Raw genomic sequence first — 139,319 nt, forward strand, 5'->3', positions numbered from 1 at the left:
GGAGGCTCTCATCCTCCTGAGTAATACCTAGGAGGACCCTGCTGCTCGTAACCTCAGAAGTGATGCTTCCAAAGCCTTCCTGTGCTTTTGAGCTGGGCGATTCCTCACCAGGCTGCTTGGCATGTGGTCGGCATGCAGCAGCAGGAGTACTGCCAGTACCGGCAATCGGTGCCGAAGCTTGCTGGCCTGTTTGTTCAGTTCACTTTGCAGTGAACTTTCCTGCGTACATTTTTTTTTTTCCTGGCTGACCTCTTGATTTACAGCAAATAATTTGATTGTTTTCCAAAGGATAAGCAAACAAGGAGTTATTTTAGTGGAGGCTTTTAGGGAACACCCTAGAAGAGTGGGCTGTGCTCTAAGCATAGAGAACCGCTAGAAAACAATTATTAGGAAGGGGGGAGGGGACAAGGGAATCAGTGAGTTGCAAGCCCATGATTGTGCGTAAATTACAAGTAGTAAATTAGGCATCCAGGAACACATCTCCTCATCTTCACATGGGCAGGGCATGTGTGACGGTGACTCCATGGGTACGAAGACTGGGTTACTCTCCTGTTTCCAAGAACACTGCGCAGGGCCAAGTACCCTGTGCAGGGCCAAGTACCCTTCCACAGGGCAGCATCGTTCATGATCTCCTCCCCACTCATTCAATCCTCTCTTGTTTCCGTGGCAATCAAGATCCCGTATTGGAGAACAGTATGGAGGTTCCTTAAGAAACTAAAAATGGAGCTACCATATGATCCAGCAATCCCACTCCTGGGCATATATCCAGAGAAAAACATGGTTTGAAAGGATACATGCACCCCAATGTTCATTGCAGTGCTGTTTATAGTAGCCAAGATATAGAAGCAACCTAAATGTCCATTGACAGATGAATGGGAAAAGAAGATGAGGTACATATATACAATGGAATATTACTCAGCCATTAAAAAGACTGAAATAATGCCATTTGCAGCAACATGGATGGGCCTAGAGATTATCATACTAAGTGAAGTAAGTCAGACAGAGAAAGACAAATATCATATGAAATCGTTTATATGCGGAATCTAAAAAAAATGATACAAACGAACTTATTTGCAAAACAGAAACAGACTCACAGATTTAGAGAATGAATTTATGGTTATCAGGGGGGAAAGGGGGGTGGAGAGAGAGATTGGGAGTTTGGGACTGACAGGTACATAGTGCTATATTTAAAGTAGATAACAAACAAGGACCTACTGTATAGCACAGGGAACTCTGCTTAGTACTCTGATTACACCTAAATGGGAAAAGAATTTGAAAAAGAATAGATACATGTATATGTATAACTAAATCACTTTGCTGTACACCTGAAACTAACACAACGTTGTCAATCAACTATACTTCAATATAACATTTTTAAAAATCCGATAACAAGCATGGGAATCTTTATCAATAAAAGGAGGAGAGCTTGCAGTGGAGACTATCAGTGAGATGATACTCGACCTTAGAAAGTGCCCATCCAGTAGTCTGTTCTTTGTCTTATAGTGCTATGTCCACGTAGCCCCAGCCAGCCAGCTATCAAAATTCTGAATGATAAGGTGTCCCAATATTTTGATGCCAGAACTACTGACTGGAGCCATAAGAAATCTCCCCTAAGTACCGCCATAATAGGTAGGATAAACACTAAGATTCCATAACTCCTACAAAGTAAATAGAGTTTAGCAATTCCAGGATCATAAAACAATTTAAAATAAAAGAAGGCATCACTGGGTAGTTTCCAGTAGGGTATAGGATACTGAGGTACAGCATCTTATCCATTAGAGTTAAGATGCATTTGGCTGCAAGTTAGAGAATACCTGGCCAATAGTGAGTCAGCCATAGAGATGATTGGAGGTGGTAATCCCAGCCCAACAAGCTCATCAAGGGCCCAGGCCCTTTCCATCCTTCTTCTCTGCCACCTTTAGCTTGTTACCTTTCTTCTTCAAGTATGTGGTCTTATGGCCCCCAAACGGCTGCTATAGCTCCAAGTGTCATATCCTCATGTAAAATCTTCCAAACCAGGAAGGGAGAGGGAAGCTCCTCACACATCTATCATCTCTTCTAGTAAGAAGGAAAACCTTTCCCAGAGACCCTCAGCAGACTTCTTACCATTTTTTGGCTAAAATTGGGTCATGTGTCCTTCCTGAGACCAGTCACCTCTAAAGGGGAACAAGATTGTCATGACTAGTTCCAATTACGATTCAACCCCTGGAGCTGGGGGATCTGCAACAGGGGATGATTGATTTAGTTGTCTCACTGTACCCTTCTTGTCTGAATTCAGTAAAATCACTCTCTTCCAAAAATATTTCTCTACCCCATTTCCTCTTCTGTAACATTTTCTCTCCCCTAGTTCCACGCCTCCGTGGGGATCAACTCCATGCACCCTCCCACTTCCAACAGTGTTTATCAGATTTCATTCATTCTAGCCCATTCTTCTTGTGGTATGTGACCCCAGCATCCTTTTCCCAGAACATGGGCCACCATCTTGATGCCTTGATCTCCCTCCATATGGTTTTTCAGAACTGGCCTTAAAGGGAAGTCAGCAAGCTTCTCACTTCTCTTTGCAGAGTTTTAGGGGCCACAACTACCTGTATTGCTTTGGCCTTTTTTTTTTTTTCAACCAGAGGGGTCACGTCAGAGAGGGGAAGGTAAAATGTTGAACACTTTCTCACACTAGTTTACTCTATTTGTTCCCCCACCCTAGCCTCTGTCTTTCACCTCTGATTCTCCTCTCCCAGAATCTAGGGCCTGACTTCTCCACCACATCTCTTTCTACTTCTTATTGCTGCTCTGCTTCTTCCTTTTGGATGACTCTTGCAACTAATTTTGCAGACTCCCAGTCTTCTTGTTCCTACCTACCCCCATCTGTTCTTCACCTCCCACTCCCTCTCCCCCAACCCTAACCTGGCCTGGTTTGCCCCTTCCCAGGGTCCAAGTGAAGCAGATTTACTTCTCCTGCTTTGCATCACAGCTTCCCTTGCCCCACCAGGCACATACACAGACTTGCTAAACTATCCTAAGATTCTGGTCACAGGTGATGTATTCAGCGCAGGAAAAGTTATCAAGTCAGCCACCTCCCTGTGCCTCCCTGCTTCCTGCCTGCCCCTCCGCCCTACTCTGACTGACACCGGTTCATGGGTAGTCTGAGCTGCAGTGGTTTCAACACTCACTGCCTTCAGTCAGGCTGCAGTGGACCATCTTTGCCAATTTCTTAACGACTTCTTGAGTGGCTTCCCTAGCTTTCTGGTCACGCTTGGTGATTTAAAACTCCTAGCCTCCTCACCATTCTCCTGTGAGCTGAGACTTGACCTGTGGCCCAGGGAACCTATGGCAGAGATGAATCTAGTCTACACTTCCTCCCATCCTTCTGGGTTACACTGCCCTAGGTTTTGGGGGTGGACCCTTCCTTCTAAGAGGGAAAGGCTCCTACTCCAATGGCCATCAATGACTCCCTTTTATAAACCTTTAAAAACTTGTTTTGTTAATTGACTGCTAAGAAACCTAGTTCTCTAAAAATCACAGACTGGGAACTCCCTGGTGGTCCAGTGGTTAGGACTGTGCACTTTCACTGCCGGGACCCGGCTTCAGTCCCTGGTCGGGGAACTAAGATCCCACAAGCTGTGTGGCATGGCCAAATTTAAAATAAATAAATAAAATAAAATCACAGACTGTCCGCAACGTGGCTGTTTGAAATCCCATCAGTGAGAATGGAACATTCCTCTGCCGCTTGCAGGCTCTGGGCAGGAGCCTGTGACACAGAGAAGCAGCCTTGCTTTTCAGCCCCCAGAGCTTCAGATAAGGAGTTTTCAGGCACGAAATTCTACCTTTATCTTTATTTTGTATTTTCCAAAGAATCGGACCCTGGGTCTGCTTCTCAGCCCAGGCCTGAAATTGACCTCTTTCCACCCAGGCCTGCTGTGCTTTGAGCCTATCAAATACTACTTCATCAAAGCATCACCTAAACGTCACCCTTACCCCAAACCTCTAATAACCCCATCTCTTCTTTCGTGAGATGCCCCACGCTTCCTCTGGAATGTGGTCTCCTTTGCTCCAGCAAGATAATGAACCTGACTTTGCTGGGCTACAGTTGTGTGAGACAGACTTCATCACTCTGTGAGTGAGGAGACCTGTTATCTAGCTCATGCGTTCTCAACACAGGCACTATTGCTCCCAAAGATGTGAAAATTAGTTCTGGGGGAGCCAAAAAGTCTTACAGTGGTTTGTGGCCTTCCAAAACGCACACACATAAACAGATACATAGTATGTCTGTTGTATTAAAATTTCATGGGCAGGCAGGGGAAGGTACTGAGTAGGAGGAAAAGATCCAAAAAGGCTCCTTGAGGGAACAATGATACAAAAGTTTGAGAAACAGTGCTTTAGCTAACACTGAATAGCTTCTGGTGTCTGCCGTGGGGCAGGTGCCCGGGTGCTGGCTCTCTTTGGCAGCTAGAATTGAGTTCTTCTGACCTCGGTCTTGGGAGACCCAACCTGGTTTGACCTCTCCCAGCACCCCAGAACTCCCCCACTCAGCCCTGTGCCTGCGATGCCCTCATCCATGGGAGCCTCATACCTGCTTGCTCTGCCAGATGGGGAGAGTGCCTGGTGCCCCGTCATTCACACGTACGCGCCCACACCACCTCCCTGCCCGTCTCCCTCCTCTGCTTAGATGGGCACAGGACAGCAGCCCCAGAACACGCGCTCTACTCCTTGAGCACCCCTTTCCCTTGACTTCCGAGAGATATGGAGAACACTACAGCTCTGCCCTCACCACCACCCAGCCTCTGATGACTTTTCATCCTCCCCACCCGTCAGCCTTCAGTTTACACAGACTGGGGTAGGGGTGGGGTCCTGGGTGATGGCTGGGGGCAGCACAGCCAGCTAAGCTGCCTCTTCTTCCTCGGTGTAAACTCTGGGGGAGGAGTCAGACTCCTGTTCTTCGTGGCTCTCTCTGGAAAGCGGGGTTTCCAACTCCTCTTTGTCCTCGATCGTGGGTCCTGGCTACCACTCCTGGAGCTGCAAGACTCCACGTCACCGCTGTGCCCTTTCTGAACCACGCAGACCCATGTTCACATCAAGGTCTGAGTGCCTTGGGACAGACAGATGAGCCATGGGACAGAGGGACAGCTCATGCCTTCATCTCTGTACAGAGACGATGTCTCTCTCCCTCCACCTGAGACCCAGTCCCCATCCACAGCCAGTCCTCATTCCCCAGCGACCTTAACCTCAGGAAGAAAACAGATGCTAAAGATGTTAGTATTGAAATCTCGGAATTTCTGAGCGCAGCCATCTGCACACAGTAAGTGCACCATAAATGTTTTCGAACTAAAGCTGACCGGGACTTCCTTGGCGGCCCAGTGGTTAAAACTCCGAGCTTCCACTGCAGGGGGCGCGGGTTCGATCCCTGGTCAGGGAACTAAGATCCCACATGCTGTGCGTTGTGGCCAAAATAAAAAAATAAAGTAAGAGACTTCTTGGTTTGTCATTAAAAACAACAACAACAACAACAAATTAAAAAAAGAAATAATAAAGCTGACAGTGCAAACAGGTGCCAGCACTTCTCTGGTTGCTTTCCCAGGGGAGGAGGCCCTGACCAACTCTTTCTCATGCACCAACCCTCAGTGGAAAACGAAAAATTACTAAGTGATCGCAGTTTGATAAAAATAGCTCTTAAGAACACACATTTGTCTTTATAGTAACCCGAAGTCAACTGAGGTTACTAATTCTCTTCATTTATTTTTTTTCCAAGAGGGCTTCTTTACTGGGAAGAGGATGTATCCACACAAATAGTCTATCTGCTTTGCACCTAGTTCTGTTTCTCATTGTGGCCTGTTTACATTTGTCCTGGTCAGACTGCCTCAGCCGACTCTGGATGTTTGACTGGGCCCAGTCACGGCAGATGACACACAGCTGGTGGCAGAGTGGCTTAGGGACCTGAGTTTCGGAGTCAGCTGATTTCAGCTTCCAGCCCTGCTTCAGTCACTTATTGGCTATGGGATCTCAGGTGAGAGACTTCACCTCGCCGGGCCCATTCCCTCACCCGTAAAATGGGAATAGTAATAGTACCTGCCTCACGGCTACTGAGAAGATTGAAGACAATGTCAGGCTAAGCCCTTAAGATAGGTTAGCTCTTACTTTTATTCTTCCAATCCAAATCCTCTCCCAGCAACTAGGCATCTTATAGTTTAACACTTTCCCTTCAGAGTCTTCGTGTTTTATCCTTCCATCCATCAACACCACCTAAGATACACTCACATACACCACCCACACACACCATAAAAAAAAAAAAAGATTAAGAAAAAACCATTCTCTTTTGCTTGCTACCAAATTTATTTAGGTAATTTTTCTTCTGTCATTTTTCATAAGTGTCCCTGAAAGTCTGAATTTATTGAAGAGTGGAAACTTTCTGGAAGAGCGCATGTGACAGCAGTATGCTCCCTCATTCCTGGAGTCCTGTGTCCCCATTCCTGCCCAGCTGAGTCAGTAGTTCTGAAGGACAGATTCCTCCTCTCTTCTGTCCCAAGTCACTGGGCAGCTCCCTCAGACCCTGGACACTGCTCTCAGCTCCTCCTTCACCTTCAGCAAAGCACAGGAGCTCGCATGCTGCCCTGGGGAGCGCCTTCTTCTCCAGAGTTCTCTCTCACCTTGACCGCTCCCTGAGCATGTTGGGGCACGAGAAGGGAGGGCAGTATGGCGAGACCAAGAGCTGGGCTCTTGTGGGCACATCCTGAGGAAGGCTGGGTACCTGCTCTGACCCAAACAGTGCCAATCCCCAGCCTGCCTCTCCAAGGTGCTGCCTGACTTGAGCTTGGACCTGCCCCAGCGATGATCCGCTTTGCAGGCCAGGCCTCCTGGCCACCCGCTGCAGAGCCCCCCTAGAGTCCACTACCTGGCCTCTATGTTAGACAGCTCCTGCGGTGGCCCCTCTCCTTCACTCTTCGGTGTCACGCTGCCTTCCTGCCACCAAGGGCCACAGGCTCCAGTCAGCCTCCCCAGCAGCCCCTGGAAGTCAGCTTGGAACCCAGATGATGAGAGATAGCAGGCAAGGGGGTCGACACAGGAATTCAGGGTGTTGAGGGGCAGCACGTAACATCTCCACTTGGGGCTTTCACCCTGGATGTAGCCCACAACATGGGACACGTTGTAGGGCCCAAAGCAGACGAGGAAGTTGAGCAGCATGGCCGCCGCGAGCCCGCCAGCCTCTTCCGCCGGCGCTGGCTGGCTCCCTTACCGAGTACGCACACCAGGCGGCTACAGCAGTAGCTGGTGATGAGCAGGGGCACCCCAAAAAGGACCGCAAATTCCACGACTGCCTGCGTGCCTTTCTCCCCAGCAGCCTCAGATGGGATAAGCAGACTGCGTCTTCTTCTCTCTGATCCTCTACTTGAATTTCATCTGCTCCTCTAGAATGGCACTCATCCAGTTTGCCTCGTTGTAAGGGCAGGAAGTGGGATACAGTGATGTAGAGCTTGGGCTCTGGAGCCGGTGCTTGGGTTCAATGCTGGTCCTATCACTTACTAACTCTGTGATTTGGGGCAAGTGACTTAAGCCCTCTGTATCTCTGCTTTCTCATCTATAAAACAGGGATAATCATAACCAATCTCATAGGCTTGTGTACATTAAAGCGTTAATATGTGTCAAAGGCTAAGTTAAGCGGTAAGTGTGGTGAGCCCTTGACAGATGCCGGCTGCCAGTCACTCGTGTGGGCTTGTCTCTGGGCTGATAGTAATAATATTAACGTTGGTGGCAATGATGATGACAGCTACCTTTTAGTGGGCACATAATCCATAGCAGACCCACTGCGTCTCAGGGTATCACCTTATGTCTTGAAATCCTCACAGTGGGGAAGTGATTCACTCCAGGTAATACAGTTTGTTAAGTATCGCCACCAGGGTTCAAACTTCTGTCCAGCTTCAGAGAGTATTTACTTATTCATTCAAATATTTATGGAGTGCAATGAGATACCATTTCATACACTAGAATGGCTATAAGCAAAAAAAAAAAAAAAAAAATCAGATAATACCAAGTGTTGGTGAGGATGTGGAGAAATGGGAATCCTCATACATGGCTGGTGAGAATGTAAAATGAAGGAGTCACTTTGGAGGGCAGTTTGGCAGTTTCTTAAAAAGGTAAACATAAATCTACCACGTAACCTGATTCTGCTATAGGTATTTACTTAAGAGAAGTGAAAACATACGTCCACACAGAGACTTGCTCATAAATGTTCATAATAACATTAGTCATAATAACCAAAAAGTGGAAACATCCCCTGGTGGTCTCTCAGCCAATGAATGGATAAACCATGTGGCATAGCCATACAATGGAATACTATTTGGCAATGAAAAGGAATGAAATACCCATGTATACCATAACACAGATAAACCTAAAAACATTGTGCTAGGTGAAACAAGCCAGACATAGAAGACCATGTATGTTTCCATTTTTATGAAATGTCCGGAACAGGCAAATGTGTAGAGACAGAAGGTAGATTACTGGTGGTCTGGGGATTGAAAGTGGAAATGGGATTACCTGTAAGCGAACATGAAGGATCTTCCTGGGGTGATAAAAATGTCCTAAATTGGATTATAGTGATATAATATAATCCACACCTCGGTAAATTTACTAAAGATCATGGAGTTGTACATTTAAAGTGGGTGAATTTTATGATATGTAAATTTTATCTCAAATAAGTTGTTAGAAGTACAGCAGTCTCGGGGGGGTCTGAGTGGTGGGAGTATAATAAAGACATCAATAACACAGAGGCTGAGAGCTCCTGGAGCAAACAGCGCAAGCAGAGGGAATGGGGGGCAGTGCACAGGCTTGACCTGCTAGGGGCACTGGTAGAAAGTTCAGGGCCCAAGGAGCGAGGGTCACCAGAGGATGCTGGGGGTGGGTCGTGCGGGGCCCCAGGGGCCCCAGGGAGGAACTGAAATCTGGGCCCCCAGGGAGGAACTGAAATCTCCCCTAAGTGGAGGAGGCACAAGTCACTGGAAGAAGTGGCCCGGCACCAGCAGGTGCTCGGGTGCGGTGGAAGGGAGAGAGTGGTTCTCGGGTTACAGGAGGGGTTGTCTGGGCCTTCGGCTGAAATCCTCTGATGTCACCACTGCGCAGAGAACAAACTTGTTTCTGGCTTCGGCAGAGCCTCGGGCAAGTGACTGAACTTCTCTGGCCCATTTCCATATTTTTAAACAGGGATAATAAGACTTCTTTTGGAGGGCTGTTATGAGCATTCACTCATTCAGCAAATATTTACTGCAAGCCTACCGTGTGCTCGGCTCTCTGCTAGTTGCTGGGGATATATCAGCAAATGAAACAAAAATCCTTGCCCTTGTAGACATTTTTTTTTCTTTTTGGCCGTACCATGCGGCACACGGGATCTTAGTTCCCCGACCAGGGATTGAACCCGTGCCCCCTATAGTGGAAGGGCAGGGTCTTAACCGCTGGCCCTCCAGGGGAGTCCCCCCTTGTAGACATTTAGGCACGAAAAGAGATAACTTGCGTAAACCAGTTTGTGCTTGTCAGGCACGTAGCTACCACTTTTTTGCTTCTGTGTGTTCATGTCTTTATCGTCATTAGAGGAACAAGTCTGTTTCCTGCTCCTCACCTCAGAGCAGACGCCCAGACGTTTGTCTCTCGTGGCCACTGTCCTCTGCCCACTCTCTCTCGGGTTCAGGGTGCTACCATTCACCTTCGCCAAAGGGACCACAAGGACAGGCATTAAGCCTGATACCCCAAGTTTTCCAAATGTCCCTTGATCCTCCTGGAAGGATCACATCCTATGTCCACCCCTTCTTTGCTGTAGGGCCTCGGGTAAATTTCTAAACCCCGCAAAATGAAGGTGATAATCATACCTGGTTCCAGGACCACAACCAACGCATGCAGCGCCTAAGTGCAAATTAGGAAAATGTACGCCCTGCAGGTGAGCACAGCCCAGCACCAGGGTGCACTGCTTGAGGAGTGCCTTTGTTCAAATTAGAATAAGTTGCTGCTTCCCCTGGTTGGAAGCAGCCCCATGCCAGGCCCACGGCTTGGCGAGCAAAGCACAGGGTAGAATTTCGTCGGTGTTTGCGCCTCTGCCTGACACCCTCTTGCAGTGAGCAGTCCTGCTCATCTGTACAGCAGCCGCATGGCTGAATCGAAGGAATGTGGGAGGATGAAATGAGACAACGCTTGTAAAGCACTTGGCGTGGTGACTGTCACGTGTATTTCTGGAGTTGCTAGTGTTTTCCCTTCCCCTGGCATCTTCTCCTACCAGCGTCCTGTTCACATTTCTAATGCTGCTCCCTTGTGGTGTCAAGCGGTATAACAGTGTCATTACCTTGCCTCCTCCGGCCTCTTATTCAGAAATTCAAAATGGTCTTTCCTAGGAAATGATTATGGAGTAACATCTCCCAAAGTAGACCATCAGAGTGGCGGCAGTTCCTCTGGCTTAGAAGCAAACCTCCCTCCTCCTTCCCCTCAGGGCACACGGGCAGTCAGGCCAGTCAGGACTCGGGAGAAGAGAAACGGACAGAGGTGGGAAATCGCGCAGATGTGTGCCGAGGCAGCTTACCTTCCTCCTGTGACCCAGCTCCAGGCCTCCACTCTTCTCTCCACCTGGGATGCCATCTTCTGCCAGGCTCAGTTCTTCCCATGAGTGGCTCCGGGGATGCCCCCCAGGCAAAACCACCCTGCAGTTCCTTCAGAGCAGCCCTCGCCAAGCGCCTGGAGAAACAGTCTGGCTCTCCTGCTCCCTGCCCCTTCCCCTCTGCAGTGATGACTACTTCTGGGACGGCCCCCCTTTTGTTTTTGCCCCACGCGCTGTCCCCCGGCCAGCGCCCCCTCCCAAGTAGCCGGTCACCAGTGGGTTGAGCACCACGCTCCACGCACCTGTAATGAGCCCCAGCTTCCGCCAGCAGCCTCCGATGCTGGGGTGCAGGAAGCCAGCCACGTTGGAGGCATTGTAGGGTCCCAAGCAGAGCAGCAGCGTGAGCAGAGCCCCGCCGGCCACCCAGGCCGCCTTTAGCTTCCGTCTGTGGCTCAGGCCTGAGCGGGCCAGCGCCCGGAGGCAGCCCGCGTAGCAGAAGGCCGTGATGATCAGGGGCAGGAAAAAGAGCAGCAGCGAGAGGCTGAAGCGCGCGGGGCCCGCCGAGGCCGGGTCCCAGGCCTCCAGGCAGACTGGAGAGCCGTTGACTGGCTTGCTGATGCCCAGGGAGCTGGTGGTGTTGTCCAGCCAGCCTCCCGGAGCCTCCAACCCGAAGACCAGCCCCAGGTGACAGAGGACAAGGGCCCATATGGCCACACACACGCCCCAGGAATAGCGCGGCCTCCGGGCAGCTTGGTAGCCCAAGGGGAAGGCGGCTCCCAGGTAGCGGCCGACGCTCAGGGCGGCCAGGAAGCCGGCGCCCGCGTAGAGAGGAGCGAAGTGGACCAGGGCGAAGGCAGGACAGAGTGAGGTTGGCAGGGGCCAGGCTCCCCCGGCCAGGGCCTCCGCCGCCTTCAGGGGCAGAGACGTCGCCAGCAGGAGGTCAGAGCAGCCCAGGTGGAGGGCATAGACCAGGCTGGGGGTGAGGCGCAGCCGGGCGTGGGACACGGCACCTGCGATGGCCAGGGCGTTGAGCGGGAAGCCCAGGGCGAAGGCGGCCATGTAGAGGGCGAAGGAGAGCTGCGGGGGCAGGTCCATGGGGCCCCACATGCGCGCCACTGGCTCCCTGCCCTCAGGTCTCAGGGCCCGGGAAAGGGGGCTCCCAGAGTCACAGACTGGTTTCAGCACTTGCTCAGGGTGCGAGAAGCCATCCAGTGGGATAGCTGGGGAGACAGACGCCGGCAGGGGGAGGCGGCCTGGATTAGAAGTGAGGACCACTAGCCGTCAGTCCTCTGTTTCCTCTCCACCACGTGCCCCCTTAAAATGAAGCGAGCGATCGCGGTGTAACGGGAGGAGATGGAACACAGGCGTGCAGGTCCCGGAAGAGGGAAGGCCTCTTGATTTCTGAGACTCTGGGGAGACAAGCAGTGGAGAGAATTCAGAACAGAATTGAGGGACTTCCCCGGCGGCCCAGTGGTTAAGACTTCTCCTTCCAATGCAGGGGCTGCGGGTTCGATCCCTGGTTGGGCAGCTAAGATCCCACATGCCTCGTGGCCAAAAAACCAAAACATAAAACTGAAGCAATATTGTAACAAATTCAATAAAGACTTTAAAAATGGTCCACATCATAAAAATCTTTAAAAAAAAAGAAGAAGAAAAAAATGAACAGAGTTGAACCCGACAGTATGTGTTTTTCTCAGGAAAAGAAGCTAGATTCCTGTGTTCGCACCCCTTCCCCAGTTCCCTGGAAAGAGAAGGAGTTGTTTCCCTACAGCAGGCAGTGCGGGGCTGGTGGCAACGCCTTGCCGAGGGGAAGTCGGGGTGTAGGTTGTAGCAAAGGGCAGGAGAAGGAGGTCGCCCGGGGAGAGTCCAGGGGTAAGCCAGGTCCCATTGGTGTCACAGGGAATGACTTTAGCCAGCTTCAGCGGTTCACCCTAAGCGGAGGCATCTGGGGATCCGGGGAAAAATTGTTGCGGGGAGAGAAGCCACAGAAAGAGGGACTCACCTCTTGGTTCTGCCAGATGTCTCTGAGGCTCAGGAGTCCCCTGAGGGAGGGTGGCCGGGATGGGCAGTGAGCCGGGATGGGCAGTGAGCCGGAAGGGAGAGAAGGGCGGGGAGGCAGGGCCATTAGCCTGAGGCACTCACAGCCTGGATGAGCAGCTAATGGGGCATCTCAGAAGGAGGTGAGGGTCCAAGATGATGCAAACACAGGAAGGGGAGAGGTTAGAAATGTGGACTTTTCCTGGGGGGAGTGAAGAGTGCGTAGCCAGCACCTTTTTTTTTTTTTTAATTTTTATTGAATATAGTTGCTTTACAATGTTGTGTTAGTTTCTGCTGTACGGCAAAGTGAATCAGCTATACGTATACATATATCCCCTCCTTTTTTGGATTTCCTTCCCATTTAGGTCACCACAGAGCACTGAGTAGCGTTCCCTGTGCCATACAGTAGGTTCTCATTAGTTATCTATTTTATACATAGCAGTGTATATATGTCAATCCCAATCTCCCAGTTCATCCCACCACCCCCTTCTCCCCTTGGTGTCCACACATGTGTTCTCTACGTCTGTGTCTCTATTTCTGCTTTGCAAATAGGTTCATCTTTACCATTTTTCTAGATTCCACATATATGCGTTAATATACGATATTTGTTTTTCTCTGTCTGCCTTACTTCACTGTGTATGACAGTCTCTAGGTCCATCCACGTCTCTGCAAATGGAACAATTTCGTTGCTTCTTATGGCTGAGTAATATTCCATGGTATACATGTACCCACATCTTCTTTATTCATTCCTCTGTTGATGGACACTTAGGTTGCTTCCATGTCCTGGCTATTGTAAATAGAGCTGCAATGAACATTGGGGAGCATGTATCTTTTGGAATTATCAGCACCTCTAAAGAGCAGGGTTGGTGGTACAACCAGAACGCACCTTTATTCCATCCCCACCCCTGCCAGCCCGTTCAAACTGACTCTGGCGGCTTAGTCTTCTCTACTCCTGGACGAGCTCGTGGGCAGGCCCAGGCTCACTCCCAGATAATAAAAAGGCCCTCTAGTCACCCATACCATCTCCACTTGGCATTTACTATGTGGGATAATGAGATCATCATTCCCAGTTAGAGCTTCTGCTCTCCCCCCACCTGCACAGGCCTTGGGTTCCTCCATCCTCCCTCTCCTTTCCCCTCTGACCTGATGACAGTGGTTTATGACCTTCCCTGTGTTGACAGGAGGGAGAGGAGGAGAGACCTGGAGCAAGCAAAGTGGAGTTCGGCGGCACTGAAGTGCCCGGGCTGTGGTCTCCACCCTGCCTCTCTCTGGGCTGCACAGACGTCAAAAGGGACTCCTCCCTGGGGCACTTGTAGGGACATCAGGTGGCGCGTGCCTCCAGCTGGTCGCTTAACTTTCCTCTCAGGCCCTGAGAACTTGGTCATTCACCACTCTGTTGGGGTCATCCTGCCCTTCTAGGGAGACCTCCTGAGATTTAAAGCGGCCCTAAGCTGTCTCTGTGATTCTCTCTCTCTGTCTCTGACCATGCGCGTGTCTATCTGTCTGTCTCACTCCTGCCTCAGGCTGACAGTACAGTCTCTCTGGACTTCAGCTTTCTTGGGTGTGTGTGTCAGTCACCAGGCTCCTATGTCCTCCCCAAAATCCAAGTCACCCAGAATAAGCTTCTCTGAGTGGTTCCCTGGAAGTGCTTCCCGCCAGGCTTCCAGAGCAGGCAGCCTGAGATTCTCAGCATATCCACTGCTCCCTCCAAAGAAATGATCTCATTTCCTTTTCATACCTCAGGAACCAAACTGATTCTTGGTCACCCCCCTTCTAAGTCCTACATGTGTCGTCCAGCACCTCCCTGGGAATGTAGAAGAACTTGTGACCTGTTGTTTAGTATTTTGTCTTTGGGAAACACTGAGAAACTGACAGAACTGAGGAAAAGTCAACAGGAGTGCCATTTCACCTCTTGTGACAAGCATTTGGTAGATGAGCAAAGTTGGGTGCAAAGGGAGACAGCGGGGGGCTTCCCTGGTGGCGCAGAGGTTAAGACTCCGCTTGCCAGTGCAGGGGACACGGGTTCGAGCCCTGGTCTGGGAAGATCCCACATGCCGCAGAGCAACTAAGCCCGTGCGCCACAACTACTGAGCCTGTTCTCTGGAGCCCGCGAGCCACAACTACTGAAGCCTGCACGCCTAAAGCCCGTGCTCCACAACAAGAGAAGCCACCGCAATGAGAAGCCCATGCACCGCAACGAAGAGTAGCCCCTGCTCGCCTCAACTAGAGAAAGCCTGCGCGCAGCAACAAAGACCCAACGCAGCCAAAAATAAATAAATAAATTTATAAAGGGAGACAGCGGGTCTTCAAGCTCTTCTCTGTTTGGCCCTCCCACCTGGCAGTTCAGGTGTCTGCCCCGTGTCCCCTGCTCCGAGGGCCTCCCTTGATCCCTGCATCCAAACGGGCCCCTCCCCTGCTCCAGCCCCTCTGCTTTCATCTTGCGTTGTGGTTTCTTCCAAGCACCCAAGACTCTGCAACATCAGATTTGCCGGCTCCTCCACTAGAATGTTGGTCAGTGAAGGCAACGCTTTCTGTGTGCTTTGTCCACTGCTTGTTGCATACATAGCAGGGGCTCAGTGAGTCAGAGGGATGGCCAATTGTCTAGGCTCCAAGAGGACGGTGCGGTCCGGGGCTGGGTCGGGGGCTGCCTGTGTTCTAGCCCCAGCGCTGCCCAGCCACCTGCTGTGCACACCTCAGCAGGGCCTGATGACAGCCGTATCTCTCGGGCAACTGGTCATGAAGTAGGCTGAAATCAGCAGTCAGGCTCAGGTCCAGGATGGGAAGTCACCCGCTGGTTGCCAAGGAGCCCGTGCCAGGCCTCATCAGGCTGGCGGCTGCCTTGAGGTCCTTCAGCTCCTAAAACCCTCTGGACGCCTAGACTAGAGACCCCCAAGATTAGGACCATGTTGTATCTTTTTTGTACCCCAACAACTGGCTCTGTGGTGGATGCAGTGGGAGGTGTTCAGTAGGTGTTTGCTGAATAAATGGTTGAATGATACTGGTCCCCAGACCCTTGCCCTCTCATTTCAACAGCTCTCGAAGCCTTCCCTTTCTCCAGAGAAGTGGATGGTGCTCACAACAAGTCAAACCAGGGAATTCCCTGGCGGTCCAGTGGTTAGGACTCGGCACTTTCACTGTCGGGGCCCGGGTGGAATCCCTGGTCAGGGAACTAAGATCCTGCAAGCCACGTGGCGTGGCCAGAAAAAAAAAAAAAAAAAGATGTCAAACCAGGGACAAAGTAGGTTGATGGGGCTATCAGTGCCCCACTCCTTGGGCATCCCAAGGACAACCTCTCAGAGAGCATCTGGATCGAGCAGATGGGAAAGTAGGGCAGCCAAGGAAGGCGGTGCCTTCAGAGCGCCCACCACAGGCCGGGAATTTGACTGTCATCTTGATGAATGATTAACCACAGGTTTCTGCCCTGAAGGAGAATGGGCCTTGGCCCCTTGGCAGAAGCAGGAGAACAGGTGGAGAGAGAACAGACGGAGAAGCGGAGGAGAAGCCGGAAGTGCCTCTCTGGCAAGTCGGCCAGGGAACATACTAGAGAGCTAGTGGGGGTCACGGGGGGAGGTAGAAAAGCTGAGAGGTTCCTCAAGGTAGCTGGCCTTCGAGAAGGCAGGCAGCTGTGGGCTGTGAAACGACGCAGCAGGGTCACTTTTGAGAAGTGCTGTGAGTAATGCGTTGGCTTCCCCTTTTTATGGTCTTCAAGAGATGCAAATCAGATGGGAATGTGGTTTTTAGGGACTTTTGGCTATTGCGTTAATCTTCTTATAACATGACATAAGGTTATACCTCACTTCCTTTCTCGAACCACCTGCATCTCCCTGTTACAGATGAAGAGACTGAGGCTCAGAGAAGCCGGTGAACTTTGCCCAAGATCATTCGGCTGGTTGAGCAGAAGAATCAAGACTCAGACTCTGTCTGTGACGCCAGCGGACTCTTGGCAACAAGACGATGGACCCTCCGATATGGTGATTTGCTCGTGAAGTCACCTTTCCCCTCTCCCCAAGCCCCAGCATGCCTGCCCCATCTCCCTGTCCCCACTCAGACTCTGCAGACTGGAAATCATGCACTGACTCTTTGCCGTGGCATCTGAGCCATGTTTATTGTGTAGCTCTGGGTCTGTTACACGTTTGCCCACATCAGTGTACGTCTCAGACCACGAGACCCCTGAGGAAAGGAGTCGCAGCAGCATAATCCTCCCGTGGAATGCCTCTTAGAGAAGAAACCAGCCCAGGGCAGTGCCTCTACCTCATTTTGTTTCCTCTTTCCCTGGGCTTTGCCCTGGGGTCAAAAATTAGGCATAAGATTAGTGAGTGCAGTTATCAGAGCAGGGGTGAGGTGTCAAAGGGATGGGGAGAGAGAGCAATACAAATAATGACCAGCTGATCCCCGCAGGGACACAGCCAGCTGGGGGGTGGGGTTTGGGAGTGGGTAGGTGGTGGCAGAGGGCTGGGAAGGGGCAGGGGGATTTGTACAGCTCAGGGTAGGTATTTAGATGAATTTCTGGGTGAGAAGGGGAGTGGGAAAGGACCAGGGACAGACCCTTTGGAGGGTCGGGGTTACCAGTGCTAAGAAGGAAGACTGTCTCTGGACCATGTACAAAGTTCTCTGCACCAACTGGGGTTGCAGTAACTGTGACCGTGCGTGTGTGCTCGTGTGTGTGTGTGTGTGTGTGTGTGTGCGTGCATGCGTGCGTGCGTGTGTGTGTGTGCGTGTGTGTGTGTGACTTCGCAGCTGAACAGCAGAGGCTGAGAAAGTTCCAGGACCACCCTGGCCCCTGCGGCCCCTGTGGCACCTCCACCTCAGCTGGTTTGGCTCATCAGTGCTTGAGGGTCACGTATTCCACTCCTTCCTGGGCCAGCGGCGGCTCCCCAGACCCAAAACGGACCAGCTCCGAGTAATGTATCCCCTCGTCTTCTAGGACCTCTGGAGTCACGTTCTCATAGTCGCCCTGAGAAAGCCACATGGTGGTGAGCGTGGCCTCGCGCTCACCAGCCTCCCACAGCCCGCTTCCCCTGTCCCTTCTCTCCTCGGCTCCACCTGGGGGTCCAAGAGCCCAAGCAGGAGTCCTCTTGTCTGGAAACTGGCTGCAGCCGGCCTCAGACTGGGAGGTGCCTGCCCTGGGTCTGACCTCACCAGGGTCTGGGCAGCCCTCCCCGCTGCCCAGCCTCTGCCAGCACTGAGCCCACCCAGGCTCTGGGACTCACAGCCGAGGCCAGGTCCCGTCACGTCCCCACCTTCCATAGCCCTGCCCTCTTACCACTTGACGCTTCTGCACCACAGAGTAAGTGACTGTGTCGTCCCTGTTTGGGGAAAGTCCCCGCGTCTCTGAGGTCCCTGCATCTCTGAGAGGGAAGGCAGAGAGCTGACCACAAATGAAGCCTTTTGCATGAAATCTGCTCCTTCTTCCAACTCCCCTAGACCCTAAGAACACCCCCAGCCTCTCAGCCCCTTTGTATCATGCCTAGTGCACACAGCAGGGGCTGATGTGTCAAATGAGTGTATGTATGTATGTATCGCAAAGTCCCAACCTTGGTGATAGAGACCAACTCTGGCTGTGCATGCTCCTGGTTTGCAGGAACAGATCCAATTCCCGAGACCGTTACCAGGGGGGTTGTTATGGAGCAGGAATGAGGAGATGAAGTACGGGCCTGGCACAGAGAGGGCAGGCGAGACACGAGCTCTTCCCCCCACATCCCTCCCAGGGTGCAGGTGTCACCCCCCTGGCGCCCTCAGTACCCAGGTCTCGGTGCATCAGTCTCGCCACGAGGAAAGCGCAAGGCAGCGTAGCTGACGGCATCTTCCATCACTGGATTGTAGCACCCCAGGGAGTGGGGGCCTTCAGCCTGGGGGATCCTTCGAGCCTGAGAGGAAGACAAGGTTTCGGCCCTTACCACTCCTCTCCCGGCCCTAGCTCCCCCGCCCCTCGTACTCTTTATCACCCTTCTCTACTTTGTTTCTTTTTTTTTTTTTATTTGACACATAGTTGATTTTCTACTTTGTTTCTTTCTTGACTTGAAGCTCTGCCCTGCATTTCATCTTTCTCCCATCCTACCTTTACATTCCTCACAAAGAAGCTCTGTCCGCTGGAACCTTCCTGAAGCCCCTGCTGTCTCTGAGTCCTCTTCCAGCTGAGAAATAAAGCCCCGCTCAGGGAGGATGAAGGGCCTGGGAAGAGGACCCTGTGGACACGGCATGCTGGGGGCTGCAGGATTGAGTAACCGGGGTCGTTCCCTGGGATGGGCGGAGGGGGAGCAAAGGTGGTGGGCATGGGAGGAACTCACTTCCGCTGAAGCTTGACTCCCCAGGTTGCCAGGAGGAAGATGGCCAGGCAGAGCCCCACTCCCAAGGCCACTCGCCTGCTGATGGTGGCTGAGCTATCTGATAGAGAAAGGAGGTACGTCAGTGGATGTCACTGCCTCAGTCGGGTAGCAGGCCAGCTCTGCCCTGTGATCTTTGCCTGGGAGGCATCCTTGGCTTCTCTCTGCATAGCCTCGGTCCTCCTTGCCCGCGGGACGTCTCCTCCTTGCCCAGGGGGTGTGGTGCATAGTAAGAGGGAGACGCCAGCCCTGCCCTCTGGACGTCTCATTAGGAGGGAAGGGCAGCTCTTTCTCAAGAGGAGCTCCTGCTGTGTGACAGACTCGGGCACACACAGAACACGTAACCCTCATAAGCGGTACCGCCTCTTCTGTGGGCAGCTTGGCCATGCTTAAAATCACTTGTCCTTTGAGCCAGTCAGTCCGTGCAGGAACCTAGCCTACAATTCTCTTCGCAGGTGTGCCCAGAGCAGGAGACTGCACCCAGCCTTGAGGAGGGCAGTGGGCACATAGTTACTCGACATCCGTACACGGGACCGCAGTGCACCCTCAGCAAAAGAGTCAGGTCTCCAGGGTGCCTGCAGAGGGGAGACCCAGGGAACGTGTTTTTATACAATGTGTAACTGTTCCAAATGACCCCCTCGGGCTGGCTCCCTTTAACACCAGCTTTGCCAGTGACAATCCTCTAAATTTAAAGCCATGGCTCCAATCATTAACCTGAAAAAAGCACGATAAATAAATATTTTCCCCTGTGTTTCCAGACTCTTCAGACACCCTGTATATGCACAGATAGAGAACAATCTCCAAGTGCTGTTATTACATGGAAGAAAGGGAAGTTCAGGGCAACGGGTGAGCTCTCCCACAAAAGAAGGATATATGGACATAAATAACAAAGTTATTATGTAAGTAACAAAGAAGTAACATAAGTAACAAAGAAGGGTGTATGGACATAAATCCCTACAGGCCTATGGGTGCACGTACAGAAAAGTCTCTGTGAGGGGCCATATCCAGCTGCCAACAGCGAAAGCCTCAAGGAAGGGAGGGGGTAGAGTTCTCAGGGAGCAAGAAAGGAGAGGTATCCGTCCTTCCACTACTTACCCTTTCATGCTGTTTTAGTTTTTTACCATGTACTTGTATTGTCTTTAAAAAAAAAAAAAAACCACTAAAATCTCAAAAGGTAGAAACAAGCAGCCTATCAAGGGTGAGACAGAGAGAGAGGCAGAGAGAGGGCGCTAGGAGGAGCTCAGGATGGCTGGAAGGTAGGGGCAGCCTGAATCCTCCTGGGGCGGCGAGAGACTGAGCGGGGAGGAGGGAAGACGGGGGAGCTGTGTGTGGAGCAGGGGCGCCTCTGAGCTCACAGGCTGCCCACTCCCCACGCTCCGTGCACTCGCTTGACAGGAGGGTGGGGCAGGGAAGGAGCACGAGCGGGCAGGAGGTCTGGAATGCACGCTGCAGGAGTGGCCAGGGCCAGAGAAGAAGAGGGAAGGGCCCTTACAGTAGACAGTGAGGGTGGTGGGCGGCGACCGGCCCCGGCCCAGCCTGTTGGTCCCCTGGCACCAATAGGCGCCTGAGTGCTGCAGCGTCACAGGGTCCAATCTCAGCATCTGATCATAATGGCGGAGGTCTCGGTTATTCCAGTCAAACCATGTGTAGTGGGAGGTGGGAGGGTTGGCGTCGCTCTCGCACGTCAGGACTGCCTTCTTCCCCTCCACCAGTCTGTCTTTCGGGCTGATGGACACACGCAGGCTCCTGGGTGCATCTGTAAGTAGAAGCGAAGTCAGGATCCAGGTAGCCAGTCACCCGTCCGTCTCCGCTCTCAGCCTCTGGCTCCAGCCACTCACACAGCACTTGGAGAACCCAGGCCTTAGACGAGTTCTGTCCTATGGAATTGTTGACCAAGCAGTGGTAAGTTCCAGCATCTTCTGGAGAGATGGCGTCAAAGCTCAGTTTCTTTCCTTCCTCCAGAAGGATTCCATTTTTCTTCCAGAAGAAGCGGACATCCGTGGGGCGGCTACTTAAGAAGTCACATTGGAGGAGAACCGGGTTCCCAGAGCGAATCTCATTGTGGGGAGTGACCTGGACGCTGACATCTTTGGGGGCATCTGGAGAGCAAGGACCTCAGGCTGACCTCTTGGGTCTCTTCCCCTCTTCCTGTTCCCAAGAATTCCTCTCCCCTTGGCCCTGAGGCCTGACTCTCATCCCTCAATTCTCTGTGAGGACTGTGGTTCAGGCTTCGGTCTCCTCACCCTTAGAGCCCCGCACCCCAACTGGGCCACCCCCCAGCTCCCCCGGCCCAGGGCACTCACACTGGACATCCAGGTTGACAGGGGGAGACCACAAACACCACTGGTTACAGGCTGCGCATTTGACTGGCCCTGTGTCCCAGGCAACTTTTCGAATCGTCAGCCCAGCAGGTAATAGCCGGTCCTGGAAGCCTAGGTGATTCCATTCATATCGGGTAACTCGGGGATTACTGGAATTGTAGGTACAGGACAGGATCACGCTGTCTCCTTCTCGAATCGGTGTGCGGTTTTGAATCACTGTGATTACCTCCTTGGGGGGATCTGGAAGGAAACCAGAGAGATGTGTGAAGAAAAGTCAGCCGCCCATAAGACCTGTTCCTTCCTGCTTCCTCTTCGCCCTTCCTGTGCCATGCATTCACGAAGTTCCTCTATTAGCCGAGGGAAGGCTTGTGCTTCCCTCTTGCCTCTGAGGACAGAAACCCTGCCCTGGCCATTTGGCCTGGTTGTGGTTTGAGACGGGATGGTGCAGTGGTTAAGAGCACAGCTCTGGGCGGAGTACGTGTGGTGCCGTGCGAGGCAGGAGCCACTGTTTGTGGGTCTCTGCACAGGTCTGGGGCGCGGAGCCGGGTCACTACAGTAAGGGCGTTAATTTAAAAAAGAAAAAGAAGAACGTAGCTCTGGATCCAGACTGCCGGATCCTGCCCCTTGGAGTTGTGTGACCATGGGCTGCAGGCCTCAGTTGACTCATCTGTCAAATGGGGTCCCGTGAGTAGCTAACCTTGTGGAATCATTGGAGGATGCGGTGAGAGGATGCTGTTAGAGCCCTGTGGCGTGTGGTAAACACACAATACACGTTGCTGCTGCTGTTACCACACACCCGGTGTCTAGGTTTCAGGATGTGGGCATCCGCATCAGAGTATCTGGCCCCGACTATGACATCCCAGGGTCCAAGGATCAAACCTAGGGATTCTCTTTGTCCTGGGCTCCCCTCAGTGCCAAGACTCACTGTGTTAAACAGGCTCTGACAACCAAGAGGTAATGAAGCATTTGGCCCCAGTTCTCCTCGAAAACGTCAGGACCCCTGCAGGGACTCAGCCACTGCCGAGTGACGCCAAGTCTCCGCGTCCCTCATGGGACCCTGGCATCTTGCCATTCATTCAAGTCAACAAGCATCTACTGCGCACCTCCCACGAGCCAGGCCCTGTCTGGTACTAAGGACACAGCTGTGAACACAACACCCGCCCCAAGAAGCTTATCTGCCAGGAGCCCCTGGTTTGTGCTTGCTGGCCCTTCGCGGACTCGTCTGCCTTCCTCCCGCCCCCAGAGCCATCTCCTCCCTCCAGCAGCTCTGCGACCACTCACACTGGACTTCCAAGTCAGCCCCCTGGCCAGCTTCTCCAGGACCAAGACTATTTTCCGCCAAGCAGGAGTACTCCCCAGCGTGCCTGAGGAGGACCTCTGAGATCTGGAAGGTCCTGTCCGTCTTTCCAGGCATTTTTAGCCCATTGTAGTACCAGGTGTAATTTGTTGGAGGAGGATTGGCCAGCGATATACAAGTCAGCTCTACTTTATTTCCTTCCTTAGCTGGCGAGGAGAAGATCTGAACGCTGGAAGGTTCCGGAGCATCTGGAAGAAGAGGCCGAGGCCGGGGGGGTTGGGGGTGGTGGTGAGCAGAGGCTTCCGGGGCTCCCCTCCCGTGGGCCTGGAAGGCGCCCCTGCTGACCCCCGGCCTGGCCCCTCCCCAGCTCCCAGCAGGCTCACAGTGTACTTGGAGGTCCACTGCTTCCGACTTTTCTGAGCCCACATCGTTGTGGGCCTTGCACTGGTACTGCCCACTCATCTTCCTGGTCACCTGGGGCAGAGTGAGCGTGGGCGTCTCCTCCCCCAGCAGCGGGGCCCCGTCCCTGAGCCAGGACACACCCTGGTGCCGTGGGTTGCTGCTGACAATCTGGCACGTCATGGTCACAGACTCTCCCTCCGTTACAGTGGCTTCTGTGGGACTGACCTGGATCTTCAACTTTGGCGCGTCTGGAGGAGCAGAGGGGCAGTGAGGGAGGGGATAGGGAATTCTCAGAGGGTGCGAAGTGCTGACAAGTTGCGGGGCTTTTACTCTGATAAAGCAGCGGCCTATACAGAGCGGGCGAGGGTGCGTAGCCACTCACTGTCACCCTTGTCAACAAGGGTGGGCTGGTCCAAGCGCCAGGTGACTGACCGTCACAGCCTCCCAACTCGGTTCTCTGCTCGCCACACCCCAGACCCTGAAGGTCTGGTCTCCACCAGCAGCCAGGAGCATTCCCAGGACTGTCCATCAGACCTTGTCACTCTCCTGCTTGAAACCGTTCAGTGGATTCCACACTTAGAGAAAAATCCAAAACCCTCACTGCCGCCCATGAGATCTAGTGTCCCGGTCCCTCTCGGCCTTCCTTTCCTACCACTGGGCCCCTTGGACGCAGTGCCAAGCTTGCTGGCGCCTTGCTCTGAGGCAGACACACCAAGTTCCTGCCTCAAGGCCTTGGACTTGCCCTTCCCTCTCCCTGGAATTGTCTTCTCACAGAGACATGCCTGCCTCAGGCCCTCCCTTCACCCAAGTCTCAGCTCAAGTTCAGCCTCCATCCCTCACTCCCTCTGTCCTAGCCCTGCTTTATTTTTTCGTAATACACTTAGCACCACCTACACACGCGTCCTCTATTTCCCTTTTCACCTATCTACTCTTCGTCTCCCTGACTGCAACGCTAGTTCCACGTGGGCAAGAACTTTGCTCACTGCTCTATCCCCGGCAGCCGTAGTAAGGCCTAGTAGGTCCACAACAAATATTTATTGAATGAATGAGGCACAAAAAAATGGTGTGAAAAAATTCTTCACCCTGCCCCCCCCCAGGGGAACAAAAAAACCTTAACCAGGTGATCAGGTCATGGTTTGAGGATAGATTATTTTATTCTGAATCAGGTGTCCCCTGAAACACTGGAGCTGACGATGGGAACGGTGGAGGAGGGGCCGCGGCTCTGCCTGGACCATTCCCAACAGCGCGTGCCCACAGACCCATCACGCTCCCTTCTGTGTGGGCCCCTGTTACCCTCTGCGGGGGTGAAGGGATGACCGGCCCCCCGGCCCCCCCACAGAAGCACTGGGGAGACTCACGCTTCACATCCAGCCACACCGTTTCCTCAGAGAGTAACTGCTGCTCCGTGGGGTCCCAGAGCTGGCAGGTCAGGTTCTTGCCATGGTGAGTCCACTGCGGCTGGAACGTGAGAGTGCTCTGGGTGGAGACAGTCTTGGTGGACAGGCAGGTGGAGGTGACCGCAGGCTCCTCCAGGGACCACTGCAAATGAACCTGGTACTCAAAGCAGGCGAAATTCAGCAAGCAGGTGACAGTGACATCACGGAGCTCCCGGATTTCTGGAGGGAGCTCAATGCGGGGTGGAGGAGCCGTCTCTGCAAAAGAGCAGGGGCCACGCTGGAGGCCTGGGAGCCTGGACCAGCTTTAGATGCCCTGCCCCAAGTAACCCATCAGGAATCCCTGGCCTGGCCCGTCCACGTCTCTGCGGGCCTGCCTTTCTCTGCTCGGCCGAAACACCCTCTGAAAGGTCTTGTGAAAGCTGATCCTCCTTAGAAACTGTGTTTTATGTTTTATAGTTACTTCATTCACACCCCCCTGGTGTTTGCTTTCTAAATGTTTTCCAGGCCACTCCCCCCGCACTCCTCAGTGGATTTTACGCGTTTAGTTCAACAGGCTTAGCTTGGAGGACAAACCTGCATCTGTCCAAAGGCCTCAGTGTCGGAGACCTCCCACCCAGCACTCCTGGAGGGGACTCCTTTCGCGGAGAGGCCTGTGCGCAGCCAGCCCCTGCTCCCCCCGAGGCTGGGCCGCCCTCAGATTGCAGCGTCTGGAGCTTCGTCTCTCACCCCAAACACAGGGCTGCTTAGAACCAGCCACCGAACACACAGGCCGTGGAATGGAGCGAGCACACTCCCTGGGGTGGAGGCCCCAGACCTGTGTTTGGTTCACACCCTATCCGTGTGTCGTGTAGCCACGAAGGCCTAATTAGAATTAACCCCCCACATTAATACATTGGGAGATTTCACTTGAAAATTCAGCTCTCCATCTCCGGAAAAACCAGGCAACCTGGAAGCCAGATTCTAGAATGGGCAGAGGCTGAGTGGCAGGGGAGATGCTCAAGGAGGGAGGCGTGCCCATGCTCCAGTTTGCCACGGGCGCCACTGTTTTGTGGCACCCCCGTCGCTCACTGGCATCCCCGTCTGGCCTCTGCAGGCAACCTGGTTTGTGAGCTGTCCCAGGAGTCAGGTGTTCCCCACCTTCCTCATTGCCGAGACAAAGGAACCCATCCTCAGGGCCTTACCAGAGATGTTGAGGCCTATGGGTTCCATCCATTTGTCCTCCTTAGACGTCATCCTCAGCCCCAGCTGACCGCTGTCATTGACTTTCACGGGATTGATGAGGAGGGTGCAGTTGTATCTGTTGTTTCCCAGGAATCGTACCCTTCCCTGACGAGGAGGAAAATCCCTGATTTTTAGGTTCTTATAGAGGATGGTCCCACTGTAGCTCTTGGTGGAGTTGTCGTACTTATAATTGTGGTACACAGTCAGGTTATCTATGGAGTGCCTGTTTACGATACTGTAGCGGCAGGGAATCCAGACGCAGGCTCCATCCCAGGCATAGAGGGTCTTGGGATGTTCAAACGTCCAGGAGGTTGAGTCAGAGAAAGCCAAGTATTCTGGAACCCACCAGAGTGAACAGAAAGCATTACTGAAGGACACTGAGAGCATTCTAAAGAATTTCCTCTGAAGAGACGGGGGGGAGAGGCAGATACACAAAGAGAGAAATACACACACACACACACACACACACACACACACACACATATACATTGAGTGTCCCCACCCTGCCCCACATTTACTCTTCTCTGCCCCCATCTTTCCTCCTCCTCCTCCAGCTCCCACAGTCATCCCAGACCCAAGTATCCGCCTAGGCCACCATCCTTACCGAGAAGCAGAAGCAAGGGACCGAGGAGATGCATGGTGCTGTGTCTAGGCGGGAGCCTGGGCCAGGAAGAGTTTGTCTTTAAGCCATCTGGTCACTTACATCTTCCAGACAGCTTTTCTTGCTCACCCACTGAGCTCCAATCCCTTCTCCCTGATTCCGAGAAGACCGTGTCTGGTTGCATGGCAGGATATGGAATTCTGGAAGCTCACAGGGTCTTTTTCTGGATATGCTGTGCCTCTCCCATCAGCCCGAGAACCATGTAAGGCTAGCCTCTCTCTTCCCAGCACTCCTTCCTTTCTTCCATCCATCCATCCAAAATTTTATAAACTTGCTGCCCAGCTCTCAGGCTTTGAGCGGCACCAAACTACTGAGCACCTCGAATGCCAGGCCCTAGGTGACCTGGAGCTTACCTGGGGTCAACTAGCGAAGGGTTTCACATAGGGGAGAGACATGGCCAAAACTTGATTTTAAAGACCGGGAAAAAAATAACTCTGAAACCAATCATTAAGTATGATGCCAGGAGAGCATTTAGAAGGGTCTGAAAGGACTTAGGAGAATGTGGTCCAAGGGTCCCACTCAGATGCCCCCATGGGCTGGTTAGGAAACAAATCAACCAGGTGGGGACACGTCTTGAGTAAAGGCCATGACTATCTCAGTTCCAGTCAAGTGGGAACGTGGGCTCAGCACTGCCTGATCTTCTACTGTTTTAAAAGAAGTAAGAAGCCAGAGTTTCATGTGAAATGACCTGCTTTGAAAAAAACAAACAAACACGGTGCTGGTCAAACAAAACCTGTCTGTGGGCTAGAGGTAGTCCAAGGGCTGCCGGTGTGCAACCACTGCCCATCTCTATGTGTGGGCGCACGTGCGGTGAGCTGGACCGCCACCTCACTGGACTTTTACATAGAGTTACATTTACATAGAGTTAAATTTAAGTCCCAATTTACATGGTCGTGCCCTGAATGCCTGTCTCTGGGGAGCCAGCAGGACGTGCCAACAGAGTGTGTCTCCTGTCTCAGCACAGACCTGCGTCTCTCCCACCCGCCCAGCCAACAGTTCCCACACATCGGCGTCCCCTCCCCAAGCCCCTCCGGCTGGCTGTTTATCTCCTCCGGCTGCGCGGCTTACGCTAAAGGACCGTTGGGTGTCCAGGACCGGTGTGGGGAAAGCTAGGCCGCTGGCCGAAAGTAGGAAGGGGGTCTGTCCCCAGGCATGGCGGCCGTGCTGGTCTGGCCTGGGCATGGATTAGGGCAGACTCTCCACGCAGAGCTCATATAGCCCTGCGGGTGCTAATAGCGTTACGCAGAAAAAAGTCCTCAAGGTCACATCCGTTTGAGAGAAGCTGGATTTAAAGAAGTGAAATAGGAGTCTTCAGTGCAGGCCTTTTCAAACCCTTTAACCAGCTGTGTGTGCATCATGCATCTCCCAGCATGGGGGCTAGAGTAGAGTACACGACCCATACTTCTTCAGCCATGGGAACTATTTTACGTTTTCCATGAGAAACTTGGCAGGGTTGCAGGGTCAGTGTTCTGAGGGATGCACTTTGGGCTCTGTTTGGGTTTCCACAAGGGCTATGGCCAGGGCCAGGTTCCATTCCCCGTGGCAAAGACTAGCCTCCAGTAGCTGGGCCAGGGTACCCCCTCTGCCAGCAGCCACCAGTCACACCCTCACTGGGGACCAGCTGGAGAACGCCAGGACTAGTGGAAGAGGGGTGCTTCTCAGAGCAGGGCTGCATGCTTACCCCTCGGAGCTCAAGAGGTCTCTGGAGCGCAAGAGGTGGGCCCCAGGCCTGCGCTTGGAAGGCGGCTGAGGCAGGATGGGGCATGGAACGCTGGGAACAGTCGGCATTGGGCACAAAGGCTCTGGACCCTTGGTCTGCTCAACATGGGCCTGTTTAGAGCCTTGCAGAACCTCAGAGCCGGCCTCCTTGATTCCATTCTTCCCTCCTGGGTACCCAGTGATGCCTCCTGCTCTCAGAAGACTTGCCAGGCCTGGCAAGGGACATGCTCAAAGACCGGGGACTCCTACCTGTTGTCACACAGGCAAGAGAAAGGGAGGGGAGTCCCACTGTGCTCCCAGCCCCTAGAATTGTGCCTGGCACATGGCAGCGGCTCCCTACTTGCTTGTCGAATGCAAAAGAGAACAAAAATGTTTTACCTGATTCCTCATGTGTCTTCTGTCTTCAGGGACCGTGGCAGCATCTAAGAGTGAAAGGGGAAGCACAGCAAAGTCGCCAGTGACTGATTTTCACTCTTCTTGGCCACACCCCCCAGCTCTCTTTGTCAGCAAAGCCACTTCTGGGTATTTATCTGAAGGAAACAAAACACTAACTGGAAAAGATATCTGCACCCCAATGTTCCCTGCAAACATGCAAGCAACTTAAGTGTTCATTGATGGATGAGTGGATAAAGAAAGTGTATACAAAAGAATATTACTTAATAACCAAGAGATCACTGAAGAAATCAAAGAGGAAATTAAAAAATACCTAGAAACAAATGACAATGAAAACACGGTGACCCAAAACCTATGGGATGCAGCAAAAGCAGTTCTAAGACGGAAGTTTATAGCAATACAATTCCACCTTAAGAAACAAGAAACATCTCAAATAAACAACCTAACCTTACACCTAAAGCAATTAGAGAAAGAAGAACACAAAAACCCCAAAGTTAGCAGAAGGAAAGAAATCATAAAGATCAGATCAGAAATAAATGAAAAAGAAATGAAGAAACAATAGCAAAGATCAATAAAACTAAAAGCTGGTTCTTTGAGAAGATAAACAAAATTGATAAACCATTAGCCAGACTCATCAAGAAAAAAAAGGGAGAAGACTCAAATCAATAGAATTAGAAATGAAAGAGGAGAAGTAACAGCTGACACTGCAGAAATACAGAGGATCATGAGAGATTACTACAAGCAACTATATGCCAATAAAATGGACAACCTGGAAGAAACGGACAAATTCTTAGAAAAGCACAACCTTCCGTGACTGAACCAGGGAGAAATAGAAAATATAAACAGGCCAATCACAAGCACTGAAATTGAAACTGTGATTAAAAATCTTCCAACAAACAAAAGTCCAGGACCAGATGGCTTCCCAGGCGAATTCTATCAAACATTTAGAGAAGAGCTAACGCCTATCCTCCTCAAACTCTTCCAAAATATAGCAGAGGGAGGAACACTCCCAAACTCATTCTACGAGGCCACCATCACCCTGATACCAAAACCAAGCGAAGATGTCACAAAGAAAGAAAACTACAGGCCAATATCACTGATGAACATAGATGCAAAATTCCTCAGCAAAATACTAGCAACAGAATCCAACAGCACATTAAAAGGATCATACACCATGATCAAGTGGGATTTATCCCAGGAATGCAAGGATTCTTCAATATATGCAAATCAATCAATGTGATACACCATATTAACAAACTGAAGAATAAAAACCATATGATCATCTCAATAGATGCAGAAAAAGCTTTTGACAAAATTCAACACCCATTTATGAGAAAAACCCTCCAGAAAGTAGGCATAGAGGGAATTTATCTCAACATAATAGAGGCCATATATGACAAACCCACAGCCAACATCGTCCTCAATGGTGAAAAACTGAAACCATTTCCACTAAGATCAGGAACAAGACAAGGTTGCCCACTCTCACCACTATTATTCAACATTGTTTTGGAAGTTTTAGCCACAGCAATCAGAGAAGACAAAGAAATAAAAGGAATCCAAATCGGAAAAGAAGAAGTAAAGCTGTCACTCTTTGCAGATGACATGATACTATACATAGAGAATCCTAAAGATGCTGCCAGAAAACTACTAGAACTAATCAATGAATTTGGTAAAGTAGCAGGATACAAAATTAATGCACAGAAATCTCTTGCATTCCTATACACTAATGATGAAAAATCTGAAAGAGAAATTAAGGAAGCACTCCCATTTACCATTGCAACAAAAAGAATAAAATACCTAGGATTAAACCTATCTAAGGAAACAAAAGACCTGTATGCAGAAAACTATAAGACACTGATGAAAGAAATTAAAGATGATACAAACAGATGGAGAGATATACCATGTTCTTGGATTGGAAGAATCAACATTGTGAAAATGATTATACTACCCAAAGCAATCTACAGATTCAATGCAATCCCTATCAAGCTACCACTGGCATTTTTCACAGAAATAGAACAAAAAATTTCACAATTTGCATGGAAACACAAAAGACCCCGAATAGCCAAAGCAATCTTGAGAAAGAAAAACAGAGCTGGAGGAATCAGGCTCCCTGACTTCAGACTGTACTACAAAGCTACAGTAATCAAGACAGTATGGTACTGGCACAAAAACAGAAATATAGATCAATGGAACAGGATAGAAAGCCCAGAGATAAACCCACACACATATGGTCACCTTATATTTGATAAAGGAGGCAAGAATATACAATGGAGAAAAGACAGTCTCTTCAATAAGTGGTGCTGGGAAAACTGGACAGCTACATGTAAAAATGAAATTAGAACAGTCTGTAACACTATACACAAAAATAAACTCAAAATGGATTAAAGACCTAAATGTAAGGCCAGACACTATCAAACTCTTAGAGGAAAACATAGGCAGAACACTCTATGACATAAATCACAGCAAGATCCTTTTTGACCCACCTCCTAGAGAAATGGAAATAAAAACAAAAATAAACAAATGGGACCTAATGAAACTTAAAAGCTTTTGCACAGCAAAGGAAACCGTCAACAAGACGAAAAGACAACCCTCAGAATGGGAGAAAATATTTGCAAATGAAGCAACTGACAAAGGATTAATCTCCAAAATTTACAAGCAGCTCATGCAGCTCAATATCAAAAAAACAAACAACCCAATCCAAAAATGGGCAGAAGACCTAAATAGACATTTCTCCAAAGAATATATACAGATTCCCAACAAACACATGAAAGGATTCACAACATCACTAATCATTAGAGAAATGCAAATCAAAACTACAATGAGGTATCACCTCACACCCTCACACTGGTCAGAATGGCCATCATCAAAAAATCTACAAACAATAAATGCTGGAGAGGGTGTGGAGAAAAGGGAACCCTCTTGCACTGTCGGTGGGAATGTAAATTGATACAGGCCACTATGGAGAACAGTATGGAGGTTCCTTTAAAAACTAAAAATAGAACTACCATATGACCCAGCAATCCCAGTACTGGGCATATACCTTGAGAAAACCATAATTCAAAAAGAGTCACGTACCAAAATGTTCATTGCAGCTCTATTTACAATAGCCAGGACATGGAAGCAACCTAAGTGTCCATCGACAGATGAATGGATAAAGAAGATATGGTACATGTATACAATGGACTATTACTCAGCCATAAAAAGAAACAAAATTGAGTTATTTGTAGTGAGGTGGATGGACCTAGAGTCTGTCATACAGAGTGAAGTAAGTCAGAAAGAGAAAAACAAATACCGTATGCTAACACATATATATGGAATCTAAAAAAGAAAAAAAAAAGAAAAAAAAATGATTATGAAGAACCTAGGGTCAGGACGGGAATAAAGTCGCAGACCTACTAGAGAATGGACTTGAGGACACAGGGAGGGGGAAGGGTAAGCTGGGACAAAGTGAGAGAGTGTCATGGACATATATACACTACCAAACGTAAAATACATAGCTAGTGGGAAGCAGCCACATAGCACAGGGAGATGAGCTCAGTGCTTTGTGACCACCTAGAGGGGTGGGATAAGGAGGGTGGGAGGGAGGGAGACGCAAGAGGGAAGAGATATGGGGATATATGTATATGTATAGCTGATTCACTTTGTTATAAAACAGAAACTAACACACCATTGTAAAGCAATTATACTCCAATAAAGATGTTAAAAAAAAAAAGAATATTATTCAGCCATAAAAGGATATCTTGCCGTTTGCTACCACATGCATGGGACTGGAGGGAACTATGCTAAATGAAATAAGTCAGACAGAGAAAGACAAATACCATATGATCTCACTTACATGTAGAATCTTTTTAAAAAATGAAAATTGACTCATAGATACAAAGAACAGATTGGTGGTTGCCAGAGGCAGGGAGCGTGGGGTGGGTAAAAGGGGTGAAGGTGGGCAAAATGTGCAAAATTCTGGTTATAAAATAAATAAATCCTAGGGACGTAATGCACAGCATGGCGACTATAGTTACTAATACTGTACTGTATATTTGACAGTTGCTAAGGGAGTAGATCTTAAAAGTTCTCATCACAAGAAAAATTAATTCTGTAACTATGTATGGTGATGGATGTTAACTAGACTTATTGTGGGGGTCGTTTTGCACTAAATACAAATACCAAATCATTATACACCTGAAACTAATATAAAGTTATATGTTGATTATACCTCAGTTTTAAAAAGAAAGTAGGAGTGGCTATAATAATAGATAAAGTGGATTTCAGAACAAAGAAAATGACCAAAGCCAGAGAGGGATATGTTATAATAAGGAAAGGGTCCATCCATCAAGAAGACATAGCAATCTAAATGTGTAAGTACCAAACAGCAGACCTACAAAATGTGTGAGGCAAAATCCAACAGAAGTGAAAGAAGAAACAGACAAATCCACAATTACAGTTGGAAAATTCAACACCCACCCTCAACAACTGATAGAACAACTAGACAGAAAAGCAGCAAGGATATATAAGAACTCAACGACACCATCAACCAACAATATCTAACTGACATTCATAGAACACTCCACCCCAAAACAACATAATACACATTCTTTTCAGACATCCACAGAACATATACCAAGATAAACCAAATTTAGGGCCATAAAACAAGCCTCAAAAATTTGGAAATAATTGAAATCACATAGAATATATTCTCTAACTACAATGGAATCAAACTAGAAATCAATAACAGAAACATCTTCAAACACTTGAAAACCAAACGGCACACTTCTAAATAACCTATGGGTCAAAGGGGAAATCTCAAGGGAAATTTAATAATACGTTGAACTGAAAGAACATGAAAATAGAACTTATCAAATCTGGGGGGACACAACTAAAATACAAGGGGGAAATTTATAGCACTGAATGCTTACATTAAAAAAAGTAAGTCATGGGAGTTCCCTGGCAGCCCAGTGGTTAGGACTCGGTGATTTCACTGCCGAGGGTCCCAGTTAAATCCCTGGTTGGGGAAATAAGGTCGTGCAAGCCAAAAAAAAAAAAGTGAGTCTCAAGTCAATAATATAAGATTCCATCTCTAGAAACTAGACAAATAAGAACAAAACAAACCCAAAGCAGGCATAAGGAAGGAAATAATAAATATAAAGGCAGAAATCAATGAAACTGAAAACAGAAAAATAATAGAGGAAATAAAATACCTGGTTCACTGAAAAGATCAATAAAATTGACAAATCTTTAGCAAGACTGACAAATAAAAAAAGAGAAATTGCTAATATCAAGAGTGAAACAGAGGATATCAGTACATATCCTGCAGACATCAAAAAGATAATAAGGGATACTATGAAAAACTCTATACACGTAAATTTGGCCACTTAGATTAAATAGATCAATTCCTCAAAAAGTACAAACTACCACAACTCAATCAATATGAATCAGATAATTTGACTAGCCTTATAACTACTAAGGTAATTTAAAACGTGAAAAAGAAATGTTCAGGCCAATATGGTTTTTACTGGAGAATTCTACCCAACATTTAAAGAAGAATTAACACCAATTCTACATAATCTATTATGTAGAAAATAGTAGAGGGAATGCTTCCCAACTCATTCTACGAAGCCAGTATTACCCTGAAACCAAACCAAAGCAAAAAAGACAAAGATAGCACAAAAAGGAAAACTACAGACCAATACTCCTCATGAAAATGGATGCAGAAGTCCTTAACAAAGTATTAGCAGATAGAATTCAGCAACGTATATAAAGAATTATATAACTATAACCAAGTGGGGATTATTCCAGGTATGCAAGTCTGGTTCAATATTTGAAAATCAATCAATGTAATCTCACATTAATGGGACAAAGAAGAAAAATCACATGATCATATAAATTGTTGCAGAAAAAGCATTTGACAAAATTCACCACCCTTTTATGATAAAAACTCTCTGAAAACTAAGAATAGAAACTTCTCAACTTGATTACCTACAACTGACCTACAAAAAATACAGCTAACATATTTAACACTTAACAGTGTTAATACTTTCTCCTCTAAGCTTGGGAACAAGGCAAGGATGTCTACTCTCAATCACTCCTATTCAGTATAATACTGGAAGTTCTAGACAGCATAATAAGACAAAGAAAGGCAATAAAAAGCATATAGATCTGAAAGAAAGAAATAAAACCTATTTACAGATAACATAACCGTCTATGTAGACAATCCCAAGGAACCTACAAAAGAAATTCTAAAACTAATTAGTGAGTTCAGCAAGTTTGCAGAATACAAGATCAACACAAAAATTAGTCACATTTCTTTATATTAATAATGCATATGTGGAAGCTGAAATTTAAAATACAATTCCATTTCCAATGGCTTACAAAAAGAACACTTAGGTGTCATAAATCTAACAAAACATATATAAGAGTTGTATCCTGAAACTACAAAACACTGCTGAAAAAAAATCAAAGAAGACTTCTTCAATAAATACCATGTTCATGAATTAGAAGACTAAACATAGTAAAGATGTCAATTTTCCCCAAATTGATATACAGATTTAATGCAATTACTATCAAAATCCCAGCAAGATTTTTTGTAGATATAGACAAGATTATTCTAAAGTTTATACAGAAAGAAAAAAGAACTAGAATAGGAAACATTTCTGGAAAAGAAGAGTAAAGGGAGGGGAATCACTCTACCTGATTTAAGACTTATTATAAAGGAATATACAATAAACAACAATAATATAAAAGGCATATACACATAAAATACAATGTGTGGTATTGGTGGGGGGATAAACATGTCGATCATCTGGACAGATTAGAGAACTCAGGAATAGCCCTACACAAGAACAACCAACGGATATTGGATAAAAGAGCAAAAAATGATTCAATGGAGGAAATACAGTCTTTTCAACAAAGGGTGGTAGAACAATTGGATAGCCATAGGCAAAACATGAACCTCAACCTAAATCTCATACTTCATACAAAAATTAACTCAAAGTGGATCATAGACTCGCATGTGAAACATTAAACTATAAAACTTTTAGAAGCTAACATAGGAGAAAATTTGGGGTACATAGGGGATGATGAAGAGTTCTTAGACATGAGACCAAAAGCATGACCCCTAAAACTCAATAAACTGGACTCCAAAATTAATTTTTTTTTGGCTCTGGAAAAGAGTTTTCTAAGAGAATGAAAGGACAAACATAAACTGGGAGAAAATATTTGCAAGCCACTTATCTGACAAAGAATTCATATCTAGAATGAATATGTAGGGATTTCCCCAGTGGCGCAGTGGTTAAGAATCTGCCTGCCAACGCAGGGGACACGGGAAGATTCCACATGCCGCGGAGCAACTAAACCCGTGGGCCACAACTAGTGAGCCTGTGCTCTAGAGCCTGCAAGTCACAACTACTGAGCCTGCACACCTACAGCCCGTGCTCCACGACAAGAGAAGCCATCGCAATGAGAAGCCCGCGCACCGCTACGAAGAGTAGCCCCCGCTCGCCGCAACTAGAGAAAGCCCGCGTGCAGCAACAGAGACCCAAGGCGGCCAAATTAATTAATTAATTAGTTAGTTAATTTTTAAACAGAAAAAATTATAGAATGAATATATAAGGAACTCTCAAAATTCAACATTCAAAATAAAAATCAAACAATCCAATTCAAAGATGGGCAAAAAAAAAAAAAAAAGGTGGGCAAAAGGCATGAAGAGACATTTCACTGGAGACGCTATATGGATAGAAAATAATCACATAGGGACTTCCCTGGTGGTCCAGTGGGTAAGACTCTGTGCTACCAATGCATGGGGTCCGGGTTCGATCCCTGGTCTGTGAAGTAGATGCCGCATGCATGCCGCAAGTAAGAAATCCGCATGCCTCAACAAAGATCCCGAGTGCCGCAACTAAGACCCGGTGCAGCCCAAATAAATAATAAATAAATAAATAAACAAATAAAAAATTAAAAATAATCCAATAAAAAGATGTTCAACGTCATTAACCTTTAGAGAAATGCCAGTTAAGATCACAATGAGCTATCACTCCCACACACCTATTTGACAGCTAAAATTAAAAAATAGTGGCAATAACAAATGCTGGAAAGGATGTGTAGTAATGGAATCTTTTATACATTGCTAGTGGGAATGTAAAATTTTCCAGCCACTTTGAAAAACAAGTCTCAAGACAGTTTCTCAAAAGGTTAAACATAGAATTCCCATCTACCTCTGTGATTCCACTCCTAGGGTATATACCCAAGAGAAATGAAAACACACCCACCCAGAAATTTGAACACAAATGTTCATAGCACATTATTCATAAAAGCCAAAAAACTGGGAACAACTCAGATGTCTATCAAGTGATGAACGAATAAAGAAGATATGGTGTATCCATACAATGAAATATTATTTGGCAATAAAAAGAAATGAAGTACTGTAGAGATCCTGCAAAATGATGAACTTGAAAACATTAAGTGAAAGAAGCCAATCACGAAAAGTCACAAATTGTATGATTCCATTTCTATGAAATGTCCAGTAAAAGAAAATCTGTAGAGACAGAAAGTAGATTTAATTGTTGCCTAGGGCTGGGGTAGCGGTGTCGAGAGGAAACCAGGAGTGACCGCTAATGGGCACGGGTTTCTTTTTGGGGTGACGAAATGTTCTAAAATTGACTGTGGTGATGGTTGTGCAACGCTGTGAATATACTTAAAACCATTAAAGGGTACACTTTAAGTAGGTGGATTGTATGCCAATTAGAAAATGGGCAAAAGACAAGAAAAGACATTTCACCGAAGAGTATACACAAGCCCGTGAACAGATGTTCAGCACCACTAGCCATTAGTGAAATGCAAATCAAGACCATGCAAATCACTGCATACCAACGAAACAGCTAAAATAAAAAATAATAACAATATCAAATGCTGGTGAGGATGCAGTGTAACTGGATCATTCAGGCGTGGCTGGTGGGAATGTAAAATGGTGCAGCCACTCTGGAAAATAGTTGGTAATTTTCTTGAAAAACTAATGAAATATTCCTACCGCATGACTCAGCAATTGCACTTCTAGGAATTGATGCCCAAGAAATGAAAATTTATGTCCACACCAAAGCCTGTACACGGTTGTTCATAGCAGCTTTATTTGTAATAGCCCCAAACTGGAAACAACCTACATGTGCCTCAATAGCTAAATGGTTCAACAATTGTGATACATCCATACCCTGGAGTACTGTGTAGCAATGGAATGAAGTATTGAACAGGCAGCAACTTGGAAAATTCTGAAGGGCATTTTACTGAGTTAAAAAAAGCCCAGTCCTAAAGGGTCATGGACCATATGATTCCTTTTATGTAATATTCTTGAAATGACAAAATGGTAGAGATGGAGAACAGATTACTGGTTGCCATGGGTTGGAGACAATAGAGGGAAGGGAAGTGGATGTGACTACAAGGGTGATCTTTGTGGTAATGGAATAATTCTGTATCTTGACTGCAGGGTTACATACATCTAGACAAGAGATAAAAGGACTTAGAACTACATACAGGTTGTACTAAACATAATTATGTAACAAGTAACCATGAGAGGAAACTCAACACAGCGCACGCCAGACTTCTCTCTTCTATCTTTGTCACTTCCTGTAAGTCTATAGTTATTTCAAAATAAAAAGTTAAAAAAACCCCAAAACCCCAGTGATCTCAATGGGGGACTCCCAGGCCAAGGGACAAGATCCCAAAAGTCTTCTGGGACCCACTGGGGACTCACAGCCCTGCTCATCACGTAGAAGGAGCGTCTGAGGCCTCTGCTGGCACAGCTCCAGGCATTGGTGATGGTCCCGCCACAGGAGGAAATTGGGCAGGGGGTTCATGCAGGTGCCTTGATTTCTGGAGGCCAAGGGCTGCGTGGAGGAGGAAAGGGCGGGAAGCAGGACTCCCGAGAATGTAGCTCTGGTGCCTTCACATCTTTCCCTCCAAAGAGGTAGATGGTCTCTGTTTTGGGCCACTTGGCTTGGCTGTCCCCACCCTGCCCTGGAAGCAGTGGAGCCAAGCACCTGTGAGGCCTGGGTTGCCTTCCCCACCTGGCTGTGTGCCCCCTCTGAGCCCCCTGTCCAGGCTGAAAGATGCGCATGACAGTGCCTTTCTCACAGGGTTAGTGAGGTCACACACGTGCTGCACTCAGCTGCATATGAGTGACAAGCACCTGGTAAACAGACCGGGGTTCAAATCCCTGTCCTGCCATCTGTCAGCCGTGACCTCCCTCAGTTTCCCCTCTAAGGATGATGCGGACACTGGCGGTTCTGACTGCCTGAGTGTGCCGTGAGCAACCGTGAGCACGTAAAACGCTTTGCAGGGTGGCCGTCGTGAAATGAGCACTCTGTAAAAGCGAGCTGTCATTATTACCAACAGTCCCTTTGCTCTGTTTGACCAATACTCCATGGTGACATCACGTCACATACCTCTGGCTGCTCAATTCCAGACTGTGCTGGACAGAGAGGCCCTTTGAGACAAAACAGTGGTTCCCCTCCTGCTCCCCAGCGAAGATGTTCCAGGCAGACCAAGCTCTGGGTATGGGAGGGGGTGGGGGGAGGGGTCTTCTCTTCGGCTGCTGCCCTGCCCGTGAGCTGAGGTTGTCACCTCCCCTCCAGGGAGCAGACGGGAGCTGAGAATGAGGAAGGTGGCGAAAGGAGGAGGCTTGGATCCTCCTGGGTGGAGTTGTGAGCCCCCCCCCCCCCCGCCCCAGGGGAGGAGACTTGGAGTAACCAGCATGGCCTGGAGCCCTTTCATCGATGGGGATAATGGAGCCGCCCACCCCAGGCACTGGTCCTCAGGACAGCGTGGGGGGCGACCAGGGATGGCTCTTCTCAGCCAGGAGCGACCCAGGAGGTTGGCGGGAGGGGAGGGACAAAGTGGTCCATGTTGTCATGCCTGGTGCCTGGCCATCCTCCCTCCTGCATCGGGTGGCCCATCCCTCCCGACAGCTGCAACTGTGAGACCTGCTCGCCTCTATTCCAGGCCAGCCAGACCTCTTCTCCTGCATGTGTCCCCGTCCCTCTGAGTCACTCTGACTCTTCCTCAGCTTGAAATGTCCCCAGGGAGGGGTCCCGTCAGCCTTGCCTGTCCTTGAACGTGCTGAGCAGAGCATGCTGTGTTCTCCACCAAACTAGCTCCTTTCGACCTCTCCAGCATCCAAGGAAGTGGCCTTAGATCTAAGCATCTAAGCATCTCAGACTCCTCTCTTGCTTCCCCTCCGTACCAGCCAGACCCATAAGTTCCCCCTCTAGAACAGGTCCTGATGCTCTTCCCTCTCACACCTCCACTTCCCCTCTCTCTTGGACAAGAGCCGTGGCCTGCTGAGCCCCTTGCCTGTATCCGCTGATCCCCTGCATTCACTGTCCGCACAGCTGCCAGCAGGGTCTCTGAAACCTCCAGCCCCTCCATAACGTTCCTCTGCATATAACTCTCCAGCAGCTCCCCAGGTCACTCAGAGTAAAACCCTGTGTCCTGACTGTGACCTAAAGCCCTTCTGTGATCGGGCTCCCTTGGGCAACCGCTCCGGCTCCTACGTCCCACTCCACGCAGGCTGGTTTCCTTCTCATTCCATGAACATAACAAGTACATTCCCACTCTAGGCATTTGCACCTGATCTTGGCTTTCCCTGGACCCACATGCCTCAGAAATCGACAGAGCTCCCTCCCTCTCTTCCTTCTGGTCTCTATACTCAAATGACCGCTTTCTAAATCGGCAGCCTTGCAAGCACACTCTGTCCTTCTATCTCTCTTAGTTTCCTTCTTAGCACACTCACTATCTGACCACGTGTTTATCTGGTCTTTGTCTATCTCTTCCACAGGATGTCAGCTCCACCAGGTCAGAGTGTGGTTCTTTTGGTCCGTGCGGCGTCCCTAGAGCCCAGCACTGGCTTGGCACAGAGTAGGTGCTCAGTAACCACGTGTGGACAGAATGGATGAATTCTGGGGGGTCCAGGCGCTGGGCGGAGTGTGATAGCTGAATTACGGGTCATCACTGAACGTTAGTCCCTCCTAAGAGATGGTCTTTGTGTCAGATCACATCACTGCTTTCCAAACTTTAAAGGTTTGCCTGTGACCTTCAGGACTTTTATCCTGTCTGTGAACCACCTGAAACACTTTTATTTCATACATTTCTTTAAATCAATTCAACTTGATTGGTTTTTTAACTCAGCCTCATCCTAAGCTTTCATCAAAAAACAAAAAGTCATGTTTGGTATGCTGCTTTCCTTTTGCTCTGATACAGACTAAATAAAGCATGACTATTCACGTAAGAGTCGCTCCACACCCCTCCTGGGGACACCCAGCTCACCCGGGCGGTGCTCAGGCTGCACCGCGGGCAGCACAGGGTTACTCAACGGTCCTGATTATTGACACTCCTCTGCCTCTCAGGGCGAAGTCCTTAGGGTCGTTCCTCCCAGGCCAGACCTGCTGGAGCCACGGCCTGTTGTCGGCAGACAGGTGTGTCAGGGCGGGGCCCCTGCACGTGCGCAGGAGCTCTGGTCGAAATGTCTAGCATGGCTGCTATGAAGCCCCTGCTGTTCTCTGCCACCCTCTCTGACCACTCCAGCCTTGTTTCAGCTCCTGGAACTTTGCCAAACACGTTCCCACTTGGGACCTTCACACAGGGCGTCCCCGAGTGACTTTCCTTCCATAGGGACACCTCCCCAACCCCGAGACCCTAAGTCACACTTCCATTCTAGGCTCTACCAGCCTTCCCTGTGCTTCTCCTTGGGAGCAGGGGGGTCCCACTTTGAAGCCAGGTGTTCTGCCTAAGGTCATTTATTTAATGTCCTTCTCCCTGCATGACTGCCAGCTCGGTGAGGAAAGGGCAGGCCTCAGGGTGGGGTTCCGCCCCACTGCCCACAGCCCCGTTACCATGCACCTCTCTTCCTTTCTCATGCATGTGGCCATCCCACTCCAGCCGAAGCGGCCTCGTCACCTTCCTTTCCAACACAGTTTGGTTATTTCTGCCTCTAGACCTTGACTTTGGCCTCTGTTGTATCCTCCGCCCTCTTCAAAAACCAGGGCAGGACCACCTTCCTCAGGAACCTCGCTGGCATTGCCCTCAGCCCTGCGGCTCTATTCTTACCACCCCCTCAGCACCTTCAGACCCACGAGCTCCCGCTGCTTCTCACTGAAACGGCAGTGATGTACAGTGGTCAGCGCGTGGGCTCCAGAGCCAGGCCCCGGGGGCTCAAGTCGGGGCTGCAGCTGGGGGACCTCGAGGAAGTGATGCAGCCTCTATGCCTCGGCTCTTCCAGATTCTCAATGTCAGTGCGTCAGAGTCACCAGGAGGACTCGTCAAAACACAGACTGCTGGGCCCCAGCCCAGAGGTTTTGGTTCCTGCAGTCTGGGTGGGGCCTGAGAATCTGCCTTTCTGACAAGTGCCCAGGTGCGGCTGCTACCACTGGTGCAGGGACCCCACTTGGAGAACCACTGTCGCAGTCGTTAGGGAGAGCAAATGGAGATGAATTCATGTAAACCAGGTAGAACCACGTGGCACGTAGTAAGTGCTCAACAAAAATGTTAGCTGTTGATACCAGTTCATGCCAGTGAGTCTGGCCTTCTTTAAATTCAAGAAGACCTGAGTCCAGGGTCTGGCCACGCCGTTTCCTGGCTCTGGGACCCTGGAAAAATCACCTGGCTTCCCTGAGCCCCAGCGTTCTCATCTTCACAGGACTGTCCTGGAGGTCCCTTCCCAGGATAGCCTGAGCTTCCTAAAGGGCTTCAATACACAGCTGATGCCTGATGGATATTTCTTGAAGTGAAGTTTGAAAGATTGGGAATTCCCTGGTGGTCCAGTGGTTAGGACTCTGCACTTCCACTTGCAGGAGGCACGGGGTTCAATCCCTGGTCAGGGAACTAAGATCCCACATGCCGCACAGCATGGCCAAAATAAATTAATTAATTACTTTTTTTAAAAAAAAAAAAGGAAAAGAAAAAAGATTGAAGCTGCAGAGTGCAGCATGAATGTGAGGCACGGCGGTGAAACCGACACAGGCTCATGGAACACTGAGATCTGAGGCCCCCCCGCGACCCGCAGGGTACAGGGGGGGATGTCAGTGAGTGAAGCCAGCCAGGTGTGGGACAACAGGAAGTGGTGGGCAGTGCGGCAGATCAGGAGCCAGGCCCCTTCAGAAGAAGCAGCCACCGTCTCTTTCAGTGAGATGTCGCAGTGTGTAAGCGCAAGCCCGGGGCTGTCAGTCGCTCCACCTGTGGCAGGAGCAGGAATGAGGGTCGTGATGTGAAATCACCCAGCAGTCAAACATGACCTACTGTGGACCAGAGCCAGCCCAGAGCTTCCAGCTCGGAGTGGAAGCAACTTAAGGGCGGCTGGCCTGGGCTCAGCGCTAGGATCCCTGAGGACCCAGGGAAGGGCAAGGAGGGGGGTTGGCAGAGTCCCCAAGGACGGGTCCGAAATCATCAGGATCTAGACAGGTGTTTGGCTTCAGGGCATTTATTTCATGTCCCTCCAGACAGGCCCTGGGGCCAGGTATGGGGACAAGAGACCAGGAAGGGGTAGCAATAAATAACACGGACAGACGTGCTCCCCTCCAGACAGATGAGGTTAAAGGAGGTTACAGGGGAGCCACAATGCGGAGCTGGGGTGCTGGCAGGGCGGGGGCAGCTGGGAAGGAGGGGGAGGCCAGGCCCCCAGGACCTCGCTGTCACCTGCCCCGTCCCTTTCCTGCCCCAGCCCCCGCTACTTTGGGGAGGAAGGGAGCCCACAGCCAGTGGGGGCCAGTGAGGGTCCTGAAGGGGTGGTGGCCATCTGGGCTGCCCCCGGCTCCCTCACTTGACGCGGATTTCAGCATACTCGGCTAGCTCCTCCGTCAGGGTGTAGCTGTCCTTGGTGGGTCGTTTCCCCAGGTCCGAGTGAGAATAGCTCAGGTCCAGCTCTGGGGGTTCCCCCCGAAGGCCCAGCAGCCTCCTCTCAGATCCCAGGCGCCTCTCACTCTATGAAGGGAACCAACCCATTAGAAGGTCCTGTTCCACCCTTGCCAGATGCAAAGGCTGGAGTCGCTTGCACCCTCCAGAGCTGAGTCCTGTGTGAGCCTCCTTCCTTAAGGACCGCCAGCCCAGCCAGCCTACGGTCCCCGGTCCCCCTCTGGAGCTCTGGCCTGTGCCGATCCCCCCTACGCAAAATCACCTCCTCGCTGCCAAGCCTGAAAGCCACCCACAAATTCAACGTCTCCAGGAAGCCTTCTTCAACATAGGAATTTGGGGGGCACCCTATTCAGTCCATAACATGCTTTTAGATTAAAGCCACCTGGTTGGGTGCCCACCTTCCCCAATTTTTGTAAATGCCTGACTCAGTATGTTTGGGTCTAGTGTGGTCCCCCTCCTCAACCTGGGAGATCCTGCAGGTGCAACTTCGGCTTCCCTGTCACGCTTTCCATCCCTGCCCCCCACCTTTGGACACACACACACACACACACACACACACACACACACACACACACACACACACAGGACAGTGGCCACAGACACACAGAAGCAAGCAGCAATGGGACAGAACAGACAAGGCCAGGAGTGCTGGGCAGAGCCAGACTGAAGTGGGGACCAACCTGGACGCCTGATGGGACGCACACACATGCACGCCAACCCCAGGGCCCAACAAGGGCCCAGAGGTGGGCACACTGAGGCCCCCGGAACCTACCTCCTGGGGTGCTCATTCCAGGGTAGAGAGCTCTCTGGACTATTGGAGAAGGAAATGCAGTCATAGACGCAGGCGGGGTGGATGAGGGCTTCTCTTGGGCCCCGAGCTCCACAGTCCCCCCGTCAGGCCTCAGCCTGAGTGCCCCTTCCCAGCCCAGGGCCAAGCCAGCCCTCCACACGTCTCCTCCTTCCCTTTTGCGGGGCCAGCTTCCCCTCTGCCCCTGGGCCTCCCAGGTGCCCCCTAGGCCCTCGGGGTCCCTGGCACACAGGATCTCCAGCTAGCCTGGCGCCACAGGGTTCTGGCCTCACCTCATATTTCTCCGGCACCCCAGAGATGCGGAAGTCACTGCTGAACAGGACGGGGGGGTCGTCCCCCGCTGAGAAGCTGGGGCTCTCTGTCACGTTCTTTCTGCAGGGCAAGACATGTCAGCTCCAGTGGGACCCCCAGGTCCCCCCACTCCCCTCTCTATCTGCAACCCCATCTACCTAAGGAGTTTGGCCCAAGGGACCCCAGCGCTGCTCCCGCCCGCCTCTCTAGGATGGGCAGCCGGCCCCTTTGCTGAGCACCTCTTCCTGTTCACCACTGCCCACCCCGCCTCTGCTTCACAGCTGAGGAGGAGCCGCCTGGGCCCTGGTCTCTGCCACTTTCAGGACCCCAGCCTGGCTCCTCTGGGCTCTCCTCATTCGCTCTGGGGCTATCCGCACCCCCTTGCCGCCAGGATGTGGAGCGGGAGATTAATTCATTGTCAGGAGAGCTGATATGTGTGCACCACAAGGAAGAAAAATAACAGCAGCACACTGGTGGCACGTGGATGTGGCTTGGGACTGGGGAGCGTTTTGTTGTGTTGTGTTTTGTTTTTTTAAGGTTTCTTTGATGTGGACCATTTTTAAAGTCTTTTCATTGAATTTGTTATAATATTGCTTCTGTTCTATGTCTTGGTTTTTTGGCCACGAGGCATGTGGGATCCCAGCTCCCCGACCGGGGATCGAACCCACACCACCTGCCCTGGAAGGTGAAGTCCCAACCACTGGACCACCAGGGAAGTCCCTGGGGAGCGTTTTTGATACCACAGATATGTGTAATCGTTGGGGCTTCTGGAACCAACTGTGACTGATGTTCTGGCTGCGAGCCAGGGGTACCGGCTCTCCCCATCACACCGGAGTGGCAGGAGGCCACAGCACAGGATGTGGGGCACAGGTATTGACTGGTGAGAAGTGCTCGGCCCAGGCACTGGCATGCGTGACCCGACCCCGGCGGCTCATGTTAGCCAGGGCCCTCTCTCCTCCACCCAGCTGAACATGCTCAGAGTAGAATCCGCCCTCCCTTGCCTACCCCTAGCCTCCAACTGATCTGCTCCTGCCCTGCCCTTGGAGGCCACCCCGCCCCGCCCCAGCTCAGCCCGGAAGGCCACTCACTTTCTGCGCGTCTGGGTGATGTAGCAGACGATGGCAATTAGGATGGCAAAAGCAACCACTGCTCCCACAGGCCCGATCTTGGCCCACATCAGGCGATCTGAGGAAAGAGAAGACCCAGGCACCCTCAGGGCTGCCGGTGGGAGTGAGGACACCTGGGTTCTTAGGAGACAGGCTGGGGCAGGGGTGAGCGGGAAAATATTTACACCGCTGGCATAGCCTTGCACTGACTGGCTAGCCTGAAGGCCTTCGTTGCTGGAGGGGCCAGTAAAGTACAGGCAAGCTTGGGGCCGCCTCTCCTAACTGGCTGGAAGGGGCATCTTTACCACCCGATCGACTGCGCAGCCTGACCCACGCGCAGCGGCTGGTGATCAGCCTTGGGGAGGGGAGCTTGGATCCAAGAGGGGTCCTGTCTGTCCCTTGACTCCCAGCCCCAGGCCACACCACTCACGGGTTCCCTGGAAGGGCAGCTCCAGGCTCTTGGTGCCATAGAGGTTGTGGGAGGAGCAGGTGACCCGGGGTGGGGCCTGGGCCTGGCCCCGCAGCGTGAGGATACTGGTGAGCAGGAGGCCGTTGCGCTCCGAGTACACGAACTCGCGCTCCGTCTCATTCACGGTCACGTTACGCGAGGGCAGCTCGAAGGCCACGGACGGCTCTGGGTTGGCTTTTACCACGCACAGGCACTGCACCGTGTCACGGGCCGCCGCACAGTGGGACTCCAGGAGGATCACGGGGGCAACTGCAGGGGCAAGACCGAGACCCCGCGGGCTAGAGACGGGGCCTCGGGGGCTCCTTGGCTGTCGCAGAGATGAGCTGCCTGCTCCCCTCTGCGCTCTCTTCTACGTCCTCTCTAACTCCGCTCACCTTGTGAAACATAAATCAGGTCACGGTGCTGCCTGCTCAAAGCCCCTCTCCAATTGCTCCCCGTGTCACTTAGAATAAAACCCCAATTCTTTGCCTTCGCCTGCAAGGCCCTGCAGGACTTAGCCACGCTCTAGTCTCCTGCTGTCACCCTGGCTCATTCCCTTCCAGCCACGCCAGCCTCCTTGCTTGTTTTTCATACTTGTGGAGCTTTTTCCCACAGCCGGGGCGGGGATGGGGGGGTGGGTCTTGCGTGTCTCCCTCCGCGGGGAACACTTCCCTGACACCTGCCAAACTCACGCCCTCACTCCAGGCAGCTTCTGCACAGACCACGTCTATTTCTCTGACCACCCCATGTAAGTTGCACCTCGCTTCACTAACCATTCCCTCGAGTTTTCTCCCCAGCACTTATCCCTACCCGGGTTATACACTGATGTGGCTGGTCTTGTATTTCCATCGAGACAGGCTCTTGCTCAGTCTCCACTCTGTCCCCCACACTTAGAACATGACTTTCCTTTCTTTTTTTTTTTTTGCCATACCACACGACATGCAGGATCTTAGTTCCCTGACCAGGGATCAAACCCAAGTCCCCTGCAGTGGAAGCGCGGAGTCTTAACCACTGGACCGCCAGGGAAGTCCCTAGAATGTCCCTTTCACCCGGCAGGAGCTCTGGGAAGACTCGCTGGATGAGCTACTGCGTTCAGCCAGCTCCCCTTCCAGGCCATCCTACAGATGCCCCTACTCACTCTCCGGAGCCCCCAGCACCCTGACCCTCCCTCCCTCGCAGGATTCCCCGTGGTACCAGGTCCACCCTCCACCCAAGATCATTTTGTTGAGCTTTGCTTTGCTGCCATTTAAATTACAAAAACGATACTGGTATTTTTTTTTCCTTTCATTTTCCAAAATATGAAATTATAATAGAACATTGAATGTTGCTTTTTAAACTATGTTCTCTTTCCCTCATGGAGAGCCTGGCACTCCCCTCTGCTTGCTCTAGACTGACCTCTGGTTCTCAGCCCTGAGCTAAACCCACTTCCACATGGGCAAAAGATCCTTGGCCCACCTACCCCACTTATTTTCAATTTCCAGTAAAAAAGAATATGCAGATAACAGCGACGGAGCAGGGAGTCACATGACCCGTGTATTTGCAATAGGGATCATTCCATTTGGAACCTCAATGTGTACATATCTCTATGTCTAGTAAATTAACAGTTAAATATTCCAAATTCTGTTGAGGCAGACGTGCACTATGCTTGCTGTAGTATTAACAAATTAACACGCCACAGAGTAAATTAGTAATGACAAACCTGAACGGCAGTGATTAATTTTTAAAAAATCCTTTCATTCAAGACCGCACCACTGGTGCTGTTGTGACAGTGTTGCAGGAACGCTGACACCCTGTTGCATGTGCTCAGTATCTCTGCAGCATTGCCGGCAGCCTCGTGACCTACGAAACCCTGATTGACACTAGATAAACCCCAGGTCCCACAAAGGATGGGGAGTTTGGGGTGGGACGGCTTTGGCTTGAATCTCAGCTCTGCCATCTACTGGCTGGTGGCCCCGATCAGGCCACTCAGCTTCCTGGGCCTCCGAGATGGACTTCTCATGTGTGCAAAGAGGGGTAATGGTCCTTGACTTGCGAGGGGCTACGGGACTCTGTTCTGAAGTGGGCACATGAGTGTGTTGAAAAGAAAGCTTAGGGACTTCTTTGGTGGTGCAGTGGTTAAGAATCTGCCTTCCAATGCAGGGGACATGGGATCGATCCCTGGTCTGGGAAGATCCCACGTACCGCGGAGCGACTAAGCCCCTGCGCCACAACTACTGAGCCTGCGCTCTAGAGCCCACGAGCCACAACTACTGAAGTCCGTGCACCTAGAGCCCACGCTCTGCAACAAGAGAAGCCACCGCAATGAGAAGCCTGCACACCACAACGAAGAGTAGCCCCGCTCGCCGCAACTAGAGAAAGCCCGCGCAGCAACGAAGACCCTATGCAGTGGGGAAAAAAAAAAAAAGAAAAGAAAAAGAAAGCTTAACATCCCACCCAGGGATCGAGCCATTCCAGCAGAGGAAGCAAGTGGGCCAAGCCTTGGCAGCAGGAAGGCAGGCGGATACCCAGCCAGGAGTTCAAAGGAGAGATGAGTGGGAAGCTCAGAGGATGTCTAAGACTTACGGGGCACATGGGACATGTCGGGCACTATGGGCGTTGACCATAATTTCCTTAGTGTAAGATACTGTCATACCCGTTTTTCAGAGAAGAGAATTGGGGCTCAGCAAAGGTGAAGTCACTCGTCTGGGATCACACAGCACATCTCCATCACAAGATGGAGACAGAGCTGGGATTCGGACCCGGGTCGATTCAGCTCTGTCGGGTGCTGGACACCAGTAACATTTCCATTTCCTCCTATTAAACGTGTGAAGGGCAGTCCCTGCCCCCAATCGCGTTGTTGTGAGAATGAAATAGGTCAATATGCGCAAAGGGCTGAAACCAGTCTTCTAGTCATCACAAGGTCTCAGTGAGGTGAGTGCCCTGCAGGTCCCACGCTGTGCTGGGACCCAACACCCCACCCCACCCCGTCCAGCTCAGGAGCACCCACCACTGTCAGCGAACACGGAAGCCCCGGTGCTAGGGGACGCAGACTTCGGGGACAGAGAGGGGCCTGAAGCCGGACACCCAGAGGGCAAGCACAGCGACACAGGCCTTGGAGCCCAGGGACCGGCTCAGCAGGGGTGGGGTGGGAGGCACAGCTGCTCCTCCCCTCCGGCAGATCGAAGGCCTTGAGTACCTTGGGTACCAAGGACTGCAGGGGAGATGAAGCAGCCAGAGGTTTAAGAACTGGGTAGACAGGAGTCCAGAAGAATCCTGGCACTGGCCAGCCTTCCAGCTGCATGGCCTTGGGGAATTCTGACCTTCAGTTTCTCCTCAAAGGGGATGACGATAACACGTAGCCGCTTCAAGGGCTCAGCAAAAAAACACGTGCAGGGGATGCAATCCTGGCCCAGAGTAGGCCCTTAATGATTGTTTGCTGCCACCACTCTTATTATACAGGAGGGTCTGTGACTGAAAACGTTCGTGAGCTGGAGGTGTGTGTATGATCAGAGGTTTCCATCAGATTCTCAGGGGGTTCTCTGACTCTACACCTAAGAATCCCTGGCTTGGGATATAGGTTTAATGGGGAAAAGCGTGAGGCGGAAGGGTGGGCATGTATGGAGAAGGCGGCGTGCCCACACGACCCATATGCATGATCACGTTGGATGCTGCGAGCGAGCAGAGACTGGGAAGGAAGGTGCCCAAAGAGGAAAGGTTAGCAGGGCAGTGGTGGCCATCACCTTGCCCTGGAAGATGGCATTCCAGGAATAATCTGTCTCTACTGACTACGGCCACATGCCATATTGAGTATACGGACTGGGCTCAAAACCTCCTGGCAAGCTTGTGTGGCAGGGACCATTGTAGGTGGAATAATTCGGAGGCAAGTACCAGAGGCCAGGCTGGAGCTGGGGAGGAAGCAGGGGGAATGGAACTGCGAAGGTGACATTCCAGAGGGAGTTGCTGGAGGAGGGGGAGTGGAAACTGCGACTTGGGAGCTATGACCCGAGTGGAGTGACGGCTGGGGTAGGGGTGGGGTGTTGGCGGGTGATGTCCATAGAAGGTTGGGAAGGGCTCTGGTTGGCAGTGGAACAATGCGCTTCATTCCCAAGACAGTTAGCTTTTTATATGCATCCGTCTCATCTCTCTGGCTGTACTATTATCTGTTAATATGCTTGGTGTCCTCTTGGTCCTACCCCCCACCTCCCACTGAACCACACAGCCCGTGCACATAACAACGGCTTGATCAATGTATTCTGATGTCATAACGTAGGATGAGGTCAATGGGCAGTACAGAAGAGTGGAACCAGACCACTGTATTTGAATCTCAGTTCTGCCGTTTTCTGGCTTGACTTTGGGCAAGTGACATAACCTCTCAGGGCCTCAGTTTCCTTCTCTGGAAACTGGAGACAGTAAGAGAACCTCCCTCGTTGGATGTAACAAAAACGAAAGAGTGGGTCCCTGTACAGAGCTTTCAACAGTGCCTGGTGCCTAGCAATGCTCCACAAGGGTTAGAGGTCGTGGTTATTCTTTTAGTTAACGCAAAGGGGCTGTGGCCACAGGATTCAGAAATCTCCTTGGTCAAAAGCCCACACCAGGATGTGGGGCTACCGTATCCTCAGGTGGGACTTTTATTCTCTTGCTATGGATTCCGCTTCCCTCCCTTCCTCATCCTCATCTGCTGGAGCAAAGCTGACCCCTGGTTGGGATGCGTGGGTACCTCCCGGTAACCTGGGTGTCCCCCATTGAGCCATCCACCGCAGGGGTGGGTGGGCAGGAATCAAGCCCGGCTGCCCTCAGCAGGGGCAGCGGATGCAGGGGAGTACTCACACTCCACGGATAGGTTGAAGGCGGTGGCCCTCTGACCGTACTGGTTCTCGGCCACGCACCAGTACTCTCCATCATCCTCAGGCATGACGGCAGGGAGCTCCAGCTGCAGCTCGCTCTCATAGATGACCGTGGCCAGAATCTGCTTCTCCTTGAAGATGGTAAGGATAGGATCCGGGTTGCTCTGTGTGGAGCACAAGATGGAGACTGTCTCCCCCTCCACGGCCACCACTGTCCCGTTCACCGTCGGCTTCCAGGGTGCATCTGGGGGGCAGGACAGGGGGCCGATGGTCAGAAGCTCCCACCCCCAAATGTGACCCCCGACACCCCAATCAGGGCACACCAGCTCAGGATGGCTCAGGTAACCCCAGGCCTGGCTGTGTCGTTTACAAAGACAGGGTCTCTGCAGCTATAGTGCTTGTGTTTGAATCCCGGCTCTACCCCTTCCCAGCTGTGTGTGGACCCATGTCTAAACCCCTCTGGGCCCCATTTTTCTTATCTGGAAAATGGGCTTAATAATATTCCCAACCTCACAGGGGTCACTGAGAACCAACTGTGACAAGCACTGTTTTAGCCTGAACAAGGGAGATGAAGATCCCTGCCCACGTGGACAGATGCTATATAAGGAAATCAAACATATAGTTGGCAAGATGGGGATAAGTGCTTTGCAGAAAAATAAAGGTGGGATGGGAAATCGGGGTAGTTACAGTTTTAACTAGGATGGTGAGGGAGGGCTCCAGTGAGACTAGGAGGTGAGTAGGAGCCAGCCATGCAGAGGCCCCAGGGAAAGAGTATTTGTGGGAGGCACTCAGAAACTGCTGAGTAAATGTTGGCCGGTGCTGTCATTTTTATTATCCCCAGCCCTGGGCACTTTGCCTCAATAAATATTTGTGAATGAATGAATGAATGAATGACCTCTCCTTGGTTCCTAGTTAAGAGTCCTGTCTGATGGGCCCCCTCTCCCTGGGGCCCCATAATGTTCAGGGGCTGGGTGAGGTCTGGGTTCTCCTCAGCCCTCCCATCAGAACTGCAATGGGGCTCATTTTAAAATGCAGATTCCCGGGGCCAGGCCCAGCTCTACCCACAGGAAACTGAATTTAACAGGCTTTCCTGGGTGGCAGGGATTGCCTCTGTCTCTTCCCATCTTGTCCTAGCCAGGAGAGTGGTGCAGAGTAGGTGCTCACCAGATACTCGTGGGAAAAATGAAGGAACTCCTTAACCTGCAACTTCCTCTCCATCTCCATCTCAACCGCGGGCATGGTCCCGACCGCCCCCCACTGGGCCCCCAGCTCCGCCCCGGGCGGGGGCGGCGACTCACACATGACGCTGAGCCCCACGGTGCGGTTGTCCTGGCCGTAAGCGTTCTCGGCCAGGCAGGCGTAGACGCCGTCCTCCGCGGGCGTCACCTCGTCCAGCTCCAGGGACAGGCTCTCGGTCACCGCCTCCCGGAGCACCGTGCCGTCCCGCATCCAGGTCAGCAGCGGCGGCGGGTTGCTGTCGGCCCCACAGAGCAGGCTGACGTGGGAGCCCTCAATGGCCTCCACCGAGGAGTTCATCTCCACAATCACCGGGGGGTCTGCGGCGCCCCGGAGACACAGGACGTCAGCGGGCACGTGCCGCAGACCCCGCCCCCGGCCCGACCCCCGGCCCGCACCCAGGCTCACACTTGACGTCCAGGCTGGCGTAGCCCTCGAACTGCAGAGTGGTGTTGGGGAAGGAGGCCTGGCAGCCCAGCCGGTAGCCGTTGGCCTCCCTGGTGGGCACGAAGTGCAGCAGCGACACCTGCACCCAGGTGCCCTCGTCCTCGCGGAGCCGCCCCAGCACAGCCGGCTCCCCGAGCCCCTCGTGGCCCCGCCAGCTCAGCTCTGGGTGCAGCTCGGGGCAGTTGTCAGGCACCGTGCAGCTGACCTCCACTTCTGTGCCTGCCACCACCTCTGGGGGGACCATGATGTTGGGGGTGTCTAAGTGAGACGGGGAGATGGAGGGTGAAGGAAGCAGCATCGGACCCCCACACTGTCCGACTCCAGTCCTGGTACCCGGTCCCCTCCCCATCCTTGGATGCAGAATTCCCTACAGCCTTCTCTCCTCCTGGGTACCCTTCACCCAGAAGCCCTCCGCAGATCCAACCGCAGATGTAATAATAACGGAAACAACAATATAGTGGTCTGAGTACTTTACTGTGTGTAACTTGCCAGTCCTTCCAGCCATGCTGAAAGTAGAAAGCGGGTAATGTTATTTTGCTCATTTTGCAGATGAGGAAACTGAGGCCACAGCTAGCATTGGGTAAAACTGAGCTTCAATCCCTGTCACTCTGGCTTCATCGTCTGTGCTCTGGACACTACATTATATTCCTCAAGAAACCTCTCTCCTTCCCATGTTTGCTTTGGTTTACCTTCCACGTGTATGTGTGTGTGTGTGTGTGTGTGTGTGTGGTGTGTCCTGGAGCTGTCTGGCTGTGCCTGGCGGCGGAAGGGGGGGCTCTCTTTCTGTATCAGGGCTGTAATCTGGCTCCTCATATAGGCTCAGAGCTGATGGCAAACCTGAGTCTGAGGGTTCCATGCCTCTCAGGGCCTCTCAGAAGTGAGGCAGAAGACCCTACTCTAATTGCCAAAACTGGCCCAGAGCTGCACTTTATTTGACCTAAATTTAGGGTATTTTTTAAAAAAATATCTGAATCAGCAGCTGATGTTGAAAAAACATAGAAAAAGACACAGTTCCCTTTGAAAAATTCGGGAATTCCCTGGTGTTTCAGTGGTTAGGACTCTGCGCTTCCACTGCAGGGGGCACGGGTTCGGTCCCTGGTCAGGGAACTAGGATCCCACATGCCGTGTAGCACAGCCAAAAACAAAACAAAACAAAACAAACAAGCAAACAAACGGAAAACTCAGAATGCTTGACAGCAATGACCCTGCATTCTCACCCAGCACCATTTAGATAGAGCTGGGCGCCATGTGCCAGCCACTGCTTTGCCCACTTGACAACTATTCCCTCATTGAACTTTGAGTGCTGTTCTTATCCCCATTTTACAGAAGAGGAAAACAAGGCCCAGAGAAGTTAAGTAACTTGCCCTCAGTAGCCCAGCTAACATAGGAATCCAGAGGCCTGACCCCAACCCCGGGGCCCCCTGCCTTTACCCCAGGTGTTTCTGGAAGAGTAAGAGCACTGCTTTCCTCTGAGAGCCCTGCTTTGCCCGTTTTGGTCATCTGCCTGGTCCGTGTGGGCAGGGGGGTTTGCACCCCTCCCCCCAGCCAAATCAACAAGTCCCTGGTCCTGCCAGCTAGACCTCCCTGGGAAGGTGCCAGGAGGACTTCCTGCTCCCCCTGCACCCCCTGCATGGCCCCAGCCCCACGGCATCTGCACAGCCCCTGGGAACTCACTGATGATGTCCAGGACGCTGTGCTCGGAGAAGGTGTACTGGTTGTAGCCCCCCAGGTCCCCGCGGAAGTAGTACTTGCCGCCCAGCTCGGGGCTGAGGTTGCTGAGCAAGAGGGTGCAGTTGCGCAGGCCCAGGTCCCCCAGGAGGCGGCTGCGGCCCTGGAAGCTCTCGTGGACGACTTGGGTGCGTGACTTGAAGACCACTGGCGGGTAGTTTTTCGGGTAGGGGCTATTGAAGTACCAGACGCCGTGCACAACGGCCGGCCGCAGCTCGTCGGGGAAGTCGAAGCGGCAGGGGATGGAGACACACGTGCCCTCGAAGGCCGAGATAGACGAGGGCATCCAGGCCCCCCAGTGACCCCCGCGAGAGGCTGTGGGCAAGCAGGACCGCTGAGGCTGAGGGACATGTCCTGCCCGGATGCCCCCAACCCCCCCGCTCCCATCACCTTCCACTGCCCTGCGGGGGTGGGGGCGGGGTCCAGAGACCCACAGAATCAACCCCAGCCTGCTCAGGGGCCAAGACCCCAGGAGCCCCAGACCCCCAGGCATTACCTGAAATCATGATCCAAAACAGAGGCAGCGCCGTGAGGAATATCATTTTGTACAGCAAGTGAGCAACAGCTGGATAGAGGAGAAGAGAGGAGAGGGTTAAAGGCCAGGGGAAGTGAAAAGGGTGCTTCTAGTAAGGCTTTAGGAAGCAGCCTGTTCAGATGTTAGCCACTGCTGCTATTATTATTTATAATCACAAACACATCTATGAGCATCAACCATGAACCACCCCCAGTACTTTACTATACAGATTCATTTGATCTCTTTGAGGTAGGTGCAATTATTATCCTCACTTTGTAGCCGAGGTCCAGAGAGGTTGAGTAACTTGCCCGAGACCACACAGCAGGTAAGTGGCAGAGCTAGGATTCAAGCCCTGTCCGCCTGTCCAGGTCTGCAGATTTCACCACCAAACTGTCCTGACTCTATGTGGTAAGTGACGTGCTAATAATTATCTTCATCACCATCCTGCCCTTGGGGATCTCCAAAAAGTAAGGAAAGAGCCAAGTTTGGACCAGCAGCAGGAAGCAGGGGAAGCCAAGAGGAAGGGGAATTTGGAACCCTCCCCCTCACCTCCGTCTCCCTGAGTTGGGAATGTCTTCTGGTCCCACTTGGAGCTGTCAGCCGGCCAACCTGGAACAAGAGTCAGACAGGTGCAAGGAGGTGGGGGCCTGAGGGTCCCCTGCCCCGCCCCGCTTTCAGAATCTACTGTGAGTAGATCCTGTAGGCTGCCCACATGGTCTCTGTCGCCCATGGATGCTTGGGACCCTCCCACACAGCCTCAAAGCTACTCTGTGGTCACCTCCAGAGGCAAGCTGCAATGGAGAACTCTCGGGAAGAAAAGGGGAGCAGCAGAGCTTTGGGGTGGGGGGAGGCGGGGCGAGTGAACGCGGTGAGGGAGCACATGTCCCACGGCTGAGGGCTGGGGGTGGGAGGCAGGGACCCAGCCCCATCAATGACTGGGTTTCACAGCATCAGCATTCCCAACATGCCGCGTGAATTCCTGCCGCCCTCTCCCACCCTACAGACGGCCCCTGGTGTCCCCACCCTCCAGAAGCGAGAGCCTGGTACAAAAGAGCCCTGTTCCCTCAGAGTTAGGGTGCCTCATCCTGGGGGGCTTCTGGGGTAGGTGGGGGTGAGGGAAGAGCTGGGCGAGCCTGGCTGGGCTCTGAGTGGAGCCAGGAAGGACCAGGGATTGGGGTTAGTCACTCCCTGGACCCAGCTCCTCTGTGGGTCGCCTCAGGGTTGGACCCAGTGTTTCCAAGTGGCTGCTTTTGCTGGCCTTTGACACTCTCTTCCCACGGACAGACGCATGCAGTCAGACGCATGCAAATGCTGGCATGAAATGTGACAGATCTGGACCCAGCCAGAAGGAGCAGGCTCACACAATAACACCGATCAGGGCTCCGCACACACCGACGGGCACCGAGACCCCCGTGCAGCAGACACACACACACACCTGCATCCTCCTGCCCACCACACACCTGGACGGGCATAGGCATGGCAATCGGGCATACACACGGACCTGCCTGCGTGCCATGCTCGCAAAGACACTCGGACCGGCTATGGACAGACCCACTCAGACACATGCTGATGGACACGCGGCAGATGCCACCTTTGCACCTGCGACAGGAAGGTACAGGAGGTAGAGACAGGTGAGGGCCACAGGGCCTGGGCAGACGTGTGAAACAAGTGTGTAGACCATGCATTCTGAATGGGGGTGAAAATTGGTTCTTGGGGTGGGGTCCAGAAAAGTCTTAGTTATTACAGTGGTTTGTGGCTCTCTCAAGGGCCACGGTACATAAACATATACAGTCTATCCATAATATTAAGATTTCATGGGGGGAGTTGGATTAGGAAAAACAGGTCTAAAAGCTTTCCTTAGTGGGGTGTAAATAAAGGTGGAGAAACACTGATGTGGATTAAGACTCACTAAGAGAGGTGCACACGCGTGTGCACACGTGCCCCCGTCGTGTGCTCAGGTGCTGGAACTTGCTCACTCACAGCCCCCTGTGCCCACACCCTCCCAGATGGCAGGATGCAGACGTCTGATCCCCTGGGCATCCTTCCACTCTTCACCTGTCCCTGGATGACTGCCACCCCATCTGCCACAAACTTAGGAGCCCCAGGGCAGAACCTCCACCAGAGGGGTGCTGAGGAGGACGCTTCATTCTTTCTCTCTGTGGTTTCCCCCCAAGGCCCCGTCACTATCCCTGCCACGGTCCCAGCCCACGCCCAGAGCAATCCTAAGCAGCACCCTCCCCCACCCTAAATTAGTGGCAGTTCCCAGCCACCATCCACGGCCCAGACCGCTTCGCACTGCACATGCCCTGGGCGACCCTGCCGAGTGCGCTCAGCCCCTGTCCTCTGTTCTCCTCCCCGTCCCCCGGCCCTCTCAGCTGCAGCACTCACCTGATGCTCTTGCTTCTGCACTCTCTGCTCCGCAGGCCCCGCTCGCAGTCCCCTGGCCTCCCAGGGTCTAGGCTCCCACTTACCAGCCCCTCCCCTCCCCCTGGGTGCCAGGGGCCGCCTGCCTCCAAGGCCCAGCTCCTCCCTGCCCCCGGGGGAGGGGGGCACAAAGGGCCCTTGTCACCACTGATTGAACTGGGCAGCCTGATGCCTGGGTTCTACGAGCTCCTTCCTGGAGGGGCCGGGGGCGGCTGCCTCACTCATTCCCCCCTCCATCACTGCGTACCCTGGTTCTGGGTCCCTGGGAGGGTGCTCTAAGATCTCTGGAGTCTCAGGCTGAGAAGCAGAAGGCATTGTCCTCAGCGTCTAGGGGATCTTGGTGGCAGTGTTAGGAATAACCCCGGGCCTGGGAGGCCACAGAGGCCGGTGTGGCCAGGAGGAGGAGGCAAGACATCTCACTCTCGGCTCCAGTCACGTCCACCCTCTCTAGAGGGTGTCGCGTTTGGTGCCCACATCCTGGTCTATTGTCTCCCAGCCACTTCTTGCCATCGGAAACAACCTTATGTGTTGACTGTCTCCTCCCGTGATAACATGACCTCCAGCAGGACAGGGCTTGGGCTGCTTATGCCCAGTCTATCCTGCTGGGAGGCCGGCTCCTGGCAGAGTTAAGATTCCTAAACGCAGAGTGGGTGCATGGGTGTGATCCTCAGATACCCTGACTGGAGGCCTTGGCGCTTCTTCCTTCCTCCTGGAAAGCTCCCCTGCCCCATCCCACTCCCGACTCCGCTGCTGGCCATAGCCTGTGCAGCCTTTTGGCTCCCAGCGTGGATGCTGGATGCTGCTTCCTCTGGAAGCCTGCCCGGCTCCTCTCACCAAGCCAAGCTCCTCTGTTTAAATGCTGCCCGGTCCTTCCATGGCCCTCAGCACGCCGTTTGCCAACCAGCACCCTCAGTGAGCTGCTTCCCCACTGGCATCTGAGCTCAGGTTTCCGCCTGCCTGTCTGTCTGTCTGTCTGTCTTGTTCACCATTGTGTCCCCTAGAACAGTGCCTGGTGCACAGAGGGTGCTCAGCCAGGGCTGTGCTGACTCTCTGAGCTGGGTAGGGACCCTCTGTGCGCAGAGTCCACGGTCATCCTCCTGCCACCCCAGCCCCTCCCATTGGTCATGACCTTTGCGTGGTGATGGTGGTGTGATGAAGTGGAGTAGTGGTTTGATCATGAGCTGTTCAGTCACACTGGGGCATCTTCTGTCCTCCTTCAGGCCAGGGCAGTAGGGAGGGAGGCGGGGAGCGTCCTTTCTCCCAAGGGAGAACCCGGCCCCCGGGGTGGGTGGGGGGCGGGGGGGGAGGTGCAAGGGGTGATGGGTGGGGAAATCCCTCAGACTGGGGAGTGAGGAGTCAGAGAAGGCTGGATGGAGGGGGATGGGGAGTCCCACCCCCACCTCGGGCTTCATGATGTCAGACTCTGCCCGTGCCTTTCCCAGTCATGGACAAAGACCCACTGAGAGTGGGGTGGGGCTTGAACGCCCGGGTTCCAGACAAGAGAGTGGCCTGGTGCTTGGGCTTTGGGAGAGGACACGGAGATCCTAGGGGACTCATATGTCACAGCCTTCAGCATCACACCAGCCATCTTGGGGTCTTGTGCCCTAGCAGTTTAGGGGGGGCGTCTATCGTCTCTCTGGGTGTGAACTGAATGAAGGCTGTCCCTGGGGGCGGGATGTACACGTGAGTGAGTCCCACAGAGGGCTCTATCGCTGAGATCTGCACTCAGGTCTCCAGCCCAAGGGAGGACTGGGGGACCGGAGAGCATGTGCCAGCAGAAAGGAGAGGTGCTACTCAGATCCAGCTACCAGTGCTACCTGATCATCGGATCCTTCCAGAAAAGGCAGGTGTGTTAGTTTGCTAGGACTACTGTGACAAAGTCTTACAAACTGGGTGGCTGAAGAAACAGAGTTTATTGTCTCACAGTGCTGGAGGCTAGAAGTCTCCATGTCCACATGGTGTTTTCCTTATATGCAGGTCTCTGTCCAAATTTCCACTTTTATAAGCATACCAGTCCTATTGTATTAGGACCCAACGTAATGACCTCCTTTTAATGTGATAATCTCTGTAAAGACCCTAGCACCAAATGCCACACAATTGCACTGGGGGTTAAGACTTCAACATATAAATCGTTCTATTCTATTCTATTCTATTCTATTTTGCCATGCGGCTTGTGGGATCCTTAGTTCCCCGACCAGGAATTGAACTCAGGCCACCACAGTGAAAGCACCGAGTCCTAACCACTGGACCACCAGGGAATTCCCAACGTATAAATTTTAGAGGGACATAGTTCAGCCCATAACAGCAGGAGTTCAGATTTTTATGTGAAATACCTCTATCTTTAGATATCAGCCCAATTTTTATCTAAAACATTGCGCAGACCAAGCAAAATTGATCTCAGGGCAGAATCAAGCCTTCACAGGCCCACTCGTTGCACTGCTCTTGAGGGGCAGCAGGTGCTTGGTCCAGCCCAGAGGCACTCTCTGCCCTCAGCCAGAGTTGGCAGCTTCAACAGCAGGCGTCTTCAAACTGTGGCCCCCAGGCCAGCAGCAGCAGTATCAGCTGGGAGCTTGTTAGACATGCACATTCTAAGGCCCCACGCCAGACCTGCCGAATCTGCATTTTACCAGGCCCTCCAGGAGAGTCGGGTGCATGCTAACGTTTGGGTGCCCCCGCCTCACATCACTAGGACCACCTGAAGGACCGGCTAAGGTGAGAGAAGAGCACTGGTGTCATCAAATGCAATTAGCAATTTCGGGTTTCCCACCTCCCGGTATTTATTTATCAGGAGGGTCTGAGAGGCCTCCACCTCCTCTGTCAATACGAATCCTTTCCATTGATGAGGCATTTGACAGTTTCCACTCACACTCCTCCCTCTCTGAGCATCTCAACAGCCCAATGAGCTGAGTACTGTAGAGGCTTCTGTCCTTTTACAGATGAGGAAGTGGGGTTTCAGAGCAAGAGGAGGATGCCCGTGAGATCCCGCAGCTAAAAGGACGCCAAGCTCCCCAAATAGTCTTCCTCTCCCCATCCTTCGGTCTCTGTTCAGGAAAACCTCTCCCAGAGGACCAACCTCTCGTGGCTTCCGAGGCAGAAGCTGGTAGCGTATGGGACTGATCTGGCTCCCAGCTGGATTTAGTTTGGCTCCCAGGGTGTTGAGTTTTAAAAAATCAGATTCCTTTCATCAGTTGTCAATATTTTAAAAATCAGGAAATTTCACATAAAAATAAGGATTGCTACCTTCTCTTGAAAAGGCGCTCTAGCCATGTGTCGCCTGCCTGTGGGCACGGCAGCTATGCCTGGCAGCCCTCTTTAGATGGGGCCCCAGGCCTCCCCACTCCCTATCTTTTTTTTTTTTTTTAAATGATCATGCACCTTTTCTTTTTTAATTAATTAATTAATTAATTAATTAATTATGGCTGTGCTGGGTCTTCGTTTCTGTGCGAGGGCTTTCTCTAGTTGCGGCAAGTGGGGGGCCACTCTTCATCGCGGCGCGCGGGCCTCTCACTATCGCGGCCTCTCTTGTTGCGGAGCACAGGCTCCAGATGCGCAGGCTCAGTAATTGTGGCTCACAGGCCTAGTTGCTCCACAGCATGTGGGATCTTCCCAGACCAGGGCTCGAACCTGTGTCCCCTGCATTGGCAGGCGGATTCTCAACCACTGCGCCACCAGGGAAGCCCCCCCCCACTCCCTATCTTTATGCAACATTGAGGCCAAATGGCCGAGGCCCTTTATCATCATGCTAGCGCTGATGTGTTCTCATGGGCTAAGATGATAGTGAAATGCATCTTGCATTTCTTCTTCTATCAAAAGTGGGGAAATCAGATAAATTGAGAGGGATATAGTTTTCAAGAAGAAAGGGAGGGAATTCAACCCCTTATGGAGATGAACAGCATTGTCCTATGTGTCTCCTATGCAAAGTATGTCGTTATTGAGAGAATACAAGTGAAGATGCTCCTGTGAAACAAATCCATCACATCTCACTCATTTGCTTCACCTAGTGGTCCCTGAAGGCCAGTGGTTCTCAAGTGTTTTGGTCTCAGGACCCCTTTATACTCTGAAAACTTATTGAGAACTTCAAAAACCTTGTGTTCTAGTGAGTTATATCTATAGGTGCTTAATCTATTAGAAACTGAAACTGAGAAATTTTTAAAGCACAAGATACACAAGCACACGATCCACCAGCCGTCAGAAGGACGACGTCCTCACACGTCATGGGGCCTCGCTGTCCACACACGAGGGAACGAGAGTGAGAAAGACGGGAAACATCTTAGTAGTTTCCACCTTGTGGAGCCCTGGAGTAGTCCCCAGACCTTACTCTGAGAACCCTTGCTAGGCATGTGAATTTACCCGTTTTAAGAAGATTGCAAGGAGGAAACTTTAACTTTCATTCCCTGCTGTTGCAACATAAATTCGAGGTCTTTTGAAGTGGGGAAAGATGGGGAAGAAGAGAAACCAAATATCCTTCAACAAGCTTCCTTGCAACCCTCAGTACACACCAACCCCGCACACCCCACCGAGCACTGGCCCTCCCAAGACAGGGGCCACAACGAGCCTCTGGCAGAGGCCTTTGGCAGGGAGAAAAGACAACGGACTCTGGTTTGGAAAATAAGAGCCAGAACCGGCCATTTTATTCCAAGACCGTTCACTGAGGGCTGGAGGGTAGCAGGAACAAATAAGGGACTGGGGGCAGGGCGGCAGGGGTTGCTCTATGTTCTGCAGCATAACCCACACCCTGCTTTACCACAGCAGCCGCAGCAGAATACGCACATGGGGATGTGGCTGTCTCGTCTCAGCCTCTGGAGCACGGGCTGTGGGAAAGAAAGGCAGTGAGCGGGGCGTAGGCATGGGAAGGCATGGGAGGCTCGGAAGGGAGTCCCAGGGGACCTCACCGTCAAGCCAGCTGCGTCTCCAGCTGTGTCCTGGGTCTGGAGGTCTGCGAGCTGTCTTGTCTGTGAAAGCAAAAGGGGAATTGAGGACGGCAGGGCCCCGGCAGAGCTCTCAGTCTCGCTCCCACCGACCAGCTCCTCCCCAGGGGTTGGCGTCCGCTGGTTCAGCTGGAATCCTAGGAGTGGCCTTACTTTCTGGCCTTTCCGCACCTTCCCACGGGTGGCTCTCCTGCCTACAAACATCCCAGATCTGTCTCCTCTCTCCACAGCTGCTCACTCTTCCGTAGCACTCTCCATGGCCTGGATGTCAGTCCCTGCCTGTATCTTGCCCCTTACAACCCGTTCCCCATGTGTTATCCGTCAGATCTCGGCTTAAAAGCCTGCAGGGCTTCCCCTGTGCTTGGAGGAAGATCAGCGTTTGCACAGTTGCCCACAAGACTTGGCATGGCCACCCCTCGGTCTCATCTCCAAGCACCATCTCCTTCCTTTAACAAGCCCTCTAGTCCTCGGGTACACCACGTTTGCCCCACCTTGGTCTTGGCTGGCTGCCCCCTTCTCTTCCTCCCAGTCATACGTCAAATAACATTTTCTCACAAAAAAGCCAGCCCTTGATGCCATCTAAAGAAGCCAACCCTCATCATCACTCTCCCACCATCTTTTATGTTATTCACGAATAGCATTTACTAAACACAAGTGTTTACTTGTTTTAAGCTCACTGACTAATTTCCCTGACCAGGATGCAAGCTCCACGAGAATATTCTTCTCTCATCTGCCTTGCTCACTGCTTAGTCACCACTGTCTAGAAGTGGACTTAACACAGAGTAGGCCCTCAATAAATAACTGTGGAATTAGATCAGGGCCCCCAGTCCCTGCCACTCAGTACCCCATCTCTGCACTTCGAGCAGCTGCCCATCCCCCTTTGCTTGCGCTGAGCTCTGGCCCGTGCTGGGGTCTCCTGCTGCCCTCCGCTGACCCCTCCCAGGGGCCTGGTTCTCCGTTGCGATTCTGGCTGCCCTCCTGGGCCCAGACCCTGTGGGCTCTCACCTCCGGTGGGAGAACGAGGCCACTGGTCAGGCTGACCAGGAGGAGAAGCAGGAGGCAGGTGGCCCGGATCTGCGTGTTCAGTGCCATTGCGCCGTCCGTCTGGCTGTCCTTCTGTTACGTCTAGGACTTGCTCCGGTGTCTGGGAGCCCAGTTACAGTTGCTTTTATGGGGCCTCCTGGGGGGGGGGGGGCGGGGATGCTAAGCCCCCTCCCCTTTGGCCCAACTCATTTCCAAGAAGGTGGTGGCGCCGAAAAGGCGGGAGAGATAAGCGGGAACAGTGACGGGGAACAGGGTTGTGTCACCCTCAGCCAGCAGAGGTGTGTCCAGGAGGTGGGACAGACGCGACCACAGACACACGCCTCTTGCCAGCCACCTGGGAGACACTTTCCCCGACATGACATTACCCTGTTGATTTCAGAAAAAATTCCACCTTTTGCCCCAGCAGCTGAACTGGTCGATGAGCACGAGTGAGGCGCCCTCCTTCCCCACCCTTCCCCGGCCTCCTCATTCACATGCCATATGGCTGTCACTTGCCGGGGAGGGAACACCGTGACGGCCACGTGCAGGAGTTTGTGTCGACAGGAGCCCCCAGAACACGTATGGGGTCTTTTTTTTTTTAAGATTTTTTTTTTTGATGTGGGCCACTTTTAAAGTCTTTATTGTATTTGTTACAATATTGCTTCTGTTTTGTTTTGGCTTTTTGGCCATGAGGCCTGTGGGATCTTAGCTCCCCGACCAGAGATGGAATCCGCACCCCCTGCATTGGAAAGCAAAGTCTTAACCACTGGACCGCCAGGGAAGCCCCACCTGTAGGGTTTTTCAAGTGTCAGAAACTTAAGATGTGGCCCTGGTATCTGGGAAATGTTCCTGCGAACTTTTGGCCAAAAAAGACAGTGGTGATGGTAATAGCTAACATCTGACTGCACCTTATGAGCCGGCAGATGTATTGACTCACTTTTGGGCTAACTCAGCCTGTGCCACCTGTCCTCTGAGCAGCTCCTACCTGACCCATCCTGGGCTCTGCTCTGTATTCAGGGTGCTAGCTGCCTTCTCAGCCACTGACCTCAGGGGCCCGGCTTCCTAGATCCTGCTCCTGAGAGAGGAGCCCACCATGCCCACCTGAGACTTACTTTCTTCACTTTTCAGGAGAGGAGAAGGCAAAGATGAGGGCACTGCCCAAGCTCGGTCAGCCAGACGCAGTCGGGACTTCAGCCCGGGCAGCCTGACTGGGGCCTGTGCCCTCATCACCAGGCTTTCCTGCCTCCCAGAAAACACAGGAGGGCACGGTGGGTCTGCTGGACCTGGCTCATATGGCTCAATGAGCAGACTATGCACGTCCCATCCCAACTCCAAACTCAGGGGCGTCGTGTTGAAACCCACTGTGGTGGGAGTACTTACACCACAGACGTTGGCAAACACTACAACCCAGGCTTTCCTTCGGAGGGCCGGCTCCCTGCCCACCATGGGAAGGGGAGCTAAGCCGAGGCTGCCTGACTGCAGCAACCTCATTGTTACCCACGACCTGAACCACCTTGGAGCGCACACGGCCCAGGGGAACAGCAAACCTTGACTCCAGAGATGGCCTCTTGGCCATCTTCCCTCTCCGACTCACTCTAGGGCCATCCAGTGTCAACCCTACGAGCCTGGGGATGGTGCTGTCAAGGAATGAACTCTTCTTCCTGGCCCCGAACTGCTGCCAGGGCCCACTCAAAAAGCACAAAACCGGGGGGCCCTTGGGAAGTAACGCTGTTCCCTGCCATTTGCCTCCCCACTCACTCTATGTTAGGCTCCTCCGGCTGCACACAACCTCACTCTCAGACAGAGGGGTGGCCAGGAAAGGAGACAGGGCTCTTGGAAGGAAGAAACCAGCTGGGGGCATCTGGGATGGGCGCGGCGTGGCGAGCTCAGTCAGGTGGCCAGGCCTAGATGCTGGGAGCGGCGGGAGTTGCACGGGGAGACACGGCGGCACCCCCAGCACCGCCAGGCATCACTGCATCTCAGCTCAGGCCAGGTTTCATCATCAACCAGGGGCAGGGGTCACAGCACAGGCGCCAGAGTTGCAGTGCGAGGCGACAGGCTGACGGGCCAAGCCTGGCTTCCTGGCCATGTGCCCTCCCTGGGGGTGGGGGGCTCAAGGCCAGGCCCCACCATTGGCTGGTACAGAGGGGAGGGCATCAGCCCAGCAGAGCAGGGCCAGGAGCCAGTCCTGCTTAGGAACTGGTGACACGGAAGACCCCAGCCTCTCCTCCCAACACATGGGACGTGTCCTTGACCCTGGCTCCCCCTGTCCCCCACACCACATACGCAACACCTGGGGCCTCCACGAGGCTATTCATTCCTTAATTCCTTCATCCACACAACCAACAGACTGGGTACCAGGCGGTACCGGATGGCAGGGGCCAGCACACAGCCACGAACACAACAAGAGTGAGGCCCGGCCCTCAGGAGCCCTGCACAGACCCCCGACTCCCTCCCCACGCCGGAGGTGGACAGATACACAGACAGACAAGGCGGGGCCACATGGGGCCAGTTTATTGCAGTTAAATACCTCTCTCTCTCTCTATTTTTTTGTCCATTTTTTCCATAAAGAAAATTAGAACACACTCACACACCCAAAGGGGAGCAGGGTTCCAGAAACAAGAGGTGGGGTGGGACGTGGCCTCCCTGCGTAGGTCCAGGCCCCAGGGCTGGCCCCCCAAAGGCTCCCCTCCTTCCCATAAGCACCCTGTCTCAGTACCTCTAGAGTCCAAGGAGGCAGTGGGGTATGGCAGGGGCTCTGTCCTCCTCCCTCTTGCCTCCAGGTGAGACCACTAGAAGTGCCAGGGCTGAGTGGGGGCCGGGAGAAGGGAGACAGACAGACGGGCAGGGAGGATATTGTTTCCAAGTTGAGGAGAGCAGTGGGCGCTTATCCACAGAAATGCATTATTTCTCCCCATTTTTTGTTAAAAATCTACTATAAAAAAACGCAGCTGGGGGAGGGGCGTCTGTCCCTCTCTGTGCTAAGGGCTGGGGAAAGGGACGGCAGGGGCCCGGAGGCGGCCCCCGCCACACGCACGGGGCGGAGGGCGTCACTGCCGGGCGCTCTCGCCCACCATCTCCAGGTTGTGCTGCTGCAGCTGGGCGCGGAGCACGGCGTTCTCGTTCTTCAGCTCCTCGATCTGCCAGACACGACGGGGCACAGGCAGCCAGGGCTGGCTCCCCGGGGCTCGGGGCTCCCGGGCGCGCCCCGCCCCCCTCCCAGCCCTGCCGCTCACCTGCTGCCTCAGGAGCTCATTGTCCATCTGCAGCCGCTCGGCCTCCTTGAAGGTCTCCTGCATGCGCTGGTTGGTCTGGCGCAGCTCCCGGATGTAGTCGCAGGCCTTCGACAGGATCCCTCCTTTACTCTGGGGGGTGGGCATGAGCATCAGCGGGCACTGCCCGCCGGCCGCCGCCCACCGGCTCAGCCCCGGACGACTCCCGCCTCTGGCGGTCAGGCAGACTCTGCGCAAGGGGGTCGGGGGACGGGCCCGCCACAGCACTGAGGGCCCGAGGGCACTCACCGCTCCTGTCTTGCTATTATCTGCGTTACAATCTGGAATGATTTTTGAAAGCTGGACGATCCAGTTGTTGATCTTGTCCCTCCGCCTCCGCTCCACTGCAGCAAGAACAGCAAGAACAAGGCTATGTTCACAGCACTCCCTCTGTGCCGGGCGATTCACCTCCTAAGGCAGACGCCATGAGGGCCGAGGCCACCCAAGGTCACACCGCCAGCAAGCGCGGGGCTCCGATCTGAACCCAGGCAGCTGGCTCCAGCCCACTCCACGTCGCTCCTCAAGAGGAACCCTCAAGTGCCACACGTACCTAAAGGCAGAATCGACAGCTGGGGGGCTGCAGGGTTCGCTTTGTTTACCTGCCCAGCGCGTTTTCAAAAATTTGAATCAACATTTAAAAATTAGGAAACTTCACCTAACAATTGGCCTCTTTTGAAAACTGGAGTTGTGGCCACAGTGGGCACGTGTTCTTGGCAGGCAAGAATGGGCCAGAGCCCTTTACACAGGACCTGGGCACCCCTCTCTAGTCCCCACGGCCCCTGCATTTGACTCTCCACGGTGCTCGGGTCTCCCCAAAGCTCTGGGCCCCATGATCCCATTTCTCTTTTCATCTTTAAAATCACGGTCTGACCACGTCTCACCTCCACTGGAAGTCCTCTTCCAGGGCCCCCGCAGCAAGTCTCAGCTTCCCCGGCTGGCACTGCAGCTCTCAGGGGCCTGGCCCGTCAGGGCGCTGGGTCACCCAGAAAGAAACGCTACGAACCCTCTCTTGAAGACCAGGTTTGACAAACTACTGGCAGATTTCACTTGAAAAGTCCAGATTTGTGACTTACTTCATAAAACACCACAACCTCACTGTCTGCTCAGTTGCGGGGAAGCTGCCCCCTTCAGGCGGGACTCGGATGTGTCTTCGCCCTGCCTTCTCATCGGGCCTGTCACGGCCTATGACGGTGGCCGGGGGTCTGCCTGCGCGGCAGCCTGAGACCCCTGGTTTGGGGCTCACTGAACAAAGCTATCCCAGTCCTTCGTACTAGGCACTTGCTGGGGACACACAAGAAAGCCCAGCTGCCCCTGCGACTCTCACCCACACTCTCATCCCCCTGCCAGGGCAGCCCACGGACAAATGCAGGTGGTGTCTAGAGAGGAGCGGGGACTGTAGGTGGGACCTGGCAAGGAGGGCAAAGGGGTATTTTCTCAGGGCTGGGAGACTCGGGGAGAGGTTGGGTGAGCGTGAGAAAGATGGGGTGAGCCAGAAGCATGCCCCCGACTCCTTTCCTCCGTGGAGGCCAGCCCCACCCCTCGACCCGGCCGCTCCCTCAAAGGATGGGCCTGGCCCCTAACAGGCACATCCAACTGTCTTCTCCGGGCACTTGCTCTTGCCCACTCGCTGCTGACCGGTCCTGCCAAGTACCCCCCACTTTGGCCTCGGTGACAACACCCTCCCACGTGGACTCGCTTCCTCCCTCACTCTCCTCTCTTTCCGCCGAAACCTCTCCCTACCACGGTAAGAATGGTGCCCAGCACTGAGCTTTGCCTGACCCTGGCCCCGGGGTCAGCGAGGGCACAGACCTGGGCCCCATCACTACCGCGGTGAGTGAACCTTCCCAGCGAGGACGACCCTGTCTTACGGTCTTTGGGGACTCTGTGGCCCAAAACAGCAGTGGAGCTAAGGGTCCGCCCAGGCCTGGCAGCACCGCCCACCACGTCCCTCAGCAGCGCGCTCCGTCCCAGGGGTCCAGCTGAGGAGCTCGAGAGGAGATGGCTGCTCGGTTCCTTCCGCTACCCTCCCGCAGCCCGGCATCCTTGAGCCCGGGCACCGCGCTGCAGCCGCGTCCCCCACACACTCCTCACTTCAAGCCGCGGGGGACAGCAGTTCGCGTTTGCTTCTTCAAAACTTACTGCCTGCCCTACTGTGTGCAGGGCACTCCGCGAGGCTGAAGTCCACGGCGGACTCAACCTCTGTCCTGCTGGCACTCCCAGCACCAGCGTGACATGCACGTGAACACGAGACACTGACGCCACAGGACTGTGTGTTACAACTGAAGACTGTATCGAGGGCCTGGGGAACGCCAGGGTGGAACGATGCATTCTGCGTAGAGTGAGGTGGGGTATATCTTCAGAGAAGGACTTAGAAAGGAAACATTTGGGCTGGTTTCTGAGAGGAAGGACATCAGGCAGACAGGCATCAAGAAACCCAGAAACGGTGATATGGAAACACCTTGGAGGGTGCTGGGGGTGGCGCAGGGTGGCAGGAATAGATTGTAGAAACAGGTTGTGAAGCCCTGAATGCCCTGCTAGCAGGTCTGGACCTTGTCTTCTCTTCCCCTAGGGGTCTAGGCCCTCGAGTCTAGGGCCTTTCTTGGCAATGTGGTCAGGCCTGTGGCTTGGGAAGACCACTTCGGCACAATTGAAATGGAGGAAGACCAGTCAAAACCAAGGCCATGTCCATTCCTCAGAAGGCTTAAGTCACACCTATACAACGTTTAAAACACAATTTAGAAGCAAAATCTGCCAGGACTAATGGGAGAAATGGGCAAATCCACAAATGTAAGACATCAACACTCCTCAGCAATTGACAGGACAAGCAGATAAAAAAATGAGGATAGAAAACCTGAACACTGTCAGCCAGCCTGACCTAGCTACCACCGACGGAACACTCCACACACAGCAGCAGATACACTGCCTTTTCAAGCACACACAGAAACTTTCACCAAAACAGACCATATTTGGGGCCGTAAAAGTAAGTCTCAACGAACTTCAAATAACTGAAATTATATACATAGAATATGTTCTCTGACCACAACAAAACTCACTTAAAAATCAGTAACAAAAAGATAGCCAGAAAATCCATAAACATCTGTAAGTTAAACAACACACTTCCAAATAACCCATGGATCAAAGAAGAAATCATAAGGAAAACTAGAAATATTTTTAATTGAATGACAAGAAAGCACAACCTATCCAAATGGGATGTAGCTAAAGCAGCATTGGACTGAAATTTGCAACCGTAAAGGCTTAAATTGAGAAAAAAGAAAGGCTTAAAGTCATCTTAAGAGGCTGGGGGAAAACCCCCAGCAGATTAAACCCAAATTAAGCAGAAAAAATAAATTAGTAACAGTACAAGTGGAAACCGATGAAATAGAAAAAGCAACTCAAAATTCAGACTTGATATGAAGACCTGGATTTCTGGCTTCTCAGAGGTTCTGGCAGCAGTGGGCCCAAAGTCTGACACAGCAGCGATGGCTGGCACCATGAGGCCACCCTTCAGGCAGGACAGACACGCAGACCCCAGTTCTCCACAGGGATCACCACTCCCCTTTCTGCCACACCAAGTATCCTGACTCCCTCAGGCCCCTGAAGCATCTGCGGCCCAGAGATGGGCCCCTGTGGCACCAAGAAATGTGGGAAAGAGGGAAAAAGGAGACAGAGCTGATTTGAGGTCCACTTTGGCACAGCGTCTCAGGGCTTGTGGATGGGAGGGAAGAAGAGGGCAGAGTTGAAGTGGCCTGGCTCTCAAGTCTGGCTGGGGTAATCATGACAGCTGTGCCTTTTGCTGCTCTGGAAAAGGGAGGCTTTGGGAAGGAGGGACAGAAGGTTCTGTCTTGGACAAGTTGAGTGTGAGGCGTTTCAAGGACAACCAGAAATGGAGATTTTGAACGGGCACTTCAAAATATGGGTGCAGAGGGGCTCCAGAGAGATGGAGCAGAAAAAGACAGCTTTGTGCAGTGCAGGGGGCGGGGGAAGCCCTGGGAGGACATTAGGGGGCAGTCTCTCCTTTTTGGAATCACATACTTTTCCGGATAAAGCTCGCAGACGCTCTCCCGGGAGAAACGACAAACACCGACAACCGGGGATAGGGTCTCGGGGATACTGACCATCCCTGGGCCTGATGTTTCACCCTCCTGAGACCGCTAGAAGAAGGGGCTGGACCTCAAGAAACACTAACAGCCAAAGCACTTTCCAAACCTCGCCCATCGTGAAGAGTCACCTGGGGAACTTGTTGAGACACAGACTCGCAGGCTCCCCCTCCGACCTACCCATTCAGCACCTCGTGAGGACAGCCGTGACTGGGAAGCCCTGCTCTCAGGAGCAGGCTGGAAAGGAGAATCAGAGCAGGTAGAGCAGAAAGGAACATTCCCGAAAGGAGGGGAACGGGCAGGGTCAGATGCTTGGAGCGCAGACGGGAAAGGAAGCCAGCGGATTTGGCAATGAGGTCATCACGAGTGACCTTAAATAGAGCCGTTTTGATAGAGAAATGAGCCAGACTGCCAAGGGTACAGGGAGGCCAGGCAGAGGGTGGGTCAAACACTCTGCAGGTTAGGAGAGAGTGGGCAGGCCACAGCTGGAGGGTAAGGGCAAGGTCACGAGCGAGACTGATTTTTACAGGATGAGGAGGAGTCAAGACTTTGGAGCTGGATTAATCCAGTGACAGGCAGAGTGAGAGTAGGGTGGAGGGTGGCTGGCTGGTCTCCCGAGAGAGTCGTTAGCTGCGGTCTTACCAGATGGCACACCACCCTGCTGGGGGCTCACGACTCAACGTGCTGCACCCCCACCGTGAGCCTCTGGGGTAGTCGTGTGAACGCATTCTTAAGAGGACTAAACAGGCGCAGAGGTTAAGAACCAGCCTAAGGTCATACGACCAGTACGCAGTAGAGCCAGGACTGCCCAGGTAGCCAGCTGGAGACCCCTGCAACCCGTCACACCCAAAACCAAGCTCACACTCACCCCTTCCCTTTAAATGAACCTGACCCCGTCATGAAAGCCAGATTCACGAAATCCTGATTCTGCACCTTGTGCTCTTCTGCCCCATAGCTCGGGCCCCCACGAGCCCCGTTCAGGACCCGCCCTGTCTGAGGCCCACAGCTGCAGTCACCTCTTGTTTCCCTAGCCTCTGGTGCCCCATCACCCTCACCATCCAGCCTCCACACACAATCCCTCTGCTTACTTCCCCTCGAAGCAGAATAAAGATCTAGGAATGGGGACCCTGGGAGGGCCTCTGACAAGGCCCCACGTGATCTGGCCCTGGCCAGGCCACCCACGACTCCACCAACTTCCTCTTATCTTTCCTGAAACCTGCTCTTCTTCAGACACACCAAGTCTGTTCCAGCCCAGGCCTGGGTGTTTGCACTTGCTTGTCCCTCGCTGCCTGGGACCCTTCCCATTCAGGCCCCTGCTCAAGCGTCACTTCTAGAGAGGCCTACAGAGCACACTGCCGCCATAACCCTCCATCTCCTTACCCGGGCTCATCTTCCTTCACGTGACACATGACTTATGTTCCCTGACGTCTTATTGTAGCTTTCTGTAGTTTCTGTCTCTCCCACCAGAACGAACACCCTGTGAAAGCCAAGGTGTCTGTTCCATTATCTGCGGCTGTATCTGAGGCCTAGACCAGGGGCTGGCACACAGTACGTACGTGCTGAATGAATGCCTGAACTCACTGAGCAGCTCAGATCACAGCCGCGTAAGCCCACCCCTCAATCAAACACCTTTAGGACTCTCAGGCCCTCACCCTGACGTTCAAGGCCTTCCTTGACCCTCCCAACTCTCTCCTCCCAAGCACTCCACATAGAACCTCTGCTTTAACCAAACCAGCACCCACGAAGCAACCTCACTCCACCCTGCTTTCCTGTGCTTCCCTCTGCTGGACAGGCACTCCCAAAGGCCACCTCCCTGGGGGAAACGTCACCTGATCCCCCAGTCAGTGTTCAGTCAAACAGCCTGAACTACTCTGAGCTTCCTGGACACTCCAAACTAGGCCCCAGACCTGGAACGGGGCATGTACTGCCCAGCCTAGTATCCACCTTCAGGAAATATCTGCTGAATGATGGCTATTTGGGTGGAAGTGTCCCCTGGACATGCTCTGGCCTCAGCCAGAGACATGGACTTCTTGCAGTTTCATCTTCAGATGTGCACTTTCTCAGACCAGAGCTACTTCTGGAAGCTAGGCTGGCAGGGGCATGGGGGGCTTGAGCAAAACAGCTCCTTTGTGGGAAGGCAGGTCCAGGCGAGCCAGACCAACTCAACTTTCCAAGAGGAGCAGGAAATCCATACACGAATGTGCAACTTGCCATTTAAAATATTAGTAATTAATTCAAAGTCACTAGCCAGGCTGATAAACACGCTGCAGCTCACGCCTCCTGCCTGCTTGCTCCTGACAGTGAACCTCCACACTTCCGCTTTTCCAGCATTCGACAAGCACCTCTCACGCACTTGTCGCATGCCTGCTGATCTGCGACTCCAAGCACCGGGCCAGGCTGTGCCCGTGAGGCCCAGCAGCTCCACCCTGACCTCACCTTCATTATGCTGAGCTCTCCTTCTCTCATCCCGTGGTGTCCTGGTTCCGTCGATTTTCCTAGAAAAGAATAGAAAAAATAGGCGCATGTTACCTCCAGCCCATTGGTCCAAACGTTTATTGAGGAGTCAGACTTAAAAACGATCTCTGCAGTACATATCCATATGCAGAGAGAGAAAAAGAAAGAGGGAGAGAGAGAGAGAGAGAGAGAGAGAATGTGGTATTTTCTTTACTTAAACCAAAGAAACAAAAACCAACCAAAAAATTTACCAACTGCCTGCCGTGTACTCAACTGCCTGGCTCCGATTCCAGAAACACATTCCCTTCCTTGGGCCCCCACACCAGGCCCTCCCAGTGTCCCCTACTCCTGGGACCAGGTCTCCTGCACATACGGGGAGTAGGGGTGTGTCCGGGGTGCAATTGTCCTCTGCGTTCCTGTCTGAAGCACATCCTGGGGCGTCATCATGACATAGAACTGGCCTGCAGGAAAAGTAGGGATTAGTGCTAAAACTGGGGACCGAGTCGGAACTGGCTGGGGGAGCTTCCCTCCCTGCTAGGCCTGTTGCCTCCCCTGCCTTCCGCCCTGGCCCCTTCCTTCCTTTACCTCCAGCCTGCAAGCTCTGCTCTGTGGTCTGTACGGACACAGCCGTGGTATCTCCCACACTGGACGCTGGGAAATAGGCAAATCGTGCCTCCCCACTGACAGCCTCAGCTGCCGGGCTGCCACCATTGCTGAAGGGATTTTGGATTACAGCCTAGGGAGTAGGAGGACAGAGGCCACCCTTAGCCATCTTTGTTCCCCAATCCATCCCCTAGTTGCCATATTTGATGTTTACTGCATTCTCTAGGGAGAGTGGGGAACCCCTCTGTGTGTGCCACTCTGCCCTGTGTCTCACAGCCCTGGAACTTGACAGATACTCAGCAATCACTTAGTGAACTGACCCACTTTTAACTCTTAGAGACTTTCCTGTTACCGTGATCCCCCTTTCACAAAAAAAAAAAAAAAAAAGAGGTTCCAAAGGTCTTGCCCCACGTTTCACGGTGCAGAACAGAGATTCCACCTGAGGGCCTGAAGGCAGCATCTTGGTCCCACGTGCCCCACCCCCTGGGGCTCTCCAAGAACAGAGTTCAGTGTCCCTTCTCCATCCCCCCAGGGGTTGCTGGGCACCTACCAGTGGGAAGGGCGCTGCGGGACCTGGGGGCACAGAGGCAGCAGCGGGGCCGGGGCGCTGGGTGGCCCCATCCACACCCACCTGGGTCACAGCCTGCTGCCCCCCCCGCAAAGGCAGCCGTAGACACGACGCTGACGGCGCCTGCTGTGTCGCCCTGGCCGTCCAGCTGACCATCAGTCACCTGGACTACGCGGTATGTCACCTGCAGGGGGCGGCAGAGAAGGAAGACCCGCGCTGGGGCCCGGGTAGGGGCCAGGTCCGAGCCCCTCCCAGTCCGCCCACTCTACCCGGGGCTCAACCCTCCACTTGCCCGCCGGTCTCCCGGCCCGCAGGCTCACCTGTCCTCCATTATTCTCTGTGCGGAATTGGTACTGGATGTTGTGGTCGCCGAACGCCGCCTGCTGGACGCTGGCGATGGCCACCGCCGTCTGCTCCTCCGCCCCAGGGCCGTCCCCGCCTGCGGTCGGAGGAGGGTAGGGGGGATGGTCAGAGGTGGCGCGGGCCAGGGCGCTCCCAGTGCCCTCCCGGGCGCAGGTCGCGGCCCCGGTGGGCCCCGCGACCACTCACCTTCCTGCAGCTCGACGCCCTCCTCTGCCTCGGGTCCCTTGTCGTGACTGCGGGGAGGACGGGAAGAAGAGAGGGTCAAGGTTGCCCGCGCCCCCGCCCCTTCGCCCAGGTGCAGGGCCCCCATCCCGCCCGCCCCAGTCTGGGGCTGCGGCACCGCCAGGTCCGGGGGCCAGGGATATTCGCGCGGGTCCTCCCTCCCTCGCGGCCTCCATTTTGAGCTGGGCCCGGCGGCCGCTCGGGATCATGGCGGCCCGGCCGCCAGGCCGAAAGGCCGGGGCCAGGGCGCGCGGGGGCGCGGACCGCCCGGGCTCCCTTACCTGGCGGCGGCAGCAGCAGCGGTAGCCGAGGCAGCAGGATCCAGACCCGGGTCCAGCATGTCCATGGGGGGGGGCGGGGGCGGGGGGGGCGCCGGGCCCGGGGGGGAGGGGCGGGGAGGGGGGGGGGGGGGGGGGAGGGGGCGGGCGGCCGGGGGGGCCCCGAGCCCGGCGCTCACGCCGCGCGGCAGGAGGGGACGGAGGAGACACGGGAGCCGCTCGCGCTGATCACGGGGACAAACAGTGGGGTCATGTGAGGAGGAGATGCCGCCGCCGCCGCCGCCGCCGCCGCTGCTCCTGCAGCCGCCTCCGCCCTCTCGCCCGCCGGCCGGCTCCCGGCGGCTCTAGGCTCCGGGACGCAGCGCAGCCGCCCCCCGCCCGCTCTACGCGGCCCTCGGGCCTCCTTCCCTGAGTAGCCGCCGCCGCCGCGACTTTTTTTTTTAACCCGGCCCGCCCTGGATGGCCGCAGCCTCTCCCCTGGGTCGCCGGCTCGCGCGTCCGCCGCCCGGCCTGGCCCAGTGCGGCGGCGGATCGCTGCTGCAGCCACCGCCGCTTTCTATTTTTTCCCCCTTTTTTTTCCTCCTTTACTTGAGCTGCGCGCGCGCGGCGGCGGCGGCGGCGCGAGCCCGAGGCCGATGCGCGCGGCGGGGAGGGCAGCCCCCGGGGAGCGCGCGCGCTGTCTGTCTCCGATGGAGGGCGGGCGCGCGGGCCCGGGTGTCGGCGGGGCGCGAGGTCGCAGCCGCCGCTGCCTCCGCGGCCGCCGCCCCGGCACCCGCCGGCGGGCCGCCCGAGTGGTACGCGGGCCCGGATGGAACGCCGGGGAACCCGGAGGAGGGGCTTTGGTCGCCGGGAACGAGGCAGGCGCCTGGGTTTGGAAACAGAAAAGTAGGTCGGGGGGGAGGGGTGGATGGGGTGGAAGGGGAGAGGAGCGCGCACGCGCGCCCCCGGCGGCCGCGCGGAGGTGCGCGAAGGCGGGGGCCCGAGGCGCATGCGCACGTCTGGGCGGGGCCGGGGGCGCGCACGTCTCGGCGGGGCGGAGCCAGCGTGGGGCACGTATTCTTGGCCGCCGAGAGACGGAGAAGGCAGAGCCGGTCCTTTCCTCCTGGATCAGGACGCAAGTCCCAAGAGAGAACTGGACATGCGGCCTTTTGCAGACACACACAGCAGCTGTCCGGGCTCCCCACCTCGCGCAGCAAAACAAACGCTTCCCTCCAGACTTAGGACTTGTGATCATAAGTTTTATTAGTCTTAGGAGGAGAAGATCATCGATAGTTCCTCAAATTTTAAAAAAAGTACAAAAGTTACATACAAAACGTTGAGATCAGACGACTAAACTTTCCCGACTCGGGCCCAAGTTCTGCAAGGGAAAAAGAAAGAAGGATGTGAGCTGGGGAGGACTGGAGAAGAGGGTCCAGGAAGGCTCTTAGAGCCAGGTAGGGCCGTCCACTCACCTTCTTAAGCCTCCGCTCCCGTGAGGCCTGGGAGTCAGTCTCAGAGTAAGGGGGAGGCGCCGGAGGGTGGTAGGCTTCCTCTTCTTCCTCCCTGTAAGGTCTCCTTCTCTCCGCTGGCCCCTTTTTCCTCAAGGCCTCTTCTAGTAGCTGCCCATCATATTGGGGGTCCCCAGACCTGGAGCCATCATCTGGAAGGTCCCGGGAGGGGTGGTAGCGGGCCCTAGGGTCCGCATGAGGGCGGCCTCTAGACCTGAAGTCATCATAGTAGGGATCCCGGGAGTGTGGGAAGTGCCTTGGGTCGTCTTGGTCTTGGTCGTAGTCGTAGAGGTCATCACGGCTGCGGCTTCGGGGGGGTGCACAGGCCCGGCCTCTCCTCCCACTACTTGGGGGAGACCTCCCCGATTCAGCGGAGCCGGGCCGGGCGAGGTCATCTAGAGCATCCACAGAACGGGCTCGGGGCCGCCCGGCCCCCCAGCCACTCCCTGGCCGGTCCAGGGGGGGCTCTTGTTCCCACCTCCTCGAACTCCGGGGGGAGTGGTGACCCCATTCCTCATCCCGGATCGGGGTGAGGGCAGGGCCCCGGGAAGGCCGGGATCTCCAGTCGTCCTCATGGAGGGAGGTGACTTCACTCATGGCTGTGGGAAGGAAGGTGTCACTGGTGGGAGGAGGTCAGGACCTAATGTCAGGAGCCCTGTGGTCCAGCAGTGTCACCCACTTGGCTCATACACTCTCAAGGGGGCCCTAGGCTTTTCATCTGTTTAGTGATGATCATACACTTCACTGTGGCCATGGTAGGGAATGAGGGATTGTGTCCAGGATTTGGAGCAGGTATCAGGGAGACATGTTTCCCCCAACCCCCACAAGAATCCCTCAGACCCCAAGGCTCCTCACCTCGCTCTACACGGCCATTTGGGGGACCAGGTCGAGAAGAGTCAAAGTTGGCCAGCTCCTTCTCCATGTAGTACAGGACCCGCATGGAGTCATCCTGCTGGTTGGCCTGAATCCTATAGCCACTACGGATTTCTAGGGACAGGAGTTGGAGATGATCAGTTTGGGAGGTTGGAATGCTGACCCAGCCCCCTCCCCTATAGGCATGTCCAACCTCATAAGGATTGGTTCTCACCAGAGGTCACGTTGCTGTCTGTGTCACGAAGCAGGGGTACCTGGGAGCTGTGGCCACCAACTGGGGGAGACTGGCAGTCAGGAGCAAAACCCTGCACTCCCAGCCCCCTCTCCTCTGCCCCCAATCCCCACTTCCAGCCCCAGACCCCTTAATGGCCAAATACCCAGCCTACCCCCTGCCCCAGCTGCTCCTGGCTCCCCCCCGACCTCACCTGAGCTATTCCTGTCGAAGTCTCCAGAGTACCCGTTGTACAGAGGGCCCATGGGAATCATGGCTGGGGGCGGCGGGGTCTTGGCAAGGGAGAGGTGGGCATAGGTGCTGGGGGCGTAGATGCTTGGGACGCCTGAGGTGGCAGCTTTGCCTGCAGCATACACTGGGGAGGACACACATAGCATGAGAAGGCCCCCAGGGGCCACATGCCTTCTTCCCACCCCACCTCCCCCCATCCCCCCCCCCCTCCCCAGGCTGAGGAGCTTCCCTAGGTGCTTGGTTGGTTTCTGCAGGGTCCCTGAGGTTAGGGGACATCAGCTTCATTGCATACACACCTCCTGTGCCATTCCTCACAGAAGTTTCAGGATGGGGGGTGCATATTGGCAGCCGGCGGCCCTGATCTGGTAGGCCAGTATGTTTTGTTTGACAGTTCGATGGTTTGCCAACATCTGACAAGGTTTTACATCAAACTCTCCTGCCAGCTTATCACAAGGTGTGGCCACCCTGGACCTACATTCCTACAGAGCAACAGGGGCAGAGGCGCCCTATAGATAAAGCTCACAAGCCGGAAAACAAGTATTCCCTTTGGCAGCTGAGCCCTTGCTCTAGAAAAATGGATCATCTTGCGGGGGGAATCCCATGCCTGCTCCCCTCTCACGCCTGCTCGGTCCTCCCCACAGGGTCTTGCAGACCCAAATGTGATGGGACTCAGTCTGAGGCAGGAGCTTGGGAGCCTCAGCGTTCACTCGCCTCAGCCAAGCGGCAAAGCGTCTCCTGTAGCGTTTCCCACTTGGGGGCTGCACCCACCCCGCCCCCGCCTGGTTCTAGGCTTGACAGCTCAAGGGCAAATCCTCCTCCTCTCCCTGCCACCTTCCTCCCCAGGCAAGAGGCTGGGTTCTGGTGGCTGCTTTGAGGCAAAAGTCACGGGCCTGGGCAAGTCACTTCCTCCCCGGGACTCCAGCAGGAAGATGGAGTGGGGAGATGGGCTCAGAAAGCTCCCTTCACCTCCGATTCAGTTGGGAAGCAGAAGGCTCAGTGCTCAGCCCCACCCCACCCAGCCCTGAAGAAGCCCTTCAGCGGCTCAGCTGATGTGCCCTTTTATATTTAACCGTGGGAGATGCTGCTCCAGGACAGCTCAGCAGGACTGTGGCTGTGACAGAAACAACAGGGCCTCCGGCAGGGAGTTAATGGGACCTCGGTTTGGGGTAACAGGGTCTCAGGATGGAGGAAATGGGGCCCTGGGACTGGCATTTGCAGTCCTGGTCCCAGCCTTAATTAGTGGGGTGACTGCGAACTTGTTTGCAGCCCTTGGGGATTCCACCCGACCTGTGAAATGACCAACACCCACCGCCCGAGCAGTAAGCAAGAAGCTCTCACTAAAAATGATGAGAGGGAGAGGGGATGGCCAGCATGGACCTCCAGAGAGCAGTGGATTTCTTTTTTCAGGGCCGCGATGAAGCAGGTTGGCCACCGCTGAGTTCAGTGACCGTAAAGTTAGCCAGCATGGACTGAGACGCGGCCCCGTGCTGGGCCTGCATTCACAGTGCTCCCTTGATGCTCACGACGCCCCCGTGATGGCGGGACCCTTGCAGAGAAGGAAACCAGCGGCTCGTCTGAGGTCACATGGTGTGAGTGGCAGGGCTCTGATTTACCAACGCTGACAGCAGCAATGTCCAACAGCTAGTGGGCGGGGAACGCTCTATGTAGGCCAAGCCCCGCAGTTAATGCGGGACACACCAGGTCACCGGATCCCAACTCACCCTGTACAGCGGGCTCTACCATGGCCCCATTTTACAGAGGAGGAAACTGGGGCTGAGAGGGGAGGTCATTCACTGGGCTTCCCAACAGGTAAGGTGTCCAGCCAGGCCTCAAACCTCCACCTGCCCAAGCTTGCAACGACTGCCTATGATTTTACCTGGACCATATTACACTGGAGTTATGGCACGTGGAAACCTTAAATATGAGGATGCCAACACACAGCCATCTGAGCTACATGGGTAATTCTTTCCACCACCTTGGCCTAGAAATCAGCAGGTGCCAGGAGAGGGGCAGGTCTGTCCCTCTTTTGGTCTCCCATAGTCTAGGTGCTCCTAACACGTAAAGTTATTTATTTCTATCTACCAACATCATCTCTTCATCAACTAAAGATATGGTGAACTTGACAATGATGACGGAAAAGGTGAGGTGCCCGCACTAAGAACTAGTCGGGAAGTGTGCTTTCATGGCCCACTTTCAATACAAGGAACAAGAGAGCAAATATGTCTGAATATAAGAAAGTAGCCAGTGTAAACTTCCATGTCAGAGTTGATGAAAATAGTCATGCGAACTCCCCAACAACTTGAGTGCACAGGTGCCGGTTCACCCAGATGCTCTCTGGAAGGCAACCAGGGAACCGGCAGTGCTGAGGTCCCTGAGGAAGGGGAACGGGGCAGCTGGAGGAGGGAGACTCTCTCTTCCTTTCCACCCCGGTTTTGTTTGCTGCTTCTCCCTCCATCTCTGGTCCCACGTCTAATCCCAGGCCTGCAGGTACCCACTCTGAGGCGCTGGATGTGTCCTGAAACGGCATCCGTGGGAAATCCGGAGTGCTTATGTGGATGTGGGTTGTTAAAAGATGCTTAAATTTGCTGGGGCTGTAAACCTTGTTTGGTTTCTCACCTTTTTCACTTAGATTTTGTTTTTATTTTTTTATTTTTATTTTTTTTTGGCCATCCCGCGTGTCATGTGGGATCTTAGTTCCCCAACCAGGGGTCAAACATGTGCCCCCGGCAGTGGAAGCGTGGAGTCTTAACCATTGGACCGCCAGGCAAGTCCCCAAGATTTCGTTTTTAAAGGGAGTTTTACTTTCCGGTGAATAATGTTTTGTACTATTTGAATTTTTTTTTTTTTTTTTTTTTTTTACCACGTGCATAAATTACACTTTCAAAAGGAAAGACTCAAAATAAATGAAAAGTAAAAAATAAGTGAAGAGCTGAAGTGTGTAAATGATAATCTAAAACAGCAGGTCCTCCTTGGCCCACTTTCTCCCAAATTGCTCCCCTCAAAACCTCCAGACCGGGACTTCCCTGGTGGTCCGGTGGTTAAGACTTTGCCTTCCAATGCAAGGGGGCGTGGGTCGGGGAGCTGAGAACCCACGTGCCTCAGGGCCAGAAACCTCCAGACCGGTGAGTGGCACCGTCCCGGGAGGCAGGCAGACGGCCACGTCCTCTCCTTGGGCCCAGGAGGGAGGCCGGGCGGGGGCGGACACGCGAGGGGCGAGGGGCACTTACGGGCCTCTGGGCAGCAGCACTTTTCGGGGCAGCAGGGGCACCTGACGTAACAGCAGCAGGTGTGGGGGCAGCACTGACACCAGCAGATGCCCAGCAGGAGGAAGACGAGGAAGGCAGCCAGGCAGACCACGACCACGAACAGCCAGTCTGCGGAGAGACAAGAGCCGGCCCTGAGCTGGGAGGCCGGGGAGGGGACAGGGGTGCTGGCAGCGGGGGCCGTGCGGAGTGAGGGTGGGGCAGGGGCCGTCTGCACAGCTCTCCGGGAAGCCGCAGCCCTCGCTGGAGTCTCCACACCAGGGGCTGGCGCGCAGCTGCAGAGGGACGCCCGCTCCTCTACAACCCAGGCCGGCCCCAAAGTTAGGGAACTCGCCCCAGGCTCATCTGGACAAGGCAGTGAACGCAAGGCGACCCGGCCAGAGCAAGATAGGCTGTAGCCTTGAGAGGGGACAGAGAGCCAGCTGCCCAGATCCCGACCCCCAGAAGAGCACTGCAGGCACCAGTCACAGGAGCCCCCAGCCTACACCCCAGGCCCCTCGCCAGCCAGCCCAGCCCACCCCACAGCCCAGAGCCAGGTCACTAGATGCCGCGGAGCCGGAGTCAGGCGGCGTTATTAGTGGGGTCTGAGCGAGTGGCGTTTAGGGTGGGGAAGAATACTTGGACAGAAGCGGTAAGTGGTGCATGGGGGACTCCACCCCCCCTACCTTCCATGGGCCCCGCCTGAAAACCGGGTAAGAGCTCAGCCACCCCAGAGGTCCTGCCTGGAGGGACAAAAGAGAGACAGATTATGCTGCCCCTGCCCTGAAGCCCGGCTCCGGGGTCATCAGGGTGGAGGTATGCCCTGCAGAAGAGGTGGGGTCGGTGGACTAGGAGGGTCCTAGCATGTGGTTCCTGCCCCCATCCCCCCATCCTACGTGGGTGCTGTTTTCCAGATTTCCATCACGTAATTCACGCACTCTCTCCCGCCGCGGGGGATTCTATTGCCCAGAAGGGTTCCAGGATATATCCCATGGGTTCTGAAGGATCGACCTCAGTTTGGGACTCCATCTCTTCCACACACACGGGTCCTATCGCCCCAAAGGGTTCCATCCCAGGGGAGTGGGGCAGTCCCTGTTCCCCCAGGCACAAGAGGCACGGTATGCTAGGGCCCATGAAAATGTTTTATTTTAAAATCTGAAGAAAAAAATATGACAATACTGAATATGTAACAATGACTTGTCTTTATAACAACACAATCATAAAATATAATTTTTTTTTTTAATCCAGAGGAAGAGGCCCTTGAAGGCGAAAGTGCCCACAACCCATAAAAGTCACAGTATGGCCCTGGTTCTCTGCCCACCAGGGTCCCCTACGCAAGTTTCATGGCATAGCTAGTGCCTCCTTTAGGTGCCGCCCGGCACTCTGTGCCCCGCGAGTGCTGTATCTCAGGGACATCTGCACACCCGGCTGTACACCAACAAAGCTCTATCCAGAGCTCAGCACGCCATGCCACATGCCCCTAGGAGAAGGTTCTAGCATGTAAACCAGCGGTTCTCAAAGTGTGGTCCTGTCTGGGAGGCCAAGCCGCTCTACTGATAACACTAAGCCATTGTTTGCCCTTCTCACCCTCCTTCGCCAGTAGAGGTGCGGGCAGGGGAGCTTTCCACAGGCTCCAGCACATGTGATGATGTCATTTGCTCTGATGGTAATGGACCGTGTGCTTGTGTGCCAGATTCAATTTCTAATATGTTAAACAACTATAAATATAACCCACAAAAACTTAAACAAAACTTCTTTGAGACCCTCAATAATCTTTTAGAGTGTAAGTGGGTCCTACGACTAAACTTGAGACATGCTGATGTAGACTGTGCATTTTACCAAAGAACACACAGAGTTCTCTGGGTCCCTGGTGCATGCATTCTGTCACCCAGACATGAACCCTGTTGCATGATCTGAGCACCCTGGAGCGTGCTCCCCCATCATGTGCTCGTTCACACATGCGTTACCTTGCATCGTGCATGGGATGATAGCAACGTGCGACCTGGCAGCATCTCACATACAGCACACACCACACGAGACTACATGTGTCCGCTGAGAACAGAGCATCTGGCTAACGGCAGCATCCCTTCCACACATGGCGGGGGGGGGCCTCACAGCCGGGCGGGGGCTGCTGGCGGGTACCCCAGCCTGCCCCTGAGCTTGTAGAGGCAGCCGAGCTTAAGGTGAGCACTAACCATGCAAGCCACGCAGTGCCATCCCAGCAGGGCAGAGGGCCAGGTTCCCGTGCTCTGGCAAGGGACGCCGGGGTGAGAGGTGGCCCTGGGGGTGGGGCAGAAGCCTCCTCTCAATCACATACGCCATCAACCCTCCTCGCTCGCTGCCCATCAGCTCTAACCATTTCTGTATTTTTAAAAACTGAGACTGGGAAGAGGTAGAATCCCCATTTCTCTCCACTCTTGGTTTGGCTCTGGCTTATCTTAAATGTTGCAGCGGGCGAGGGGTCCCTACCCTGCCTGGGGTGCAGGGTACAAATAAGCCCAAGTGACTGGTGGTGCTGTGAGGGGAGAACAGAGCAGGCAACAGAGCCCAGAGAGTGAGCCGGAGGGCAGAGAGCAGAGACACAGCAGTGGCAGAAGAAGCCCCTGACCCCGTCCCTCAGGGCCCAGCCCACTCACCGAGGACGATGAGCTCTGCGAAGGCCTCGTTGTTCCCCTGGAGGTCCTGGGCTGAGACCACAGAGCAGTAGTACACACCGCTGTCCCCCCAAGCCGTCTGGTCAAAGGTCAGGTCAGCGTCTGCGTCAGGAGGAGACGTGTGAGGGCACCTCGGGGGAGGGGTGCCTGACGCCTGCAGCCCCCGCCATGAGCACGTGGGGCAGGGCGCTGCAGACGGACGAGTGAAAATTGAATCACTCGTACCAAGGGCGCGCGACCTCTTAGGCTCGGCTCTGAACACTTAACGCGGGGAATTTCGAGAAGGCTGTCAGGTGGCGCTGTTATCTTCCCTGTCTTGTAGAGAAAAGAGGTCTGGTGAAATTACTGATGAGCCGTACAACTGTGGCAAAAGCCGGGGTGGCGGGGCTGGGACGGTCTGACTCCAGAGCCAGCACTTCAGGCTTACGCCTTCCTCTGTCCCACGTCCCAAAGCAAAAGTCGACTCCCCGACACGACCCACCACGGAGCCTAGTGCAGACCCAGGGGCCTGGGTCCTGGATAAGGAGGCAAAGATAAACAGGCCAGATTCCAGGAATCAGGAGCCGCCCAGGCATGAGAAGGCGGGGATGTGAGGGAGACACTTAGACCAGATCCCTCGTCCTCCAGCCGCTTCCAGGTCAGGCCCAGGGCTTGGGGACGCTCCGTGAAGCAGTCCCGGGCAAGGAGCCTGTTAATTACACCAGAAAAGTTTCCGCACGTCCGGTTTCCTCTCTGCTCCTCAGGCCCTAATTAGTTAAATCCCTCCGGCCATTCACCAGGGACCAGGGCGGGACAGGGTGTGAGGTGGGGCTCTCGGGGCCACTCCACCTTAGGCCCCTGGAGGACAGGAGGTAGGAACAGGCCAGAGACAGCACCCCCAGAGGCCCACAGCCTTTCTCCCCAGCTGCTCTGGCTCTCTGGCTCCCTCGGACCTGCCTACCACCTTGCCCCACGGACCCCCTGCCCTTCCCCAGGACAGTTCCGAGGGCAGCCACTGCGTGCGCCCCGGTCCACAGCACCTGGGCATCAGTCAATTGCCAAAGGAATGAAAGAACCGGAGCCTCCTTCATTCTTTGGAAGGAAGACCTCACATCCATAGAAAAGCCTCCTCTCAAGGTCTATCTACACCATTCCAAACGCCTTACCCTGGCTCACAAGGCCCGTGCAGTGACACGGCCACTGGTCGCCAACCCAGCCTCATCCCTCCCACTGTCCTTCACTCACGAGACTCCAGACACACTGGCCGCCTCACTGTCCCCCCACGTGCTGGGCTCACAACTGCCTCAGCCTGCGCTCCTGCTGTCCCTCTGCCTGGCTCTGTGTTCTCAGACCCTCAGAGGGCTGGTTCCATCCTGCTGGCACAGCTCCCCCGCCAGACTCTGCCTAATTATATCAGCCAGCTTAGGGGCTGACTGGCCATGATCCCATCCCCAGGAGAAAGCGGGCTCCAGGCAAGCAGAACCTGGTCTGTCTTGGTCACTGCTGAGTCCCCCAGGGCCTGGCCAGGATCTGGAAACGAACCCCTTCCCTCCTCATGCTGACCTTCCTTAGTGTTCCGGGCACGTGGCTATATTCGAATAGGCGCTTGATACAGTCATTCGATATGTGACACACGATTACTGAATGCATCTGATGATGTTCCAGGGAGTAAATGAGGCATCTGGTGTACTAAAGAGCAACAGTTCTCAAAGTGTGATCTGTGGGACCTGGGGTTCCCCAAGACCTTTGCAGGGGATCCCTGAGGTCAAAGTTATTTTCATAATAATAGTAAGATATTTGCCTTTTTCACTTAATCTCATGAGTGTAGTGTGGAGCTTTCCAGGGGCTACATGTGTGTGTTATCACAATACATTGAATGCAGAAGCAGCTTTGAGAATCCAGCTTCTATTCGGCCAGACTTTAAGGAGATGTGCAAAAATAGAAAAGCAATGCCATACATTTTCATTAAAGTTTTTCATTTGGAAAATATGGTTATTTTTTCATAAAAGTATGTTATTTATACTAATCTACAGAGTTTATTATCATCAATTAAAAATTTTTTTTTATCTTCTCAGTTTTCTAGCTGTAAAAACAAAGCTCTTTGAGGACCTCAGTAATTAAGAGTGTAAAGAGGCCCTAAGACCCGCCCTAAGACCCACACGTTTGAGAACCACTGCTATAGAGGACAGGTGTGAACCCCTGCCCTTACATGGCTCAGATCCTAACTGGGAAAGAGAGACAAATAAAAAATTTAAACATATCGAGGATCAGGTGGTGGTAAGCAGTACAGAAGGCAGACAGGAAGTGCCTCTGTTGTAGAGGTGGGGACCGTGCGGAGTTTAAAGTGACCCTAAAGGTAGGGTGACCTTGGGCGCAGATACTCCCCTTCGTGGTCACGTATCCAGCCCCCAGCTATTGATCTCTTACTATGTGCTGGGTCCCTCTGCATATGTTCTTTCATGGAATCATCCTAAAACTCTAACCTACATTCTCCCAAATCCTCCAGATGCTCCATAACACCCTCTTGGCCCATCCTTTTTTCCACTTGTATCTTTAAATCAAACTCTAAAAATGCCTCTCCAAAACCAGAACCCAAAAGCAGGGCCCCGCCCAAAGCCAGAGGTGGGCGGGAAGGCAACCCCTAGGCCAGCAAGAGCTCCTAGGCCAGAAGCTAAACCCTGGGCTCCAGTGGGCCGGATGTGGGTCTCAATGCGTTTTGTTTGGCCTGCACGATGTTTTCAAAACCCATGAAAAATACCACTTTCCGGCTTCTTTTGATCAGTTCTAAGGCCTGGGCCCACCTCCTTCCTGCAAGGCGCACCCTGTTCCCAGTCTATGTCTGGTCCTGACATCACCTGGGCTGGGCATTGCTCTAACTGTTTTAGGTGCAAGGAGAAAATGCCGGGTCTCCACTTGGGAACAGGAGCTGGGCTTTCCTCCACCTCCCTGGGCCTCTGGTTCCTCATGTGCACACAGCAGAGGCGGCCCTGGTAATCTCAGGAGGGTCCCATGAGCTCTCAGGTCCAGCGCTACTGAGTGGGGGGCATATGGGCCCCAAGCAGCCTGAAGAGGTAGAAACAGGGCCCCAATCCAGGCAACCACATCACCCAAAGGACGGAAGAACGGAAGGGGAAGCGGGACCCACCAAAGCTGAGGGACACAGCTCTGGTTTTCCCAGGACGACTTTCACTTTTAAAACCTGGGCCGTTGGTGACCCTAGGAATTCCAAAGGGAACTCTGCTTTTCTCCATCCTCAAAGCTGAAATGGAGGAAGCTCCCATGGCTACTGGGCTTCCTGAAAGGACATACGCACAATGGATGTTTACAAATCATGGCCTATATCAAACATGGGCCCAGGTCAAGGCAACTTGAAAGACCTGGGCCTGTGGGGCCTCTGGAGCAGGAAGAATCTGCCCCAGATAGAGCCTGAAGGTCACTTGAGTTCTGGACTCAGCAAACAGGGCACAATTCCAGCCAGCCTTCAAGGGCACTCTCAGGGCTGGAGCCGTCCTGACAGGGCTGTCCGGTCATAACCTGGTCCAGGCTGGAGAAGTCCCTGGATTATGGGGTAGGGGCCTACACAGGTTGAACCCGCAAGAAGCCGTTTATCCACAAGAACAGCAGGATGCTTCGGGCTCGCTGCCCATGGAAATTCAGAGCCAGCAGGGCCAGTCCCTCCCCAAAACAAGACTGACACGCTGGGTCCCTGCCCGTGGTCTAGACAGAGGGTGGGAAGGACTGTGCTCCAAGGCCTGGTCTCTTGGAGTCTGCAAAGGGATGCCCTCTTCCCTCCTCTGCCCCCAGGCCCATGATTGAAACTCTAATCCTTGTTGAAGCAGGTGAGCCTTCGTCCCTCACCCACTGCTGCCCATCACCCTCCTCTCTGCCGGCTAGATTCTTTAGGGCGCAGTCCCAGTTCCTCTTCAAATCACATTTGCAGCGGTTTTAAGGGGTGAGCTCCGAGTCATGATCACATATCACCCAGGTCTGTTTTCTTTGTAGCACTTTGCAGCACCCTCTGAAATTCTCTTACTCTTTCTTTATCTGCTTGTTTGTTGCCTGTCTCATCCCACGAGAACATCACCTCCTTGAGGACAGGGATCTTGGCTGACCTGGTCACCCCTGTAGCCCCAGCACTGGTTACCATAGCTTCTGGCACTTGGAAGATGTCCCATAAATACCAAATAAATGGATGAATGAATGAACAGCTTCCCCACTGCCCTTTACCTGGTTCCAACAGGCACCTCCTATCAGCAGCTAGCATTATGGTGAAGGACAAGGGTTCTCAGTGCTGCCTGAGTTCAAATCCCAGCTCCAGCCCTTTACTGGCTGTGCACCAAGACAAGCTACTTGATCTCTCTGTGCCTCAGCTGTCCTGAATGTAAAATGTGGGCATAAAGCACCTGGCAAGTTGTGGGCTTTCTCCATTAAAATCCCTCACCCCTTTGGTTCACTCCTGTTACCTCCTCAGTGAGTTCTTTGCTGAACTCCCTGGGCAAGCAAAGGGGTTACTAGCTTGAACACTAGACCCAAAGTGTCTGACTTAGAATCCCACCAGCTGTGTGACCTTGTGCAAGTCACTTTACCTCTCTGGGTCTTTGTAAAATGACAATAACAGAATCTACCCACTCAATTACTGTGGTCTAAATGAGTTAATCCATGTCAACCTGGATTACAGCCTAGCACACAGGAGGCTCTTTATGAGTTGTTACTTACATAAATTCTACTTATTATTGCTGATATTACTAGTATTATTATAGAACCCCTGCCTCTCTCTCCATTACCCACTTTTCTTTATCTTCAAGCACTTGATAGTATGTGTTGTGTTCATCTTATTTGTCTCCCTCACTGGAATTCAAGCTCCAAGAGGGACGGGATTTGATGATTTTGTCTACTGCTGTATATCCAAGGCCTCAAACGGTGCCTGGTATATGTTAGGTGCTCAATAAATCTTTGCTGTTAAATAAAGGGATGGACGGATGGGTAGAAGGAAGGATCCCTCCCTCTGTCAATCCTTTCAGACACTGGTGCTGACGAGCTTCCGGGTGGGGACTCCAGGTTGGGCATGAGGAAGCCGGCGCCACCACCCAAACCAGCCCCAGCCCATCCCCTGCCTTCCCCCCCTCCCCACCCCACGTACTTCCTGTGATGGTGATCCTCCGGCCCTGGTAGTAGTCTCCCAGGGTCACGGCATTGCCCTGTTTGGTGGCCACAACCCTGACGGTGCGCACGCTGTCCTGGCACTCCACGTAGGGGTTGTAGCCCGGGTTACCAGCCGCCAGCTGGGCGTTGAGCTGGTTGTCAACACTGGCTGGGGAGAAGGCATCAGCGATGCGGTCCCGGCAGAAAGACTTGTACTTCCAGATCACGATGGGCGCCGTAGGGGTCGTGGTCGACTGGTAGGTGCAGGGCAGGGTCACGGGTTGGAATAGGATCACCACATGGTAGGGTTGTGACACAGTCACCTGGATGGCGCCGGCAGGGGCTGAGGACAAGGAGAGTCAGTAGAGGGACCGCTGTGAGCTCAAGGAGGTGCTTCAGCAGGAAGGAGCGACATTACTTGTCACCAGCTTGACATTTACAAGTGTACGGTTTTACAGAGCGCCTGGCACACATTGTTCCTTAATCCCCAAGACCGGTGAGGTGGCTCCGATAATCATGCCCGTTTTATAGACCCAGAGGGCTGAAGTGGCCGGTGCAAGGTCACATGGCCAGATGCCTTGGAACATCCTGTCCACCCCTCTTCCCAGAGTGTGGCCTCTGAACCGCCCCAGCCCCCTCTTCCCTTGGCCATTCTGTCATGGAAAGGGCCTCTCTGTGGCCTGTACAGGCAAGCCCAAATGGCCCCCCACAAAGCCCACAGTGCTCAAGGCCCCCCTTCAAAAACAACCACCAAGTGTTCCAAGTTACTCCAGGTTCTGTGAATTTGGAGGGGGGGATTTTGGAGTTGTTTGGACTGCTTTGCATACAACAGTTAAAGCCCCCCTGTAATGTCTCCACCAGCCTCCCACCTCACCCCACCCAAAACCATCTCAAATGAACACGCCAAAAGCGCTTGCTGAAAAATAAAGTACCTCTGATACCCTCACCCAAACAAACATCAGATACAGCAGAAGATGGTTTCCAGACAAGTCCGTGAGTCCCTTCCACCAGACTCTTACGCACAGATACTTCGGACGTGGTTGGGTTGGGGGGTGGGGAGTTTCCAATACCGCACCCACCCAATGCCTGGGCGCTGTTTCTTGATCTCTCCCCCTGGGAATCGTCTACTCCAACCCTCAAGTGCCTTCTCCCCGTTACCCCAAGACTTAGAAATCTCGGCGGGCTACCGAGCCCTCATCCCGGCCTTTCCCAGTGATCGGTGGTCCTTCACCCCTACCCCACAAAGGGTCCCATTCTCCTTGCCGCTCCCGGATTCGCTGTCCCGGGAGTTTCATTTCCTGTTATCTCTGAACAAGGGCGGGGGAGCGCTCTCAGGCACGTATAGGGAATTCCTCTCTGGCACACAAGGGATCTCCGGAGACCTTGGGGATCAGGAGGTCTTAGTCTCTGCGCTCCCCCTCCCCCAGTTCTCCCGCCTCCTGGGCAGTGTAGAACTCCATCCATCGCCCTTCTACAGTGCCCTCCCGCCGTTCCGCGGCACCAGGGGCCCCGCTCTCCGTACCTGTGCACAAGGTGCTGAGAAAGAGCCACACGAAGACGACCGTGCCCCAGCCCGGGGTGGCCGGGCAGGAGCCCAGCCGCCCACAGAAAAGCCAGCGGGCCAAAGGCGCCATCTCGCCGGTCTGGGCGCGTCGGGCCCGCGCGTCCCCTCCCAGGTACCGGGAGGGTAGGGGGCGCGGCGCGCACCAAGACTGGGAGGGGTGCCTGCTCCTCCCCTTCCTGCTTCCGTTCCTTGTTCCTATTCCAAGCCCACCCTGTTCTAGGATTTTAACTAGAGGAAACATCGTGGACGAAGAGCACGCTTCCAGCTTTCGGGGAGAAACTTGCTTGACCCACTGTGGATCTCCGAGCCACTCCACCCCCCGTGGCTCTGGGGAATGGATCGGCCCAGGTACACAGGGTGAGAACACAGGGCAGGGCTAGGGGGTGGGCGGCGGGGAGGGGCTCCTCCACCTCCCTCCCCGGAAGTGGGCTGACCCAGGTGAGCTCCGGCCCCGAGGGTCGGAACCAAGTGACCAGCCTGCCGGGAGGGCGCCTGCAGACTAGGGATCCCGTTCGGCCCCCTCCTGCTCAGGTCATGCCGAGCGGGGTGTGAATCACCGAGAATCGAGACTCAACTGGGGTGATTCACCTGTTGAGGGAGGCGGGCGCCACTGCGCACCTGTTCCCTCTCTGCCCACACCCCTCTCCCCACCTGGCGATGGACCCGCCTAAGTACACCCGGCGGGGAGGGGCGAGTCTAAGCGAGCCTTGGGCTGGAAGAGGCTTGCTCTTAGCGCCTGACTTTTCCACTAGCCCTCGGGGTCCTCGCGTTCGGTTGGACTGAAGCGATGCGGTCCTCTCGCGCCTTCCATTTAGGTGGTATAAAGAACCAAGATAAGTTTTCGGAAAGGAAGTCTGCCTCCTTAGGGATGCCCGAGGGGAATGGGGCCCAGGAAAAGTTGTAGTTCTACTTTGGAAGTTTTCTCCGCCTACCCCCCCCCCATTCCTAACTTTTGGTTTGGCCCCCGGGCGTTCATTGCCCCCCGGTCTGGCCTCCGGAAACTATGGCTCTTAAAGGGGCCGAGCGGAGGCGCGGGACTAGGGAAGGTTTCCGCCTAAGGATTCCTAGGGACCGGGGCCACCTGCGTTGAGGGCGGAGTGGGGCGAGGCCAGGCACCCGGAACGCGAGGCGCTCTACGCGGCTCTGCTGTCCCCCGATGGCGGCTAGGGGAAGTACATCCTGGGGAACTCTGGGAGCTTCTGAGGAGTCTCCCCGGAGGTCGCAAACTGGTTACTGGCTGGCGGGTTACGTGCCCAGGGATGTTTTGTTCGACCGCATCCTGTTAAAACCCAAGTTGGATCACGACCCTCTGCTCAAAACCTTCCCGTGTCTCCCCCTCCCAGCAGAAATCAAAATACTGGGAAGTGGCCTGATCCCTCTCTGACGTCACCACTGTCCCCCTGGCTTACTCAACTGGCCAACTCAGCGTTCGGGAATGTGCCTCTCACCCTCTCACTTCAGGCCCCTTGCCCTCACTACTTCCCCTGCGCGAACACCCGTCCCTCAGACGGCCACCTGATCCTCCCCTCCTTTACGGCTTTACTTAAAGGTCATCTTTGCAGTGACACCTTCCCTGACCACTTTTTATAAAATTTCAACCAGGTCAAATCCTACCCCCGTTCCCCCCCCCCCCCCACCCCGCACACACACTTTTTTGTTGTGGTAAAGTATACATACCATGATAGTAATCATTTTAACCATTTTCAAGTATACAATTTAGCGGCAGTAATTACATTCACATGGTTGTGTACTCATCACCACTATCTAATCTTTTTCGTCATCCCCAGTATAGACTCTGTACTTATTAAACAATAATTCCCCATTCCCACCTGCCCCCAGCACCTGATAACCTCTTTTCTACTTTCTTTCTCTATCAAATTGCCTATTCTAGGTACCTCATTTAAGTGGAATCATATGACATTTGTCTTCCGTGTCTGGCTTATTTCACTACACATGTTTTCAAGGTCCATCCACATTGTAGCATATATAGCAATCAAAATTTCTGTCCTTTTTATGGCTGAAATAGTATTTCATTTTATGTATATACCACATTATGTGTATCCATTTATCTGTTAGATACTTGAGTTGTTTCCACCTTTTAGTTATTGTAAATAACGCTGCTGTGAACATTGGTGTACAGATAACTTGTTTTCAATCCTTTTGGATATATACCTAGGAGTGGAATTACTAGGTCATATTGTAGGTCTAGTTTTAAACTTGAGGAATTGCCAACTTGTTTTCCATATTGATGCACCTTTTGTATTCCCACCAGCAATGCACAAGGGTTCACACCTCACCAACACTTGTTTTTTTCTGTTTTCTTGATTATAGCCATCCTAGTTGGTGTGAAGTGGCATCTCATCAGGGTTTTGATTTGCATTTCCCTAATGACTAATAATATTGAGCATCTTTTCATCTACTTCTTGGCCATTTGTGTATCTTCTTTGGAGAAATGTCTTTTCAAACGTTTGCCCATTTTTGAATTGCGTTGTTTTGTTCTCTGCTGTTGAATTGTAGTTCTTTTTATATTCTGAATATTAATCCCTCGTCAGATATATAATTTGCAAATATTTTTTCCTGTCCTGTCGATTGTCTTTTCACTTTCTTGATAGTGTCCTTTGATTCACAAAAGTTCTTAATTTGATGAAGCTTAGTTTATCTATTTTTTCTTTTGTTGCCTGTGCTTTTGGTGTCATATCTATGAAAATGTTGCCATATCCAGGGTCATAAAGATTTTCTCCAGTGTTTTCTTCTAAGAGTTTAATAGTTTTAGCTCTTAAGTTAGGTCTTTGATCAATTTTGAATTATTTTTTGTATATGGTATAAGGTAAGGGTCCAACTTAATTCTTTTGTATGTGGTTATCCAGTTTTTCCATCACCATTTGTTGAAAAGACTGTCCTTTACCCACTAATTGATCTTGACACCCTTGTCAAAAATCAATTGACCGTATATGTAAGGGTTTATTTCTGGGTTTTCTATTCTATTACATTGGTCTATATGTCTACCCTTATGCCAGTACCATACTGTTTTAATTACTGTAGCTTTGTAGTAAATTTGAAGTTGGGAAGTGTGAGTCCTTCAACTTTATTCTTCTTTTTCAAGATTGTTTTGGCTGTGCAGGGCCCAGTGCAATTCTATATGAAATATTTGCTTCCATTTCTTTGAAAACGGCTGTTGGAAGTTTGGTAGGCACTGTGTTGAATCTGCAGATTGCTTGGGTGGTATTGACATCATAACAATTTTAAGTCTTTCTATTCATGAACACAGAATGTCTTTCCATTTATTTAGATATTCTTTAATTTTTGTTAGCAGTCTTTTGTAGTTTCAGCATACAACTCTTTCACCTACTTGGTTAGATTTCTTCCTAAGTATTTAATTCTTTTGGATGTGATTGTAAAATGAAATTGTTCTCTTAATTTCCTCTTGGTATTGTTCAATATAGTTGTAGAGCAACACAATGGATTTTTGAGTGTTAATCTTGTACCCTGCAACTTTGCTGAGTTTGCTTATTAGTGGATTCTTTTTGATTTCCCATATGTAGGATCATGCCTTCTGAGATTAGGGATAGTTTTACTCCTTCCTTTCCAATTTGGGTGCCTTTTACTTCTTTTTCTTGTTTGATTGCTGTGGGTAGGACTTCAATACAAAGTTGAATAGCAGTGGTGAAAGTAGACATCTTTGTCTTTTTCCTGGTCTTAGGAGGAGAGCATTCAATCTTTAATCATTGAGAATGATGTTACAAGTGGGGTTTGTTTTGTTTTGTTTTTTAATAATACTCTTTATCATGTTGAGGATTTTTCCCTCTGTTCTTAGTTTCCAGGAGTTTTTGTCATGAACGAGTGTTGGATTTTGTCAAATGCCTTTTCTGTGTCAGTTGAGATGATCACATGATTTTCCCCCTTCATTCTATCAACATGATGTATTACATTGGTTAATTTCCTTATGTTGAACCACCATTCATGCATAAATCTCCCTTGGTCATGACTTCTGCCATTTTGCTATTTGTTTTCTTTTTTTTAAATTTATTTATTTTTGGCTGTGTTGGGTCTTCGTTTCTGTGCGAGGGCTTTCTCCAGTTGCGGCAAGCGGGGGCCACTCTTCATCGCAGTGCGCGGGCCTCTCACTATCGTGGCCTCTCTTGTTGCGGAGCACAGGCTCCAGACGCGCAGGCTCAGTAGTTGTGGCTCACGGGCCTAGTTGCTCCACGGCATGTGGGATCTTCCCAGACCAGGGCTCGAACCCGTTTCCCCTGCATCAGCAGGCAGATTCTCAACCACTGTGCCACCAGGGAAGCCCTGCTGTTTGTCTTCTATATGCTTTATAGCTTTTTTGCCCCTCATTTTCCCCATTACTCCCTTGTTTTGTTTAGTAATGTTTTTGTAGTGAAATATTTTGATTCCCTTCTCATTTCCTATTGTGTATATTCTATGGCTATTTCCTTTGTGGTTACCATGGGGATTACATGAATCTATAACACTTCAATATGAATTTATACCTGGTTAACATTATTTTTAAAAATTTTTTAATTTATTTATTTTTGGCTGCATTGGGTCTTCGTTGCTGCTGCAGGCTTTCTGTAGTTGCGGTGAGCCCCCCATTCCTCATTGCGGTGTGCAGGCTTCTCATTGCAGTGGCTTCTCTTGTTGCCGAGCATGGGCTCTAGATGTGTGGACTTCAGTAGTTGTGACACACAGACTCAGTAGTTGTGGCTTGCAGGCTCTAGAACGCAGGCTCAGTAGTTGTGGTGCATGGGCTTAGTTGCTCCATGGCATGTGGGATCTTCCCGGACCAGGGCTCGAGCCTGTGTCACCTGAATTGACAGGCAGATTCTTAACCACTGTGCCACCAGGGAAGCCCTATACCTGATTAACTTTAATAGCATGTAAAAACGCTGCTCCTATACCTCTCCATCACCTCCTTTTTATTATTGAGGTCACAAATTACACCTTTATACATTGTTTTCCCATTAACAAAGGTTAATAATTATTTTTTATGTCTTTTCTTTTAAGTCATGTAGAAAATTAAAATTGAATTTTAGTACAATAATACTAGCTTTTATAATTGCCCATGTATTTATCTTTACTGGAGATTTTTATTTCTTCATACAGTTTCAAGTTACTGTCCAGCATCCTTTCATTTCGACCTAAAGGACTCTCTTTTGCATTTCTTGCAGGGTAGGTCTAATGGTAACAAACTCCCTAAGCTTTTGCTTATTTGGATATGTTTTCATTTTTCCCTCATTGTTGAAGGGCAATTTTGCCAGTTTTGGAATTCCTGGTTGAAAATTTTTTTCTTTTAGCACTTTGAATAATTCAACCCATTGCCTTCTGGCTTCCAAGTTTTCTGATGAGAAATCAGCTGATACTCTTAATGAGGATCCCTTTATGTGACAGGTCGCCTCTATCTTGCTGCTTTCAAGATTGTCTTTTTGTCTTTGGCTTTCAGCAGTTTGATTATAATGTGTCTTGGTGTGGATCTTTTTGTGTTTATCCTATTACAGTTTGGTGAGCTTCTTGGATTTGTAGATTTGTGTCTTTCATCAAATTTGGGAGGTTTTCAGCCATTATTTCTTCAAATGTAGTTCTTTCTGTGGCTTTCTCTCTCTCGTCTCCCTCTGGGACTCTCACAATATGTATGTGGTTCCACTTTATGGTGTTCCACAGGTCCCTTAGGTTCTGCTCACTTTTCCTCAACCTTTTTTTCTTTCTGTTCCTCAGACTCAATAATTTCAATTGTCCTATCTTCATGTTCATTGATTGTGTTTTCTGCCTGCTCACATCTGCTTTTGAACTCCTGTAGTGAATTTTTTCATTTTAGTAATTGTGTTTTTCAGCTCCAGAATATCTTTTTGTTTTCTTTTTATATTTTCTACCTCTTTATTGATACTCTTATTTTGTTCATACATCACTTTGGTGTATTTTTCCATGTCTTTGTTAGCTTTTTGAGCATTTTATGACAGTTTACATCTTTGTCTAGTGTGTCTGCTGCCTGGGCTTCCTCAGGGATATTTGTTTGTTTTCCTTTGAATGGGTTACTTTCCTGTTTCTTTATGCCTTGTGATTTTCTGTTGAAAATGGACATTTAAATCTTATAAGTGGTAACTCTGGAAATCATATTTTCTCCCTTCCCAGGGGGTGTTGGGGGTTGTTATTGTTGTAGACTATGTCTGTGCTGGGGATCAGCTTGAGGTGAAAGCTTAAGGTCATCTCAGATCTTTTCTGAGCTCACATCTTTCTCTGGGTTTGTGCAGTGACTTTCTAAATCCCCTCATATTGTGTGTGTATCAGTTGTTTTTGAAAGTCCTAATCCCTAAAAATGTCTGGCTCCCAACAGGGGGGAAAGGGAAGAAAACCCAACTGTCCCTTTAAATCTCTGGGAAGCCACTTTAGCCAGTGGGGGTTGAAACAATGATGACCTGCCTCTGTGTCTGTACATCTGTGATCAGAAGCCGTAATCTGCAATCAGAACACAGAACCCTGATATTTGGAGGACAAGGTCCTTATTGCCCATCCCTCAATAATAACACCAACTGAGCACTTTATATACAGCATCTCAACAAATCCTCATAAGAGCCCTGTGTAGCCAGTACCATTGAAATCCCTATTTTGAAAATGAGGAAACTGAGGTTCACAGAGAGAAAGCCGTTTGACCAGACCTTCAATTCAGGAAGAGGCTTCATTGCAGTTCCATAAAATATGTGAGAAAGAAAAACAACCCTTGGTATCTGGGAGCTGACCTGACACAAATAATGGAGTACTGGTGTTTCTAGGAGCCAGCCTAGAGTTCACAGCTAGGTCACTGAACATAAACAATTTCATAGAACGCCAACATCACACAAAGTCTCTCTGTGACTGTGAACCAAGACAAAAACAAGACCACTCCATAATCATGTCTGAACACAGACAAACAGAAACACTGTCCAAGCCACAAAAGACTAAACATCTCCCTCTCCCATTCTTCTCACCTTCCAGATAAGATAGAATTACTCCCACTTCCTGACAGCACCCCATTCCGAGAAATCTCACTTCCTTGAACTCATCCCCAAATCACATAAAACAAGCCCAAATTCTGTAAATCTGTTCCCACACTTCCTTACTGAAATGTTGTACCATTCCTATGGTGTGCACCTTCCCTTACTGCAGTTAGTCAACAAATCCAACTTTGTTCAACCACAAGTGTGTTCCTAGTCTTTGGCTGAAGTGCACTGGCACCTGCCAAATGTGTACCCATCTCAAGGCCTTTGCATTTGCTGTGTGCTTAGTCCAGACTTTGCTTCCTCTGGCTCATCTTATGTAGGTCTGCTCAAATGTCACTTTTTTTAGAGAGCCCTTCTCTCTCCATCCCATTTAAAATAGTCACTGTATTAGTTTGCTAGGGCTGCCATAACAAATGCAGCCATAACAAATGACTGGATGAGTTAAACAACGGAAATTTGTTTCTTCACAGTTCTGGAGGCTGGAAGTCCAAGATCAAGGTGTTGGCAGGGTTAATGGCCTACAAACAAAAGTAATGTAGATCCCTCCCAGGTCAAAGCATTTGACTATCCTTCCTTATTCCATAGCAGCTAATGATGCTGCAGGTGGTGCAGCCTCCACTGGCCATGGTATTTGAAGGGACTGTGTAGAGCAGAGCTCTCCACCAACCCACAATGGACACGTAAGATGAGAAAAAAAAAATGTGTTAAGCCACTGAGATCCCAGAATTATTTTGTTACACAGCATAACCTAACTTATCCCAATTAATACATCCCCCACTAGAATGGAAGCTCCAAGAGGGCAGGGACTTAGCCTGGATCCTTAGTGCCTGTTGAAAGATGAGTAAACAATACTTATTTATGGAATAATTGAATATGCCAGGCACAAGAAGGTGAAGTTGCTGGGCATGGATTATTCTAATAAAAGGTGGATCTAGAAATGAAACTGATCCCAAAACCTGGGACTGAAGCCACTTGGCCACATTCCCACTAACTAACCACTGTGTTAATCCAAACCTGGACCGTTCCAAGAATTTGACATCAGTAATCTCTTGAAAGCTTTATAACACCATAGTTTGTGATGGAAAGTTCTAATATCCCATTTTACAGATGGGGAAGTGAGGTTTAACAAGTCTCAGCAACTTGCCTAAAGGTCGTGTAGCTCACATAGTGCTTACTACAGTCCTGATACAACTGATATTTCCTAACCATGGATGCTGTGACAAATATGGTTGGTTATACCAAATAAGCATTCTCTTCTACATCTCTCCTGCATACAAAGCCCTGATTTTTTTTGGAGTCTTCAAAGACTCTATGGTCAGAGGTTATACTTCCCCAGTCCTGGAGAACAAATTCTGATTGGCTTAAGCCAATCATGGAAATTTTCTTTCCTTTCAGAGATTGATTTTGATCTGCACATGGGACCTAATTCTGGCCAATGGAACTTTAGGAGAGATCTGATGGGAGGATTTGGGGAATGGTTTTACCTTTATGATATAAAAGAACACTGCTTGTAGTAGACATTAGCTGCAGTAATTATTACTGACTGCCATTTTCTAAATGTTTCCTGGACATATTAGAATTCCATTTCCTTTGTTGGGTTGGTGAATTGCTAGTGCCATGTAACCATTTCTGGCCAATGGTTTGTGAGCAAATGACATGTGTCATTTAAGGCCAGAGCATTTAATTATAGACATGAAATCCTACAGAGCTTTCATCCTCCTTTGGCATAAAACTGGAAATGTTTGGGATGGCAGTTGCTCAATCATCCTGTATCCCTGAGTGATTGTAATGCCAACCCACAAGGGACATGGAGCATGAATGGGAAGTAAACTTGTGTTATTGTAAGTCATTGAGATTTGGATGAAGTTTATTATAATAGCAAACAGCCTATCTTGAGTGATACAGAAATTAGTATCAGGAGTGGGGTGCTGCTGTAATAAAAAATAAAAACACATGGCATTGGCTTAGATACAGAGCAAAGGGAACAAGAAAATTATTTGAAACCAGAAGGATGAAGATTATTGCCTGAAATACTTTGGGAGGCAGATAACATACTTAATGAACTTGCAGCTTTAGGGGAAGCAGTTGGAACACAGGACACTAGGAGTGAATATTGGCCAAAGATGGCCCCAAATGAGGAAGACCTTTGAGAGTCAAAGTCCAGTTAGAACTCAGCTTTTGTCAAGGATAAAATCAAGGATTAGCACCAATCAAATCATTATTAACCATTGTTAAGATCTCTGAATAAATTAAGGTACTCCCAGGAAACACTTAAGATAGTCTGAGGTAGACAAAATGGCTTAGAATATGGCTTTCCATGGATGCCTGATAGAGTCTAAGGTACCTGCAATGAGAGAGAGAGAGAGAGAGGGGGAGAGAGAGAGAGAGAAATGAGGAACATCTTGAACAGAACTATGGATGTGGGGGGTTTGTACTTGGAGTTAACTGGAGATTTATAAGAATCCTTAGGTCCCACACTTCAGGAGACAGAAAGCAGGCTGAGAAAACTGCTCATGTGCCAAGGAGGGCACATCTTCCAATGTCACCTGAGATGTAGCCAAGGAGGATAATGGAAAAGGGGGTAACTCCCTGGAGAGTGAAGACATAAGCCACAGCGAACAAAGATTTGGGAAGCTCCCCACCCTTAAGGAGTTGATTTGGTACTAATTAAGGAACCCTCCCCATCTATAAGATAGGAAGCCCTTACAGTATCTTTTCACTAGATTTTAGAAATGATACAGACCAGTGCTTTCTGTGTGTCTTCCCTTATTCCCCTTTCCAATTGGGCATTTTGACCCATTCCATCATTGTATATTGGGTATGTGGAGGGCAAATAATTTGACTTTTTAGTTCACTCGTTCTGACATAGGTTCACTCATTGTGTTTCCTGCCCATCTCTTGCAGACATTTGAGTTTTTGACTCAACAGCCTACACTAAGCTATTTGATGACATGAACTGAATTGGACTTCTGGAAGTGCAGTGGATCAAGGTCCATTCCACTGCCCAGGGCTGATGCCTGAGTTCTGTGGGTGACTTCACAATGCCCCGATGGTTCCCAGCCTCCTTCTGTAGTCTGTAGGTGGCCATGTTGGCCACCTTGTGGCTGCTTAGCCTTTCTCTCCCCACTTCATGGGCCCAGATATTAGTCAGCTGTGCCTACAAGAGTCTCTGCCAGCAGGCCCTACTCTCAGGCAATGATGTTGTCCTGCAGTGTGACCATCTCAAGGCACGCTGGTACTTCTCTTCCATTCTGGGGGAGGATCTCTTGTTGCTCTCCTCAGTGCCTAACATAAAGAAACTGCCTGGGGGCAGCCTCCAGTTGACCAACCCTCAGCCCTCCCAGACAGGCCTCTATCACTGTGAGGACAATGACAATGCCTTCGTGGTAGAGTATGAGATTGATTTCCAAGATGTAACTACCCTACATATTACGCACAAAGGCCTGGGCCAAGAACCCCTGCAGAATGAGACCCTGAGTCTGGGTGGCAAGGAGCTCATCTTCACCCACTGGGAGCCCTGGCAGGACTGTAACAGCTGTGGGGAGCCAGGTGAGCGCAAACGCCTGGGGTACTGCTACATCGAGGAGCCCCTGGAAACGCCCATGCCCTGCTGGCTCTATCTGCAAGAAGAGAAGGTGCAGTACAGACGCATGTGGCCTGAGATGCAGGTGGAAGCCTACCTTATACCCTGCGACCACATCAAGTAAATCAACCAGCCATACTTTGTCTTTGACATTTCCCAGTTGGGCAAGTTGACCAACAACATGTGGCTCACCTGCCCCTTGGCCTCCAGGTGACTGGACCTGCCTTTAACCCTCACCCAGGCTCTGTTTCCTGTGCCTACCTGGGCCAGGGGGTTACCTTCCAATAGAAAAGCAGGGTCTGTCTCCCAGCCCATAAGCTTTCAAGGTCAATCTGTGCAGGAAGGGGTCTCTTCATGGGCTTGTTCGGATGTTCATTCAGCAAGAATTCCTGGCTGCCCCTTCTGAGCCAAACCCCAGGTAGGTGATGTTGGGGACACAGTGGTGACCAACAAAGACCTAGTCCCTGCCCTTCTAGACTCCTGATATTCAGAGTAGGCCAAATGTAAAAGCTAGAGACCAAGACATTCCAGCCCATGTTCATGCCAACATAGACTTTAGTGTGATTTCTGTCTGCTCACTGGACTCTGACTGATACGATGTATCTATCCATCCTTGTACCAGTGCTACAGTGTCTTAATTATTATACCTTTATAATAAGTCATGATATCGATAGTATAGATTTTTCAACTTTGTTCTTCAAGATTGTCTTGGTTATTCCTGACCTTTTGTTAAAAAAAAAAAAAAAATTGAAATCAGCTTGTAGTTCCCATCCAAAAAACTCCTGTTTTTTTAAAAAAAAAAATTGGGGCGTCATTGAATCTAAAGATAAATTTGGGTAGAATCAATATTACAATATTTAGTCTTCCAATCCATGAACATTGCAAACACTTTCATTATTTAGGCTTTCTTTAATTTCTCCCAATAACATGCAGTTATTAATGTAGAGGTTTTACATATATTTTATTATATTTGTTCCTAAGTATTTGATTTTTTCATGCAAGTTGTGTCTTTTTTTTCCCAAATTTTGTTGTATATAAAAATATATTTGGTATTTATATATGACCTTGTAACTAATTATTTTGCTAAATTCACTTACCTCCTGTAAAATGCTGAATGGAGAAGTTGATGGCAGACATGCTTATGTTATTCTTAATATTTCACTATTAAATATAATTCTGCCCTAGGTTTTTTTTTTTAATGGGGATTTAATCTTTTTTTTTTTAATTTTATTTATTTATTTATTTATTTATTTATTTATTTATTTATTTATTTATTTTTGGCTGTGTTGGGTCTTCGTTTCTGTGCGAGGGCTTTCTCTAATTGTGGCAAGCGGGGGCCACTCTTCATCGTGGTGCGCGGGCCTCTCACTATCGTGGCCTCTCTTGTTGCGGAGCACAGGCTCCAGACGCGCAGGCTCAGTAATTGTGGCTTACGGGCCCAGTTGCTCCGCAGCATGTGGGATCTTCCCAGACCAGGGCTCGAACCCGTGTCTCCTGCATTGGCAGGCAGATTCTCAACCACTGCACCACCAGGGAAGCCCTGCCCTAGGTTTTTAATAGAACTTTAATAGAAGATTAAGAAAATTCTTTTTCATTCCTATTTTGTTAAGAGTTTTGAGCCATGAATGGGTGTTGAATTTTATCAAATGATTTTTCTGCATCTACTGAAATGATAATATGGTTTTTTTCCTTCATTCTGTTAGTGTGGTGAATTACACTGATTGATGTTCAGATGTAAAGCCAACCTTGCCTTCCTGGGATAAACCCAATTTGGTCATGATGTTTATCCTTTTTATTTATCATTGGAGGCAATTTGCTAATATTTTGCTTAGGATATTGTGTTCACGTTCATGAAAAAATGGCCTGATATTTTCCTTTGTTGTAATGTCCTTATAAGTTTTTGGTATCAAGGTGATTCAGACCTCATCAAAGTTTGGAAGTGTTCCATCCTTTTTTATTTCTGGAAAGATTTTGAAAGATTTATGCCATTTCTTAATTGTTAAAAAATATCTGGAAAAATACACTGGTAAATCTCCCTGGGATTGGAGGGGGCTTGTGCATAAGTTTTAAATTACAGACTCAATGCCTTTAATAGTAAATATAGAATGGTTCAGTTTTTTCTTGTGCCAGCATTGTTGAGGTTTTCAATGAATTTACCCATTTAATCTAAATTTTCAGCAGTTTTGACCAAAACTATTTTGCAATATCCTCTTATTATCTTTTTATGCCAGTAATTTCTGTAGTAATGTCTCCTTTTTATTGTTACTGTTATTAGTTATTTAGGGCTTCTTTCTGGTTTTTTTCCCCTTGATCATTCTTGCTAGGGCTTTATAAATCTCATTCATCTTTTTAAAGAACCAACTTTTGGCTTGTTGATTTTCTTTATTGCACTTTTGTTTTCTATCAGTAGATTTCTGGTATTTGAGATGCTTGCTTAGATCTCCAAGTTTTATCCTTTTTTCTCCAGAGTATGTATTTAGGCTGTAAATTTCCCCCTAAGCACAACTTACCTGCATCCTGCAAGTTTTTATAAGTTATACTTTCATCTTTGGTCAGTTAAAAATACTTTCTGTTTTCAATTGTGATTTCTCTTTTGATCTATTAGTTATTTAGACATTTCATTGTATAGTTTTCAGATATCTGGGGACGTTCTTTGTTGTCTTTTTGTCATTTGTGTCTAGCTTAATTCCACTGACCAAAAAATGTGATTCTATTCCTTTAACGTTTATTGAGACTTGTTTTATGGCCTAGAATATGGTCAATTTTGGAAAATATTTCATATGAATGTGAAAAGAATGTATGTTCTGAAGTTAAGTGCAGAGTTCCATATATATGAATTAGGTCAAGTTTATATCATATGGTTCAAATCTTCTATATCTCTCCTAAATTTTTGTTTGCATGTTTAATTGTGGATTCGTCTATCTCAACATTTAGCACTATCAGGTTTTGCTTTATATACTTTTAGGTTCATACAAACTTAGGATGTCATTGTATCTTCCAGTTGGATTGACATTTTATAAAATGTCTCCTGCAAGTCTCTATTAATACTTTGACCCTTATATCTACTTTTGTTATTGGTATAACTACTACACCAGTTTTCTTTTAGCTAATGTTTGCATGACATTTTCCCATGTTTTTACTTTCAACTTTTCTATATTCTTTTATTTAAGGTGAATCTCTTTTAAGTAATATATATTTAGATTTTTGTTTTGGTATTAAGTCTGAAAATCTTTGTCTTTTAATTGGAGTATTTGGTTCATTTACTTTTAATGTAATTACTGATTTAGTTGGGTTTAAATCTACCATCTTCCTATTTGTTTTCTACTTGTTCTGTCTCTTCTTTAGTTATTTGGCCTTTTCTTGCTTTTGAATTCACCAAGTATTTTTTTAAATTGTCATTCCATTTTCTCCTCTATTAACTTATTAGATATGCATTCTTTTATCATTTACTCTAGAGCTTACATTAATTCTCACTTACTACAATCTAATATAAATTTGTACTTGTACCATTTCCTAGACAATACAGAGACCTTACAACCTTTTAGCTCCATTTACTCCCCTTCCATTTGTTGTACTCTTGTTATCAGGTATTTTTATTTTACATATATTTTAAACCCCACAAGACATTATTTTAAAACACTCTGAATATTAATTTAGTTTTAACCACATATTTATTCTTCTGGTGCTTTGCATTCCTGTATTACCTTGCATCCATTTGGGATCATTTTCCTGCTGGCTAGAGAATTCTCCTTAGTATTACCTTTAATGTGCTCTGCTGTGGTGAATTCTCTCAGCTTTCATCTGAAAGTATCTTTATTTTTTACCTCCATCTTTGAAGAATATTTTCATTGTGGTATATAGAATTCTATACATAGAATTCCAGATGGTAGTCATTTTCTTTTAGTGTTTTGAAGATGTTATTCCATTGTCTTTCTAACTTTCATTATGTCTGTTTAAAAGTCAATGTAGAGTGTTATGATTGTTGCTTTGAAAGTAGTGTATCTTTTTCTCCTCTGGCCATTTTTTAAATTTCCTCTTTTGTCTTCTGCAGTGTTTTCCTATAAATTGCCTAGGTGTGGTATTTTTTTTTTTGTCTTGTTTTGCTTTTGATATCTATCTATCTATCTATCTATCTATCTATCCTGTGTGGAGTTTGAAGACCTTCTTGAATTTGTGCCTTGATGTCTTTCATCAGTTTTGGAATATTTTCATTCAGTATCTCTTCAAGTATTACTTATGTTCCTGTCTCTCCTTTTCTTCTGAATCTCCATTTACGTAAGTGTTAGACTTTTTCACCATGTCCCATGTCTCTTAACACTCTTTTGTGTATTTTCCTATTGTTTTCCTTAGCATGCTTCAGTATAGATATTCTCTATGAACCCATATTTCATTTCCTCTCTTCTATTGTGTCCAAAAGATTGTTACCCCACCTAGTGAATCCTTAATTTCACAAATTTTATATTTTTATTCTAGTGTTTCCATTTGATTCTTCTATATAGATTCAAAATCCTCATCTTGTCCTCTCTTAGACATACTAATCTAAGTGTAGACTTTATCTTAAAGTCTACACTTGTTATTAGCAAAAGGGTAGTCTGATATAAGCTACTCAAATGTAGCAGTGAGCAGAAATCTCACGCATATTATTTAAAGAACAGCAGGGAATTTGGAGTCTCATGTGAAATGTCTTGGATTTTACATGTTGGTCACAGATTTAAATATTCTAAAAACACCTTAGGGAGGCCAATTAAAATATTTATTCAGACTGGCTCCAGCTAGTGTGACTTCTCACCTAGGTAAAGTGAAAGTTGGAAGTGAGCTTTCTCACAGTGTCCCCATAGCCCTGTTTACTTGTTTAGAAAAGATTCCCTGGGCTGAGGAGAGAGACAGAGAGGGAGAGAGATGGGGGGAAGCAAAAGGGGTATAAATGTTAATATGTCTCAGACAGAGGGTCTTTATAAAGTTCTGGGAAGCAGACAAAAACTCTAGATGGTTTTGTAGACCTGAGAGCAGAAGGGATGTGTGACCCACTCTCGGGGTGAGGGTGGCAGCAAGATAACGTAAGCATACAGCTTATGCCAAACACAGCCTGTAAAATTCCCACATGAGGTAGGGGCATGACCAAGAGAGCTCCCAGCCATTAGAAGCCAGGTAGAGGAAGGCAGGATATCTTAGCAAAGACCTAGATGAGCCTCCAACCTCACCCACTCAGCACTCTCCCCCTTGTCCTTTCCTCCTTAGTCACTCTGGCCTCCACACTCTTTACATATACTAATCAGGCAGCCATGTCAGGGTCCAGCCCTCTCCTGGAAATATCCTTCCTTTAAATACCCACATGGCTCTTTATCTCACCTCACTTAGGTGTTTGTGAAAGTTCCCCTCCTCAGAGAGTGTTCACACAGGCCTGCTCATCCCCTCTAAAATAACCCATCCCCACACACCAACATTTTACTTTCCATCCTCATTTCCCTGCTCTATTTTTCTCTTTAACAATTATTACATTTGATCCTCATTATTCAAGGATTCCACACTTGTGAATTCACCTACTCACTAAAATTTATTTGTAACCCCCAAGCCAATACCCACAGTGCTCTCATAGTCATTTGCAGACATGCACAGAGTGGTGAGAAAATTGAGTCACCTAACGATGCGCACTCCCAGCTGAGGCCAAACAAGGAGACCCTCTGCCTTCTTGTTTTAGCTCCCATACTGTGTTAGCAAGTATCCTTTTCGTGGTCTATTTAGTGCCATGTTTCTTGCATTTTTGTGCTTTCTATTGGTGATTTTGCTGTTTAAAATGGCTCCCAAGCATGGTGCTGAAATGTTCCTAAGTGCCTTATGAAGTAAATGCGTGCGTTAGATTAGCTTTGTTCAGGCATGAGTTACAGGGCTGTTGGCTACAACTTCAATGTTAATGGATCAACAGTATATAGTGTGTCTTTAAATAAAAACATACATAAAACAAGGTTATGTGTTGATCAGCTGATAAAAATACTGTGACCAAAGGCTTATAGGACCCTAACTTTGTATTTCTCCTACGACCACTGTTTCATTATCTTGTAATTCAGCGACTTTATAGAACATACTTCCATGAATAATGAGAATCTACTGTATCTGACATTATGTATTATATATTTGTTTATTATCTGTCTCTTCCACTAGAAGGTAAGCTCAAGAAGGGCAGAGGCTTTGTCTAAACTGTTCACTGCTTTGATTAGAATACTAACCAGCACATAGTAGGCATTCAGTAAACATTTGTGAAATGAGTGAACAATGGCAGGTCAAGCCTGCAAAATAATTATTTTTTAATATTGATTTATTTATTTGGTTGTACCAGGTCTTAGTTGCAGCAGGAGGGCTCCTTAGTTGCAATTCGCCAGCTCCTTAGTTGTGGCCTGTGGGCTCCTTAGTTGCAGCATGTGGGCTCCTTAGTTGTGGCATGTGAACTCTTAGTTGTGGCATGCATGTGGGATCTAGTTCCTGACCAGGGATCAAACCTGGGCCCCCTGCATTGGGAGCATGGAGTCTTATCCACTGTGCCACCAGGGAAGTCCCATAATTATTTTTAATTTGAGAACTGAGAAGAAGTTTAGGAAAGGGTTTGGGAAGTGGGCAACTGAGAAAAATATTTGTTTGTTTAAATGAATTGAGTCATGCAGATATCTGTGGGAGGACCAGCGTGTGCAAAAGTCCTGAGGCAGGAGCTCTTTACTTGCCTGATATGTTCAGGGGACTGCAGGGAGGCCAGCATGGCTGGAGCAGTTGGGTGGGGAAGGACAGGATGTCAGAAGGGAACCAGAGAAGTTTTATTCACCTCTCCATCCCTAGTACTAAGAAGTGTGCTCAGAACATAGTAGGTGTTCAGAAAAAACGTGTTGAATGTTCACATGTGACACTTTAACACCAAAGTAGGGGGATGGTAGAGAAAACCCTGAATAGACAAATTAGGTGTCCTGCTGACCAAGCAGAGTGGAAGGCTTGTCATAGAGATGAAATAAGATTGTTCACTTGTCACAGAACAAATGTGGGAATTGTGACCTCACATCCCATGGGGGTGGACTACAGTTCATCCTGCTGCCCAGGGCTGAGACCTGAGTTTCATGGATGACCTCACAAAGTCCAGGGTGGTGCCCAGCCCACTGCCACAGTCCCAGCACACCATGCTGCCCACCCTTTGGCTGCTGCTCAGCTTTGCTGCCCCGCTGCTGAGGTCCCACTTTTCCATCAGTTGTCCTAATCGGCATTGCCAACTGGCCCTGCTCTCAAACAATGACATCTTCCTGCACTGCAATGCCTCTGGGGCACAGTGGCAATTCTTCTTCCTGCCAGTCAAGACCCCCTGGACCAGCAACCCCTTCACTAACTCCAACATGGAAACAATGCCCGATGGCAGCCTTCTCATTAGAAATCCATTGCCCTTGCAGACAGGCTTCTACAACTGCCAGGACAAGGATGGCAAGAAAGTGGTACAGTACGAAATTGACTTCCAGGATATTGAAACCATACACATCACACACAAAGACCTGGGCCAAGAGCCCCTGCAGAATGAGAGCCTGAGTCTGGGTGGCAAGGAGCTCATCTTCACCCACTGGGAGCCCTGGCAGGGCTGTAACCGCTGTGGGGAGCCAGGTGAGCGCAAACGCCTGGGGTACTGCTACATCGAGGAGCCCCTGGAAACGCCCATGCCCTGCTGGCTCTATCTGGGAGATGTGAATCTGTGGTCCAGCCGCACGCGGCCTGAGATGCAGGTAGAAGCCTGCCACGTCCAGTGCACGTCATCAAATACGGAATACGTCACTTTTGACAACTTCAAGCTCAGTGAGAAGTTGGGATCTGCATGGCTCACCTGCCCCTTAGGATCTATCTACAGGTGATGGAAGCGAGTACCAGCCCTGCCCTTGGCCCCTTGCCAGGCTCTCCCCATCTGGGAGCCTTTGTGGGTTAATCTGTGCAGAGAGGGAGGGGTTCTACGTGGGTCAGCCCCGCAGGCTCTCTCCACTGGCTTCTTTAGATATTCCTTTGGCAAGAATCTCCTGGTGCCCACTGAGTCACACACAGGTAGAACGAGGACAGCTAACACAGAGGGAGTGCTCAGCTGACTCCGTGTCCAGCCCTGTGCTGGGTGGTGCTATGGACACGGCAGTCGTCAGACAGCTGCAGGCCTGGCCCTTAGGAAGCCCCCCAGCCCAGGTGGGGAGACGGCCCAGGGCAGTCAGGGCTTGGATGGGAGAAGCCCAGGCAAATGATGGGGCTGTGCCGGGGGTAGCCCGGGAAGCTGTGAGACTCTGAGGCCTCAGACTCATCTGGCAAGGTCAGCAAGCCCGGGAGGAGAGGACGGTGCCCCAGGGATGCCCATCAAGACCTGTGCCCTGGCGCTCCCATTCATGTTCTTGTCTACCTGCCTGGAGCCCCTGGGAAATCTCCCCGTCCTCTCGTTTTCCCCAGCCCACCTGCGCCTACCCCAGTAATAAGAACTACAGCCACTCACAGTGCTGCGCTTTCCCCATGGGCTGGTTCCTGGGCAAACTCTCTTAATAAACTCCAAGGAGGCCCATTTATAGATGGGGAAACTGCAGCTCAGAAGGGTGCAGTCCTTGCCTGGGGGAATCCGTGGCGGGAGGGGGCAGCGCAGACCCCACAGCTCACATACTTGGCCATGGGGACCCTGTTGCCCTCCTTCCCCGCTTGCCAGTGGCAGCCTCTTCCTTGCAACCGGGGAGCCAGAGCAACCTCTTGGGGCCTCTGCAGCCACAGGCTCTGTGGAGTCTGGCCTCACTGCCTCCATCTGGTTTTCTTTCCCTTGCTCATCCCAGCTGTCACTTCTATTCTTCTCTTTTTCTCTCTCTATCTTTTTGTCTCCCTTTCTCCTTTCTTCCTCCTCCTCAAAGTATAAAAGTAACACCTGCTTCCTTAAACAAGCCCACAATTCAGAAATGCAGGAATGTGCACGTACGTGAACCCTCCTCCCAACTAGACCGGGACACCTACTCTGTGTCTTTGCCAGATAAGGAGCACCCAAGTGCCCATCACAGGGAACTTAAGAAGAGAGGTCAGTGAGGCTTCAGGAATTGCCAGGTCTCTAGGGAGGCGAGGGGAGTAGAATTTCACGTGAGGTTTCTGCCTCGGGCTCTGGATTCAGCCAGGCCTGGGTTCCCGTCCTAGCCCTGCCACTTTCCTGCTGTGTGACTTTGAGCCTGTGGCTTCTCTCTGGGCCTCAGTTTCCCCATCTGTAGAATAAGGGTTGTATTAGTTTCCTACGGCCGCCGTAACAAAGTACCACAACTCAGGTGGCTTAAACCAACAGAAATTTCTTCTCTTACAGTTCTGCAGCCTAGAAGTCTGATCAAATTGTCCGCAGGGCCCTGTACCCTCTGAGATGCTGGGTAGAATCCCTCCTTGCCTCTTCCTAGTTTCTGGTGGTGGCCGGCAATTCTTGGCCTGCCTTGACTTGTAACAGCATCACTCCAGCCTCTGCCTCTGTCACCACCTGGCGTTCTCCCCGTGTGTCTGTGTCTCTGTGTCTCTTCTCCTTTTCTTATATGGATACAGATCATATTGGATTTAGGGCCCACCTGACTCCAATCTGGCCTCATTTGAACTAATTACATCTGCAACAACCCTATTTCCAAATAAGGTCACCTTCTGAGGTTCTGGTTAGGATATGAATTTGGGGAGTACAGAGGTCTTGCTGGCCCTGGCTTCTTGGGGTCATTGTGATCTCTAAGGGGGAAAAATGCCTGTAAAGACACTTACGACAGTGTCTGACACGGGGTTCCACACTCTAATAGGTGTTACTATTGCTTTTATGATCACTGGCCTTGTCAGTATTGTCTGTTGACAGTCCCCTCTGTTTCCCAGCCACAATCGGTGTGTTATATGCCTGATTCATGTATTCACTTATCACATTGTTCCCCGAGCATTTACAAGCCAAGCACTGTTCTAGGTACCGGAGATGCCATGAAGAACAAAACTGAAAAAGATACCTGCTCACAGAAACTAACACACCATTGTAAAACAATTATACTCCAATAAAGATGAAAAAAAAAAAAAAAAAAAAAGATACCCGCTCTCATGGAGAGATAAACCAATTACATGAATGAAACACAGTTATTATATTATATTATATTTTATTTTATTTTTGGTAGAAAAAAATATTTTATTGTAATAATCATTTATCACCATCATATAAATATCTGTACTAAGTATCTGTATGTTAAGTATAAACTTCTTTATAATTGCCACAAGAAAATTATAAACCAATTTCACTTATGAACATTGTTGGAAAAACTCAATAAAATTTAGCAAATTAAATACAACTCAGAGGAACGGCTGCTGGTGGTCTGGAGGAGTTGACAGCATCCTCAACTGACAACCAGCAAAGAAACGGAGACCTGTATCCTACAACCCTACAACCGCAAGGAACTGAATTCTGCCAGCAACCTGAACAAAGTTAGAAGGAAACACACAATAGTTTAGATGGTGATAAAGGAGGGGGAATGGGAGTGAGGGAGGTGAAAGTTTTAAATAAGGAGGTCAGGGAAAGTGTCTCTGAGAAGGTGCTATCAGCCAAGACTGAGAGAAGGTGAGAGAGTCCTGTGCCCTGAGGGAGAGCGTTTCAGGCCGAGGGAACGGCCAGGGCAAAGGCCCTGAGGCAGGGCTGTGTCCAGCATGTCAGAGGAACCTCTAGGAGGTGTGGCTGGGGCAGAGTGAATGCGGGAGAGCAGAGGAAATGGGGCCAGGCAGGTAAAGGGGGGCATGCATCAATTAGGGAGTGTCCTTGCTAATTCCTCCAAAGAACCCTCTGAGGTTGTGGCAGTCATGGCACCCCCAGGTTTCTTTGAGCCTTCAGATAGAGGCTCAAAGAGCTACAGAGGCATTTGGCCAAGTGGCCAGGGCAGTAAGGAGCAGGGCTCTGAGAGCTCCCAGCCATCCAGCCCCCATCCTCCCCTTACTCACTGCTGGGTCTCTCTCCTTGGAGGGGGTGCTCTGTTTACTGTTCCCAGGGAGAAGGGAGAAGGGTGCTGCCGTCTCCACCTCCTTTCAGACATCGGTCCCCCCTTCCTCTCTGGGGCGCTGCAGCTGACCTTGCCCTCCTTTGCAGGCCCATCATCTGGGAAGCCGACAACATCTCCCTGACCTGGAAGGACCAGCTCTCGGGCCAGGCTGTCAGCTCTGTGCTGGACACCTCCAACGGCGGCAGTCGGCTGCAGGTCTTCCAGCCAGCCACTTATAAGTGCTTCGTGCAGCAGGAGCTCTCAGCTCAATTCACCCCCAAGTCCGATCTGGATATACCGACGTCTCTGAGCACAGAAGACTTTGGACAACAGCCGGAGGTAGAGGAGGCCCAGAAAGGAAAGGCTGACTCCGTCCTCAAGGGGCTGAGGCTGATGCTGCTAGTGGGCACAGCCCTGGGCCTGCTTGGGGCGCTGCTCAAACTCTTCCACCCTTCCCGGGGCAGGAAGAGAAACCAGGTGTTGCTGGTGAAATAAAGCGAGCCCTCGGGGCCCAGGAGACCTGGCCTCCTGCGCCTTCATCGCCTTACTTGTCCTCCCATAGCTCCCGCCCTGGGCCCACCCACACCTCCCACTCTGAACGTGTGTGGACCAAAACAGACCCGGGGCCACAGCCAAGGGTGACTGACCTCTCCCTGGTCCAGGTCCTGCTCTGTTAACTCACTCGCAATCCCCATGCCACAGATGAGGAAACTGAGGCTAGACTACCTGTCTAGTCATTGGGTGGGGGGCGGGGCGCCAGTTCAAACCCAGGTTGCCTGGCTCAAGCCTCGTGCTCCGGGAGGAAGGGAGGGGTGCAATGAGGCCATTTTGGGGACGAGTCCCTGGGTGTGTAAATTGTAGCCACCTCACTCACCACTCTCCCAAGGAAGAGGGCGGGGACGGGGGGTGGGAGTGGGTCACCCTCAGCCCCCCCAGATCTGCACTGAACTGCTGCCTTTCCTTGCCCATCCCTTGCTCCCACCTTGCCTCAGTGGTGCCTAGGGCCTCCAGGCCTCGCCATAGCTCCCCAAGTTAGAGGTGCCACCAGAGTGGTGGCCCGGGCAGCAGACACGCATCACCCTTCCTGGCTCTTGCAGTGGAGAGAGCTCCCTCGGACACCCCAGAAAGGGGAGACAGGCCCCTCCACTGGGACAAGGCACCAGGCCTGGCCCAGCTGACCTGTGGGAATCACCAGTCCCAGCTGTTCCCAAAAATGTTATACACTATTTAGCAGGGTGCAAGTGTCAGAAATAAAATATTAATGCCTTGTAAAATTCATGGCCCTGCTATTCCATTGTGAAGCAACAACAAGGCAGATCTGAAACTTCCAGAACTTCTGCCCCTGAGGAGAGGGCGCTCACCCCTCACATCCAAGACACCATTGCCAAAACACCTAAGGCTTCACGTGGTGCCCAGAGATGCAAAGATTCCTGCAGAAAGGGGAAATGTTCATGGAGAACTAAAGGGGGTCCATTGGGAAGCAGAAGCAGAGAATAATGACAATAATAGCAAACATTTGGGGACCTCCTGGCATGGTCAGAACGCACACCCTTTGCAAACGTTATGTCCTCACAGGCACCCATGAGGCTGGGGTTACTATGAACTTCTTTTTGTAGCTGAGAACACTAAGGCACAGAAGGCTCAAGCAAGCTGCCTGAGGTCACATAGTGAAGTTGGGAAGGGGCCAGCAATGGGAGAGTGAAAGAAGACCTCTGGGCGGCCCCCAGACCTGCTCCCAGGAAACCCCCAGGGCCCTGTATCCACAGCAGCCCATTGTGTAGCAGCTGGAAATGGAACAGCCAGAGCCAAGCATGGGTCCATGCCCAGGCCTGTCTGCACAGCACTGAAGGTCACCCAACCCACAACAAGGCTGTCAGTGCCCTACTGTGGAGGGCAGACCCTAAGGTGACCCCAGTGACTCCCAACTCCTGGTGTCCGTGCCTTTGTGTGACTACCCACACCTTCCGTGTAGATGGCACCTGTGACTTGCTTCTAACCAGTGGAATATTATAAAGGTGTTGGGTGTTGCTCCTTTGATTAGGTTACATTACCTAAGACTCTGTCTCAGCCAACTAGAGCAGGAGAGGCTTGCTGGCTTGATGAAGTAGGCGGCTGTGTGGAGGAAGCCCACTTGGCAGGGAGCTGTGGGCAGCCTCTGGGAGATGCAGGTGTTCACCCTTTGAGGGTGACAGCCTCTATCACACAGTCGCAAGGGAATGAATTCTGCCAACAACTCGAATGAGTTTGGAAGCAGATTCTTCTCCAGTTGAGCCTCCAGATGAGAACACAGCCTGACCAACACCTTGACTGCAGCCTTGTAAACCCTGGTAGAGGACTCAGCCAAGCCACGTCTGGACTCCTGACCCACAGAAACTAGGGGATCGTAAATGTGTGCTGTTTAAGCTACTAAATGTATGGCAATTTTTTATGCAGCGATAGGCAACTGATAACACCCAGCCATATCCCCCAGCCCACCATGAAGTCCCCCGAAGCTTCAGCTGTCACATGGATGGCTCCTGAAGGCACCAGTGACTTCCTAACTCCTCTCAGAAGCCTGCTGAGCCAGGTGTGGGGCAGGCTGATAGCCAGGCCGTCAGTGCTCCCAGGAGAAATCTGTACTCATGAAGGGTGGGAGTGGGAAGGTAGACATCCAGCTTCCCCAGCCCTTGATGGTACAACTCAGAGGCACATTCCACACCTTCTCTAGGAGGGTCCCCAGTGATCCCAGTGTGCACAGCTACAACCAGCTCATTAGGGCACCTTTAATCAGCTTACCCCCTGCCCTGCCTCACTGTCTCTTACCTCTGCTTCCCGAGAAAATATTCTTCAAATATTTTTTCAGCCCCACATTCCCTCCCCTCTCCTGGGACTACAAAGACATGAATTTAGAGCTGCTGTTGTCTCACAGGTCCCTGAGACTTGGTTAATTTTCCTCCAATCTTTTCTGCTGTTCAGGTTGGGGTATATTTACTGATCTGTCTTCAAGTTCATGGACTTCTTCCTCTGTCATAGCCATTCTGCTGTTCAGTCCACCCAGTGAGCCTTTTACTTTGGTTATTGTATCTTTTAGTCCTAACATTTCCATCTGGTTGTTCTTTACAGGATCTTCTATCTCCTCATTGATATGTTCTATTTTCATATTTGCTTTTAGGGAATCCTTAACTGAGACACCAACATTGCTAACTGAGTGGCCCCCATGAGCCAAGCAGAAAACATAAGTCAGGGAAAAGGCCTTGGGGGGCTGCTGCAATGTAGGGGTTCTTACCCCAGGTTGATGGGCCTGGTACTTCTGAAAGTTCCATGTGATTCTAGAGACTGAGATGTTTGAGTGAAACTATCCAATTTATGAATGTTGGCTCAAAAAAGTTTTCAAACACAGTGCCAGCCAAATAAGACATATCTGCAGGCTGAATTCAGCCCATGGCTGTTAGTTTGTGAGGTCTTGCTTCAACCTTGATTGGCGTCAAGTGTATATTTCCATTTTTGATTATTCATTCAACAAATATTTGCTAGCTGGAGTAGCCAAGGACAGCTTCCCTGAAGAGATGACATTTCAGATGAGCCCGAATAACAAAAAACTGGGCAAGTAGGGATCTGGAGGAAGGGTGTATTAGTGTCCTATAGCTGCTGTAATGAATTACAGACTTAATGGCTTAAAGCAACACATATCTATAATCTTATAGTTCTGAAGGTCAGAAGTCCAAAATGGGTCTTATTTGGCTAAAATCAAGGTGTCAGCAACTGGATTCCTCCAGAGGCTTGAGGGGGAGAATCCTTTTGCTTAAAGCCAGCAACACTGTATTTTCAAATGTCTCTCTCTCTCTCTCTCTGACTCTCCTGCTTCCCTCTTAGAAGGACCCTTGTGATTATATTGGGCCCACCCAATAATCCAAAATAATCTCCCCATCTCAAGATCTTTACCTTAGTCACACCTGCAAAGTCCCTTCTACCATGTCAGGCAACATATTCACAGGTTCTGGGGATTAGGAGTGACCCTCTTTGGGGGGGCCGCTATTTAGCCTACCCTAAGCAATTCCAGGCAGAGGGAGCATTTATAAGGGCTCTGGGTGGGTGTCTGCAGTGGATAGAGGACTACCAAGGAGGTGGCCAGGGGCCAGATCATGTAGGGCCCTGTGGGCCAAGGTGAGGGCTTTGGACTTTATTTGAAGTGAGAGGGGAGCCATGGGAGGCTTTTGAGCAGTGGAGGGACATGATCTGATATTCATTGAAAAAGGTGATTCTGACAAGGTAGGGCTCCTTGCAGGTAGGGGTGGGGCAGCCCACAGGTTGGAGCAGGGAGTAGCAGCCACTCTCCATGTAGCCAACTGGACAATGAGAAGCTTTCACCACCTAGCAGGAGAAATGCCACCTCTTCCCCACACCTGCAAGTGCAGTGTAAGACACAACATGCCCCATATTCCATCTTTAGCCATCTTCTTCTACCTTTTCCTTTCCATATTGTAATTTTTAAAAGACAATTTTTAGAGCAGTTTTAGGTTCACAGCAAAATTGAGGGGAAGGTACAGAGATTTCCCATATACCCCTGCCTCACACATGCATGGCCTCCCCCATGATCAGCATCTCCCACCAGAGGGGTCCATCTGTTACAAATGATGAACCTACACTGACACATCATAATCACCCAAAATCCATAGTTTACATAATGGTTCAATGTTCTGGATTTTGGCCATTTTGATAGGCGTGTAGTGGTAGCTCTATTTTTCACGGGAGGAAACCAAGGGCCAGAGAGGTGAATTCACTTGCCCACGGATACAAAGTTCGTGTATCAGTTACAGCTGCAAAACAAAACATACCCCAAATCAGAGACTGAAAATAGTAAGCATTCATTATTGCTTACAAGTCTACAGACCAACTGGGTGGTACTTCTGGTCTCAGATGGGATCGATCGTTCGTGCTTCTCTGATCATCAGTGTGCTGGGGTTGGCTCTGCTGATCTTGGCTGAGCTTTCTCACATGTTTGGGGGTTGGCTGTCTGTAGGCTGGACCAGGTGCCATTAACTGGGGAAACTGAGCTGTCCTCCACGTGGTCTCTCATTCTCCAGCAGTCCAACCCAGGTTTGTCTACAAGGTGGTGGCAGGAGTCCAAGAAAGTGAATAGAAGCCACAGGGCCTCTTGAGGTCCAGGCTCAGAACTAGCACATGACCAGGGACTGGGACAGGGTGGCCTTGGCTTGCCATGTGACCTGAAGGTCAGGTTTGGGGGAGGCCCCTGGGCAAGATATCAGTTATCTACTGCTACATAAGAAACCACCCAAAACTCAGCAGCTTAATACAACAATTATTTATTTCTCTCTTCAGTCTGTAGGTTGGTAGTATAGGCTGGGCTCAGCTGGGTAGTTCTTCGGGTCTTGGCTGGACTCATTCATGCATCTGTGGTCAGCTCTGGGTGGGTAGATGGCTCTGCTTCAGGGGGATAAATGGCATTTGGTTCGGGAACCTCCAGTCTCTTATCTTCCAGCAGGTTAGCCCGGACATGTTCACAAGGTCATGGCAAGAGTCCAAGAGAGCAAGCGGGAGCTGGAAGGCTTTTTGAAGCCTAACCTTAGAACTAACACAGCATTACTTTCACCATGTTCTATTGGCCAAAACAAGTTACAAGGTCAACCCAGATTCAAGGGGTGGGGGAATAGACTACATCTCCTAATGGGAAGAGTGACAAAGTCACATTGTAAGTATGTATATATAAAGGAGTGAAGTATTACGACCATTATGTAATCACTTTACCAAGGGCAGTAAGTAACACAGCTGGGATTCTAACCCAGGATGACTGCTTCCACGTAGCCTTCTCTGCTCAAGGTGTATCACTTCTGTCCTTTCTTTAGCTTCTCCACCTCCTCTAATATCTTCCCTAACTGTTATTTAAGCCCTTCAATAGCTTTCTGTATTAGAACACACTTAACTGCAAGTAACAGAAATCCAAGCAAAGAAGTTTAAGCTAAGAAGGAATTTACTGGTTCTTGGAATCAAGAAGTCCAGCAGGTAGGCCCTGCTTCAGGCACAGTTAGATCCAGGTGCTCCAAAGACATACTCCAATATTGTCTTCCTTCAGCTCTCTACTCCACCTTTTTCTGTGCTGCCTTAATCCTCAAGCAATGCTTCCCAAGAAGAGATGAGGGCCGCTCCAGAATCACATCACAGCAGCTTAGCAAACTCGATGGAAAGAGAGCAGACCTCCTGTAACAATAGCAACAATGGAGCACTTGCTGTGTGCCAGGTGCTGTTCTAAGCACTTAGCAAGTATTAACTTATCACTCCTCACAACACCCTATGAGGCATAATCATCATCCCCATTTTACGGATGAAGGAACTGAGGCACAGAGAGGTTAAGATGCAGGTCTAAGGGTACATAGGTAATAAGTGGTGGGGCTGGGAGCTGAACCCAACCAGGTTGGTTCCAGAGTTTTTGCTCTTAACTACTTACCTAGTCTGGTGGGAAAGTAGTAATAACAGCAAACGCTATTCACAGCAGATACTCTGACACTGCCTGACACTGTCTGGGACATCAGAATATAATAATAATAATAATATTCATGTAATCCTTCCAGCAACTGTATGGGGTAGGCACTGTTATTATTTCCATTTTACAGATGGGGAAATTGAGGCACTAAGAAGATAGAGAACCCTAAGGTCACATGTGGGGCAACTGAAACTTGAATCCAGAGAGTAGGGTCCGGAATCTGTATCTGCTGCCTTTAGGGTCCCACTCCTGAGCCAGGGGTGAGGTCAGCCTCTGAGAACTTGATGTAGTGAGATGGAAGGAGGCCCCAGGACAGCCCAGCGCTCACCAGCTGGGTCTGCCCCTCCCTCCTCTCCCCTCCACCCGCCGCCTGGCACAGCCTTCCCAGAACCCATGTGTGAACAGACTGACCTAATGCAGGCTGGGCCAGAGGGCTGAGTCCAGACAAACAGGCAGTGGCCAAGAGAGGCCATGTGAGGCAGTCCCGAGGCGGGCGTGGGGTGGGAGGGACAACACCTGGTGTCATGGGGCAGCTGGGGGTTGGAGCCCATGAGTTTGACACCCGTTAGACCTCTGCAAAACAACCCTTGCCCACCGACTGCCCTGACAGGGAGGCTGGCCAAGATGCCAAGTCATATTTAATGCATTTACGAGAAACTATTTATAGCCTTTTGATTTACCTGCCAACTGAGAACTGGGTAAGTGTAGTAACATCCCAGGAGCAGAATACAGGTGAGGCTACCCGTCCCTTAGCAAAGACAGCGAGTGCACTTCGCCACGTGGGCTCTCATATTCTCGTGACCACCTGTGGTCCTGGGGAAACCGAGCCTCTCTCATCCCTCATAGCTGGGACGTGGCAGGGCTGGGAATGGAATACAGGAGGACTCAACCCACCCAGAAAACCGCCTTGGCTGCCTGGTCAGGATCCTGCCAACAAGTCCTCTGAGGACAAAACTCTTTCCTCAGTTGTCTGTGGGAATCTTTGAAACACTGTAGCACCTCACACTTTCTTCTTTCCTCACCCACCCCTTCCTCCCCACACTCTCCCTTCCTCTTCGAGATTAAAATGTTTTCATCTTTCTTCTTTATGTCCTTTTATCAAGGCAATCGTCATAACACAGTAGGTAGCATTAGAGAGAGAGATCAGGTGTGCCCTCAGCCCTCCACAGACAGAAACTCACCAGCCTCAGCCGACTCTCCAATAAATGCTATTCGTAGCCCCATTTCACAGATCAGGCGAGTAGTTCGCCCACATCAGCTAGAATGCCAAGTGGCTCCCCCAGGCTGCGTCTCCTGGTGCATTTAGGAGTTGCCACCCTCCTGCCACTGACGCTCTCAGCACTTGCCCCAGCCGATGATCCAGTCACTGTGGCTGATATTCAAGAGAGGGCACCAGAAATGAATCAAGAAAGTGTCCACCTTTGGAGGAAGCTGATGTATGGTTTATTCTTACTCTGCAGTGATCATCTGTGGCCCCCAGTGTGATGGCTCTTCAGGCGGGTGCGGGGAAGCGCTGCTCTGTGCCTCAGTTTCCCCCCCCCATCCTTATTGTTGGAAGGATCAAATGCATTGATACGTGTATAGTGCTTAGAACAGTGCCCGGCCCAACACGCACTTCCACAGTGTTTGCTGTGGTAGCTGACACCATTGTTATTCAACCCTGGCTTTGGAGAGCTTGGGCGGGACACTGGACGAAGCCCTGTGGGTTTGCTCCTGGCCTCATGCTTCCAGGCTGGGCCTTCCCTGCTGTCAGGCTGTCCAGCCTCCAACGGGGACCTCCAAAGCTCCATCATCAGCTCTCATTTTGTCGCCCCCTCTTCCCAGATACCATCAGTGGGGTGCGGGCGCTCACACGAATGAGAGGTGCAGACAATTGGGATCGCATGAGCGGAGGCCGCCCAATTCTGAGATTCATAGCTTCCGGGCCTCATTTCCCGACGGCCGCTGTGGCAGTGCCCTGTCCCCCCACCCCCACCCCCGGGCTTCCCCCTCCACCGCTTCCTCCCTCCAGGGGCGAGCGGTAGTCACGGCTTCTGCTGTTCCTCCTCTGTCACAGTTCCCACACCTCTTAACAAGATGTTTATGCCTCTGGCTTTTGATTCATCAGCGTTACCCACAAAACCATTCTCTGTCGACTTCCTGCCCTGGAAGATGAGTATTCGATTCCTACCATCCTCTTCTGATGTAATGATACCACTCAACCTCCCGGGGCTTCAGTTTCCACATCCGTAGATGGGAATAATAACTGTACCTACCTCATAAGTTATTATTACCCATATTATTACCTCGTAAGTTTGCCTGAGGGGCAAATGGAGTCATTCATGTGACGTCCTTAGAACAGGGCCTTGGCTGTTATTGTTGTTACAATCATCTTCATCATTTTAGGTTTCTCTATTAGTTATCTATCTAACTCTCAGTAACAAAGATCTCCATTTCTTCTTACCTTTTCTCTCCCTTGGCCTGGAATGTGGGCATGGCAGTCGTTAGCCGCTGAGGACAGCATCCGTGGGTGACACTGCAGCAGGACAAAAGGGCCAACTGGGCTGTCACCAAGAAAGATCCAGAATTCTGCCTGGTTTGAGCCACCGTTATTTTAGGTATCTGCCACAGCAGTGGAACTAATTGCTTAGGCTTTTACTTTTCCCCCAACGTTTAATTATGAAAACTTTCAAACCTACAGAAAAGTTAAATGCCTTTTACCATAACACGCATATACCCCTCATCTAGATTCTACGATTGTTAACATTTTTCCATATTTGCCTTATCGTATACCTGTCTTTCCCTCTATTTATTCATTAATCCATATGGTTTCTTTGATGGATTTTTAAATAAGTTATAATGAAGTATTTGAAAGCAGACACCAGTACCCTTTTTTTGGCCCACCATGCACGTGGGATCTTAGTTCCCCCACCAGAGATGGAAACTGTGCCCCCTCCAGTGGAACCACTGGACCACCAGGGAAGTCCCCGGACATCAGTACTCTTAACCTTTAAACACTTTAGTATTCATGTCACTAACTAGAGTTCAATGTTTACAGTTCAAAAATGAGGTAAAATTTGCATACAGTGAAATGCACACATTTTAAACATGTTTGCAGAGTTTTGACTAGTTCATATACTGTGCAGTACAAACCCCTATGAAGATAAAGAACATTTCCATCATCCCATAAAGTTCCCTTTTACCCCTACTCCAGCCCCCAAAGCAATCATGGTTCTAATATTTTTATACATTTACCATTAAATTATCAAGGTTGAAACATGTATGTTCTGGGAGTGATCTTAATTTAATTTTGTGGGTTAGTAGCTAGAGCTGAAAAAAATTCACTGTTCCCTTCTACAGAATACGGGACCATAGTCAACACCATGATGCCAGCAGTGCCTGGGACTGGAGAGGATGCGGGTCTCTCAGTGTTGACAGCCAGGACCATTCTGCTGAAGGCGGTGGTCTGAGCATTGAATGAGCTATACTGTTTAAGTTCCTGTGCCATCTCGTGTGCATCACTTAACCTGGATGTACTGCATAAGATGTTACTGGCTGAAGTAAGGGAAGAACAAATGCCAAACATCTTAAAAATAAAAGCCTTTATTACTTGACAAAACAACTAGTTCCACCAAGGTAGGGAGGCTCTACAGAGGTCAGTGCCTCAGTTGAATGGTATCCTCATGGACTAAGATTCCCTGGCATGTTGGCAATGTCATCCCTCAAGGTGGCAACATGGCTGCCACGATTCCAGCCTTCATTTCCTATAGATACAAAACATTACAACTTTACACTTCCTTTCGCTAAAATCCTCCTCCACCCACTTTCCCCCCATATTGTAAGCATTTAGCCTCTCTGATTTTGCTCTTGGTACTAACCACTGGAATTCTTGACCTTGGCTTTGAGGCTCTTGGCTCTTCTAAGTGCCAATGAAAAAAAAATTACAGAAAGATAAGTGGAAAAAGTATCTTTCTTTGCAGCTGCAGAAAATCAGACACTCCTCAGCATCATTAAACTCCTCATACAAATATTCTTTGTAGGCCATAGGGGCTTCAGAGGTGATTAGAACATCCCATGAAAGAAAATTTTAACTTTCCAAAATCTGTAATTCTGATTTCTTGTCCTACTTAATAATTTATTGCCCTGGGACTAATACTTAAATTGGCATGTAGATTCTGAAAAAGAAATATTTGTGAGCTTTTTCTTTGTTAAACCAGAAGAATGTTATTACCACCCCCTCTTCTCTCACATGGATGGAGGGGAAAACAAAACATAGACTCTCTTATGATTTTGCTTTAGACTAAGAGTTTAAAAGAATCGAATTCCAAGGTAATTAATGCCTCCTCACATTGCCCCACTTTCTGTGCGAGGCAGGAAAGGGAAGTTTCTTTCCCCTGCACTACTTTTTAAAGAAAAAAAGTTTACCCCAGAAACCTCCCACTAACCACTCCCCAACTGACTTCCCCTCACATTATCTTGGCGAGTAGTGTGTCACAGCCCCTTTCAGAACTAATCACTAACAGAAAGACTGGAGAGCTATGACCGGCTTAGACCACTTTTTCTGAACACATGGACAGGGCTAATAAACAAGCTAATAAAATCAGGGCTCTGCCTACAAAGAAGAAGGAAGGGACTGCCCTGGTGGCACAGTGGTTAAGAATCCGCCTGCCAATGCAGGGGACACGGGGTCGAGCACTGGTCCGGGAAGATCCCACATGCAACGGAGCAACTAAGCCCGTGAGCCACAACTACTGAAGCCTGTGTGCCTAGAGCCCGTGCTCCTCAACAAGAGAAGCCACCGCAATGAGAAGCCCGCGCACCGCAACGAAGAGTAGCCCCCGCTCGCCACAACTAGAGGAAGCCGGCACGCAGCAACGAAGACTCAATGCAGCCAAAAATAAATAATTAAAAAAACACAAAGAAGGAAGGACAATGGATTTGCTTATTAATAATGAAGATTCCTAGCTCCTGCTGCTGGTTTCATGCTTGCTTCTAGAGTCACCCCACCTCTGACCTGCCACTTTGATTCTTCTTTTCTCTCTCAGGTTGAACGAACCTCAAACACTCAAGCCTCATAAAATAGGAGCTTCTAAAGAGGGAGTGGCTTAGGAGTGAAGGAAGCACCTGCCCACATCCCTCAAGGGGAAAGTACCTAAGCTTGACTGTCTGCATATCTTTGAGGCTTTATTATCAACCAGACTTTCTATTGCAAGTGACTGAAATCCAAACAAGATTAAGCACAAAGAGAACTTATTGATTCTTAGAATGGAGAACTCCAGGAGGAATTGGATTTCAGGTATGGCTGAATCCAGGTGCTCACACTCAGGACTTTGCCTCTCTCCCTCTCTCACCTCTGCTTTCTTCAATATTGATTTCATTTTCAAGCAGGTCCTTTCCTCCCCCAGCACCTGCAGCCTTACAGCCTACCAGATAAGTAACCATGGCAGAACAAAAACTCAGTTTTCTGAGCAGTTCTGGCAAAAGTCCTGCAGCTGTCTCTCATTGGCTTTACTTGGATGATGTGCTCATTTCTGAAGCTGGGGAACAGGGTTGGCCCCATCCAGATCACACAAAGAGAAGGAAAGGATGGTTCCCAAAAGAAAATGAGAAGGGGAAATTAATGCCCACGAGGCTAATATATCTCTTATAGAGAGAGAGAGCCAGCCCTTGGGGGTACCAACCCATCCTGTTTTGTCATGAAGAGCAGTTAAGTTGCCAACAGGCTGATAAGGGGCTAAATTAGCTGGAGGTAGTCAGGGATGGCATCTTGGAAAAGGTGATGTTGGAAGCAGAACCCTGAGGGATAAAAGACAGTGTTCCAGGGGAAGAGACCTAAAAGGGCAAAAGACCTGAGGCAAATCAACATTTGGTGGGTGAGTGGATAAGTACATGAATTAATGGATGGATGGATGGATGTCTACAGGTGGGGACTATATATGAGAGCACATCTTCCTGCTCAGAAGGAACCCATGAGCCCTCGTAGTAATGAGGGAGCTGGGGTTGGACCGGGGTAGACCCTGAGGGGAAGTGGGGTGTGCAGACGTTGCCTGAGAGGAGGAGGCGAAGGGGTGTTTAGACACCCCAGGAGCTAAGAGGAGGGGTGGACAGTGGACCCTACCTTGGAGATGACGTCCCACGTCCCTCCCTCCACTCCCGAGGCTCCTGGGGCTGCCCTGAAACCCTCTCCCAGTGCAAAGCTTCCCCTCTCCTCCCTCTCTCCCTCTCCCACAGCATCCTCACTTCCTCTTTTTTGTTCCTCAAACAGACCAAGCTTGTTCCCACCTCCAGTCCTTTGTGCTTGCTGTTCCCACTGCCTGGAACACCCTTCCCCAAGAGCTTTGGGAGGCTATCTCCTTCTTAGCCCTCAGGTCTCAACCAAGTGTGCCCTCCTAAGAGCTGCCCATCTGGACCACCCCAACTGAATCACCGCCCCCCCCCCCGCCCACGGCAGCCCCTTCCCAATCACACCACCCTGCTTTACCTCCTTTCTTGGAAACTTTTGTGAGCCTGTCGCAGTCCCAGCTGTCACACCAGTGCCCAGCACAAACCCTGGCACAGAGTAGGTGCTCAAAGGGCTCAGGATCCAGCAGCTCAGAGCCCCTCAGTGCCGGGGACTAACACCCCTGTGCTCCCTGTCTGTTCTTCCCAGTGTGCTAGTGCCTTCTCTGTACCTCAGTTTCCTCCTCTGTAAAATGGGCATAGCAATAGACACGACCTCTGACAACCTATCTAAGGCGCACAGAGCACATGCAGCCTGGCTCATAGTAGGTGCCCCATAAGGTCAGCCTCAGTAATATTATTATTACCATCCCAGGCTTGTTGTGAAGTCTTTGGGAGGGAATTGGGCACAGATTCCAGCCATGACTGGAGCTTCCTGGCCATGTGACCCTGTTCAAGTGACCTCCTCACACTGGGACCATATCTTTTTTTTTTTTCTTTTAACCTTTCGGCTGCGCCACGTGACATACAAGATCTTAGTTCCCTGACCAGGGATCGAACCCGCACTCCCTGCAGTGGAAGCGCGGAGTCTTAACTGCTGCACCGCCAGGGAGGTCCCACTGGGACCATTTCTCTCATTGTAAAAGGGGAGCTCACTGCAGCATCACCAGGCTCCTCCACTCCCCACCACACACCCACACACACACACACAGACACACGGCTCAGGCAGCGTTTCAGGCAGTAAATGGGAAGTGATGGATGATGTAATTTGTTCAGCCAACTATAATCTGGAGAAAGGTTTCTTGGCGGGACATGTGACTTCAGCAATGGCCTTCACCTCCAACCCTCCTCCCCTTTCAGCTTTCAAGGGCCAGCTAGGGGCTGTCCCCTGCATGTAGGGAGTATGGGGGCAGCAAGTATCAGCCCCTGCCCTGCCCGTGCTGTCGGCAGGTGAGGGCAGCTGAATGGAAAAGGCTCTCGCTCACTGCCAGGGGGAGTAGGGGTGAGGTGGGGGAGTGGAACAGGAAGTTCCATGGCCTCCAAGACATTCTCTCTCTCTCTCTCTCTCTCTCTCTCTCTCTCTCTCAGTCTCTCAGGGCTTAGTGGTCTTAACCCTTAGGTCCCTGGGGGATGGGAGACAAGGACTTGCGAAGGCCAGGTTTTTTTTTTTAAGACGTTGGTGGTTGGTTGGTTGGTTTTTTCACAAACTGTTAATGCATGCAACAAAAATGTGAAGTCTGATATAGTGTCCTTACTTTTGAAAAAAAATTTGCAAGTAAGGACATGGAAAACAAACAAAACTACCAAACGAAAATGCATTGCTATAGGATTTTGAAATGGGCAAAAGACCTGAACAGACACCTCACCAAAGAAGATATACAGACAGCAAATAAGCATATGAAAAGATGCTCCATGTCACATGTCATTAAGGAAACGCAAGTTAAAACAACAGTGAGATACTACTACACACCTCTCAGAATGGCCAAAATCCAAAACACTGACATCACCAAATACAGGTGAGGATGTGGAGCCACAGGAACTCTCACTCATTGCTGGTGGGAATGCAAAGTGGAACAGCCATTTTTTTAAGACAGCTTGTCAATATCTTATAAAACTAAACATACTCTACCATACAATCCAGCAACTGTACTCCCTGGTATTTACCCAAAGAAGCTGAAAACTTATGTCCACACAAAATCCTGTACGCATATGATTATAGCAGCTTTATTCATAATTGCCAAAACTTGGAAGCAACCCAGATGACCTTCAGTAGATGAACGGATTAACAAACTGTGGTACACGCAGACAATGGAATATTATGTAGCACTAAAAGGGAATGAGCTGTCAAGCCATGAAATGGCAAGGAAGAAACTTAAATGCATATTTCTAAGTGAAAGAAGCCAATTTGAAAAGGTTATATACTGTATGATCCCAACTCTATGACATTTGGAAAAGGTACACTACGGAGACAGTAGAAAGATCAGTGATTGTCAGGGGTGAGGAGTGAGGGAGGGATGAATAGACAGAGCATAGAGGATTTTTAGGGCAATGAAACTATTTTGAATGATACTACAATAATGGATACATGTCATTATACATTTGCTCAAACCCACAAAATGTACAACACCAAGAGTGAACCGTAATGTAAACTATGGACTTTGGGTGATTATGATATGTCAGTGTAGATTCATCGATTGTAACACAAAGACCCCTCTGGTGGGAGATGCTGATAATGAATGGGGAGGTTGTACCTGGGTGGGGAGATGGAATATATGAGAACTTCCTGTACTTTCTATTCAATTATTTTGCTGTGAACCTAAAAATTGCTCTAAAAAACAAAGTTATTAATTTAAAAAATTGCTATCAACCACAGTGACCTTCAGACTTTCTTGACTCTAAGAAACTCACTTTACACCATAACTCAGGAGGAACACAGGATTACAACAAAAGTTTCCCAAAACAACACTTCCCAACAGCCTGAGACAAACACTGATACTTTAAAATTTCTCTTCTCTTCTCCTTGATTTCATATTTTTAAAAATGCTTGTCATGACCTTCTAACTGGATCTTGTGAGCCACTATTGAGTCACTACCCACAGTTTGCAAAGCTCTAACTACACGCAAGAGAGGATGATTTAACACCAGGAAAAAGTGGGAGGGCTGGACCCAAAGAATATTCCGTTATACTGAATACATTTTTTGTATTTTATTTTATTTTTTTATTGAAATATAGTTGATTTACAATGTTGTGTTAGTTTCAGGTGTACAGCAAAGTGATTCAGCTATACATACATATATATCTATTTTTTTCAGATTCTTATAGATTATTACAAAATACTGGGTAGAGTTCCCTGTGCTATAGAGTAGGTCCTTGTTGGTTATCTATTTTATATATAGTAGTATATATATGTTAATCCCAAACTCCTAATTTATCCCTCTCCACCTTTCCCCTTTGGTAACCATAAGTTTGTTTTCTATGCCTGTCGGTCTGTTTTTATTTTGTATATAAGTTCATTTTATACTGATACATTGTGCTTGATGAAAACACCATAGTTTGCTTTTTAAAAAATCAGACTGATGGAGAGCGTGCATGGATAGGCACAGATAGGGGAAGCTAACTCTGTGGGATTGATTTCATTAATTCATTTACTCATTCAACAAATCTGTGCTGGGTGCTGGGGTGTCGACTGCAGTGGTGTGTTGGAGCCCACTCCTACCAGGTGGCAAGAGCCTATTGTTAAATTTTTCAGGAATTTTGGTTGAAATCACATTGGTGGCTTGAAATTGTCCACGGTGGGAGATTTACACCATGGAAATCAGCAAATGCTATCAATCAGCACTCAGGACCCCTACGCTGCCACCCCACCTTGCCCCACCTTGCCCCACCTTGCCCCACCTTGCCCCACCTTGCCCCACCTTGCCCCAGAGGCTGTTGTTAAACATTCATGAGCACATTGGTGGTCAGCAGTGACCAAGACCTGGTCCCTGCCTGGACAGAGCTTATGTTCTAAAGAGGGTGGGGTGAGGAGCATAGTTTACGGAAATAACCACAAAAATAAAATAAACATGATAAATGCTATGGATGCTATAGGAATCCATGAGAGCATATAATATAAAAGGGGGCTCCAAGGAAGCTTCCCTGGAGACATGAAATTTGATCAGAGACTTGAAGGATGGCAGGATTTAACTAGACAAAGAATGCAAGGAAAAGTATTTCAGGGAGCAGGAATAGCATGTGTGAAAGTCCTGTGTCAAGAGAGAGAATGGTGACTCTGAGCAATCTAGCTGGAGTAGAGAGCAAGTGGGACAGTGAGAGATGGGGAGATGAGTCTGGAGGTGTCGGCAGCCAGGCCAAGCAGGGCTGGTGGCAGGGTAGGGCATTTGGTATTTATCCTAAGAGGAAATCACACAAGGTTACTCCCATGTTGCATGAAAGATGTTCTTGTAAATGCCCTCTTTTATACCTTCTTCCATCAGATTCTGTGAACTAGATTTATGATGCGGAGTGCACACTGCTTCAGGGCAGGGAAGACGTTTCCGTCTCTTCCTGATGCGCCTTTTGTTAATGAGGAAGACTTGCATTTTAAAATAAACCTCTGGAAGGTCAGATGTGACCATCATGAGCAAAAAGCAGCTCTGGAGAGCTCAACATTTTGCTGGCACAATGGAGAAAGGGTGAAACTGATTTTACTTAAAAACAATGAAGTGAGGAATACTTATGGTTTTTCTTCTAGCCGAAGGTGAGCTTTGAGGTGCTGTCGGGAGGTGATTAAGTGTGGTAGCTCATCAGCCCACACCTGCAATGTTCGTTGAGGGCAGCCAGAACAGCAGCGAAGAAACCAGGGGTTGATGATGGAGAGAAAACTACTTCCAGCATCAGCCGGTCTTGGTGTGGGAGACTTGGAGCCAACTTACCCGTGACCATAGAGGGCAGAATGAGGACTGTCAGATGGCAATTATAAGGGGGCAGCTTTTCACCCAAAATGTAAAAGGTTTTCCTTGACCAGCCAGAGGCAGGACTCCTTCAGTTCTGCCTTGCAAGACATTGTTCTTGGCTAACCTGTACCGGGGGAATCAGGGGATGTGACCTTCCCTATTCCCACACCTGAGGAGTCCTCTCAGTCCCTGTTGTCAAGACGTTGTTGGCATCCCTTTCCCTCTGTTGCTTCTTACTTATTGTGTAACCTTGAGGTGGCTGTCTAAGCTCTCTGTGCCGCATCTAAAACACGGAGGCCATCTTGGTAGCCACGTCATAGGGCTGTTCTGGGATTAGAAGAGATAATACATGTAGTATTTAAAGGGCACCTGGCACATAATAAGTGCTCAATAAAGTTAGCTGCCATTGTTGGTGGTATCTCCAGCCTCCCTACTTTTCCCTCAAATCAAACATCTTATATGTGAGGCATGTATAAACAAGTTCTTTTACTGAGGGGTCAATTTATTAGTTTTGACTCTATTGCAAACATAAGAACCCTACTTTCAAACAGAGTTAAACAAAAGAAAAACAACAACAACAAAGGAGATGGAACTTATTGGTACACTAAAAAGTCCAGATGTGCTTGACTTCAGGCGTAGTTGGATCCAGGTGCTCACAGGACCCCATTAGAAGTGTGTCTCTGTCCCTTTTACCTGCTCAATCTGCCTCTACGTTGACCTCATTCTCAGGCTGATTCCTCCCTGCTGAGGGAAACAATGGCCCCCAGCAACTCCAGGATCAGATCCTATCAGCTGAGGGACCGAGACAAAATAACAGCAAAGGTTCCAGAATTGTCTCATTGGCCCAGCTTAACCATGCACCCATCGCAGAAACAATGACAGTGGCCAGGGGTACAATTTATTAGGCATGGTGCATATGCCCATTCCTGGACCTAGGAAAGGGTGTCACATCCCAAGCTCTAGGAGCCGAACATGTGGGCAAGTGTTCCCCAAAGGAAAATATGGGTTCTCTTACCCAAAGAGGAGAGAATGGTTACTGGGCAGGGGGAAGCGAAAGATATCCCCTACAGTCAAATAGATATCTGCGTGGAGGGCTCAAGGGTGTGGATTTATCCACCTTTCTTGCTTCCTTGAACCATATAAGGAAAGTGAGCCACCCAGGCTTGCCTCTTGGAAAGGAAAGTGTCGGGAGTGAAAGATTTTCTTTCTTGCTCCCTCTTTTCTCAATCCTCCTCCTACAGTCCCCTCTTTCCAGACTTTGGTATTCCTCCTCTCTTCCCTGTGAGGCTTGTGAGACTTCATCCTCCTATTTTTCTTTTTTTTTTTCTTTTGGATCAAGGCTTCAGTCAGATGCTAATAGAAGCTCTCCTCTGGCCAGCTCTCCTACTCCCAATGGGTCATGCCCGCGTTCCAGGTTCTGGTTCTGAAATAATAAGAATTTGCTGAGTGTATCAGGATTCAACCAGAGAAGCAGAACCACTAGGATATATCTATAGGTAGGTAAATAGGTATGAAGGGACTTGTACCTGGATTTGATCTTATGTAATCTGGGGAGCTGGTGAAACAGTCTCTGTCAGGGTGTTGTCTCTGAGTCTGATGCTCTAACTTGAAGTCCACAGGGCAGGCAGTCAGGAAGGGAAGATGGATGTAAGATCGATGAGAGTTAAGAATAAGCTGGAACACAGAGCCCAAGCTGGACTCCATGAGGCTGGACTGAACCCCTTGTCAGTTCTTGTTGCCTCTGATGACCTTGGTGGCGTGGGTGTCCTGCTGGAGCCAGGGCGCTTCACCATGGGGCTAAACACACCTGGCCCAGGAGGTGGAGAAGCTGAAGAAGGATTGGTGGTGGGGGGGGGAAGGTGGAGCAATGGCAGGACTAACGAAGTGAGCCAGCAGAAAAGAGAAAGCATTATGAGCTACTAAATGGTTGCTGCTTCCCCCCTCCCTGAATCTCTCCTGGTGAAGAATCCGCCTGCCAATGCAGGCGACACGGGTTTGAGCCCTGGTCTGGGAAGATCCCACATGCCGCGGAGCAACTAAGCCCGTGCGCCACAACTACTGAGCCTGCGTCCTAGAGCCTGCAAGCCACAACTACTGAGCCCGCGAGCCACAACTACTGAAGCACGCGCGCCTAGAGCCCGTGCTCCGCAACAAGAGAAGACACCGCAATGAGAAGGCTGCACACCCCAACGAACAGTAGCACCCGCTCGCCGCAACTAGAGAAAGCCCGCACACAGCAACGAAGACCCCACGCAGCCAAAAATAAATAAATAAAATAAATTAATTTTAAAAAGAAAAAAAAGAATCTCTCCTGTAGCTCAACATAATTGGAAGCATCCCAAAAAGGGAATTCGGGGAAATGTAGTTCAATCTAAGTGAGTCAAACCATTACAAAGCCACCACGGTACTCCCCTTGTCAACTTGCACATACACATCTCCTTAAACCATACTTAATCTCCAAATAGAGTAACAAAGTCATGCTTTTACCTAAAATTAACCGCAATTTACCATCCAAGACTTCCCCTGGCAGTTGTGAGCCAGAGTTCCAAATTAGTTCCATCAGACAGACCCTGCCAGTACAATGTTGTCTAGATGGGGAGACAGACATTCCTGCTGTTTCGTACTCCATCATCTTCCAAGAATGCTCCTGAGGTTTCTTTTTGGGGCGATGAAAATGTTCTAAAATTGAGTGTGGTGGTGGTTGTACATATCTGTGAATACAGTAAAAATTATTATTTTGTTGTTTTTTTAAAAATTGTATTGAAGTATAGTTGATTTCCAATGTCATGTTAGTTTCAGGCGTACAGCACAGTGATTCAGATATATATATATATATATATGTACATATATATACACACACACACACACATATATATATACATATTCTTTTTCAGATTCTTTTCTCTTATAGGTTATTATTAAATATTGAGTATAGTTCCCTGTGCTATCCAGTAGGTCCTTGTTGGTTATCTATTTTATATAGAGTAGTGTTATACTAAAAATTCTTGACTTGTATACTTTAAAGGTGTGAGTTGTATGACAAGTGAATTATATTACAATAAAACTGTTACCATAAAAAAAAAAAGAACAAAGTGTTGCTCTTTCCATGAAGGAAGCAGTTCAATGTAATCAGTCAGCCATGGTCCACCTGGTGGATCCTCTTGAGGAATGAATGGTGCCATAGCAGGGATTCAGTGTTGGTCTCCGTTGCTGGCAGATGGGGCACGTATCAGTGGCAGGAGCCAGATCAGCCTTGGTGAGTGGAAGTTCTTGTTGCTGAGCCTGTGTACAACCTCCATTGCTGCCACCTTGGCCACACTGTTTATGAACTTATCGGGCAAATACAGGGGTCATTGGAGAAAGTGGCTGACTGGTGTCCACAGAGTGGGTTACCCTAAAGTAACCCACAGTGTGGGTTATTCCTAAAATTTTATTTTCTGAGGTCACTCTTTGTTGAGCATTCACACGGGACACAAATATCTTCCCACTCTGTAGAGATCTATCCACATACCTCTTCCCCAGACTCTGTAGCAGTCTCTGACCATCTAGCCGAGAACCATTAGTCCCAACATGTGAATTGATATAGAGCCATATTTCTGGACATCTCTCCTTCCAATCAAAATGGACAACCAGATGCACTGCTCAAATTTCTGTCCACTGGGAAAATTTCCCTTTACCCCAGTCCTTCGGGGATGTCCCAGAATGGGGCTATAGCGATATGGCTGTCCAGTTTTGGGTGGTGCCTGCATGTCCTGCAGAACTATATGTAAACCAGGTCTGAGTTTTTTCTTCCTCAGTCAGCTGGTCACAGGGAACTCCCTATGAGCCATCGGTCTTGTTTGAGAGACAGAAGACAATGAATCACGAATAAGGGATCTGGACATCCGAGCAACTTCCTCATGCAAACTACCTGTGCTTCAGGACCTGCTAGAGCCCAGGCTTGCATAAACCACTTCCACGGAGTGCTGCTGTGCGTGCCCAATGTTATGGCTTGTTGGGTCAGACAACACACAGATAATGATGGGTAGCTCAGATTGCATGGTATCTTGGTGCCCGTGGTCAAGCGTTCAGTCTCTACTAAAGCCCAGTAGAAAGCCAAAAACTATTTCTCAAAAGTAGAGTAATTATTTTCAAAGAATGACATAACTTTCTTTCAAATCCTAGAGATCTACACAGTGATTCCCCAGCTGGGGGCTGCCATAGTCTCCAACAGCATCCCTGTCTACCACTGACACATCAAACACCATCATATCAGCCTGAATCTGTGGCAGAACTTTCTCTTGTTCTGGATCCCACTCAAAACTGGCAGCTTTTCAGGTCGCTCAGTAAATGAATCACAGCACATGAGGTATGTGTTGTTTCCAAAATCCAAAGGGGCTCCCCAGGTCTGTGCCTCTCTCTGAATGTTAGGAGGGGTCGGGTGCAGCAACTCTTCCTTACCCATCAACATGCCTCAAATCACTGGACCCCAAGAACTTTCAGTGAGGTGACAGGCCCCTGAATTTTTGTGGGTGGGATTGGTTTCCCATCCTCTGGCATGCAAGTGTCTTACAAATGTGTCTAAAGTGGTTGCTACTTCTTGCTCATCAGATCCAATCATCATAATATCATCAATGTAAGGGAGCAGCATGAGGTCCTGTGGAAAAAGAAGTTAAGGTTAATCCTTAACTTAAACCATATTATGACACAGGGTTGTTAAACCATATTATGACACAGGGCTGAAGCACTGATATACCCCTGAGGGGGGGGGGGGTCAGGGAAGGTGTATTGCTGGCTTTGCCAGCTGAAAAGAAACTTCTTCTGATGTCCTTTACTAACAGATATAGATTAAAAAGCATTTTCCAGATCGATAACTACATAGCAGGTCCCAGGAGATGTGTTGATGGCTCCAGCAACAAAACCCCCTTCGGAACAGCAGCTGCAGTTGGAGTCTCCACCTGATTAAGTTTATGATGAGTCACTGTCATTCTTCAATGACCCGTTTATCTTCTTCACTGGCCAAATAGGCAAGTTGAACGGGGTTGCAGTAGGAATCACTACCCTTGCATCTTTCAAGTCCTTAATGGTGACACCAATCTCTGCAATCCCTCCAACAATGTGGTATTGCCTTTGGTTTAGTATTTTCATAGGTAGAGAGAGTTCTAGTGGCTCCTACTTGGCTTTTCCTATGATAAAATCCCTCATCCATGGGTCAGGGAACCAATGTTGGGATTCTTCTAGTTGCTCAAGATGTCTATTTCAATGATGCATTTCAGCATTGAAGAAATATCCAGAAGGTGTATTCAGGGACCGATTAGGCCTTTTGTGAGACAGATCTTCCCCAAAACTCCACTGATCACCTGACCTCCATAGTCCTACTCTGACTAGTGAACCACAGTGATGTTTTGGAATTCCAGGAATTGGAGTCAGTTCAGACACTGTGTCCAGTAATCCTTGGAAAGTCTATTTCCCTTTCCCCTTTGCACAATCACCGGGTGAATGGCCACAAGTCTCTTTGGAGAAACCTGGGAGGAAGATTAACAGCATACTTTTTTGGCAGTGTAACAGGGTCCTTCCTCAAGGAACCTGGCCTCTCCTTTAATCAAGGGCTCAAGCCTGGGAAGTGACTGAGGGTCCATGACTCTCTGTTTTGAGCATTCTGGTCAGGCTTCCATTCGCCACACCCAGAACTCATTCGCTTATTCAGATCAAGCAAGACTTCAGTAGGCTCCCCATCTACTGCCATGATAAACTAGTGAATGCTAAAGATCTCTGTGAGTCACACTACGCTCATTACTGTTTTGGCTTCACTATCCACTATGGTAACCATGCCCATCTTATCTTTGGCATATGAGTGCCACCAGGATCCCTGCCACCTCTGGGTTCCAGCATGCCTATTGCATTTAGAGATCCCAATTAATCGTAGCCATTTCCACTAGAATTTCTGACCTACAAAGAAGCGCCGTCACAGAGGTCTTCAAGGATGCTCAGACTCTCCCTCATGAATTTATTTCTGATAGCTACGGTGAAAATTGCATCCCCCTGACCCTCCTGGTGAAGGAGGGGTCAGCAAACTGCAGCCCAGCGGCCAAATCTAGCCCTCAGGGCTGTTTTTGTATGGCCCACGGGCTAAAAAGGTTTTTTACATTTTTAATGGAAATTAAAATCAAAAGAAGAATATTTTGTGCCACTTAAAAAAATGATATGAACTGCAAATTTCAGTGTTCGTAAATAAACTTGTATTGGAACACAGCCATGCTCATTCATTTACTGATGGTCTTTGGCTGCTTTCCGGCTATGACGGGAGAATTGAATAGTCACAACTGACACTGGCCTGTGAAACCTAAAATGTGTACTCTCTGGCCTTTTACAGAAAAAGTTTGCTGACTCATGCTCTGCAGGTTACCAAGGAACTTCTGACATTTCCACCCAGGATAGGCCACCTTTGGGAACATACATCAGTCAAATAACCAAGTAAACTGTCAGAGCCATTCCTAGGCCCTCTACCTCAACCACTGAATCTAGAATCTCTGTTTAGGGGACCAATGTCAATAAATTTGGCCTGACCCACTTTATATTCCTCCACCTTGATTCATCACTCTTAAGACCCATTTCCATACATATGCCCCAGTTTTCTCTTGATATAAATTGGCAAACAGAAATTGGCAATTGTTTTGGTATTATATCACACCTCCTCATGGGTCATGTTTTGTACCTCAGCCTTTGGTTTCTGCTGAGACTTGAATCTAGTTATAGGTGTTGGAAGCAAGAAAAGGGCGTAGAAGTAGGTTCTGAGGAGGATCCGCAGTGCCTTGCAGGGAAAGTGCCTTGGGGAGGCCACCATAGCAGGGGCGCAGGCTGCTGTTTTGGGCAAAGAAGATGGCAGAATTTAGGGGTTTGAGGTCCCCAGCCTTATTAGAATCTCCTCATACATCCTAATCCCAATTTTCAGGATCCTAGGCCTTCCCAATCAATGCCCTAATTTTAACAAAAAAGACCCCATGAGGTTGGAAGTTCAATTTGTGTTGTAATTCAGCCACTCACAGGGTCGGACTTTGAGCTTGGTCTTCAGAACTCTTGGCCCGGTGACCATGAGAAATAAGTTTCTTTCAGTGTAGTCACAGAAGCTTTCGAGTCTCTTATACAGGTCTTGACTGGGAATTTAAAGCTCTGAGCTCATCATTTTCTTTCCCCCATGTTTTCCAGCACAGTTAGAAACAATCAACCAATCCAGCACACTCCTTCGTTTTACTGAAATGTTCCATGGAAGTAAATGCGTAGTCACCCAGAACCTTGCCTCCTATAGAACTGATTCAGGAAGCTACAGGTAACGACCTGAGGAACTGTCCTGCCACTTCATGCTATGGATTATCAATGCCCCCTTTACCGCTGGAAACAGGGTCATTAATGACTTCAAATCTGATTAGATCAGAGAATCAATTCCAGAAAAAACCAAAACTCATCCTTAAGAGTCTGTTCTTCTAAGAGTCTGTCCACTCTTAGACCCAATTCTATATCAGCAAAGCAGAACCACTGATACACACACACACACACACACACATACACACACACACACACACACACACACACACACGATTTGTTACAGGGATTTGACCTTTCCCCATTGTGGGAGCTGGGTACGCTGTCTCTGTAAGGCTGTTGTCTCTGTACTTGATGCTGGAACTTGAAATCCACAGGGCAGAAGTCAGGACGGGCAGACGGATGTAAAGCCAGGCAGAGCAAGAACAATCTGGAAGCCACGAGGGTGGACTGAACCCCATCATTCTTTATTTTTTTTTAATTTATTTTATTAAAGTATAGCTGATTTACAAAGTTGTGTTAATTTCTGCTGTACAGCAAAGTGACTCAGTAATACATATATATTCTTTTTCATATTCTTTTCCATTATGGTTTATCACAGGATATTGAATATAGTTCCCTGTGCTATACAGTAGGACTTTGTTGTTTATCCAGTCTATATATAATAGTTTGCATCTGCTAATCCCAAACTACCAACCTTCCCTCCCCCATCCCCCTCCCCTTTGGCAACCACAAGTCTGTTCTCTATGTCTGTGAGTCTATTTCTGTTTTGTAGATAAGTTCATTTGAGTCATATTTTAGATCCCACATATAAGTGATATCATATGGTGCCTTTCTCTTTCTGACGTATGATAATCTCTAGGTCCATCCATGTTGCTGCAAATGGCATTATTTCATTTTTCTTTATGGTTGAGTAATACTCCATTGTATATATACCACATCTTGTTTATCCATTCATCTGTCGATGGGCATTTAGGCTGCTTCCATGTCTTGGCTATTGTAAATAGTGCTGCTGTGAACATTGGGGTGCATGCATCTTTTCAAATTATAGTTTTGTTCAGGTATATGCCCAGGAGTGGGATTGCTGGATCATATGGCAGCTCTATTTTTAGTTTTTTGAGGAACCTCCATACTGTTTTCCATAGAGGCTGCACCAATTTACGTTCCCACCAACAGTGTAGGAAGTGAACCCCGTCATTCTTGTCACCTTTGACCTTGGTGGTGCGGATGTCCAGCGGAGTGAGGGTCCCGATCACAGGGCTAAGCACGCACCTGGCCCAGGAGTTGGAGAAGTTGAAGATGGATCCAGGGGGAGCTGTAGCATTTGCAGGCCCGGCTGTTGCCTGACGCCAACGAGATGAGTGGGCAGGTAAGTGACAACCGGTGTGAGCCACAAAACGGCTGTTGCTCTAATCTCCCCCCAGCAACCCTCCCGCTAGAACATCTCTCGTGGCCCACCCTGCCCAGAAGCACACGGGGAAGGGGAGGACTCTGGGAAATGTAGGTTAACCTCACCAAGTGGACACATCACAAAGCCACTCAGAGGGCATTTCAAATCCTGTTTAATCTCCCACCAGCAGGAGCCGGAGTTCATTCACTCACCAGCCTCTTCAGAAGCAGCACCCCTGCCTGGAGCAAGCATTTGGAGGACGCTCCCGACGCCCCGAGAAAAGCACAATCTAGTCTCATATGAGCAAAGCAGATTTCTTCCGGTTACTGTGATTTGGCCTGAATTCTTCCAGAACAAGAACCTTGTCAGTATTGTACTCAGGAGCCTGGCTGCATGACAAGAACCACTGCATTAGCTATTGGCAAGAAATCTCGCCCCTGATGTAAGAGCGGAGGAAGAGGCTTCAGTTCAGACTACGCAGCAGAAAAAGGTGTCGTGCTAGAAGGGGTTTGGGCAGCAGAGGAGAGCCTTTAGGGAGCCCTGGGGCACTAGTGGACAGGTTTCTGAGTGTCTTTCCCAGGTCTGAGATCCAGTGTTGCTGTCCCCTGGAGGTCTCAGCAGACTCCAGTCTTAAGAATTACCTTCTTTTCTTGTATTGGAATAAAAATTGCTTGAGCTCCCATCCCTTGACTTGGGAGAAGCTCAGCATCCTCCTCACCACATCCACAAATTCTTCCAGGCTGTCGTTTTCCCTGGTGGTATTCAGAGTGTTGTAGACTCAGCCAAAAGACTACGTTTCCCAGTTTCTTTTTGCAGATAGGAGTGGCCAGTCAGAAGTAAGTAGAAGTCTTTGGGAGGGGATCCTGAAAAGTCTCTTTAAAAGGAGCTGACTCATCAGTGGTGAGTGGGCAAATAAGTGACAACCAATGTGAGCCAGAAAATGGCTGTTGCTCTAATATCCATCCAGCAACCCTCCCACTAGAATGTCTTTCGTGGTCCACCCTAACCAGAAGCACACGGGGAAGGGGAGGACTCTGGGAAATGTACGTTAATCTCGCCAAGTGGTTAACCCTGCCTTTTTCTTTTGCGCTTGCATTTTCCCCTGGAATGTGGCATGATGGCTGAGGCTCCTGCAGCCATTTTGTGACCTTGAGGATTAGAGCCACATTCTAAGGATGGCAGAGCAGTAAGTCAGTAGGAGCCTGGTCCCTCATGATATCAAGGAACCCCTTCCCCAGCCTTGGACTACATGCTTCAGGGTTCTGTTATGTGAGAGAGAAATAAATCACCTTGCTTACATCACTGTTGTTTCTGGCTTATGTCTCTTGCAGTTGAATACGGTTTCTGCTTCCAGAATTCTTGCTATGTGAGATAATAAACGTCCTTTGCGGCAAGCTATATTACTGTTCACCAATATCCAGTTCCCTCCCTATAAGAAGGTTGTAGTTTCCTGCTCTCTTTAACGCAACTGTAGCCATGTGATTTCCTTTGGCCA

At 50.4% G+C, this 139,319-nt stretch overlaps 9 protein-coding genes and 1 long non-coding RNA gene across 16 annotated transcripts; 3 read left to right on the forward strand and 7 right to left on the reverse strand.

Annotated features, from left to right (window-relative positions):
* Positions 1-6,317: 6,317 nt before the first annotated feature.
* LOC118884601 (free fatty acid receptor 3-like) lies at positions 6,318-7,385 on the reverse strand (the record flags this gene model as incomplete). The annotated part of the gene is given in 2 exon segments (XM_036832316.1): positions 6,318-7,190; positions 7,193-7,385. Coding segments are annotated over 2 exon segments (504 nt in total), but the record flags the coding sequence as incomplete, so codon positions are not given.
* A 2,646-nt stretch (positions 7,386-10,031) lies between these two features.
* FFAR1 (free fatty acid receptor 1) lies at positions 10,032-12,631 on the reverse strand. The gene is made up of 2 exons (XM_036832986.1): positions 12,564-12,631; positions 10,032-11,970 (listed from the first exon to the last, which is right to left on the reverse strand). The coding sequence occupies exon 2, from the start codon at positions 11,666-11,668 to the stop codon at positions 10,754-10,756; it is 915 nt and encodes a 304-aa protein (XP_036688881.1). The 5' UTR covers positions 11,669-11,970; positions 12,564-12,631; the 3' UTR covers positions 10,032-10,753.
* Positions 12,632-16,077: 3,446 nt separating this feature from the next.
* On the forward strand, positions 16,078-20,996 carry LOC118885022. Of its 3 annotated transcripts, none has more exons than XR_005017428.1 (5): positions 16,078-16,267; positions 16,432-16,569; positions 18,910-18,998; positions 19,680-19,820; positions 20,909-20,996. It is a non-coding gene; the product is annotated as an uncharacterized LOC118885022 (long non-coding RNA). The 3 variants fall into 3 exon arrangements; XR_005017429.1 differs by having other exon boundaries at positions 18,897-18,998; positions 20,906-20,982; XR_005017427.1 differs by having other exon boundaries at positions 20,906-20,982.
* Positions 16,615-28,355, reverse strand: CD22 (CD22 molecule). 2 transcript variants are annotated; one of them, XM_036832755.1, is made up of 14 exons: positions 28,318-28,355; positions 26,164-26,219; positions 25,520-25,894; positions 24,300-24,593; positions 22,923-23,189; positions 22,524-22,787; positions 21,225-21,482; positions 20,760-21,020; positions 20,414-20,677; positions 18,886-18,982; positions 18,657-18,732; positions 18,341-18,465; positions 17,862-17,946; positions 16,615-17,552 (listed from the first exon to the last, which is right to left on the reverse strand). In XM_036832755.1, exons 2-14 carry the CDS (start codon positions 26,195-26,197, stop codon positions 17,421-17,423), a joined length of 2,532 nt encoding a protein of 843 aa, XP_036688650.1. In that variant the 5' UTR covers positions 26,198-26,219; positions 28,318-28,355; the 3' UTR covers positions 16,615-17,420. The 2 variants fall into 2 exon arrangements, with proteins under 2 accessions (XP_036688650.1, XP_036688649.1); XM_036832754.1 differs by having other exon boundaries at positions 22,524-23,189.
* Positions 28,356-42,768: 14,413 nt separating this feature from the next.
* Positions 42,769-57,069, reverse strand: MAG (myelin associated glycoprotein). 3 transcript variants are annotated; one of them, XM_036832852.1, is made up of 11 exons: positions 57,005-57,069; positions 55,166-55,225; positions 54,599-54,667; positions 54,049-54,417; positions 52,336-52,632; positions 51,990-52,247; positions 50,675-50,935; positions 45,851-46,138; positions 45,403-45,499; positions 44,296-44,395; positions 42,769-43,284 (listed from the first exon to the last, which is right to left on the reverse strand). In XM_036832852.1, the coding sequence occupies exons 3-11, from the start codon at positions 54,642-54,644 to the stop codon at positions 43,120-43,122; spliced, it is 1,881 nt and encodes a 626-aa protein (XP_036688747.1). In that variant the 5' UTR covers positions 54,645-54,667; positions 55,166-55,225; positions 57,005-57,069; the 3' UTR covers positions 42,769-43,119. The 3 variants fall into 3 exon arrangements, with proteins under 3 accessions (XP_036688747.1, XP_036688746.1, XP_036688745.1); XM_036832851.1 differs by lacking the exon at positions 57,005-57,069 and adding an exon at positions 43,988-44,026 and having other exon boundaries at positions 55,166-55,222; XM_036832850.1 differs by lacking the exon at positions 57,005-57,069 and having other exon boundaries at positions 52,336-52,605; positions 55,166-55,222.
* A 4,571-nt stretch (positions 57,070-61,640) lies between these two features.
* LOC118884904 (hepcidin antimicrobial peptide) lies at positions 61,641-63,122 on the reverse strand. The gene is made up of 3 exons (XM_036833060.1): positions 62,974-63,122; positions 61,933-61,992; positions 61,641-61,851 (listed from the first exon to the last, which is right to left on the reverse strand). The coding sequence occupies exons 1-3, from the start codon at positions 63,058-63,060 to the stop codon at positions 61,750-61,752; spliced, it is 249 nt and encodes an 82-aa protein (XP_036688955.1). The 5' UTR covers positions 63,061-63,122; the 3' UTR covers positions 61,641-61,749.
* A 2,355-nt stretch (positions 63,123-65,477) lies between these two features.
* USF2 (upstream transcription factor 2, c-fos interacting) lies at positions 65,478-74,985 on the reverse strand. Its single transcript, XM_036832977.1, is given in 11 exon segments — positions 65,478-66,131; positions 66,228-66,356; positions 66,513-66,607; positions 72,797-72,855; positions 73,188-73,275; positions 73,400-73,550; positions 73,968-74,072; positions 74,074-74,169; positions 74,306-74,424; positions 74,535-74,581; positions 74,852-74,985. Coding segments are annotated over 11 exon segments (1,044 nt in total). The 5' UTR covers positions 74,917-74,985; the 3' UTR covers positions 65,478-66,041.
* Positions 74,986-75,912: 927 nt separating this feature from the next.
* Positions 75,913-90,580, reverse strand: LSR (lipolysis stimulated lipoprotein receptor). Of its 2 annotated transcripts, XM_036832793.1 has the most exons (10): positions 90,211-90,580; positions 88,687-89,031; positions 83,550-83,669; positions 81,600-81,656; positions 80,899-81,045; positions 77,634-77,795; positions 77,423-77,482; positions 77,191-77,322; positions 76,300-76,934; positions 75,913-76,205 (listed from the first exon to the last, which is right to left on the reverse strand). In XM_036832793.1, exons 1-10 carry the CDS (start codon positions 90,491-90,493, stop codon positions 76,170-76,172), a joined length of 1,977 nt encoding a protein of 658 aa, XP_036688688.1. In that variant the 5' UTR covers positions 90,494-90,580; the 3' UTR covers positions 75,913-76,169. The 2 variants fall into 2 exon arrangements, with proteins under 2 accessions (XP_036688688.1, XP_036688689.1); XM_036832794.1 differs by lacking the exon at positions 81,600-81,656 and having other exon boundaries at positions 76,071-76,205.
* LOC118884908 (protein FAM187B-like) lies at positions 90,532-101,739 on the forward strand. Its single transcript, XM_036833065.1, has 2 exons — positions 90,532-90,609; positions 100,134-101,739. Exon 2 carries the CDS (start codon positions 100,316-100,318, stop codon positions 100,934-100,936), a length of 621 nt encoding a protein of 206 aa, XP_036688960.1. The 5' UTR covers positions 90,532-90,609; positions 100,134-100,315; the 3' UTR covers positions 100,937-101,739.
* A 6,230-nt stretch (positions 101,740-107,969) lies between these two features.
* On the forward strand, positions 107,970-112,298 carry LOC118884861 (protein FAM187B-like). Its single transcript, XM_036832976.1, has 2 exons — positions 107,970-108,679; positions 111,911-112,298. Exons 1-2 carry the CDS (start codon positions 107,970-107,972, stop codon positions 112,296-112,298), a joined length of 1,098 nt encoding a protein of 365 aa, XP_036688871.1.
* The last annotated feature ends 27,021 nt before the right edge of the window (positions 112,299-139,319 follow it).

This window comes from Balaenoptera musculus, chromosome 19 (genome assembly GCF_009873245.2).
Source record: "Balaenoptera musculus isolate JJ_BM4_2016_0621 chromosome 19, mBalMus1.pri.v3, whole genome shotgun sequence".
Lineage (NCBI taxonomy): Eukaryota > Metazoa > Chordata > Mammalia > Artiodactyla > Balaenopteridae > Balaenoptera > Balaenoptera musculus.

Bases quoted from the DNA above. Each gene is read 5' to 3' on its own strand.
- MAG (XM_036832852.1), bottom strand. From the start codon at position 54,644: ATGATATTCCTCACGGCGCTGCCTCTGTTTTGGATCATGATTTCAG. The intron at 44,396-45,402 runs GTGAGTGGCCTT...CTTGCCCTGCAG, and splicing joins ATCACCCAGACGCGCAGAAA to AAAGAACGTGACAGAGAGCC. The intron at 43,285-44,295 runs GTGAGGCCAGAA...TTCCCTTCATAG, and splicing joins GGGTGCCGGAGAAATATGAG to AGTGAGAGGCGCCTGGGATC.
- CD22 (XM_036832754.1), bottom strand. From the start codon at position 26,197: ATGCATCTCCTCGGTCCCTTGCTTCTGCTTCTCG. The intron at 18,983-20,413 runs GTAAGGGCCCTT...TTTCTCTATCAG, and splicing joins CACCACCCTCACTGTCTACT to ATAGCTCAGCCACCATCAGC. The intron at 18,733-18,885 runs GTGAGTTCCTCC...TTTATTTCTCAG, and splicing joins GGAGTCAAGCTTCAGCGGAA to CTGGAAGAGGACTCAGAGAC.
- FFAR1 (XM_036832986.1), bottom strand. From the start codon at position 11,668: ATGTGGGGCCCCATGGACCTGCCCCCGCAGCTCTCCTTCGCCCTCTAC.
- LOC118884908 (XM_036833065.1), top strand. From the start codon at position 100,316: ATGTTGGCCACCTTGTGGCTGCTTAGCCTTTCTCTCCCCACTTCATGG.
- LSR (XM_036832793.1), bottom strand. From the start codon at position 90,493: ATGTTTCCTCTAGTTAAAATCCTAGAACAGGGTGGGCTTGGAATAGGA. The intron at 89,032-90,210 runs GTACGGAGAGCG...CCTTGTCCTCAG, and splicing joins TCTCAGCACCTTGTGCACAG to CCCCTGCCGGCGCCATCCAG. The intron at 77,483-77,633 runs GTGAGGTCGGGG...AGTCTCCCCCAG, and splicing joins CTTCGACAGGAATAGCTCAG to TTGGTGGCCACAGCTCCCAG.
- LOC118884861 (XM_036832976.1), top strand. From the start codon at position 107,970: ATGCTGCCCACCCTTTGGCTGCTGCTCAGCTTTGCTGCCCCGCTGCTG. The intron at 108,680-111,910 runs GTGATGGAAGCG...CCTCCTTTGCAG, and splicing joins CCCTTAGGATCTATCTACAG to GCCCATCATCTGGGAAGCCG.
- LOC118884904 (XM_036833060.1), bottom strand. From the start codon at position 63,060: ATGGCACTGAACACGCAGATCCGGGCCACCTGCCTCCTGCTTCTCCTC. The intron at 61,993-62,973 runs GTGAGAGCCCAC...TTGCTTTCACAG, and splicing joins GCCTCGTTCTCCCACCGGAG to ACAAGACAGCTCGCAGACCT. The intron at 61,852-61,932 runs GTGAGGTCCCCT...TCTTTCCCACAG, and splicing joins GAGACGCAGCTGGCTTGACG to CCCGTGCTCCAGAGGCTGAG.